Source organism: Trichoderma ghanense (assembly GCF_004382785.1).
Source record: "Trichoderma ghanense strain CCMA-1212 chromosome Unknown scaffold_7, whole genome shotgun sequence".
Taxonomy (NCBI): domain Eukaryota; kingdom Fungi; phylum Ascomycota; class Sordariomycetes; order Hypocreales; family Hypocreaceae; genus Trichoderma; species Trichoderma ghanense.
In genome coordinates this window covers 1,194,787-1,329,339 of record NW_027395670.1, presented here as the reverse complement: position 1 = coordinate 1,329,339, position 134,553 = coordinate 1,194,787, and the positions used below count along the sequence as shown (strand labels likewise).

General features: G+C 54.2%; 37 protein-coding genes across 37 annotated transcripts in view; 20 read left to right on the top strand and 17 right to left on the bottom strand.

Moving 5' to 3' along the window:
* Positions 1 to 340: 340 nt before the first annotated feature.
* Positions 341 to 1,935, bottom strand: CCMA1212_006586 (uncharacterized protein; the record flags this gene model as incomplete). The annotated part of the gene is made up of 5 exons (XM_073703798.1): positions 341 to 870; positions 926 to 931; positions 1,106 to 1,439; positions 1,500 to 1,611; positions 1,700 to 1,935. The coding sequence occupies 5 exons, from the start codon at positions 1,933 to 1,935 to the stop codon at positions 341 to 343; spliced, it is 1,218 nt and encodes a 405-aa protein (XP_073557980.1).
* A 1,910-nt stretch (positions 1,936 to 3,845) lies between these two features.
* CCMA1212_006585 (uncharacterized protein) lies at positions 3,846 to 5,016 on the top strand (the record flags this gene model as incomplete). The annotated part of the gene is given in 6 exon segments (XM_073703797.1): positions 3,846 to 3,850; positions 3,868 to 3,964; positions 4,027 to 4,076; positions 4,106 to 4,491; positions 4,548 to 4,848; positions 4,866 to 5,016. The coding sequence occupies 6 exon segments, from the start codon at positions 3,846 to 3,848 to the stop codon at positions 5,014 to 5,016; spliced, it is 990 nt and encodes a 329-aa protein (XP_073557981.1).
* A 1,903-nt stretch (positions 5,017 to 6,919) lies between these two features.
* CCMA1212_006584 (uncharacterized protein) lies at positions 6,920 to 7,297 on the bottom strand (the record flags this gene model as incomplete). Its single annotated transcript, XM_073703796.1, has 1 exon — positions 6,920 to 7,297. The coding sequence occupies one exon, from the start codon at positions 7,295 to 7,297 to the stop codon at positions 6,920 to 6,922; it is 378 nt and encodes a 125-aa protein (XP_073557982.1).
* A 2,125-nt stretch (positions 7,298 to 9,422) lies between these two features.
* Positions 9,423 to 12,060, top strand: CCMA1212_006583 (uncharacterized protein; the record flags this gene model as incomplete). The annotated part of the gene is made up of 5 exons (XM_073703795.1): positions 9,423 to 9,666; positions 9,727 to 9,872; positions 9,937 to 10,477; positions 10,540 to 11,405; positions 11,473 to 12,060. 5 exons carry the CDS (start codon positions 9,423 to 9,425, stop codon positions 12,058 to 12,060), a joined length of 2,385 nt encoding a protein of 794 aa, XP_073557983.1.
* Positions 12,061 to 13,871: 1,811 nt separating this feature from the next.
* CCMA1212_006582 (uncharacterized protein) lies at positions 13,872 to 16,377 on the top strand (the record flags this gene model as incomplete). The annotated part of the gene is made up of 2 exons (XM_073703794.1): positions 13,872 to 14,835; positions 14,903 to 16,377. The coding sequence occupies 2 exons, from the start codon at positions 13,872 to 13,874 to the stop codon at positions 16,375 to 16,377; spliced, it is 2,439 nt and encodes an 812-aa protein (XP_073557984.1).
* Positions 16,378 to 17,798: 1,421 nt separating this feature from the next.
* CCMA1212_006581 (uncharacterized protein) lies at positions 17,799 to 18,650 on the top strand (the record flags this gene model as incomplete). The annotated part of the gene is made up of 1 exon (XM_073703793.1): positions 17,799 to 18,650. One exon carries the CDS (start codon positions 17,799 to 17,801, stop codon positions 18,648 to 18,650), a length of 852 nt encoding a protein of 283 aa, XP_073557985.1.
* Positions 18,651 to 20,425: 1,775 nt separating this feature from the next.
* CCMA1212_006580 (uncharacterized protein) lies at positions 20,426 to 21,223 on the top strand (the record flags this gene model as incomplete). The annotated part of the gene is made up of 2 exons (XM_073703792.1): positions 20,426 to 20,814; positions 20,881 to 21,223. 2 exons carry the CDS (start codon positions 20,426 to 20,428, stop codon positions 21,221 to 21,223), a joined length of 732 nt encoding a protein of 243 aa, XP_073557986.1.
* A 1,348-nt stretch (positions 21,224 to 22,571) lies between these two features.
* On the bottom strand, positions 22,572 to 23,302 carry CCMA1212_006579 (uncharacterized protein; the record flags this gene model as incomplete). The annotated part of the gene is made up of 2 exons (XM_073703791.1): positions 22,572 to 23,088; positions 23,298 to 23,302. 2 exons carry the CDS (start codon positions 23,300 to 23,302, stop codon positions 22,572 to 22,574), a joined length of 522 nt encoding a protein of 173 aa, XP_073557872.1.
* Positions 23,303 to 24,119: 817 nt separating this feature from the next.
* Positions 24,120 to 25,063, bottom strand: CCMA1212_006578 (uncharacterized protein; the record flags this gene model as incomplete). Its single annotated transcript, XM_073703790.1, has 2 exons — positions 24,120 to 24,697; positions 24,781 to 25,063. Coding segments are annotated over 2 exons (861 nt in total), but the record flags the coding sequence as incomplete, so codon positions are not given.
* Positions 25,064 to 25,657: 594 nt separating this feature from the next.
* CCMA1212_006577 (Solute carrier family 28 member 3) lies at positions 25,658 to 27,759 on the bottom strand (the record flags this gene model as incomplete). Its single annotated transcript, XM_073703789.1, has 2 exons — positions 26,031 to 27,759; positions 25,658 to 25,948 (listed from the first exon to the last, which is right to left on the bottom strand). Exons 1-2 carry the CDS (start codon positions 27,657 to 27,659, stop codon positions 25,658 to 25,660), a joined length of 1,920 nt encoding a protein of 639 aa, XP_073557869.1. The 5' UTR covers positions 27,660 to 27,759.
* A 1,646-nt stretch (positions 27,760 to 29,405) lies between these two features.
* Positions 29,406 to 29,930, top strand: CCMA1212_006576 (uncharacterized protein; the record flags this gene model as incomplete). Its single annotated transcript, XM_073703788.1, has 1 exon — positions 29,406 to 29,930. One exon carries the CDS (start codon positions 29,406 to 29,408, stop codon positions 29,928 to 29,930), a length of 525 nt encoding a protein of 174 aa, XP_073557892.1.
* Positions 29,931 to 33,762: 3,832 nt separating this feature from the next.
* On the bottom strand, positions 33,763 to 43,496 carry CCMA1212_006575 (Vacuolar protein sorting-associated protein 13; the record flags this gene model as incomplete). The annotated part of the gene is made up of 2 exons (XM_073703787.1): positions 33,763 to 36,919; positions 37,006 to 43,496. 2 exons carry the CDS (start codon positions 43,494 to 43,496, stop codon positions 33,763 to 33,765), a joined length of 9,648 nt encoding a protein of 3,215 aa, XP_073557899.1.
* A 1,895-nt stretch (positions 43,497 to 45,391) lies between these two features.
* CCMA1212_006574 (uncharacterized protein) lies at positions 45,392 to 46,881 on the top strand (the record flags this gene model as incomplete). The annotated part of the gene is made up of 3 exons (XM_073703786.1): positions 45,392 to 45,703; positions 45,761 to 46,027; positions 46,087 to 46,881. 3 exons carry the CDS (start codon positions 45,392 to 45,394, stop codon positions 46,879 to 46,881), a joined length of 1,374 nt encoding a protein of 457 aa, XP_073557870.1.
* Positions 46,882 to 47,593: 712 nt separating this feature from the next.
* On the bottom strand, positions 47,594 to 50,525 carry CCMA1212_006573 (Spindle pole body component alp14; the record flags this gene model as incomplete). Its single annotated transcript, XM_073703785.1, has 4 exons — positions 47,594 to 47,985; positions 48,054 to 50,211; positions 50,316 to 50,478; positions 50,521 to 50,525. 4 exons carry the CDS (start codon positions 50,523 to 50,525, stop codon positions 47,594 to 47,596), a joined length of 2,718 nt encoding a protein of 905 aa, XP_073557866.1.
* A 1,495-nt stretch (positions 50,526 to 52,020) lies between these two features.
* Positions 52,021 to 54,390, top strand: CCMA1212_006572 (uncharacterized protein; the record flags this gene model as incomplete). Its single annotated transcript, XM_073703784.1, has 1 exon — positions 52,021 to 54,390. The coding sequence occupies one exon, from the start codon at positions 52,021 to 52,023 to the stop codon at positions 54,388 to 54,390; it is 2,370 nt and encodes a 789-aa protein (XP_073557865.1).
* An 835-nt stretch (positions 54,391 to 55,225) lies between these two features.
* On the top strand, positions 55,226 to 56,302 carry CCMA1212_006571 (uncharacterized protein; the record flags this gene model as incomplete). Its single annotated transcript, XM_073703783.1, has 2 exons — positions 55,226 to 55,255; positions 55,793 to 56,302. 2 exons carry the CDS (start codon positions 55,226 to 55,228, stop codon positions 56,300 to 56,302), a joined length of 540 nt encoding a protein of 179 aa, XP_073557868.1.
* Positions 56,303 to 56,444: 142 nt separating this feature from the next.
* Positions 56,445 to 59,673, top strand: CCMA1212_006570 (Extragenic suppressor of kinetochore protein 1; the record flags this gene model as incomplete). Its single annotated transcript, XM_073703782.1, has 3 exons — positions 56,445 to 57,110; positions 57,182 to 58,711; positions 58,768 to 59,673. The coding sequence occupies 3 exons, from the start codon at positions 56,445 to 56,447 to the stop codon at positions 59,671 to 59,673; spliced, it is 3,102 nt and encodes a 1,033-aa protein (XP_073557867.1).
* A 672-nt stretch (positions 59,674 to 60,345) lies between these two features.
* CCMA1212_006569 (uncharacterized protein) lies at positions 60,346 to 61,011 on the top strand (the record flags this gene model as incomplete). The annotated part of the gene is made up of 1 exon (XM_073703781.1): positions 60,346 to 61,011. The coding sequence occupies one exon, from the start codon at positions 60,346 to 60,348 to the stop codon at positions 61,009 to 61,011; it is 666 nt and encodes a 221-aa protein (XP_073558092.1).
* A 1,352-nt stretch (positions 61,012 to 62,363) lies between these two features.
* Positions 62,364 to 65,876, top strand: CCMA1212_006568 (uncharacterized protein; the record flags this gene model as incomplete). Its single annotated transcript, XM_073703780.1, has 6 exons — positions 62,364 to 62,788; positions 62,843 to 63,791; positions 63,851 to 63,891; positions 63,941 to 63,972; positions 64,097 to 64,237; positions 64,492 to 65,876. The coding sequence occupies 6 exons, from the start codon at positions 62,364 to 62,366 to the stop codon at positions 65,874 to 65,876; spliced, it is 2,973 nt and encodes a 990-aa protein (XP_073558093.1).
* Positions 65,877 to 66,688: 812 nt separating this feature from the next.
* Positions 66,689 to 67,021, bottom strand: CCMA1212_006567 (uncharacterized protein; the record flags this gene model as incomplete). The annotated part of the gene is made up of 1 exon (XM_073703779.1): positions 66,689 to 67,021. One exon carries the CDS (start codon positions 67,019 to 67,021, stop codon positions 66,689 to 66,691), a length of 333 nt encoding a protein of 110 aa, XP_073557818.1.
* Positions 67,022 to 68,263: 1,242 nt separating this feature from the next.
* Positions 68,264 to 69,100, bottom strand: CCMA1212_006566 (Endoglucanase-5; the record flags this gene model as incomplete). Its single annotated transcript, XM_073703778.1, has 3 exons — positions 68,264 to 68,857; positions 68,913 to 68,983; positions 69,028 to 69,100. 3 exons carry the CDS (start codon positions 69,098 to 69,100, stop codon positions 68,264 to 68,266), a joined length of 738 nt encoding a protein of 245 aa, XP_073557819.1.
* A 1,491-nt stretch (positions 69,101 to 70,591) lies between these two features.
* On the bottom strand, positions 70,592 to 71,734 carry CCMA1212_006565 (D-arabinitol 2-dehydrogenase; the record flags this gene model as incomplete). The annotated part of the gene is made up of 4 exons (XM_073703777.1): positions 70,592 to 70,978; positions 71,059 to 71,399; positions 71,479 to 71,549; positions 71,619 to 71,734. The coding sequence occupies 4 exons, from the start codon at positions 71,732 to 71,734 to the stop codon at positions 70,592 to 70,594; spliced, it is 915 nt and encodes a 304-aa protein (XP_073558089.1).
* An 819-nt stretch (positions 71,735 to 72,553) lies between these two features.
* CCMA1212_006564 (Transaldolase) lies at positions 72,554 to 74,198 on the top strand (the record flags this gene model as incomplete). Its single annotated transcript, XM_073703776.1, has 6 exons — positions 72,554 to 72,656; positions 72,739 to 72,851; positions 73,083 to 73,392; positions 73,447 to 73,505; positions 73,593 to 73,687; positions 73,781 to 74,198. 6 exons carry the CDS (start codon positions 72,554 to 72,556, stop codon positions 74,196 to 74,198), a joined length of 1,098 nt encoding a protein of 365 aa, XP_073557817.1.
* Positions 74,199 to 74,292: 94 nt separating this feature from the next.
* CCMA1212_006563 (uncharacterized protein) lies at positions 74,293 to 76,630 on the bottom strand (the record flags this gene model as incomplete). The annotated part of the gene is made up of 6 exons (XM_073703775.1): positions 74,293 to 74,503; positions 74,577 to 75,161; positions 75,233 to 75,310; positions 75,443 to 76,303; positions 76,378 to 76,494; positions 76,578 to 76,630. The coding sequence occupies 6 exons, from the start codon at positions 76,628 to 76,630 to the stop codon at positions 74,293 to 74,295; spliced, it is 1,905 nt and encodes a 634-aa protein (XP_073558091.1).
* A 619-nt stretch (positions 76,631 to 77,249) lies between these two features.
* On the bottom strand, positions 77,250 to 78,949 carry CCMA1212_006562 (Histone chaperone; the record flags this gene model as incomplete). Its single annotated transcript, XM_073703774.1, has 3 exons — positions 77,250 to 78,430; positions 78,498 to 78,809; positions 78,865 to 78,949. The coding sequence occupies 3 exons, from the start codon at positions 78,947 to 78,949 to the stop codon at positions 77,250 to 77,252; spliced, it is 1,578 nt and encodes a 525-aa protein (XP_073557821.1).
* A 376-nt stretch (positions 78,950 to 79,325) lies between these two features.
* Positions 79,326 to 80,080, top strand: CCMA1212_006561 (uncharacterized protein; the record flags this gene model as incomplete). The annotated part of the gene is made up of 4 exons (XM_073703773.1): positions 79,326 to 79,446; positions 79,507 to 79,773; positions 79,843 to 79,904; positions 79,960 to 80,080. Exons 1-4 carry the CDS (start codon positions 79,330 to 79,332, stop codon positions 80,078 to 80,080), a joined length of 567 nt encoding a protein of 188 aa, XP_073557820.1. The 5' UTR covers positions 79,326 to 79,329.
* A 5,767-nt stretch (positions 80,081 to 85,847) lies between these two features.
* Positions 85,848 to 87,790, bottom strand: CCMA1212_006560 (Tyrosine-protein phosphatase YVH1; the record flags this gene model as incomplete). Its single annotated transcript, XM_073703772.1, has 3 exons — positions 85,848 to 87,135; positions 87,263 to 87,530; positions 87,787 to 87,790. The coding sequence occupies 3 exons, from the start codon at positions 87,788 to 87,790 to the stop codon at positions 85,848 to 85,850; spliced, it is 1,560 nt and encodes a 519-aa protein (XP_073558090.1).
* A 6,012-nt stretch (positions 87,791 to 93,802) lies between these two features.
* Positions 93,803 to 95,897, bottom strand: CCMA1212_006558 (uncharacterized protein; the record flags this gene model as incomplete). The annotated part of the gene is made up of 3 exons (XM_073703771.1): positions 93,803 to 94,271; positions 94,458 to 95,432; positions 95,503 to 95,897. 3 exons carry the CDS (start codon positions 95,895 to 95,897, stop codon positions 93,803 to 93,805), a joined length of 1,839 nt encoding a protein of 612 aa, XP_073557848.1.
* Positions 95,898 to 98,905: 3,008 nt separating this feature from the next.
* CCMA1212_006556 (uncharacterized protein) lies at positions 98,906 to 99,568 on the top strand (the record flags this gene model as incomplete). Its single annotated transcript, XM_073703770.1, has 1 exon — positions 98,906 to 99,568. One exon carries the CDS (start codon positions 98,906 to 98,908, stop codon positions 99,566 to 99,568), a length of 663 nt encoding a protein of 220 aa, XP_073557783.1.
* An 822-nt stretch (positions 99,569 to 100,390) lies between these two features.
* Positions 100,391 to 100,742, top strand: CCMA1212_006555 (uncharacterized protein; the record flags this gene model as incomplete). Its single annotated transcript, XM_073703769.1, has 2 exons — positions 100,391 to 100,668; positions 100,718 to 100,742. 2 exons carry the CDS (start codon positions 100,391 to 100,393, stop codon positions 100,740 to 100,742), a joined length of 303 nt encoding a protein of 100 aa, XP_073557854.1.
* Positions 100,743 to 102,101: 1,359 nt separating this feature from the next.
* On the top strand, positions 102,102 to 102,449 carry CCMA1212_006554 (uncharacterized protein; the record flags this gene model as incomplete). The annotated part of the gene is made up of 2 exons (XM_073703768.1): positions 102,102 to 102,205; positions 102,259 to 102,449. The coding sequence occupies exons 1-2, from the start codon at positions 102,151 to 102,153 to the stop codon at positions 102,447 to 102,449; spliced, it is 246 nt and encodes an 81-aa protein (XP_073557853.1). The 5' UTR covers positions 102,102 to 102,150.
* Positions 102,450 to 104,438: 1,989 nt separating this feature from the next.
* Positions 104,439 to 104,630, top strand: CCMA1212_006553 (uncharacterized protein; the record flags this gene model as incomplete). The annotated part of the gene is made up of 1 exon (XM_073703767.1): positions 104,439 to 104,630. The coding sequence occupies one exon, from the start codon at positions 104,439 to 104,441 to the stop codon at positions 104,628 to 104,630; it is 192 nt and encodes a 63-aa protein (XP_073557852.1).
* A 2,442-nt stretch (positions 104,631 to 107,072) lies between these two features.
* CCMA1212_006552 (uncharacterized protein) lies at positions 107,073 to 107,393 on the bottom strand (the record flags this gene model as incomplete). Its single annotated transcript, XM_073703766.1, has 1 exon — positions 107,073 to 107,393. The coding sequence occupies one exon, from the start codon at positions 107,391 to 107,393 to the stop codon at positions 107,073 to 107,075; it is 321 nt and encodes a 106-aa protein (XP_073557851.1).
* Positions 107,394 to 124,024: 16,631 nt separating this feature from the next.
* On the bottom strand, positions 124,025 to 125,340 carry CCMA1212_006551 (uncharacterized protein; the record flags this gene model as incomplete). Its single annotated transcript, XM_073703765.1, has 3 exons — positions 124,025 to 124,639; positions 124,730 to 125,108; positions 125,264 to 125,340. The coding sequence occupies 3 exons, from the start codon at positions 125,338 to 125,340 to the stop codon at positions 124,025 to 124,027; spliced, it is 1,071 nt and encodes a 356-aa protein (XP_073557850.1).
* A 3,190-nt stretch (positions 125,341 to 128,530) lies between these two features.
* CCMA1212_006550 (uncharacterized protein) lies at positions 128,531 to 130,203 on the top strand (the record flags this gene model as incomplete). Its single annotated transcript, XM_073703764.1, has 6 exons — positions 128,531 to 128,737; positions 128,788 to 129,039; positions 129,117 to 129,363; positions 129,475 to 129,669; positions 129,741 to 129,803; positions 129,893 to 130,203. 6 exons carry the CDS (start codon positions 128,531 to 128,533, stop codon positions 130,201 to 130,203), a joined length of 1,275 nt encoding a protein of 424 aa, XP_073557849.1.
* Positions 130,204 to 133,099: 2,896 nt separating this feature from the next.
* Positions 133,100 to 133,675, bottom strand: CCMA1212_006548 (uncharacterized protein; the record flags this gene model as incomplete). The annotated part of the gene is made up of 1 exon (XM_073703763.1): positions 133,100 to 133,675. One exon carries the CDS (start codon positions 133,673 to 133,675, stop codon positions 133,100 to 133,102), a length of 576 nt encoding a protein of 191 aa, XP_073558056.1.
* Positions 133,602 to 134,553, top strand: part of CCMA1212_006547 (Sexual differentiation process protein isp4) — a gene marked incomplete at both ends in the record, with an annotated part of 3,111 nt that continues 2,159 nt past the window's right edge. The window contains 2 exons of the mRNA XM_073703762.1: positions 133,602 to 133,706; positions 134,113 to 134,553. The exon at positions 134,113 to 134,553 is cut by the window's right edge and continues 1,878 nt beyond it. Of these exons, the coding sequence (XP_073558060.1) occupies positions 133,602 to 133,706; positions 134,113 to 134,553 (546 nt within the window). The remainder of the gene's footprint in view (positions 133,707 to 134,112) is intronic.

Genomic DNA, 134,553 nt, shown 5'->3' with positions numbered 1-134,553 from the left:
TCTTGGTATGGGAGCGGATGCCATTGAACATCTCTCTGAAGAAGCGTACTACGACTGCCTGAGCTACCAAGATGCTAGGGAATGTATATACTTCGATCGAGGTATGGTAGAATCTGATACCACCTCCAGATGGCGGCGACAATGGTAACTTGACTTGTGAAACTCTCTGGATTAGTAAATGAAGAGGAGAAAGATCTGCCTGAATGCAGTTATGCTTTTCGGACCATTCATCAAGTCTCCCTGGTCTTAAATTGTAAGTCACAGAATATATAGCATGGCTATCTCTGTATTAATTGATATTGGAAATGCTACATCGACCAACTCCACGCTCACTTTAAGTCTATTCCATCTGCGATAAAGATCCAATCTTCAAGTCCGACTCCTTGACTAGTATCACAAGCCTCTTTCCCGATGTTCTGCCCTGTCTCAATCTTTCCAAAGCCCCGTTTATCGCAGCAAGCCCGCCCGGTACAAACTCGACTTCAGGAGGTTGCAGCTTCTTTGTATCGAGTAGCTCATATAGCCACTTACTCAAATGGCCTCCAACGTATGGACTTGTGTGAAACAGCTTGATTGGTACTGTGTGCACCTGGATGTTGGGGTGAGATGTTCTGGGCTTGCCCGTCAGAGCAACGAGATGGCTCAACTTGCTGCCTCCTCCCCGAGCAGCCGGATCGACGGGTAACGGGTTCGTCGGAGTCTCTTGCCCTGGGCGGCAATATCTAGAACTCGTGCGCTCTGCAAGGACTTGCTGGCACCACTCTGCGGTCTCTGGACTAACGGTGTCGATGGCAAACCTGAGAGAGCCTGGGGCAAGCCGTTTGACGTCCCGCTTCGCTTGGTCGAGGTCAATGCAATCAACCAAGACGTCTGGATGATGTGGTAAGCAACAGCTATATTCGTTGATATTTTGTGTCTGACTCACCGGTTCCTAACGATTGTAAAAGTTGCTTGTGGTTGTTTAAGTCGGCGACGCCCACCACTTTTAGTCGTCCCAGCTTCGCTAGTTGAATGGCAATCTGCCCGGTAATCGTCGATGCTTCAGAAGAGTTACTTCCTGCGTCTCTCACTCGGTTCCGTTTCCATCACGAATAGCGCTACTCACCTCCATATACCAAAAGCCATTCACCGGGCTCCGCCTGATAACAAGGTGCCATGGCATCGAAGACTTCACCAGCAACATCGTCAGGGACATCTTCCGGGTACATTCTGGCATTGTCGAGCAAATTGAACTCTCTCTTCTTTGGTCCCTTGGTAAATGTAAGACCTAAGCAGACTCCGAGGGCGAGACCTGCTGCAACATAGTCTACGCCCATAGAAGCGACCTGGAACGGCTCGACATGCTTGGGAATCCGGATCGCGTTGAAGCAGGAGACGATGGCGTATTCTTGAAACGCAGCTTTTCTCAAGTCGCGGTGGTCTGTGGATACAGCGAGGACCTTGACCAGTATCCTGTGAGTTACGATCAACGCGACAGCATTTGAACACGGCGCACTTACCCATTCCCCAGGCTGAAGTCTACAATTCCGGTCGACATTCGAGGCTATGATCTTGCCGACGAACTCGCGTCCATTGAGACAGGGTGGTGGTGGGAGGACAAGTCCAAGATCTCTAAGGTCAAGCTCGTTAAGTCAATCAAGGTTCTCACAGCGGCCGAGTGTGTGTACCCTAGCGGGGAAATGGTGTTGCATATACGCACGTAGTACTCCAGTCGATTTGGTTCAAGCCAATGCCATATACCTCGACTAACAAGTCTCCAAATCTGAGCTCTGGTATCTCTTTGTCTGTGTGGAGCTTGTAATACGGCTGTCGAGGATCGTGGAGCAGCAGCTGCCGTTGAGAGTAGGGTACCGGTTTCAACGTAGACGCCGGAAGCGATGTGAGAGTGGAAGCCTCAGCAATCGTCATCGTCGCCTTGGACGATGTTATGACCATGATGTGATTGCTATATCATTACCGGGACTATCAACCAGTGTCAAGGGTTCCACAGCCATCTGCGGAGGCGAGCAATCGTACTAAGCCTTGTAATTTCGTGATGCAAGCAGAGTTGTCGTGTTCAAGGTGGTCTCAAGCTCCTGGCGGTTTATCTACTCGAAGGCTAAAGTACGATCATGCAACGACTCGTCTGGCGAATCGTCGTTCGCCTTTGCATGGTCAGCACGCATTTACCCTAGTAAAACTAGTGCTACCATGGCCACGGGAAGCCTATTCGGCAGAGTACATTGTGGCCGGGTGGATAAGGTATCCGCGAGCTCGATTTACCCACGCTCAGCCAGTCACAAGCGTTTGTCATCACAGCCAAAGAAACAGGGCGAGTGCTGTAAGCAAAAGAACTGTTCATGTCTTCTCCCTAACATGGCAGAGTATATTTCTTCAATATGAAGGGCTTCTGGTAATAACCGATCTCTGCCCGTATGACCCGAAGGATCGAATCAGGGAAGTTGACCCGGCCGAATTCGCAGGTGAGTATTAGCTGGTTGGGTCATTCAACTTTATACGCTCAATATGTTTAATACATGAATACGGCGGCATTCCACACCTGAATCTCCAGCAGAAACACGAACTCTGTGTATCCAAAGGTTTTATTTCTCTAATAATTCCTCTTTCCAGCAGTGGGCAGAATGACGAAGGCCCTGAAGAGATGTCGTGATCGGTAAGCGGGGCATCGGACCAGCTCGGCGGCGCGGGAGACAAGCTGAAGGGGGGCGAATCAGCTTACCATTGGCGCAGCTGGAGTCATTTTGAGTAAGAACTAACATGGAGTTGGTCAGTAGATGCACAAACGATCTGGAAGATGGGACGGGAAGATTGAATAACGATGAAATATTTGATATAAAGGTCCCCCTTCCGCCGGCATATGCTCGTCGTACTTATAACACTCCGTGCCTCAGGAAACATGGAGGCTTAGGGGGATAGCCACCACTTCGGGATGGATCACTCAATCGACACGATACTACGATCCTCCGTCGTCACGAGATGTCGCTCTTCCAAAGACAGCATCACGCCGAATTTGACTTGAGGACTCGTTGCCTGACCACCAAGATCCCGAATCGAGGACGAAGGGGTGCTTCTCCTCACTTGGCCTATCGATCTCACGATTGCAGCGTGCCAGAAAGTCGCGAAACAACGGCCGATCGAGCAACGAGACCCGGGAGGAATCAATACCCCTAAGATATATATTTAACTGAACCGAACGGTGCTTGGCAGTTTGCACATTGTACAAGAGCCCGGAAATGCTGGTAGTCGGCAGCGGGCTCGTGTTATTTCTCCTCAACTAGTTGCTGTCACGAAGCCAAGCCCTGTCTTCGGCTCCCCAACAGACTGGCTCGTAGACTGCTGAGGCCATGCAGGTCGATCGCAGAATGGGTAGGCAAGGTCATTCTGGCCTGTATCCAAATGCCCTTCGGTCTGTACGTCGCTATTTCCAACGAGAAACACTGGTACCCAAAGCTGTGCATGTATCAAAGGACTTATCGCGGGAGGAACTGGGCCGGGTTATGGAAATTCTTCTATTCAAAGCTTCCTTCCCGTGCCAATGTTTGTTAAGCGTCCACTTCCCTTCCTTTGGTATTTCATCTTCAACATGGTGCTAGTATGCTTCTCGTTGAGTCCCCAACCTGCCCCTTGGATATACCCTCTTTTTCGGTAAAGACTATGCGAACTCGGCAAAGAGACAGCGGGTTTCCATACAAGCTTGATCGCCGGCGGGATGCAACAACGATTCGACGTAGAATCAATGTAGAATCGATGTGAAATAATAATCAGCTAATTTGTGCTGCCTCTACTGTGGTCGTATTGAACGATTTAGGATGAGGCTTGTCCAGGTCAAAAGGACGAGACACAACATGTCGTGAGCCACAAGCGCAGCCGATTTGATACAATCAAAATCCAATATCTTAAACAATTTTCACCTTGCCTCATGATGGCATCTGAGTCCGTTATCAAGAAAATCGTGTGGTACGGCGTGAGTAGAAGGCCCTCAGCGAACTGAGACCACCAGGGCTTCTCAACTCACGCTTCCAATAGGCAGATCGACTCGGCACCCAGATTCTACCACGCGTTGTTGCCACAAACAAGTATGACATCACCTTCGTCGGACGAAAAGACCCTTCGAGTACAAAATCAGAATGCCAGAGGGCATTCCCATCGTCCAGGTCGATCTGAAGGACGACAAAAGCCTCGTCAAGGTGCTCACTGGTGCCGATGCCGTCGTTGTATTCACTCACTTCGTTCCGGTAGGAGAACTTGATATCATCAAAATTGCGCTCATCAACGCGGCCATTGAAGCCAAGGTGAAGCTCTTTGTGCCATCAGAATGGGCCCCTGATACTGCAGGCGGAAACGGAGCGACGCTGGAGAGAATTGGACCCAACACTCTGCCTCCTAGCCCGGCCGTTGCGCCGAAGAGAGCGGTACACAACTATTTGATGTGCAGGTCTGCTGAGAGCAAAATTGACTTCGTCAGTCTGCATGTTGGCAATTTGTTGTTGAGTCAGTCATCCCACCAAGACACAGTCAAGGCCGTCTCCTAATCAATATCTGCTCAGATCTGAATGCCTTCTCACCCATGGATCTAAACAAACGAACTGATTTCCTTGGCGACGGTAGATACGGCCTCATCTCCGTATCCAGCCTTGATACGCTTGCCAAAGGGGTGGACGGCCTGTTGACCAGATACCCCAAAGTCAAGAACAGCTTCTACATCTGCGACGGCGAGGCTACCCTGCAGCGTATCGTACAAAGATTCGAGGAAGCTTCCGAGCCTAAAGAGCTGTGGGGAATCACTTCATTCTCCATCGCCGAGAGAAAGAAGATTGCAGACGAGAATATGCGAAACGGCATCTTTACGTGGAGAGAGTTTACAGGGTTCTTACCGTCCCATTCACGGCGGGATTGACCGTTTGGCAGAAGCCGGATAACGAGAGGCTTGGATTGAAGCCGCCAAGTGACGAAAGGGCACAGAAGACCGTAGACGAGCTCATCCAAAGGTTCATGGCAAGGGGATACATAATCTAGTGTTTTGCTTCAATATAGAAAGATTACCATGGCAAATGGCAACTGATAGTCCTGCTTTATACAGCAGACATCTCATGACCGTCCACTGCTGTTCACAAGCAACTTTGGGGTTGCCGTCTCTTCATCGAAGAGAACTGCTTAGTAGTGGTCAATACGCGTGATCCAGCTATTGCCGTATTTTGGGGACCAGCATTGAACGGGTCTCATCTCATAGTCATCGAGGGCATCCTTGGGATAGATGGGACCCGTCGACCGACAATTTCAGCTATGGCTGCTTCCATCATTTGCTCCATCATTCACACGTGCTGTTCAATATCACTCTTCTACGCACTTACCGGCAACGATAACTTTTACGCCAATCCATCAAGTAATCCTTTTCCGAACGCCGAACCGGACGATATAGCCCCCAGTTCTATCACCACTCCCCAGCGGTCTCGAGTCCTGATTGCGTGATGCCTAGCGAGGCTGGTTTTGCCGCCCACTTTGATAGCCCTTCACAGGCTTAACGTGACGAATGTTCGCCATCAGGGTTCAGCTCAGGTCTCATCTTTCGTTTCATTGGATACGAGCCCTGTCACGAAGACAACATTGGTTCATTCCCGGCCCAACGTGTCTCTCCACCTACGCACGCGACAGTCCGAGCGTGGAGTCAAAGCCAAGCCTACATCGACTCTCAACTCAGGGCCAACCTCGTGCCGCGGAAATCCATCTGCAGCCCAATCGATGCAGGGCTTGGGAAGGGGACATTTGCAAGACCACCTGAACAAGGGGGATGTTACTATAGCACATGAAGAGAAGCTAGCCATCGTGGCGTTCCTCTAGCCTTTGCTGTGTGTCTCAACGTTTGTTGATATCACATCTTGTTTTTGAGTCCAACATGCGGCTGAGAGTCTGTCATTAGGCTCGGTGAGCTAGCAGGCATAGATGATATTTGATGTGGCATGCAATGAATGAAATTGCGCCTTCCGATGGCACCATTGTGTCATGAAGCAATGTGCCGTGTGTTCAATGGGGGGGCAACTCGTCGCAAAGGGGGGAAGAGATCGAGATGATACCAACCACCAACAGAGCATGTGAAGACGGAACGAATAGCATCAAGCTGAAGATTGTGGTGAAAACTTGGTAGTGTGCTTCGGATACAAGAGAGCAGTGTATGGCTGAGACTGTTGCTTGAGCTTGACTTTCTCCTCGCCTCTGGCCGCGGACTATGGCAAGGCCTGGGCAAAATGTTGCCACCCGAAAAGCTAGATAGACAGGATGCCGGACATGGTTTATGCGCGCCAGCAAACGATCCAATGTCATGGATAGGCCTGGTACCTTATGAAGGAACAAAGGCTCGGAAATGAAGTACATACACCCATGTACTTCACTTCTCTGCGTCTCCGGGGGTCAGTATAACATACAAAGGCATCCATGTAATTTTCGTCGCAAGTGATGGTCAGGTTAAGAAATGACAGATGCCATCGTATAAGGGTCAGCTTCAAATGCATTGAACGACGACTTCCGGTGTTCTGTTATCGAGTAGTCCCAAGGCCAAAGTGTCTCAGAAGTGGCGTCCCACAGCGGGCAGAGGGAGCAGAACAAGCAGCTCACCGTCTCTCCCATTTCAAAGCCTCGGTCAACTATACTGGGGCCATGCATAGCAACTATCCCACTCATTAGCTGACATCTGTCAAAGGCAGCTAATATCCTTGATCGCCCGTTGGCTCGACGATGGCCTTTGCTCAAGCTTCTCCCACGACCTGATAGATGGCCCACCAGCACCATGGAGGAGGAGGCAACAACACTGGCGGCAAGTATCCGACAGCCAGATGGCCAATTCCAACGCTCAAGACGCAATGGATAGGTATCAATTGGTCACGACCTCTTCGTCAATGGCCCAGAACCATCTTTCCGTCGGCGATCAAAAAGGCCCTGCCATGTTGCTTGACGCCCCCATGCTCTCAGCCCGTCGCCCGTTGCATGTAACTCGCAGAGCCTGGCAGGCGGGATTCAGCAAGGCGGGCATAACGAGAGTACATGGGAAGATTGCGCCATCTGCGCTATTACAGCGTGTTTTTATGGAGGTGCTGGAAGTCGCTCGAAGAGGGCGACCACCCGAGGCTCCATAACGGGTGACCCTTTTGCTTCTTCTTCCCTGATTGGGGTTCTGCCCGTCTGTCAGGGCGTATTCTCGGATCCCCGTGTCGGCTGGACCTGTGCAACGCGGATGAACGAGGGTTTGGATCCTTGTGATGAGAGCGCAAGAGAGCTGAAGTGGCGGCTGGTGAGGCCAAAACATGCAGCTAGAGACGGACAGTCAGTCACAAGACGGGCGATGTGTTCAGCGTGTCGTGGTGTAAGCTCATCTGTCGAGATGCTAGGGAGCTGATAGGTTCATGGCGGGCAGGATGAAGGAAGTCGTCGACAGAGCTACTGCCTGTCCTCGTAGAACTCCTCCTCCTGTGGGATGAGCTGGAGAGCGGAGAGTGTGGGATGAGAGGGATTTGCACACTGCCAGCCGTCTTCATGCAATGCAATCCTGGTCACCAGCAGGACGACGCGGAACACGGAATAATACGTATACCCGGCGCCTGGTCGATTCCAGCAAACTGCTCTAGTGTCGTAGCTTATTTGAAATCGAGTTAGGCGGGCGATGGTCCGGATGGCTTCGCCAGATCTCTTGGGAGCTTGAGCCAAGCGCTATGTGCGACGGACAGGCACCGAACTTGGGCTGAGATAGATGTATGTATCGGCGCTCTACAGTATGCGGTGATACAGTGGGATCTCATTCAATGTAGCTGGTGACTTTGATGTTTATCTTCCATCTCAACGAAGCCCCTCAGAGGCAAAGTCTTGAGGACGGGAAAGCCATCTCAAGGCACATCACGAGGGCGTCGGGTCGCCGGCAATGTGTCCAGATATTTGCCTCCCCGAAAGAGGTGTGTCAGCCCGAGTGATGACATGGAAGACAGGGGTTGTAGCGCTGCAGGGCGATGCCGCAGCCGTACCGTGGAGTTGTGGAGTTTGTTTAGATGGTGATGTTCCCATCTCGGAGTTTGTGTGGTGAAGACCACGGTAGTCGTTGTTGTGAGGAAGTTGGATGATGCTGATAGAGAGACTTGCAAGAGAGATACTATCCGTGCATTACAAATATTGGGAATCCTCTACACTGCAAATCCATCGGAGATGAGTAAAGAGAGGACAGCATGTTATTACCTGCACAATATCAACGATATCAGTGGGCTTGGGAGGCAGAGATTCATCCCACTGTTGACGCAATCCCTACACAAACCTGGAGCCCCCAAACCCACAGACACCGGCCCATCTCGCATGTACCTCTCCCACCGCACAACTATGAGGCCGATACTTTCAAAAAAAAAACAACCCCTAGTCTTGTCTTCCCGCTAATCAACAGGTCCCAGAAACAGAAGACAGCAAAAAGGAACGAAAAGATGGGCCGTCCAACCCACACTAAGCCGTTCTTCCTCCCCCCCTGGCGCCCTTTAGCTGCAAGCGAATACTTAGCCAGAAGCACGCAATCCGGTGGCTCTCTAGACAAAGAGGCAAACGCTCGAGGCTTGCCAATCTCTGGAGCTTCTGGGGACCCGCGCACCCGATTTTGATGCCGTATTTTCCTTCTATTTTCCTCTTGACACCGGCCTTGGAAAAGATGGCGGCCGCTAAATAACATGCTTTGAGATCGTATTGCTTGTACCTTGTTTGCCCGTGTCTCATCGAAAAGGCAATGATCGAAGATGTACTCCATCGGTACCCGCTCTGGGGTCCACGGCCGGGGCAGTACTTTGCGTGTACATCCGGCCGCGAATCATGAGCTGGAGGAGCATCAAGCAGGTTGCGTGGCTGATCCTACTCCGTCAAGCTAATGAGATGGACCAGGACGCACAAGAACAGGCACATGGCATGGATGCAATGTCGAGGGTGTACCTAGCTGTACATGACAAGCAGCAACAGGGACAAGGCTCGGGACAATTGAACCTCCCAATGCTTCCCATTTGCGATGCTACCTCCATAAATAAAGTTGCCCTGCCATCTCCTCGACCCGCATCTACACGCCTCCTCCCTCTCCCTTTCCCTCTTCTCATCCTTTGTCTCTGCTCAATTGTGATCTTCCGGCAGTAGACCTATATCGTCTGCTATTGTTTCTGCAGCAGGACGTGCTGCCTCTTAATAGGGGTCACCTCCAAAGCTTCCTGGTGTTGCGATTTGGGTAACACCACGGACAACGCCGTGCCGTGAGAAGTTAGACTGATCATTTTGTTGCGAATTGATATCAAGCTTTGGGACAAGCGGCGGCATCCTCATTGAACTCTGTTTCACTTTGACTTTCTCCCTTGCCTTGTTCGATTCTGTTTCCATTGTCCTCTTCCTCTACTTCCTCCTCCTCACACTGTCACATCGCCGATATGCCTTCGACCAAGGAACGCCTGGCCAAGACCTTTGGCTTCAACTCAGAAGATCGCGACAGCGACATCCCGTCAATATCCAACGCAGACCCCTTTATCGAGCGGGAGCCCACCGTCGGCGAGTTCCTCGAGGAGATTCGACCAAGTCTACACGATGTCGGCCGCTACTTTTACAACCTGTTTCCGTTCATACACTGGATCGGCAAATACAACTTTACGTGGTTTTTTGGTGACTTGATTGCGGGTGAGTTGCCTCGGTTCACAAGCCCGTTTATGTGAAGCATTCTGACCAGGCATCTTGTAGGCATCACTGTTGGCGCCGTAGTTGTGCCTCAGAGCATGGCATATGCACAGCTTGCCCAGCTGCCCGTCGAATATGGCCTGTACTCTTCCTTCATGGGTGTCTTGATCTACTGGTTCTTTGCGACTTCCAAGGACATCACCATCGGCGTGAGTATCTGGTCCCCCACGCCACATATGTAATGGACTGAAGCCCAGGACTGACAAACCACAGCCCGTTGCCGTCATGTCTCAGGTTACCGGCGACGTCGTGCTCAGGGCGGCCGACCGCCTCCCCGACATCCCCGGCCATGTCATCGCCTCGGCCCTGGCCATCATCGCCGGCGCCATCATCTGCTTCCTGGGCCTCGCCCGCCTGGGCTGGGTGGTCGAGTTCATCCCGCTGCCGTCCATCTGCGCCTTCATGACGGGCTCGGCCGTCAACATCGCGGCCGGCCAGGTGCCCAAGCTGATGGGCATCAAGGGCGTCAACACGCGCGACGCTCCGTACAGGGTCATCATCAACACGCTCAAGGGCCTGCCGACGACGTCGATTGACGCGGCCCTGGGCCTGACGTCGCTGCTGCTGCTGTACCTCGTCAGGGGCGTCTGCACGCACATGGCCAAGAAGCAGCCGCACCGGGCCAAACTGTACTTTTTCATCTCGACTCTGCGGACGGCGTTCGTGATTCTGCTGTACACGGGCATCAGCGCGGGCATGACGATGCACAACAAGGCGCACCCGCGGATCAGCATCCTGGGCAAGGTTCCTCGTGGTATGTCAAAGCTCTCAGCATCTTGTGTTCTGATCTCTGTAGTAACTTATAACACCACACAGGCTTCCAGCACGCGGGCGTCCCCGAAATCAACTCCTCCATTATCCAGGCCTTCGTCCCCGATCTCCCCGCCGCCGTCATTGTGATGCTGATCGAGCACATTTCCATCTCCAAGTCGTTTGGCCGCGTCAACAACTACATCATCGACCCGTCCCAGGAGCTGGTCGCCATCGGCATCACCAACCTGCTGGGCCCTTTCTTGGGCGCCTATCCCGCGACAGGATCCTTCTCCCGAACGGCCATCAAGTCGAAGGCCGGCGTTCGCACGCCCTTTGCCGGCGTCATCACGGCCATGGTTGTCCTGCTGGCCCTCTACGCCCTGACCGCCCTCTTCTTCTACATCCCCAACGCCGCGCTGGCAGCCGTCATCATCCACGCCGTCGGCGACGTCATCACGCCGCTGCCCGTCGTCTTCCAGTTCTGGCGTGTGTCTCCCATCGAGGTCATCATCTTCCTGGCGGGTGTCCTGGTAACGGTCTTTTCCACCATTGAGAACGGCATCTACACGACCATCTGCATGTCCTTCGCCGTCGTCATCTTCCGCCTGTTCCTCAGCCGCGGCCGCTTCTTGGGCGTGGCGCGCGTGCGCACCGTTCGCGCGACTAAGGGCTCGGACAACAAGGGAGGAGATGCGGAGGCCGTCGCCGAGCCGTCAGAGTACTCGGAGCGAACCGGCTTCTTGCCCCTGGGTCACGAGGACGGCTCCAACCCTAGAGTGACGGTGTCGAGCCCGTATCCCGGCATCTTCATCTACCGCTTCGCCGAGGGCTTCAACTACCCCAATGCCACGCGGTATCTCAACCACTTGACGGAGACGATTTTCAGGGAGACTCGACGGACTGACATTAACACGCTTGCCAAGCTTGGAGTAAGTGTCTTCCGCAGACTCGTAATACGCAACCTACCTTATGTATGAGACTGACACCGTGGAAAAGGATCGCCCCTGGAACGACCCGACGCCGCGCAACCAGAAGAACGACGAGCACGACAACCGACCGACGCTCAAGGCCATCATCCTCGACTTCTCCACGGTCAACATCGTCGACGTGACAGCAGCCCAAGCCCTAATTGACGTTCGCAACCAGCTGGACCGCTACGCCGCGCCGCACACCGTCGACTGGCACTTTGCCCACATCGAGAACCGCTGGACGAAGCGCGCCCTGGCCGCGGCCGGCTTCGGCTATCGCACGCCGCGTCTCATCGCCGAGGACAACGGCGAGGGCGCGGGCCACTGGAAGACCATCTTCAGCATCGCGGACCTGGGCGGCTCGGACAGCGCGGCAGCGGCGGCCGCGGCGGAGGAGAAGGCCAGCCGGGTGCAGTACGACGTGGAGCGGACGCCCTCGGACGACATCTCCAAGGCGTCTGACGAGAAGGACGTGCCGGCGCATCCCAGTAGCAGAAGACTGGTCGCCATCAAGGGGCTGAACAGGCCGTACTTTCACTTTGACCTGCAGGAGGCGGTTGAGTCTGCGATTGCGAACGCGGAGCGATACAGGCAGGATGATGACTCTTCTTCATGATGGGATGGGATACTGGGCGTTTTCATGACATGATTTTGCTATGAGATGTTATTCAGAGCGTGTGATTTGTTTCATTGGTTTGAGACCATGAATCGGTGTATTTAATTTGACTTGTCGCTGAAAAGTACTGCCATATATTGGATGTCTCTTCGATACCACTGCTGCTAGGATGAGGTTGGATCCTCCATTACAAGAATACGCTATGCTGATTTCATCCGCCATTCACCATCTCTTGTTCATTGCGTGTCATACTTTCATTGTCATATGAAGCTACTCATCCATTATAGCCGCGGCAATCCCAGCCCGTGGTTCCGGGTAAGCGACGACGAATCTGGCAACCAAAGCCCGAGTGAGGCGAAACAGTCAAATCATGGCTTGCGCTGACAGCTCCTCACGTGGATCAAGGAGGCGAATTTTCGGGATATATAGATAGAAAATGGCCATCGTCCCTCGTATACCCTCTGATACCTTGTATGTCCTGCTCACGCACGGCATAAGCTGCACGCACATAACTCGGGGTCTCGCGCCTCAAGCGTGATGCCACTCCGTCATGGCTTGGGTGGGCGAAGTAGCTGTACCGGCGAGGGCCTACTGGAGGAGCGTGGAGAGCCGGTAGCTGGTCTTGGATGTGCCGGAGGGGGCTCCAGTTTATAAGATGGGCGGTTTTTCTTGTTTAAATACGGGGCCGCGTGCAGTTCTCTACTGAGAAATATATTGTGATTTGCAATCTGCTACTACTAGCACTCGGCTACGTATGCACTCTTCAACATTTTTTTTTTCTCATCGAGATGGATAGGTTGAACCAAAGAGCAATCGAGGCTGAAGCCTTGACTGAGTTTGAAAAAAAAAAAAAAAAAAAAAAAGTGAGAAACAGGGAAGCGAACTCGCCAACAAAACAACACGCGAATTGCCCGGGAAATTCACAGTCAGTTATCAATCATCATCCCAAATGAATCAGCAGCGCGTCTAACTGAAAACAACCAAACCTGCATCGAACAAAGCTTAGCGGCATTTCTAATTCATCCTCTCCCGTCTGACAAAGCAGCCCAAACTGCTACTCGATTGGCACCGGTGACGTAATGGCGCGGTTGGCGTCCATGGCCGGCCATTCTTCAGCAGCGAATTGCTTCCTTGTTCCCTCGTTCCCAGCGCTAAGAAAATGCCGACAAGGCGTCGAAAGCAGACGCCATGCTTGATAAAACAAGGGCGTGGCTTGTTGTTTTTTTTGTTTTCTTTTTTACTCATTCTCCCTTATGTCCCTCTCCTCTTGTTGGTCGTTAAGGTTTTGCGCCCAGGACCGAAGGATCCGTCGTGCCGCCCGGAGGGAGAGACAAGAAACTGCCGGGGCTGAGAGCAAGGGCTACTCGGAAGGAGAAGTCAGAGGCGGCAAATCAACCGATATCACGGCGGCAACTTTTTTTCATTTCTCAGTCTCTTTGCTTGGTTTGGCGTTTCTCATACGGTAGCCCGCCAAGTCGCTCTACCTGCTATTACCCTTGATTCCCCCCTTGTCTGTTGGCAACTCCAGTAATTGAGGCGTGTGTTGTATTCCTTATTCACGTCATCAATTGTCTGTTTATCCTCAACGTTGCATCTCGTCTCATCTCATTTCATCCTTCTCTTCTCTCACCCGGACTTGGGCGTCGCTGCTTGCTTTTGTCTGGTGGTTTGTTTTGTCCGAAGGCTCTGACTAAGCCGCGAGCTGTCTGTCACTCAGTCGATCGCAGCCACCCGCTTAGGCCCGATACTGCACCGTTCGCCTCTGTTTTCCTCCAGTTTCTGTTCGTCTTCCTCCGCCGGAGTCAATCGCGATGGATCCGAGCCGCTCTCGATCATCGCGATGGCGCTCTGCTTCGTCGCCGCGGCGGAACGACGACGACGAGGTCGATCCGCACACTGTCGCTCCGCCCGCAGCACCAGCAGCAACAGCAGCATCATCACGACCATCGACGGCACCCACATCGTCACCAGCCTCAACAGCCAACAACAACAACAGCAGCAACAACAACAACAACCTGCAGCCGCAGCCGCAGCCGCGTTACAGCTTCGCCCGTCGCCTGGGGTCGCTGTCTCGCCAATCGCTCAACCCCGCAACGCCTGACGCCGTCGAGGACTCGGAGACGGAGTACTTCCCAGCCCTCGTCACCACGCCCAGCGCCGTCTCGCGCGCCTCGAGCATCCGCGGCCGCCCTCCCTCCGCAGTAGGGTCCGACGCGGGTCGCCCGACCCATGAGCGCACTCGCCAGCCTAGCATCCGCATCCGCCGCAGCTCCAGCGGCTCGCAGGCGCCTCCGATCGACTATGCGTCCGAGAGCAGCGACACCGACACCGGGACGCGCTATGGCGTCCGGCCCCGAAGCATCTCGCAGCCCTCGCCGACGGCGCAGTCCAACGCCGATGGCAACGTTGCCCGACACTCGCGCCGCGTGCCCCAGCTGGCGCTGCCCCGGCTGACGGAGGAGGGATCGCGCCCGACCATGGCCGAGCTCGGTGTGCCCATGTCGCCGGCAAGGTCGTTGCCTGACCAGCGGCTGGACGAGGACGACCAACGCCGCCGCTTGTCCGCCGGCTCGGAGCCCGGGCGGCGGCTGACGAGGAAGAGGAAGCTTAGCAAGTTGCTCTGGCCCGGCTCCCTCAACCGCGGCTCTCCCGCTCCGCGCGGCGACACAGACGGCGGCGACGAGGCTGCACAGGGACAGGGACAAGCACAGGGACGCCCCCAGCCGCAGTCGGACGAGTACGGCGAGGGGCTGGTGGACTGGCTCGATATCATTGGTAAGTTGCATGCTGAGCTGGGCCTAGAACCGCTGCCGGCAGATGCTGACCATCTTTGTGTGACCAGATCCCGAGGTCCAGACCCTCTCGACCCTGACCAACGTGCAAAACTCACTGTTCGTGCCTGATCTCGGCCCTTGGATCAACCGCCGCCCGACGTACGTGCTCTCACAGCGTGAGGCTGGACCGCACGGTCGACTGGGCCGCCCTGCAGAGCGCGAGGAGGAGCGTCTGCCCCAGGTACCGGATGAGGAGGCGAGGGTCGAGACCGGCGTCGAGCCCACGGCCGAAGCTGAGGCTGAGGCTCCGGCCACGCTGCGCAGGTCCGACACCATCACGTCGAGGCTCACGGACTCGCACTACGCCGCGCTGCCGCATGGCTTTAGCCTCGATGGCTGGACCGAGGAGGAGAAGATGGAGCTGGACGACCGCGTGCGCCACATGCTGCACTCGCGCCGGTCTCGCTTCAAGCGCACCATGAAGGGCTTCGGCCAGTACGTGCGGCGGCCCCTGGGCTTCTTCGTCACGCTCTATGCCACGCTCATCACCCTCTTCGGCCTGGCGTGGGTGCTGTTCCTCATCGGCTGGATCTACGTTGGCGACAAGCAGGTGTATACGATACACATCATCGACAGCGTGCTGGTCGCCCTCTTCGCCATCATGGGCGACGGCCTGGCCCCCTTTCGGGCCGTCGACACCTATCACATGGCCTTTGTCGTGCACTACTCGCTCAAGATTGCCAAGGCCAAGAAGCAGAAGCAGAAGCTCAAGGACAAGGAGGCCGCCGTCATCGAGGGCGTGGGCGGCGACAGCGTCGAGCTAACCCACTGCGCCTCTGGCGACCCCCTGCGCGACAACGCCGCCCAGGTCGGCGCCGGTCTCGGCTCCAACCCCCAGAGCGCCGGCGTCTCGGTCGAGCGAATCACCTCCACCAGCAGCAACCTCCCCTCGGGCATGCCACAGCCAATACCAGTCCCCGTCCCTGCACCGGCCCCCGAGCTGGAGCAGGTCATGGTGGACCATAACGCCGACGTCGAGGCCGCCAAGCTTGACATTGAGTACGACCAGGACTCGCCGCTCACGTTCAAGCAGTGGAAGCGCATGCGGCACCACCAGAAGAAGCTGGCCAAGTCGCACAGCTTCTACAAGCCCGACGAGACCTTTACGCACTACGCCTTCCCCCTGAGCTACCTCATCGCCATTGTCATCCTGCTCGACTGCCACTCGTGCCTGCAAATCTCCCTCGGTGCCACCACCTGGGGCATCGACTACCACCACCGGCCATTTGCCATCACCACCGTCATCCTCTGTGTTAGCATAGCGTGCAACATCAGCGCGGGCCTGGTCATCATGGTTGGCGACCGCAAGACGAGGAAGAAGGACGTGTGGAAGCTGCTGACGCGCCAGGAGCTGACGGGCGATGCCATCAAGCACCTCGAGACGAAGCGCGCCAAGGAGCAGAGCCGGAGCCACGACAGCAGTCAGAACAGCATCCAAGACGAGGTCCAAACGGATGCCGTGATCATCAAGGAGGACAGCTGATGATACCCTCCCTTTTCCTCTTTCCTAATTATTCTAATAGCCTATATTCTTCTATTCTTTGTCTCCCCTTGATGATGGTCCCCTTTTTTGCTGTTATGTTGTTCTGTCTCGCTTCGTATATACAATACATGTAGCGCCAAATCCATCATTTCTTTTTACTACTTTTTAATCATGTTTGCTTCAACTTCGCCCCCTTTGCCCCTCTCCTGCGAAAGGATGCATATCACTACTTGGTCCAGACTTTGAATGGTATATGGCATGTGTATCACACAAAAAGTACACGAATGGAAAAGGCAAGCGGAAACAGGAGGAGGGAAAATGGCCGACCCCGAAGGGAGGGGTGTGCCTTTAGATGCTTTTAGGGACCGCACGGGGGCAAGCTTCGGATAACGGCTCCCGGAATTCTAGACCTCGAATAGGACTCTCTTCTTTGAGTCCTAACTCGAGAGGTGGTTTGCTGTTTATACCTATTTTAATCAATGAGAGATGCTCTCTGCATGAATCGTGGCACGAAGTTACGTTATACAGATGGCACACTGCATTCTTTTCTCCCAATGTGATTTGTCCGTTCAACTACTGGATGGTTGGCGTTCAATAGCCGCTCCATATCCGAAGTCTGTCACAGTTGAGAGTGCGTGGCTGATGTTGGCGTTACGTGGCTCTTTAGAAAAGAAGATGCAGTGGAAGAGAGAGGGAGGTTACTGAGGAAGATGAAGAGAGAGGAAGATGCCGATGAAGAAGGGCAAAGAGGAAGCTGAGACCTTGGAGTCCCGGATACTGCAGTACGCAACTCCGATGGCACATGTCTGCAACATCTCGCCCATCTTCCTCTTCCCCCTTCCCTCTTCTCCCCCCCCCCCTCTCCCCCAGCAACAAACTGTTTGTTGGCCTCTGATGAGTCGGGGTAACCGTTACACTGGTCTGACAGCTGTCATTCCTTGTCCTCCATACAACTTAGCCTTTGCACTTTCTTGGCTCCCAATCTTTCCCCAATCCCCTTTTGTTCGCAGTTTTTTTTTTCCCACCCCGCAGATTCATCGGCCTTGTGCCTCGCTCTTTTTGTGTTGCTCTTGCTGGACGCCTTTGTCTGTGATGCTTTGGGCAGCAGATTTTGTGTGCGGGGTGGAGAAGGAAGGTCTGGACTCGGGGAGAGAGCTCGATCGAGATGGCTTTTGTTTTTGTGTTTGTGTGCGAAGGATGAGGATAAGAAGGGCTGTGCTGCGTTAATGTGAGGCCGTTGTTTGTCTTTTCCCTTCTCTTAGTCCAGTCTATAAGGACGTTGCTGATCTTGGTCCCTCGATGGCATGTGGACGAGCTATCTCTCTCTCCACCTCTCTCTTATTATCGACACATACCATACCCTTGATACTCTCCGAGAAGGCATAACCTTGTGAGGCATCAATCCAGAGATGTCAGACACAATGATTACAGACCTCCCCCTCCACACCATCCCTCCCGCCAGACCACACACCCACACCGTCATATTCCTCCACAGGAACAGGCACTTTGCCCGCGAGACGGTCAACCAGCTCCACGAAGCAACCGACCTCTCCTGGCGCTCCATCATCCAGAACTACGCCTCCACCAGATGGGTGTTCCCCCAGACGCCCACCGACGAGCCCCTCATGCCGTCGCTCCTGTCCATCTCCACAGGGGTCCAACATGCCGTACACCGAGGGGAGCCGAGCTGGTGGAAAGAAGCCCAGGGAGATGAGGATGAGGAGGAGGAGGGAAAGAGATTATGGCATATGATGCATGGGCTTGGGCAGAGGATCAAAGAGCTGCAGAAGGTCATACGGAATGAGGTCATGATGCTAGGCGGGCGCTGGGACAGGGTCGTTCTCGGGGGCATCGGTCATGGAGCAGGCATGGCGCTGATGACGCTGATCAACCTGGACGACACGTCTTCTCCGGGCATTGCAGACGACGACAGACCTCAGCCCCTGGGCAGCTTCATTGGGATATCAGCCGAACTACCCTCCTCCATTCAAACACTCATCTCGACGCCCCTCCTCACGCCCATCGAAGTCTCGCCAGAGGGACCCCACGTCCTGAAGAAGACGCCCATTTTGCTGCAGCACTTTCACAACGGCGGCGACAGTTACATGCAGAGGGGCAGGGCTCTGCGCGAGTATCTCCGGCACAGCGCGGGCGTGGAGGTCGTTTGCTGGAAGGAGTACATGAATGGGTGGCCGTATCTGAATTCTCCGACGGGGGTGGAGGATATGAAGACGTTTCTCAAGGAGAAGATGGATATGAGGGCGAACTGCTGATGTTGGGGGGAGAATACCGGGGGAAAGACGGACAAGACTTGTTGTGTGGTATAGGGATAAAAGTTTGGAATATGGATACGATGTGAGCCATGTCAGAGAGACGGATCGAACACCGATTTTCCGTTGGGTGGTTGTCATATTGAGCGATTGACTGGAGTTTGGCATGGAGACGATGCTTGTTGTTTATACTGGATTTACGGATAGCGATGGCGTACAGAATGATATGATGGATGAGGACGAACTCACTGATAATGGTGATGCTTACCAAGAGGCAACACTCGATGCTCAATGTACCTGGAATCAGCGTCGCCATGATAAGATACGGAGCCGCCATCGAGATCTATCATCCCGAACATCTGCTCGATCAGAATCATTCGGGCCAATCAAGGCAATATCATTGGCATTTACTCCTTGCAGGTTGCACCTGTGATACTAACGTGACGTGTTGCTCCTGTCGTGAAGCCACCACAAGAAAGGACGTGGCATCTGCACCCTGAAGCAATCATTGCAGATGGACCGAAGTGGGAAATAGCACGCGGAGCAGCCAAGTCTGACACAGAACCCACAAACACATCAGCCTCTCCGTCATGAGAAACTCTTCTGCATTGTGCTGTTCATCCATCAATACTATTTGATCCTTTTAGCTGGACTGCCACATGCAAATGCCCTGTCGATCCTACACAAGGTCGGGCGGATTTTCATCCTCATTGGTAGCCGGGGGCGGGTTGCATCCCACATAAGCTGGGGGTAAGCCACGAGGAAGGTCCCTGCTGGTGGAGGGCTGCATAACGTCAGAACTAGGGGGTGTCGATTTCAAGGGATGAAGGAGTTTGGTGATGAGGAGACTTCCTGAGAGCGGATTGGGGATGAGAAAGAACGAAAGCTGCCTGAAGTACTGTGAGTTAAGTGAACCGATGACTATGTGACTGCAAGATTTGTGCAGCGCAATGGTGCCATCACGTCTCCTTGGACTAGGACCGATCCCATTCACGGAGGGGCTTCCAAGACATTGCACGGAAGACGACAAAGTAGCATCCGCGTCTGGACTTCAGTTTCCGATACTCATGTAACACCCAACAGAGGTACATTCAAACCCGGTATTGCCTGAGACAAGCACCATGGTGGCTGCCCGTTCGGAACATGGCGTTTACGCCTAATAACCTGTAATATCGGTGCCTGGTTACTTGCATGACTGTGCTCACCATCGCCCAGATATTCAGCTCCATTCAGCTGGGTCTCGGCTTGCAGATGAACTACATGAATGGACGAACGTTGATAAGAAGACAGTTGGTCATGCCCTATACATATATCATGTATGTCAAGTGTGTGTATTGGTATCTTGGGAGCTATCAATAGATCAAGCTCATCGCATCCTCCGTCTCACATCTTCCGCTCCAACACCATTTTGGGGTTAACCTGTGATCTACGCTTACGTTGCCAAAGACATAATAACCCTTGACAATCCTGCTCGTGACTCCGATTTGTAGTCCCTGTGCAACATCTCCATATCCCGTGTCTTATAACCTTGAGCTCTTACCGAGCACACACCAGGACATCTTCTCATTTCGCCTCGCATTGTTTCTCCCTGCTTCGTTTCCTTCATCGTCATCCTTTCTTTGCCGTCATTTGTCTCTCTTTGTCTTGTTCCTCTCCTAGTGCAATCTTTGTGTATCCCACGCCACCCGTTCGTTCGTTCGTTACTTTCCCATCATCAAACTATTCATCACTACCTACTTCATATCCATCCAGTTTCCATTCTACATCCCACAACCACCATGGATATCCCTCCGCCCGTCGTCGTCATCGGCCTAGAAGGCCTCATCAAGCACTCCCTCCCCCGAATTACCCAAATCCGCAGCACCGCAGCCGCCATGACAAACTTTGGACGCTTGTCGCCCTTTCTGAAGCGGCTCCAGGTCAGCGTCCTGCTGCTGGGCACAATCTACCGCAAACTCTCGCAATACGACACCTTGCCGGGGTCCGACTTGTGTATCGGCATCTGTCATGACGGCCTTGTTCAGACTCAGGGCATGATTGAAGCGGTGCTGAGCGAGGAAGACGATAATGTGTACAATGTCGGCACAGGGGCGTTGATCGAAAGGCTGCCTGAGGAGATCAACTCATTCATCTCTTCCGTGGAGCTTCTGAGGAGTACATACCATGAGTGAGTCACTTATATAGATGCTCTGTAGTGAACAGTTTTTGGGACATTTATTTACCATGGGAATAGAGCACAAGCCGAGTTCATCTTCCAGTCCATGAAGGAGCTCACCAATCTACGACACGACTACTCAAAGCATTTGCAGGAGTGCACACAACTCCGAGCAAAGCAGTCAAACATTACCATCGCCGACGCTTCAAGTGAAGGCGAACACGTGTCGAGCTCGGACAACGGGACGAGCCTCACCGAACCAGAGATGCCGCCACCGCTTGCACCTCCGGGGTGGAAGCCTGTAGAGCACAAGGGAAAACATACCGACGACCTGGCGCTTGCGGGAACAGAGCCAATGCTGGGCAGAGACACGCAAGTGAAGCTGGATAAAGGTCAGCCTCATCAAGACAATGGTTGCTGACAGTGGTGGGCGAGGAGGATGCACTGATCTTGGCTCTCAGTGTATACGCCCTGGAGTCGAGAGACACGAGACTGATGTGGTGGAGCAAATGTGACGACGTTGTTTTCTGTGTCTTATGAAACCCCCTGCGCAAATTCCATCTTCCATGTTACTCTGGGTCTTAATGCAACTGATATTTCGTGAAGCCATGGTAAATGCTCACTAAATGCATGTCTGCTCTCACGTGTGAACCCAGCTAGATAGATGTAGGTTGGCGAGTTGAACGCGTGTCCGCCTATCATGTCACGCAGGTAGAAAGGAGTCACTGCTATCACATCCAAGCCGGACAGCCTTTGCCGTGGAGTTTTATTGAATCATTACCCTCTTCACTTTGCTTACCCCCGAAACGTCTCTTGCTCCAGTATCCCCCCATCACGCATGCCTCGTTCAAGTCCCTGCTCTCCATCACGTTCAAGCGATTATCAATGATACCTGATCATCCAAACCCCTTCACCAACATCCACGGCAAATCGCAGCACATTCTCCTCACCGCCCATAAGCAGCACGCATCGCCAGCCTCTGGGCAGTATATTGCGCTTCCGCCTGAATGTCCCTCCAGCTGGGGTTATACCGAAAGACCGGACAGCCACGATCCAATTCTAGCTGCCTGCATTTCGGACAGACGGTGGTCATCCTGGAGACGCAAGATTCGTATACTAACTGACCGCGGAGGCAGGAGGCCAGGCCTTCGGCAGCGGCGTCAGGGCACTGCCAGCTGAACCTGACCTTGAGGCATCCGCACAGGTAAATGTGAGTATCCTAAGTACACATTTTGAAGGCGAAATGCGATTGAGCAAGGGTTGCTGTCGTTGAAGGAGTAGTTTTCAGGTGGTGAGAGGAAGCGGTAGCTCTGGGGAAGAGAGGAATGGGAGATGGAGAGCGGCGAAGGGAAGGGGGTTTAAGTAGACGTGCCTCAGAAGTGAATCCAAGCTGGATTCCCCAGGGCCATCACTTGCGCCATCACAATCAGCATGGACAAACAATGCCCGCTGGTCAAACTAAGAGCATGGTGTACTTGTTTGACATTGACAGCGTTTTCGATTCACGGGTGTGTACATATCATCTAACACAACGCGAGTGCTCTGAAATGGGAACCTCTAGACACTAACAGCTTGATTACCGAGACAACAATTCTGCAAGCAGTGAATCAAACTCTTTTATTCAGAAAATAATTTGCAATCTATAACATTCCACTTTGTATGCTGTGCTCACAATAGTCACGGCATCGTCTTCCCTATCAACAGCTGCGCATGCCCCTTACCCCGTATCCCGCTCCCTCAGGGGCACCCATATACCCAACCAGTTCCCCTTACGAAATGCGAATGCACCCCCCATTCCTCTTCAACGCCCTCGAAGGATCCGTCTCCACAAACCTCGCGCAATACAGCTTCAACACCTTCCACACCTCATACCCGTCCATCGTCAAGCTCACCAAATCATTCATATGCGCCGAAATATTAAACTTGATCAGCAGCCCCAGCATCTTGCCCTCGCGCACCTCCTCCCTCGTCTTCTCGCTGTTGTGCCAGCAGCTCACGTGCACCGCCCGCGGCATCTCCTCGAGCGCCGCCACGTCGAAGCCCGAGAGCTCGGCGACGGCCATCATGGCGCTGGACCAGGGCGCCCAGTTCTCGGGGCCGATGAGCTTGAGGTCTTCGGGGAGGCGGGTGATGTCCAGGCTCTTGAGGGAGGGGGCGCGAGATGCCTTGAGGCTGTCGGACATGTTGAAGTAGGCGATTTGGGTGTAGCGGGGGGTGCTCTGCTGGAGCTTGATGGGGATCTTGATGGGAGGCTTCATGGCAGAGGATTTGACGGGGATCTTGGACCTGTTGCGTGTGTCAGTGAGGCGTTGAAGCATGTAAGTGGATGAATAGATCACGCTGATGTTATCCATTACCTTGGCGACACCGCCTTGGAGGAGCTTGTTGGCGTTGGATTCTCCATGAGTCTATTCCCAGTCTCTCCCACCTGATGCTATTGAATCCAGCAAGACAACATCTACACAATTCCATCAGGAGGAGATACACCGACGCACCTCATATCCCGTCCCCACCTCCTCGCTGAGATTGGGCAGCTGGGCACCGACTCTCCGTTCGCCACGTCTCACTCCGAACGTGCAGAAACACAATCGATATCGTAACTTCAGCATCTTCCCACTCAAACTACGTTCAAACCAGCTTACGGGGATAATAAATTGGTCTTCAAGAGCTCTCCGTCCCTCTGTTTGCTTATCCCACATCTTCCTCATTTGTGCCCGTTTGTAATAGCAAAGTCCGACCTTTTCGGCTGGCCGGTCTGGAATCGGAATCGTGACTCTGCGGGGGGTTCGCCGGCGAATAGCAGCGGCAAAGGGAATTTGATGGGCCGGTACGTTATCCGACTGGATGGTGAACCGGGGAGCCTTACCAATGATGGGTGCTATTGTTGTTGTTACGGATTTCCAACATGAACCGGCCTTCCCATAGCGGAATCAATGTTGAAGCGTATATAACGGTCCCGGGAGAAGTACAGAATAGATATTCCTCACCTCACTCCCTCGGCCTTGAACCCTTCAGCCATCCCGGTATGGAGGTATCCTACACGCAAGACCAGCTCTCACCCAGTACCTCGACCCTATCTCCTATCCGCGCTCCAAGCATCCCGGCGATGAACTCCGACTCCTCACCAAGCTCCACGCCCATCACATTCCCTGCGTCCCCTTTCAGTCCATTGGTCTGCACTACCCGCCTCATCGAACACTCTCCATTGACCCAGATGATGTTGACTCTGGAAAGATAGCACATACCTTTCCCTTCCAATAGCTTGTAGCTATTTATTACCCCAGATTCACACGATTCCAACACTTCTTCATGTCCCTTCACACCTCCGCAACCTCAACAACCCTCCAAACATCATCCCCAACCTTCACCTCCCCCCCAACCCTCATCTCAATCTCCCCCCTCAGCACCTCCTCACACGGCATCTCCCTCCCCTCATCCCCCAACCTCACCCTCCTCCTCCACCCAAGCCCATCATCCCTCCACTCCCACCTCTCAGCAACAACATCCCCCTCCCCATCCCCCTCCCCATCCCTCACAAGAACCTGCGCCCACTCCCCCAGCCTGACAAACATCCCCTTCTTCCCCTTCTCCTCGTCCTCCATCAGAAGCACAACGCAAAGCGCCTTATCCGCACCACTCGTCGCTTTCGGCGGCGGATCGAACCACATCTCTTCGTAGTCTGTATCCTTGCCCGTATCAGGATTCACCATCCTTCCTTTCTCGAGAGTACTCAGTCTATCCGGCTGGGCATACATGTGGCCCTCATCAGCCGGCGCTTCCAAAGCCCGAGAATCGATCCAGTGCACCCATTTCGAACGGGAATGTCCGTCTGCTAGGACGGTCGAGGATGACGTTCCCGCTATTGCCCAGTCTAGACGACTCAAGGGGAGAATCTCTATCAGGCATGTTAGTAGTCAAATAACATCGGCTATCCGTGGCCATTGCATTACGGATCTTTATTCGAAGGGATAGAATTACGTTCACTGTCAGGTAGAGCATCACTACCATCCCCCAACAATACCCGTATATCGACAAATCTCCTCTCGGGAGACGTCAGGACGAGAGTAGATGTCGGTTCGCTCGCCTCCTCCGGCAGCCATCGGATGAACTTGCGAAACGAAATGCCAGCCATGGTACCCTCAGTTGAACAAAGGTTGAGAGGGAAGTCTCGGCCCCCTATACTTGGGTGGTTCTTCAAGGGAAGGTTATGCGGACTGAGAAGGGTGACAGATGCGGAGATGCAGCCGGAGAAGCGAATCGTCTGCGGGGTGACAGGCTTGTGGAGAAACAAGGCGTCCGATATTCGATCTGGACAGCACCAGTAGCTCCCCGCAAATTAGTTTGTCACAAAACTTCTGACATGAGCTTCTAGTTTGCTTGCGAGGCGCAGGATGCAGCTCTAGAGCTCTAGATTCACCAGACGCAGACATTGGGTGCCAAGGTGAGACGTTGGGATGGAATCATTATGTGCTCTCATCACTGAAAGCGTAGCATCTGATGGATGGCAAGCATTGACTGTCTTAGACCAGCCACTGACGACGGAATGCAGCCTGCTCCACAAGCACAGAGAACAAACAGCACGGGAACAGAGAATCGAAAGTTGTCATGCCCGGCCCATGGGGTTCGTTTACGGGCAACTGTGTTGGATTGATGTGCATCTCATCACGGCGATTATATGCTCCTTACTTTGACCACTCACATCCGAGCGCAGATTGTGGCGGGGTATCGTATCTCTTCCACTTCCTCGATTTCTTCATCCTCTGCTCATTGCTCATACAAACCTCACACATATCGTCCCGAACACGGGACAACTCATCCACATCGCTCGCACAATAAGGAAAAAAAAGAGAAAATCCTAACCAGACGCAGGTCGGGTGAAGTGTGAGAGCTGGGTGGTGACCACCAGACCGGCAACGGAGGCCGAGGTCAGGGTCGAGAAAACGCCCGAAATGAGCGCAGAGAGAGCAAGTCGAGAGACGTCACCGCCACGCGAAGGCGCCAACTGGCTGAGGATACCAATCTGGATACCCAGGGAGCCAATGTTGCCGAAGCCGCAAAGGGCGTAGGTGGCAATGAGCTGGGAGCGCGGGGACATGTCCTCGTAGTAGGGATCGGTGGCCATGGCGTTGAAGGCATTGTACTCGTTCTGAAGGGGCACAGAGTTGTTATTATCACATCACAAGCAAGGAGACGCAATCGTGATTACTACGGATTGAGGAGACACTTACGGTGATGACCTTCTCGGCAATGAGCTTGGCAACCCGGAGGAGATCGCCGTCGCGGGGAACGCCGAGCAAGAAGGCGACCGGGTAGAAGACGTATGACAGGATGGTCTGGAGAGTCAGGGTAGGGTGGTTGATGTTGATGTAGTGGCCCCACCAGGTGAGGAGGCCGTTGATGAGGCCGACAGCACCGAGAATGCAGAGCAGCGAGGCGATGATGGTGCCACCAATCTTGATGCCGAGCCAAGCACCGTTGGCGAAGGCATGCAGGGCGTTCTCAGCCTTGTGTTCGTCGTCGTCGGGGATGACGACTTGGCCGGCGGTGAGCGTCTCCTCGGTCTCCGGGTAACGAAGCTTGGAGATGGCCAGCGAGGCGGGGATGGACATGATGCAGGACGACACCAGAGCCTCGGCATTGAGACCGAGACCAATGTAGCCGACCAGGACGGAGCCCGAGATGGTGGCGAAACCGCAGGTCAGGACCTGGTGAAGCTCGGCGTTGGTCATGTGGGGGACGAAGGGACGGACCAGCATGGCAGACTCGCCCTGGCCGATGAAGGGCGTGGCGGCAGCGACCACGGCCTCGGCACCAGAGGCGTTGAGAGCCCAAAAGACGAAGATGGCCACCTTCTTGATGAACCACTGGATGAAACCAATAAAGTACAGGACCTGCACAAGGGAGATGAAGAAGATGATGGCGGGGATGACGCCAAAGAAGAACCAGGGGAGCGCGGCCACATCAGCGGTGGTCAGGAAGGCAACACCATCGTGGGCAAAGCCGAGCAAGTCGCCGGCGCGGTCCGCAATGAACTTGAAGATGTCGTAACCAACACCGGTCCGCAGGACAAAGAGGCCAATGATGTACTGGCCCAGCATGCCGCCAATGACGGTGCGCCAGTTGACGTGCTTGCGGCTGTTGCTGGTGATCCAGAAGCCAAAGAGGATGACGAGCATGCCGAACAGGCTGACGGCTCGGTTCTCGCGCGTGTTGTCGGCGCTCTCCTCAGAGACGAAGGAGCCGACCAGGACAGTCGCAAGGGCCACAGCGGCACCGGCAGGAGTGCGCGCCTTGGGAGGGATGCGGGCATAGACGACGAGGGCAGTGCGCTGCCACACCCACTTGATGGCGTTGGAGACGTAGCGGACTGGGACGTGGAAGAAGAAGAGGCGGATGGAGATGGCCAGCCACAGCAGGAAGGGCACGACCCAGTTCTTGTCCTTGCGATGCAGGATCAGCGACGCAATCCACCAACCGGTGAAGAGCAGGAAGATGAAGACGTGGACAAAGGCGCGGTAGTGACGGTAGGCGATGCCAAAGCGCCAGCGGCGCTGTGAGTCGGCCTCGTCCGAGTCGATGCCGGTGCGCACAATGTCCGTCTGGCCAATCTTCTCGTGGTCGCTGTACTCGGGCGTAGGGGTGTGGTGCTTCTCATCGTGGATGTGGTCCTGCGCCGGTACCAGGTCCGGGTCGAGGTTAACGCCCTTGGTGTAGACGGCATCGTCGTGGCCAGCGGCGTCGACACGGGCCGAGTGGTGCTTGTGGTGGTGGTGGTGCTGGTGCGCGGGTTCCAGGGCCGGGTCCGGGTTGTGGTGAATGCCGTCGACGGCATTCTGCTGGGGAGCAGAGTCAGCCATGGTGGTAATGGCAATGGCGGTTGTCCGTATAGACTCTGACTGTCGCCTCCTGTGCTTGTCTCAAAGACTTGTCGAGTCGTTGTCGACTTGACGTCTTCTCTTCTTCTCCCCCGATTGTGCCTGTGTCGCTTCCACGATCAGACTCGAACTCTTCCGTCCGTCTGACGCTTCGCAAGCCGAGCTGCTGCAGCCTTGGGTTGAGCAAGACTACCAGGGTCTGTTGAAGCGACAGAAGCTGATCTGGACTCGGTCCAAAAAGCCACGGTCAGCCAATCAGACACAGAGCGTGGAAGCAAAGGGCTGGAAGAAGCAAGAGCAGGTTAGCAAGGGGCGCTGAACCTGGGAGGAAGCCCAAAGGAGCGGACGAAGGACGGCGTGACGTTCGAACCCGAGAATCCTGGGGAGAAAAAAGAGAGGCATCGCCGGATTCGTGGGTCGAGGCTGGCGTTTTTGTACTCGGGCGATCGCCAGCGCCGCCAGACCGGGTCATGCGCGCTCTTACTCGTACAAGCAACCAGCAGCATGGATGCCGGTACAAGTACAGTACAGCCAGCACTTGTCAAGCAGTGGCAGCGATTGATGGAACGGTACCGAGAGCCCACACGAGCAGCGGCAACGCCGTTTCGCTGAGGATGGACCGGCCACACCAGACCAGCATCGTTCAGGTTGTTGACGAGGAAAAAAAGAATGTGTGGAGAAGCCCTGGCCTTGGGCCTTATCCACGGCATGGGTCCGGCTAGCGCTGTCTAGGCCTCTTTGGGGCCATTTTGGGGGGCGTCTCTGGCGGTCTTGGGGGGCTCTTGGAGGCTCCCGGGGCGTCTTCCAGGGGGTGCCAGCGCCTGGAGAGCCGAGGGTCCAGCCCAAAGCGGCAGCGCTGCTCCGAGGGAAAGCGCGCTTGCAAAATGCCCTAGCCCGCGTCGTTCTTGGCTGTCGATTTTTGCGGCACGCCACCGCACAGGGCAGGGCAGGGCATGGATGTACTGCGCAGGGACACCCCACACGGCTGGTCGCTGTGCGCACTGTGCGCTACCTCGGCCTTGGGGGAAAGGCCTGTCTTGAAGCATCTGATATCACGACTCTGGCACGCAACAACGGAGAGCCGAGATGTCTATTGATATCGTCGTAATGCATAGAATGTGCCGGTTCAGTATCCGCATTTCAGCAGCGGTCTGACGATCTGACATTGCAAACTGTTGCGTGTCTGGCAAACCACAACCAAGATGGAAGACAGCCGAGCGTTCGCCTATCTATAGCCTTATCGGTACATCTTCCCGTCACCTCCAACGCCTGTGCTCGCAAGTCTCTCCCCGCAATCGTTTCAACGGCTGCTGTCTGTGCACGGTACGCGAATCGCTCAATCCCCACTGTAGCACCACTGCCGTGGACCTTTTCCACCGACCAGAGGGTACTTCTGCTTCTTGCTAGTCCCGTCACCGACGCATCGACACTAGCAGGATTCGAGAAGGAAAAAATTCATCTCCATGTGTATCAACTGATCGGGCCGCCAATCGCCAATTCTCTGCGAATGCATCGCCAATGATAACAACAAGTTGATGCTCAGGGCTTGTTTGATTGCCTTCAATGTGAAGGTCTTCTGCTCTGCAGTTGTCCCGGCTCGAGCCAAGTATGACAATACCCACCATCTCGCCAATCTCAGCCATCTCTTCATCCGCATAGGACACACGCGAGAGCAGCTGCCCCTTTGTCTCTATCAGTGGCGCGCCCTACGATACACCCTATCTCTGTATGATCCATCCAGACGCGCAGGTGAGTCTCTCCGGGAACTGGCTTCTAGTTGGCCCCATCAACCCCTTGCCGTCTCTCGCTCCAGGCCAGTCCAAACCCAGGCCCCCGTTTTCTCCGCTAATCTGTCATGTCAGGGCCTCTGGCTCAGGCTCGCAGACAAATGCTATCTTGTATCATGAACTGCACGCGATATCGCCTCGTCAGCTTCTCCCCCAGTCGACACGAGATAAGGCTTCGCGGTCATGTGTCGCAGCGATAAGGATCCCTCCCCGAACCAACGGACATCGACACACATTCGTCCAGATCCTGGACAGAGTCATGCTGGGATCGGTGGCGTCCTTGAAAGTCGTTGCCCGTTGTGGAAGGTTCGTACAGCAGCCACCGAGGGCCTCCCGTCCAGCCAAAGAGGCGTTCTTGGCCGGCTCTGCTGGTGGCGCTGCGTTCCGCCCTCTAGTTGGCCAGCCGAGTTGCCAGAGGAGGGGGGGCTCTCATTCTCCGGGGGTACACGAGCTGACAAGTCGATAAGAGACGGCCGTGATGCACAAGTGCAGTGCCAAGCATGCACGCCAAACACCCAAAAGCAGCCGTCCTCACATGGGAGGAGCCAAAAGCCCGGCGAGGCCTGACTAGCTCGCCAGGCCCGTGATAAGGCTCGTCTCGCATAGCGCTGCGAGCTGCGAAGGTAGGGACCTTTTGCCAGCATCCAGGAGCATATCTTACAGCATCTGTGGTGTCGGTCTCGATCCAGGTGCCCAGCTTTTGCCCCTGGCTCGTGCTGCTCGTCAATCAGCTACTGCTCTGCATCGACCAGCTGGAGAGGCGTCCAACGACGATGTTGGCCTGGAAATTACGTACAAGCGGCGTGATGAATCGATGATGCACACCCCAAGGCTATCTCGTGCTATCTTCTCCATTTCCTCCGCTGTCTCGAATCGAGTTTCCGAGACTCAGGCTGGCCGCCAATTGAGTCGAAGGGATCCCAGCCTAACTCGCACTCAACTTCTTGCACGGAACAAGGCGATATCCAATACTATCCATTGGGCAGAGGTGAGCAAGCACAGCAGAGGCACTAGTCACCTTCATTTACGACAGCCCCGGCGGACTCGAGTTCTCGCGGCAAGCCAACAGCTTTCGGAACTTTGATTGATAAGAGTCCTTTGATGATGGCATCCAATTCCTTTCGGTTGAACGTGGCGCTCCCTAGTCCGTGGCGGCCAGGCCAAGGACGGAGAGCCTTGTCGTGTGGCGTGTGAATTCAGCCTTCCAATTGGTGTCTCACGCTGGATGATGGCTCGAGAGGCTTGAGAGGAATGGAGGAACGTTTGTTACTCCGAAGGCTCTTAGACCTCTTGGGGGGCTCGGGCGTAGGGGTGTGGTGCTTCTCATNGGGGGGGGTTCAAGCCTCCGAGCCAATTCGTGCTTGTCATCGTACATGAGAGCCAGCATGTACTGGTCCAGCGATGAGTGATCACTCTGTGCCGGGAACCGAGCAGCGTCTGTGATGATGAAGCCATCGCCACCGATCCATCACCAACAACACCATGATAACAACGATACCCTCAGCATGCACGCCCTCCTGCCCGCGCTGCATGAATGCCAATATCATACTGGAACCCGCAATGATGTGGGGGCGACACAACGCTGCTCTCCGGATTTTCAACAGACACGCGACCGCGATGATTTCAAACGGACCGGCTCTGGTCCATTTCCATGGCTTCCAACCCCAGCAATCAGTTTCCCGGTTCTCCACTCACACTCCTACTCATTAATCAATTGATCAAGCAATCATGAGCCATGCACAATCAGCTGGGCTCCGAGGCGCAGGCAAAGCGAAAACGACTCCTGGCCCAGGCAATGAACCTACACCACTTGAAGCAGGAGATCTTTCGCATCCCGTTGTGTGCAGCTAAATAGGGTCTCGTGCTCAACACCAAGGCACGGTATCTCGCAGAGCAGATCAGAATGAGTGTATTACTGGCAAATTTTGTCGACAAGAGTTTGCCGGTTCTTGCTTCCCGCTGCGAGCCGCGTCTGCCCATACCGCAAAACCTGAACCATGTCTCTTCTTTCGCGTCTTCAAAATAAGCAACATCCTCCACTTCCACCTCTCAGTTCATTCACCAGACGGATCCCACAATACCGTCACCATCTGTGACCGCCGTCCCCATCCTTCTCCAGCTTGACCACGAGGTCAGCAAACTTCGACAAAAGAAGCCAAGGAAGCTCTACGCCCTACGGTACGGCCTTGCCTCGTGGCAAAGCCACCCGGAGAACTACTCCTGCTGCGCAACGCTACGCCGTAACACAGAGCCGTTCGCTTTCGGCCGGTTTTGCTTGCATCATTTGCGCCTCTCGTCCATCGGTTGCTCAACCTCTTCCCCGTAAGAGATCTTCTGGCATTGGGGAACCTAGTCCGTCAATCCACTGGAGATTTCACCCAAAAGGGCCAAGCCAGCTCCGCGCTTCAAATACAATTACGTTAACGCTTCAAGCCAAGGTCTCCGGTATTTGCTAATGATTACCTACCACCTCCATCGTCGAGTTTCCCCAAACGCTGGCATTGTTGCTTCTTCCCCAGGGGGAAAAGACAGCATGGAAGTGAAATAGCATGGAGCATGACTAGCAATCATGGACAGAAAGTCAACGGCAGCAGACGTGTGGGTGAAATCCGGCTTTCTCCAGGCCCATCCAGACGCTCTGTCTGCGTCTGCTCTAGCCTTGCGGTCCTTCGGCCTCCTCCGTCCCGGCCTCCTCCACCCCCGCAGGCATCGCCAGGCCCGTCGGCGTCGTCCGATGTAACAGCTCGCTCTCCTCTCCCTCTTCCCCAGAGTTTCCAAACCATTCTGTCGGATCTTCGAACGAGGGGAACTGGGGAAACTGGGGAGCATGGAGAGACTGGTGGAAACATGGGGTATGAGCTCCATTGGATGGGAATGGCTGTCGCTTGCTGGATCCTTGCATCATCAGCACGAGGCGTCTACAGGCATCACCACACAATCATCGACCGCCGTCTGCGCGGACAAACACCCAGACATGCGGTCCGGGCACTTGAACCCAACACCATATCATGCTCATCCCACACCTCCTTGCAATCACGTCTTTTGTCCACGAAGCATCCTAGGCATGTTTACCTTTGCACATAAGCCTCGGCCAAGCAAGAGCTGCAAGAGTTGCAAGCTCAGCCAAGGTCGCTGTGCCTTGCCGAACGAACCAAGTGCGTGCGTGCGCTATCACGAGTTTGCTATTCCCTCCCGCAGACTATTCATTCAGTTCCCCCCTGATGAGACAACGGCGCTCTTCCTACTAGCTCAACAAAGCATCTCGAGCTCTAACCCACAGAGGGGACGAAGTGCTCAGCGTGCTTTTACTCTGTTCTTTGAGGACATCCCATCCCATCGGCACCTCCCAAAGAACAAACTCTCGTCGCCGGCCGGACGTCCGAACAATTCCGGTTCAAGCGATCCGTTCCAGACCTCTATGTTGTCAATAGCCCAGCTGAGCTGCCCTGGACAGCCCAACCGAAACTTGTTAACACAAATTATCGGATCCCTCGGCAGACGAAGAATCCAGCGGTAGGTATGCCCGTGTCTTGCGGTCCCAGCTATTCGGAGTCGAACATCGTGGCTCGCCTGAGAGGAAGTTCCTACGGGATATAGCTTTTCCCAGAGGACATCTTTTCCGCATTTCACATTTGTCCATTGTCAGTGATCTCTTTAAACGACGTAGACAGAATCACTTTCTTACTGGACCTTTGATATCTCGTATAACATTTCGTTTATGACACGATCAATGCGTTCGTTTAATGACAACATCAGCTCAAACAGTGCTATGACGCTCCAAGGGGCTATATCAATCTGAATATACCCATCTATACCCCTGGCAAGCCCTGGCTTAACTCAGTTGACTATGACCTCTGCTCATACTCAGCATTAGCTCACCATAGAGCTGAAGTGGACTTCCAAGTCTTTGACTATAGATAACCCCTAACATTGGCAATACAATGCATCAGTCGCTTCAATACTGCTGTCAACCTACAGTTGTGCGAGGCAACTTCTCTGGTAACTCCCTTCTGGACAGGAACCAGCGCCCTCTCAGACTTTGAAGTTTTACGCGTCAAAATCATGAGATGTAACGCTATGCATCGTTATCCTCAGTTCAACTTCAGAAGTCCAGAGGTAATTACAGCCTCTCTGTCAGAAAGAATGCTAGGAAACAAGTAAACAAACTCAAGAGTATACATAATTCATTCAATCATCAAACCTCTGTCAACCCAATCTCCCTCTTTGTCAATCTCCCTTTTCTTTTCTCCAATGATAACACACTATAATGCTACTAAAACAATGCAAGAAAGCACCAATCATCGTTCGCCTCCCCTAAACCTCCGATTGAACTCTTCAACAGCCACGCCGAGCATCTTGTAGAGGAAGGTCCTCTCACTGCCCCCTCCCACTGGGATAAACGGCCCATTCGCCCCATCTCTCAACGACAGGCTGATGCCCGTGCGCTCCTTTGCAATCGTCTGCACATCCTTCAGGGGCACGTCCCATTCACTAGTCAGTCGCCGTGATCGAATCAACAGGATGCGCGCAAAGGTGACCATGACGACCATGTCCTCCTTGGGCAGCTCGAGATGGCCAATGTACTGCTCGTCAAAGTATCGCCCATTGTCCACCTGTTTCAACCAGTACTGTCCGAGTGCCTCTCTGGGATTGTAAGGCCGCACAATGCCGTCGTTGGGTATGAAGCGGGGTAATCGAGCGCGATCCAGCTCGGTTCCGTCAAACACTGTCGTCGTGTTGCGGATGCCCTCACTGACGTTGCTGGCCATGTCCAGGATGCCTACTGCAGGCTTGGTTGCCAAACCCAGCACACCCTTGCCGACGCCCTTGAAGAAGCCCAGAGCACCTCCCTGTTCGGCGCCTTCCAGAGGTTTGAGTGCGAGACCTCCCACGCCAGACGCAACGCTCGTGAACAGGCTGTTGGCACCAGCCGCCACGCCATACAATGCGTGCTTTGGTCGGTTCCTCGCTCTAGTGATACGTCGCCGGTCTTGGAATTGCTTGTCCATGGACGCCGCGGCGAGGCCCTTGCTCAGGCTGCCGGTAAACTTGGAGAAGCTGTCGGAGAATCCGAAGACAGTCTTCTTGGCAAAGGACGCGGCGCCCTTTGCAATGCCCATGCCGAATTCCTCGGGCCGATCCGAGAGAATCAGGCCCTGATACGGCTCGTAGAATATGTCGTTGACGCCAGACGAGATGTTGTTGAACAGCCCCACGGGATTGCCCAGGAAATCGGCAGATCCCAGGATCTTGTGGATCTGGTACATGACTTCCTGGCTGTAGTGGTTGGAGATGTTCTGGATAAGGACCTGTGTCGATACCCGGACATTTTCTAATATCAGGGCATTGAACCGCACCGGCGCATCGTTGACGTTTCCAATGGCCATCGTCATGACGTTCAGGAAGAACATGAGAGGGTTGTGGGTTGATGTCTTGTCCTCCGCGTTGATACGCTCTGTCCGCATGAAGCTGAGGTCTATCTGCATCGGTTGGATGTTGAGAACCTCAAAGTAAATGTCTTGACCAGGCTCCTGCTGAGTGGGCTCCGGAATGTCCAGGTCCTCGTCGCAGAGTTTGCCCTCCTCATCTACCGAGCTCCAGCTTGCGCCGGGGACGTTTGAAAAGTCCAGCAGAGCAAACACAAAGTCTTCGTCGAGGTCAACCGTCATCTGCTGCAGCAGGATGCTTGCATATTTGATGTACAGCACGCCGTACGAGTCGTCCTTTACCCGACTGACCATGGCGTGGAGCGACGGATGGGCTTCAATCTCTTGCGCCTTTTGCGGCACCACACTCGGATAGAGAACCATGGGGAACAGCCCGCCATACAGCTGGTTGTCGATTTGCATCCACTTGATGGCCAGCGAGACCGTCTGGACCACGGGAGAGTCGAGGAAGCGCAGCTGTACATCCCGGAAAGTGACGTATGCGAGCTCTTTCAGCTGAGCGTTGATGAAGGAGATGCCGATGCCAGATAGCTTGAGCTGGGCGACAAATTTCGCATCGGTGTCTTGATTTTTGACCTCGAAAGCTTCCGGTCCGGTGTTCGTCCTGGAGAGCGTTTTCTGTCTGTAGAGACTCTGGCTCGGGCGGAAGTTGCTCAGGATGAGAGTCTGTGTGGGACCATCCGCAGCGACGTTGATGTCGATAATCTTCTGCGTGCCGTTGGGGGTCGTGAACTTCATGGGGAACTGGTTGCCAATTTCCGCCAGCTTGACGTGCCGCTCCTTGCCAGCCGTCGCAATGACCACCTCGCGGAACTTGGCAGCTGGGAAGTCCCATGCGTACGGCATGATGCTTCTAGGCGGCAGACGATATCGGATAGGCTTCCAGCCGCTGCGGTCCTCCACATCGTCCTCTTCCACGTTGGGGTTCGCCTGGTAAAAGGTGAACTCGGTGTCGCTCTCGTTTCGCATGGAAAAGGGCCAGTTCTTGGTTTCGAAACTAAAGTGCAAGAAAACGGTCGCGTCCTCGAGGAGAATATCCACTCGAATGAGGCGTTGACGCTGGCCCGCCTTGGCTATCTTGACGTGAGTCGTTCCGATATCTGCGATGTTGAAGGGAGACGTCCACTGGTTGTTCATCCCGGGGAAGCAAAGGCACAGCTGCTTAACCGGAGAGTTTTGCATGAAATGAAGCGGCTGTAGCGCGCCAGGCTCCAGTGTCATGTAGCCCGACGAGGTCGATTCCCGAATAAGAAGTTCTTCATCGAGCTTGTTCTTGAGCACGAAGCGTGGGGCAAGCGTCACGACCTTGGTCATCTTGTACTTTCCGTCTCCTGACTTGATGGTGATGCCGAGGTGGATCTCCTTGTTTCTATTAGAGCCAGAGTTGAGGACCACCTCGGACGTGCTGCCAATCGCATCAAAGCTCTGAGGCTTGCTCCATTCAGAATCCGCCACCTTGAGCAGAGCTCGGTTGCGATTGTCGTCGTTGCCATACGAGAACATGAATGGCAGCGCCTTTGGTCGGTTGCTATTCGACGTGTTCATGAGGGGGAACTGGCCAGCCGCCGACTTCGCCTGCTGAAGGAAGCTCTTGGCCTTGACCGTGAGATCCAACCCCGTCTTATTGAGGATAACATATGGGCTGTACACCGTGACTTTGAAGGCGCCACCGCTGTTGGGAACCTTGTGGTAGTGGAGGCTGAGGTTGAGAGAAAGGCCTTGGTCGTCCTTGACCACGATGCGAGACTCCTTGCGGAAATCTTCGTTTGTACCGGAGTTGATGATCGCGAAGTCGCTGGGCTTGAAGACGGTATCTTGCATGTCGATGTTGAGCAGGAGGAGATGAGAGAGCTCAACGACGTGGACGGGGCTGACACCGCCCTTTCGAAGGAAGTTCGACCAGTCCTTCTTTGTGTTCTTGTCGTAGATTCTGTACTTGAAATCGTACGGGAGCAGATTTTCTAGCGTAACTGGCGCAGACAGCTTAATCTTCATGCACGGATAGACCCTAGGAAGAGATGGAAAGTCAGTCACCGTCGGTCTATGTGGAATAACGAAACAACATGGGGAGCATAGACGAAAGGACGCGCTTACCTAGTTATGGGATTGGCGTTGTTGAACGATGCATGTGCCTGAAAGTAAAAGGGGTCATCGCCGTCTCCCTTGCAAACCAGCTGCCTCGTCGGACGCTTCAGCAAGTCCTTCCACCAAAGTTGCTCTGCGCTCCACTGATACCCAAACCCGCTGTCTGGCCGCACGAGTACCCTCTTCTCATACACAGCTCCAACCGGCGCAGGCCGGGACTCTCCGGGGGCAATCTTTTCAATCTTGAGCAAATGGCCCTCCTGGGCATCATAGATACCGAGCTCCACGGGAATCTGCGTCGCGTTCTCGACGACAAGGGGGGATCGCAGAGTGACATATTTGACGTTGTCCGCACCCAAGCTCACTTCCACACAGAGTTTATGCAAGACATTGTCGGTTTTGGGTCGAAGGCTGTACAAGAACTCGCCCTCACGGTTCAACCGAACATTCTTAATGGGATCGAACCCGCTCGCCTCGAGCTTGATGCCTACATCGGTCGGCTGCGTCTCGGCAAGGATGCTCTCACGCATCTTTTCCCAGTGCTCAAAGCTCCACGGAGCTTCCTGGCCATCTTCGAGATGCACCGTGATCGGCTCAGAGCTGGTTGGGCTCTTGGATTCGATAATGGCATTGAAGCCGGTGTAGTTTCGGATTCTGTATGGAGCTTCAACGCCTCGAGGCTTGTCGAGTACATTCTCAGTGGTCGTCAAGAAGTCGAAGGATTTGGAAGCCAACGCGATCGTTGCCGTTGTGATTGTGATATCGAACGTCTTCTTGGACACCACGTCCACGGAGAGAAGGCCAGAAACCGGGTCCTTGGCCACTCCAAGGCCAACTTGCCAGGGCTCCAACAGGGGCTCCCAGCTCGACTTGGAAAAGTTGTACACGTTAGAATACATGTCAACAGCCGCCTCGGCTTTCAGATTCGACGTCCAGTTTTCGGCAACCGCTGTGAAGCTCTGAATTCCAACGTCGAGAATTGGCAGTTCGTGAAGGTCGCCAATCAGTACGATGCGGACGCCATCGATGGTAGCAGAGACGTTTTCGTTCTTTGAGGGTGCGGAGGGTCTCTGAGCAGATCCCACCGCCTTCGAGCCTGCTGAAGTGTCGATCGTCTTTGTCCTATGACTGCTCTTTGCCGTTGTCGAAGCACCACCGCGCCCAGTAGACGCCCTGTGCCTGGTGTTTGATCGCAGCTGTTTCGCCTTTTGATCGGCAGCTGATTCTCTTGGTCCCTTGGGCTCCGTTCCGGATAACTCTCCAGCTCTTCCGATGATCTGAAGCGCAAGTAAGATATCTCTCAGTGAGAGCCTCAGAATGAGTGGCTCAATCTCTATATTGATGTCGGTCGAGTTTGGCTGTGGAGTATTCATGCTCATTTGGATCGAGAAATCGTCAATGATTCTCAGTCGGGAAGTCTCAAATTTGTCCATCCGACATAAGAACATGCCAATCTGGGAAACTTGAAACGTGAGGGCATGTTGCTGAGAGAGAAGAACCTGGCGGATTCCAAGAACGATTGCTTCTGAACTGGAGCTGAGCGGGTTGGCGATCAGGATGACTTGGGCATCCACCAGATTTACTCGGAAAGAAATGTTCATAGGGGTTGCGGCCGGCTTCTGCTGTTGGGTCTCCAGCGAGGCATCTGCTGCAGAGATACTAGGCCGTGGAGAGCTGATAGATGGCCGCTGCGAGTAAGAGACTTGCATCGATTCCGTGTCCGACTCCTCGGGAGAACTCAGAATGCTTTCCGTATCCAGCGGACTGGTTTCCTCCATTGTCAACCCTTCGGTGGCAAACTTCTGTATAGCGAAAAGATAATCGAGAGCAAAAATGACACGAGGGCTGTCGATAGTAGCCATGGCAATGATGTCGCGTTCTTTGCCGCCAGACATTGTCACGCTGGCCATGAGCTGCTGCGCTTCTTTGTTGGAAGACGTCATGATCCGGCGATACTTGTTTGTCTCCCGAGGGCGGCTGTCGTAGATTGTGAACGAGCGAACCAGGACCTCGGCTTCTAATGAGCCGTCAGACATCATCCTCGTCTTGACTCGTGTGTCGTCTAGAGAGAAGCGCGAGAGACTGCAGGCGGCCACGTCATTAACCGGGCCGTCCTCAGGGGCCATGATGAGCTCAAGGCCTACGGTATTGACGTTGAAGACGAAATCCAGCTTGGTCCACGCATTGGAAAGCGAGCCAAGTTCGGGGCTGAGGCTGATCAGCGGTTGCTCATTGCCACTGGATTCACCGTCTGAAGGCGCGGCTTTAGCACGCTCCAGAGTCTGGTCATCAACTGCCCGTTCGGCATCCGCGTTTGCGTCGCCATCTCCGGCAAAGGCAGCAGGGACTGATCTCGAAATCTCCATTAAGAATTTGAGCTGGTGCTGAGTCAAGTGAAGCTTGAGGTCGGACAGCGTTCCTTCGATTTCAGTCTCGGGTCGCTTCGCGCCGTCGGTATGTTCGGCATGGGTAATATGGAATCCAAGGTCGACGTGGTCAATCATCTCCAACTCTTCAGATTTGTTATCGGCATAATGGAAGTCCGAGGTGAGACGAATGTTCCTGATACCTGCAGAGACCTTCATCGCGACGGCTGCACTGTGACTATCATCGAGCGGGACGAACTTGTTCTGTGCATAAATTTCACCAAGGTAAGCTGTGATGAGATCGCGCTGGGGTCGGCCAGGGGTCACGGCCCGCGGAAAGACGACGATGGGCGTGTTGACCACGACGTCAAACTTGATTTTGCTGGGGCTCTGTTGAATCTGGTTTGCTCTATTCAAAGCAACTTGGCGGGCGGCGTTGTACAGCGCCTGCATCTTTCCGAATTTGACCAAGAAGTCGATGATTTTGCGGAACGGTTCCTCGACGAAATTGACCTTGACGGATCCTGCGCGTAGGAATATTGAGCTGTCGTATCCGGGGTACGCCTGGGGGTTCTCGGGATCGAAAGTTTCATAGCGGAAATCGGCAAGATCATCGCCCTGGATGGTGACAAGCTTCCGGAGCTGTGAGCCCTCTGAAACGCCCAAGTTTACATCGTCGATGAGAGACAGGTCGCCGAGCTTGGCGGAGATGCGCATCGTCTGGCCCCTAAGGAATATGCCGGCATCACCCTGGTTGAAAGAAAGCGTTGCCAGTCTGATGCCGTCATTGTTTAGAATGAGGCGAATACTCTTCAGTTCAACCTTGACGCGAATTGAGCCAGCTGCATTCGTGTTCTGCTTCGGCTCCTGTATAACGACGCCTTCAACTGCTACATCGTCGTCGTCAGCATTGTCGATTTGAGCAGGGCTAGCCTGGCCCGACTGCCCGTCACCGTTATTGCTTGTGAAGGTGACGAGGATGAAGTCGAGCAGTGTGAGCAGAGTCTTTCGAGTGACTACCAAGTTGATGGTGGATATGGTCGTGGTTATGTTTGTTTCGACTCCTTCGTACACGGGCATGAATTCTGGAGACTGGCGGTTCACCCTAACGAACTTGACGTGGACAAGACTTCTCCCAGCTTGCAGGTCCTCTCGGTCGCCGGTAGACACGATCGACTTGAACTCGGCAGACGGATCGTCGACAAAGTCATCTACAGTCACTGACCCAAGGGACACCTCGGCCGCCATGTCATACAGCCGAGTATAGAAGGAAAGGTCAAACCGTTCGGCAACCAGCTCGACGAGGAGAACATCGGGCGCCGACCGACTCGGATCGCTCCGATAGAGCGAGCCCTTCAGGGTGTCCACCTTGAAGTTGAACTCGAAACTGCGCTGCTGCATCTTGACTTGGTCGCCATGAGTTCCGTCTTCGGCATCCTCGAAATCGTCGTCGTCGTCATCAATGTCCTCCAAGATGACGGCGCTGGAAGTCTGGAGGAATGGGAACGCGGACTGTCTGCGGTCCCGCGTCGTCTTGAGCGCCGACCGACTGGAGGAAGTGCTGAGGAGCCGCGGTCGGGAGGAATGGCGTGAAGATGGTCTTCCTTGAGCAGCAGCAGGTGGCGTCACCGTTTGCTCGTCCTGGTGGTTAAATCTTGGAATGGCGACGTCAATTATCTGCATCAGATTCTTGTACTTGGCATCCGATACAGTGGCGTGCAACATGGGCAAGTGGCCAGAGACCTTGAGCTTGGTGAGGTTAGGCGCCTTGGGCAGAATTGACATTTCCACCACGAAATCGACGTTGATCTCCTCCACCACATGTAGCTGCGATCCGCCAGATTTGGTGGTGAGCTGGGCCTTGGTTTCCTCGATCGAGGGGCCAATCAGAACCTGAGTCGAGGTGAACTTGACGATGAACCTGTCGTACATGGCAGACTCCAGACGCTTGAAATCTTCTTCGCTGTAGGACTGGCGCTGCTTCGACTGGATTTCCTTCAATGTCTCTTCGTCCACCAACTGGCTGTTCACATGCATGTGACCTGCGTCCACAACGAGACAGGTGGACTGCTTAGATGTGATGCTGACGGGGACAATAATGAGCGGCGCCTGCAGATCCAGCTCGGCGTTGATCGTCTTGTGTTCTTCGAGCGCAAACTCCAAGCCTACGCGCGTCTGTTCTCGGATGCCCTCGACTGTGGCACCGGCCGTCTCCATCAGGGCTGCGATGGACTCCATGTGCCTCTCGGGAGGCCGGAAAAAGTCGACAACTCCGACGACAAAGTTTGGGTTCCAGACGACTTCTAGAGGCTTCAGCTTACCGACGACGGCAATGTCTCCTTCGCGCTCTAGAGGGTTCTGCTCAATCTCGAACTCGAAGAACGGCTCCTCGTCGGTAGTCTCCAGCTCCTCGAGGGAGATTGGCTTCCGCGTCTGGGCATCCTTGACTCGAACAATCTCTGGATACAGAGAGTCGGGAGTCGTTCCATCATTGACTCGCAGACCACCGAGGCTGACACTAGCCAGCACCGAATCTTTCCGCTGCAGAGCCTTGGCTTTGAAGACGTCGAAGTGCAGGCTTAGGAGATCCATGGTGTTGTGATGGGGGCTCTTCTTGAGGGTGAAGCTGCCGGCGCCGAGCGCCGCCTCGATGCACATGTTGATGGCCTCGCGGGGAACGTCGACGGACTCCGCGAGCGCAGTCTTCTCATCCCAGTCAATCATCTCGTAGAGCTCCTTCCGCTGCTCTTCCGTCATCTGTGTGTTTTCTTCGTTTTGCTGGATGGTCCCTGTCGGCTTTGAACCCCACATCCACGCAACCCAGCCTTGCTGCTGCGGTTGTTGAGGCTGTCTGCTGAGGGCGGCGGCATTCTCCTTTTTCAGCTGATTCCGGGCCAACGATCGCCAGAATCTCAGGTCCTCGTAGCTCAGTTTGAACTCGAGCTTTTCGAGGTCGCTGGCTTCGTCGGGTTCGAGCTGCAGCCCCTGCTTTTTCTTCTTGAAGAGCTCGATGTACCGCCTGCGGTCATCACGGCGCTCTCTGAAGTAGTCCCACGACCACCTGCGATTCCGGTCATGAATCTTACTCAGGATGGCATTCCCCGCAAACTGCAGCCAGGCGCGCGGGTCCTCTTTCGGAGTGACTCCCTTGGGCTTGAGTGCTTTGTATTCCTGATGGCGAATGAAGTAGTGGAAAAGGTCGACCATCATCAGGGCATCGCGATACTGGTCGTCATCCAGCACGACACCAATCTCGTCGAAGAGGAGCGTGGCCTTGAACTTGGGCGCGTGAATGTCGCCAGACTTGTCCAGCTCAATCTTTGCCTGGCCACTGACGGGCTTCAGAATGAATTGGTTGCTCGAATCGGAGTCGTGGATATTTTGAAGCATGCCCCTGAACTTGTCGACCATTTCGGTATGAGACATGGTGTGTTGGGAGGCATTGGGAGCTTCGCGGCCACTACTGAAAAGTTCCGAATCCGTGTTCCAGTACACGGCTAACGAGCCCAGGGTCGCGAGCTTGTGCGTGACGGTAGACGACTCCTGGATGAAGGTCGGCTTCCATTGGCCATCGGCACTGACGGCGCTGAACTCCTCGAGCGTGACGCCGAGAGCGAAGGGATGGCCCGGGGCGGAGATGGAGTCTTCGTAGCGGATGTGGATGTTCTTGACGGTGATTTGCAGATTGTCGGTGATCTTGGTGGCCAGGCTCTGGGCGAAGCTCTGGTTCTTCTTCTGCTCCTCCTGGCTCATACCGGCCTTGTTCCGCTCCTTGATCAGCTCGGCGCTCTCGAGCTTCTCCATCTTTAGCCGCTGCTTCCTGCGCTGCTCCTCTTCCTCGTCGTATTCGGCCTCTTCCCTGGGACTCGCGAGCAGGTAGACATCTTGGATGAAGACCTTGACAGGGGCGCCGCGGATGTTGGACCAGGGGATGTACAGCGTGAGCTCGCCGAGGTGGCCCTCGATGACGTTGATGGGCAGCTTGAGCTGGTCGAGAGCTTCCCGGCGCAGCTCGAGGTTGCGGAGCTTAACGTCGCCAGACCAGATGCCGACCTTGAGCTGTGTGGGATCGAAGTTTTTGACGTACATGCCCAGGAAGCGGTTGAGCAGGCCGGCGACGAGTCCTTCCAACATGTTTGCGGTGGTGGTGCCGTAACCCGGGCTGGGGGGAAACGGAGGTTGGAGAGAGTCTGTCCGTCGAGGATCTATCGGCGGGACATTGGCGGGATCTGGGCTGTGCACAAAGAGTGCTCGCCGGCCGAGGGTCGCGATCCGCTGTCTCTCTGTTTTAGCGGTTCAAGAGCAGAGGGGAAAAGATCTTGGTGTCTTGAGGGTCGGGATTGAATGGGCGTTGAAATTGTGAAAATCGCAGTTCGAGGTGGGGAGATTGGGCGCGAACTGGTGGTGTCAATGGTTGGCTGGAGCTGCGAACCGGTGCGGAGTGCGTCGATGCGTGGCAGCCCGACTTGAGGAGGGGCAGGGCGGAAGAGGACGAGTATCGATGAGAAGGTAATTCGTGTGGCCCCTGGGGTTGATGCCGCAGCCGTGAGTTTGGTGTCAAGTGGTGATGAAAAATCTCGAGGGCAGGGCACAGAGACGAGAGACAGAGAGTGGCCTCAGAAGGTGAGCGAGTAGGTAGCCAGGTAAACATCAAGAGCCCCAGGTGTTACTCAGCTCCTCGGCAGGATCAACCTCCAGGGCTATGCATCACGATGATCACAGCAGCTGCAGCGCCCCTCGGCCTCAGCTACAGGCCCGCTACAGCGCTGCAAGGCTGCGGCCACAGCGCTCGGCCTGCTAAGCAGTCCCTGCAACTCTAGCGGCAGCTGCAAGTGGAAGTGCCTGGGCTGGGCCGGTCAAGAGCGCTTGCAGGCTCAATGACGGAATTGGATGACGTAAGGGGCTGCCCCACCATCGCGACCTGGGCCAAGTGCCAAGTGCCAAGTGCTCAATGACCTTCCGAGTGTCTCGAATTCATCATCAATTGCAACTTAATGTGGACAGTCTGAGAACAAAGAGAAGCGGCAGATCCAACGGTTGACAAGCAGATGAGGTGGGCTGCCTTTGAGTGGTTCTCTTTCTATCTGAGGATGCTGCAATTGGTACCTGGATGGCCTGTATCCCATACCTTACCTTACTTCTGTCTGGATAAGGTACCTCATCCTGTCCTGTCTGACTGCTGGGCAGAAGGTGGCAGATTTCCTGTTTTGGCCACGAAGCGAGTCTGGGGCAAACGCTGCACAGGTGCTGCCTCATGCGCGCAACAGGTGCGTCACTAAGGCGTCCGTCTGCCATGCAAGAGATCAGATGGAATGGCATCAAATACATCCATTGCTTGGATGGTTGATGCTACCAAAGAGAAACGGTCATCACGCGCATGGCTCGGTGTTTTGCATCTTTCATCCAGAGGCAGCAATCACAACCTCTACTGTAATATCTACGTGAAGCCAGGTGGCTAGGATATCTTGCACCGAAATACAGCATCATCATCACCCACAATCCTCATCAGATTTCTACATTACAGTAAATGTCCCAAAATCCCGTTTTCTATGCTCCATCCAACATCTCCATAACAATCCATCTTCTCCCCTAAACAAAGCACAGCCACTCATGTCGAAGTCTCGCAGCCTCTCCCGATTCCCGTCCCACGCTTCCAGGCGCGTGGCCATTACGTCATGGCTTCTCTCCCCAAATGGATGTCATCATAGCATCACTGCATCGGAGCTTGCTGCGATGATCGCACCCATTGTTTTATCGTGGGTTTTCTTTAGCGATTGCATGATAAAGCTACTCCAGCTATCCGATTCTTCGAATCCGAATAGCCGTGCCGAGCTGAGGCACCACAGAAACCGGATGCGATTCTCCATATTACTCGTAGCCAGCTCTTGTCGACAAAAGGAGGCCAACGGGCACTTCACACCTCCACTGGCATGTAGCTTCGCATTTTCCAATTCACTCTAGAGGTCTTTTCCTTTCTTCTGTTACCTAAGTAGATACCAAACATTCCACCTGCGTGATTCGACACCAACATGTTCAGAACTTCGCTCCTTCGAGCTTCGGAGAGGGCGTTTGGCGCGAGATTCGCCGGCCTCAAACCAGCATCGCCAATCCGACAGCCACGGTACCGGATAGACGCGACGAGAAACACCATCCGCTTCGCCAGCTCGTCCAATGGCCCTCCAAAACCGCCGACCGACAAGGAGACGGACAGCCCAGCGACCCGGAAGCTGGAACCAAGACCAGATGTTTCTGCCACTAGCAGCGTGCGAACTGTCCTGGAGCCTGACACTGGCGGCGCGAAAGACACGCACAACATGAACTCGAGTCTCCAGCAAGATGTTGTACGTACAAGCAAATCCCATTCCTTTGGCTGTTAACGGGGCTAAAGATTGTCATAGAATATTGTCAAGGATACCTTCCGTCTGGACACAGTCCCTCGAGAATCTCACATCCTCGGTCTTACTGGAACGCTGCCTTATCTCGCTACCTCTCTTTCGACTATCTACCTGGCCGTCAACCTCAACACCGAGATCCCGTCGATTAATAGGTTTTACAACACCATATTCCTAGACCACGGAACGGCACAGTACCTCCTCAACCTGCTCGAGCCGCTCCAGCTCGGCTACGGCGCCGTCATCATCTCTTTCCTCGGAGCCATTCACTGGGTATGATACCCGATATTCTACGCCGCAGCTGCATCTCGCCCATTCTAACCCATCAACAGGGCCTCGAGTACGCAGAGAAAGCGCCCCAGCACGACCGCACCCGCTTCCGCTACGGCATCGGCCTCCTCGCCCCCATCGCCGCCTGGCCCACGCTTCTCATGCCCGTCGAATACGCCCTGACAGCCCAGTTCGGCGCCTTCGTCGCCCTCTACTACGCCGATTCCCGGGCCACGCGCTTGGGTTGGGCGCCGACCTGGTACGCAAAGTACCGCTTCCTGCTTACCGCCATGGTCGGCCTGGCCATCTTCATCTCGCTCGTCGGGCGGGCCAAGATCACGCAGAAGGGGGCCCTTAAAAAGGAGAGCATGGAGGCCAAGTTGACTCAGCCCGGACTGGCGGACACGCACACGAACTGGAAGAAGATAGAGGAGGAGGAGAAGGAAAGGATTCGAAAGGAGAAGGCTCAGAAGGCCAAGGAGGAGGAGGAGGAGGCGAAGAAGAAGCAGAAGAAGAAGGAGGAGAAGAAGGGAGGCAAAGATGACGCTGCCAAGAACAAGAAGGATGATGAGGATGAGGAAAGCAAGGACAAGAAGAAGAAGGCGAAGGAGGATGACAGTGACAAGGAGGGCGAGGGCGAGAAGGAAGAAGGAAAAGATGACAAGGATGAAGGCTCAGACAAGGAGAAGAAGGAGAAGAAAGAGGACGACTCCCAAGGCGAAAATGGCAAAGAAGCCAAGGAGGGCGACCAGTCCAAAGATGACAAGTCCAGAGAGGACAAGTCCGAAGAGGACAAGCCCAAGGACGACGACAAGTCCAAAGATGAGTCCAGCAAGGGCGAGAAGAAGTCTGACTGAGGGAGAAATATATCTCACCGAGGAGCGAAGGGAGCATCAAGATCATGTAATGTATGCATAGCCGTTAGCCTCATTTACTTTACTTCAACGAGTCCCAACGCATTCATATGCGGGTGCAGAACAGAAAACCTCGTCATCAACTAAAAAGCAATATAAGCATTAACCACAACTGAGTAAATCTGGTATTAGTACTAGGTCGTAAGAAAACGACGTAATGAGTAACTGCCCAGACAAAGGTCATTATCCATTTCCATCCCATAGGTAGGCATACGTAGTATGTAAGTTGGCTTCCATGTCGCCCTTCACTTCAGCAATCCCCCCTTATAAAAGTGTTTCCCAAACTCATATAATAACTCGACTTCCAAAAGCAGTTATACCTGCGTTATACTTTCTCTCACACTCTCTCATTCTATCAAAACAGTCTTTTGTTCGTAACACGCGGGAGAGGGGACCGGGAAGGGGTATGGGTGTAGTTCCAACGCCTAAAAATGCACACGAGACTCTCCTCAGGTCTATAGCCACAGAGCAAAGTCCCGAGAGATGTTGTCCGTTTCACCAGATATAGTAGGCCATCATAGACGTATAGAGAAGCTCGAACATTATGCTTTGTTAATCGTATCGTCAATCGTTACTTCTTCTCCCCTCTAAGGTCTAGCAAATGATTGCTTGGCCTTTCGAAACATTAGCAACGAGGTCAGGGCTTCGGATTATTTCACGAGAGACTCTTCCATACCTTCATCTGTTCAATCCGGGCCTTGAGCTGACTCGTCACCTCAGCGGCTCGCCTCCAGCTCTCGGCTCCGTTGGAGCCCGACTGCGGCAACGACGACACGGGGCGGTCTCTGGCCGACATCAACGTTGAATCGCTGCCATCGTCATGCGCCGCAATGTTCCTGAATCCTCGCGCAGGCGATCCACGCCCAGAGGAGCCGGTGCTGCCTGCATAACGCAGCTCCGGGCTGAACTTGTTTCGTGGATAGGGGGCATCGCCGTTCTCCCTCTCTTCAGACATATTGCTGGCGAAGCTCATCCTATTACGCGCGCTTGGCGCAGCCATATGGTCTCGATACATGGGCGCGTCCTCGAACGTTGGCGATGTAATGCCTGTAATAATTGGCCAAATGTCAGCGCAGTTTACAGTGGGCATACGGAAACAGATCTCTCCAACTTACCAGCCGAGGCATTCAGGCTTTCAGCACGGCTAAGCGCCTTCTTGAGGCGATCCAGCTCACGCCGTAGTCTTTCGTTGGTTTGCTCGGCAGCCTCTGCATCGCTCCGAGCCCGAACCAGCTGGGTCTCCTTGGCCTTGATACTCAAGACGTCTCGGGTGTGGTCCTCGATGAGGCTGGCATTCTGGTTCTTGAGCTCTTGGATTTCCGACGTGAACTTGCTACGCTCTTGCCGCAAGTCATCGATATGTCGAGTTAGGCGATCATTGGCGGTGCGAAGTTCTTCCAGCTCAGCCCTCTCAATGGCAGTGAGGCCACTTGAAGGAGGCGGAGAATCCGAAGGCATCTGCACCGGGGCCGAAACAGGTTTGGCCAGGGAGCGCCCCGTCAGCCCTCGCGAGGGCGCCGCGACCTTCGGCTGTGGTGGCGTTGGCGGCAGAGGGTCCTCCTCTGGCATGATGGGGCCAGACCGACGGGGCGAGGAGGCTCCGGAAGAAGCCCCTACAGTTCGCTTTTGAGGGGCTTTGAGTCCACCAGTCTTGGGCAGACCCAGCTTGCTTCCCGCAACCTTTGTCGCGGGGGGTGCCTCGGCCGGTGCAGCAGCCGCCGGTCTCTTGACACCCGCCGCTGGCTTCTTGGCTCCGACGACCTTCTTTGGTGCCGCCGCTGGCGCTGGCTTCGGGGCGGGCTTTGGCTTCTCCTTGGCCTTGACCTCGGCCGCCTCGAAGAACTCCTTGATCTTGGTCTTTCGAATGTCGTCCAGGCCTTCCAGGTTGGGTGTCATGGCACGCTCGCCAATGATCTTCATAACGGTTCCCAGGATCTCGGCACCGCCATCTCGCAAGGCCGGGCTCGACTCCGACAGCAGCTTCTTTCCAGACTCGCATATCTGGGCAATCTCGGGCTTGCTGGGCACCTCGCGCGTGGTCCGCAGACAGCGAATGAGAAACTTCATGGTACCCTCCTTGACCTGTGGGTTTTTGTTGCCGAGGAAAGCGAAGATGTCCTCGAGGCAGTCGGACAGCGATGTCGCCTCAAAGGTGGCATCAAGTGCTCCGCCCAAGGCGTCGGCAACCGTAGCCTTCTTCTCTTTCAACCGTTCCATAATGGGCTGCATGACGGTGGCACGATGCTTGCCAAACGCTTGTCGCAGACCCTTTGCCAGCAGTTCGATGCACTGGGCCGCCTGGGTCACGACAGCAACGTTGGCATCCTTCATGCACTTGGCGAGGCCCCTGGTGATTTCGTTGAAGTCGCCATCCTTGATACGAGGAACGTTGAGCACTGCATACAGCCCTTCGACGGCCTCTTTACGATCCTTCCACTTGGACGAGGCGAGAAGCTCATTAAAATTGGGCGGCACCTTCTTGAGCACATCTTCGGGCTCGGCCAAGGCAAACGCGTCGATTTCCGCCGGCTCGTCCGCCTCTTCCTCCTCACCCTCTTCGCCGTCCTCACCACCACCACCACCACCGGACTCGGCTTGCTCTTGCTGAGTGCGCAGCAACCGCTCTTGTTTCGGGGTGCCCTCGGCCTTGACCTTTTCGAACTGCGCCTCTAGATCGGTCTGCTGTGTAGGTTTCAAGTCTCCCCAGAACATGGGCTTCATGGCCTCGCGCAGCCACCTGTAGAGCTCCACCGCAAGGCCAGTGGCTTCCGCACGCACATTTTTATCAGCAGCACCAAAGGCCTTGGGCAAAGCCTTTAGGATCGGCTTCGGGTCGACAATCTTGCAGCCGTAGTTGTGGACAATCTGCGTCAGGGCGTTGAGTGTAGCAGCGACGTTCTTGGGCACCTTGTTGCCAAGGCCGGGCAGCACCTCTTCGACTACGGGAGCCGCCGTATCCAGCTCGATAAATAGCAGTAGAGCTTCGAGGGAGTTTTGCTTGATGGCCGGCCGCGTTGAAGACAGACATTTCTCGACTATGGGGCTAATGGCAACGCCGCGTGTACGCAGGGCACAGTCTCGTCCGCCATATTTGAGGAACTCGCACAGGGCAGCGATGGCTTCCTGCTGGGCGGCCACGTTGGAGTCGGCGACGGCAGACTTCCACAGGCCCGGGTCGTTCAGAAAGGGTCGGAAGCAAGGGTCAGACTCGTCCGGTGATTTGGCAAACTGTTTAGCAACATCTTCATAGGCCTGCTTGCGTACTTTCCAGTTCTAGAGATCGAGAGGGTATCTATGTCAGCCAAAGGGAGAAGAGCCGTGACGGGCAGACCATATCACGGGGCAGCCGTGATGCCTCGCAGAGAAGTGATTCGTACCTTGTGTGAAAAGCGGTCGGGCAGCGGCAAGGAGCTGAAATCCTCCTCTTTGTCGGCCATGGCGGCTGGAGAGGGACGCGAGAGGTATCTGAACGCGGACGGGGTCTGGAAATTTTTCGGCTCCGAGGAATCTGCTGGTCGGTCATCGATTAGATTGATGATTCTGCGGATGAGCTTCTTGAACGGGTGGTGACGCCGTCGCGACTCCATTGTGCAAATGGGCCTCGCGGCGGCATGAGGCTAGGCGCAAGGGAAGACGGGGAGACGAGACGGCGACATACCACAGACGATGGAAAGAAGGGAACGAGCACAACTTAAGTTCGCGTGAGGCCGTCAGGGAGCAGACAGTACAAGCGGAAATGCCCAGGAGGCTACTTTGTACTTTTTCTGCCAAAAGCCAGTGCCGGGGATCGCGGCCGCAAGTGTCAGTTACCCTGCCTTCGCCGAGCTGAACGACCGGGATCAGGATTGGCAAAAATGCGGCGATGCCTCTCGGCGGGCCCTGCGCCTGTCTGTGCCTGTGCTTGTATAAAAAAAAAATGTGAAAGGACGGGACAGATGCACAGCGAGGCGGGACGGCGATGCCTCGGTCAGGGTCGGTGGGAGCTGTGATGTGCTGGCTCACGGAGGTTCGGTGCGTCTCGCGAAAGATGCCTGTATACTAAGGGCGGCAGCGCGACTCGAGGCAAGCAGAAAGAAGAAGAAAACAGGCCGCGATACCGGATCTCGTGATGCCCGCCGTGGATGCAGAAAGAGAAGAACTGACGCTGTCTTGTGCTCTGGTTGGTGCTCGAGCTAAGGTACATGAATGGCTCATCCGTGGAGGGTTGCCCACCGCATCGACAGTCGAGCCCAGCCAATCACTGCGCGGCCGCAAAAAGTCAACAAATCTCCCCATCGCCTGGTTGACCCAATCAGCAGCCGGACCCGGCAGGGCTTTCTGTACTGGGTGCGAATCACCATATGAGGTACTGCACGATAAACAAACAAATGGACGGGTTTTATCTCCTGGGCTATTCTGCCTGAGAACCGCATTTCGAGCTTGGGTTGTTGAATCATCAAATCACAGCGCATTGTTTACCTTGATTTCAATGACATATTCCAATCTACTATACACGTAAGTATCTCCCCGAATTATACGGCAGAGCACCTGGGAGGTCCCTGAACAGACTTTGAGGTGCAGAGTAGCGCCAGGCACCGCCAACTTACACATTGTTGCGCAAACGGCCCCCATCAGATGTCCCCGGATCGACCCCGCGGCAGGACGAACCTCAAGCTGCGCCTATCCATAGAGCTTCTTGGCACTGCAAAACTACAGCAGAAGCCGGCATGATTGCGGTGCACTGTAACGCTCATCCAGCAGAACCGCCAGCGGCCAGCCGATGACGCAAGGGAGCAGCAGCAGGTGTCAAACTCACACGACGTCGCCAAGCACGTGTAAATGTTCCCTCCAGTGCTCAGTGACAGCTGCTTCACCGCCTTGTTTACCCCACCATGGGCAAGCCAAGTCACGTGAAGATAAGATAATCCCTCGGGAGCTTCAACGCGTCAAACAATTTCACAGGCAGCCTCGCTCTGGCAAGGCTCCACTCATCCGCAGCTTGTCATCGCTCGAAGGAGCAGCCAGAACTTTTCGACCTGGGCAGATGGAGAGGGCTCAGCGATTGTGGTGATTATAGTTTGGCATCTTTCATACAGTCGCAACATGGAGGGCTCTTCGCATCCGTCCTTCTTCCCTCTCAACGCCAAGACTGCCGCAGACTACTCCTCGTCCGAGTCAGATTCCGACGATCCAACAGTGCCCGGGCTCGATGGCGACGACAACGACTTTGGAGACTTCAATCCCCGCAAGAAGAGGCGTGTCGGCGGAAACAGCAAGGAGAAAGCCGCACTGGGCATTTTCGGCTCCGATAGCGACGACGACAATCCCAACGCGCGCTGGAAGAGAAAGACACTGAGGAGCAAAGGCGTCAGCTTCGTCTCGACTGCGGCCGAGGGCGGTGGGCAAGATGCAAGCAACGAATCGGAAGATGAAGCTCGGCCCCTGGGCCTTGGCATGAGTAGTCGCAACGGAGATGAGGACGAAGACGAAGACGAGGACGAGGACGAGGATGAGGATGGCGACAGACCAGCTGGACTCGGGCTCGGCAACGCGGCCAAGCATCTGCGCTTCACGGCTGGCGAACGGTTGCGCAAAGCGAATGCGCCGAACGAGTCGAGCACACAGTCATCGTTCAAGACAAATTTCGGCTCTGGTGGCGTCCTCGGCGGTGGCTTCGTCCCCTCGTCCGCCACGGAGCCTGTACTGAAGGAGACGAAGAATGGAAACGACACTCCACGAAATAAGCCCCAACTGAGCGCTTTCACCTCGAAAGGGAAAATCAACGCCAAGTCGTTTGGTGCGCGAATGATGGCCAAGATGGGGTACGTTGAGGGCAAGGGTCTGGGCAAAGAAGGCGAGGGACGAAACATTATCATCGAAGCCAACCTCCGACCCCAGGGCATTGGTCTCGGCGCCGTGAAGGAGAAGACGGACCAGGAGCGTCAGGAAGAGAAAAGACAGGCGCGACTACGAGGAGAGGAGGTTGTCGACTCGGAAGAGGAAGAAAGGGAGCGCAGGAAAGCCAAGAAGAAGGCCCGAGGCGCCGTGGCTTACAGTAGTGCTGGAAGCACCCCGATGCGGCAGAGGACCAAGTATCTCACGGCCGAGGAAATCAAGAAGAAGGCACCCGGCTTGAACATTCCGGAGGCCTTTGCCCCCATTCTCGACATGACTGGCCCTGGAGGCAAGCTGCTTACATCGACGAGCGGCATCATGACGCCATCATCCGGTGCCCCTGAATCAGCCGAACTGATTGAGGCGAGAAAGCTGGCCCAGCGCGCACAGTCAGACTTGCTGGCTTTCTCAGAAGAGTGGAGGAGCCTAGAGTCACGCAAGACGTGGGTGAATTTGGAGCTCAAGCAGAGGGAGCAGGAGATTGAAGATTTGCGGTCCGATTTCGAGAGGCTGAAAACGTTTGCCAGCGTTGTGTCTGAGCAGCTTGTTGGCGCGACAGAGTGGGAGCAGGTCATGAGTGCTCTCCAGACAGCAGTTGATGCTGGTTCAGCGAGCGATGCCATCGCTGACATCGCGGTGGCCGCTATACATCCGTTTCTACGCAGCGCCGACTGGGATCCAATGACCGAACCATCTCGATTCGCATCAGACCTAGAGAAGCTGTCGGGGCTCTTCAACAAATCTGCAAACGCCAATCAGTCCGTGAACAAGTGGAACTCTTCCGCGGGCCAGGACGATGGCGTGTACCGAACCCACCACAAGGCCACTACGCCCTACGAGACGATGATGTACAAGAACTGGCTACCCCGAGTATTGACAGCAGTGCGCTCATGGGATCCGTTGAATCCTACGCCGATGCTCAACATCATGGAAAGCTGGAAAGATTTGCTCCCACCGTTTGTGCGGGCGCAGTTGATGGATAATGTGGCCCGAAAGCTTGAAACGGCCGTATCCGATTGGAACCCCAAGAAGAAGCGACAAAGCCATCATCTCCCACACACCTGGCTGTTTCCTTGGCTGCAGTACCTTCCACCCTACCATCTGGATCCAAAGGGTACTGGCCTCGTTGCCGATGTCAGGAGGAAGTTTAGGCACCTCATTGACGCGTGGGAGTTTGAGAGAGGAGTCGTTCCCGGGCTGATGCAATGGAAAGACGTCTTGGGAGACCAGTGGCGGCCGCTCATCATGTCGCACGTCTTGCCATCGATGGGCAAGTATCTACGCACCAACTTCCGCGTCGACCCGGCAGAGCAGGAGCTGTATCTCCCCGTCCTGGTTGGCATCATGAAGTGGAATCAGGTCCTTGGCGATGCCGTCCTGGCAGAGGTTCTGGTGCAGGACATGTTCCCGATGTGGAGCAGCAGATTGCAAGAATGGCTTGCACTTGACGAGGCGGATTATGCGGAGGTGGCAGATTGGTACAGCTGGTGGCGAGGCGTGCTGCTGAAGGACATGGCAGAGATTCAGGCGGTCCGGGTGGAACTCGACAGAGGACTGCAGCTTGTGAATCTGGTTTAAAGGAACGGCATAGCGTATGGGAGTGTAAGACTTATTTTCGTTTCTTTTTCTCTTCTTTTCCTAATATTTTGGTCGCCGGCTATTGGCACCTTTGCCGCCCCTGGGGTGGAGCTATCTATGTAGACGGGGGGGGACAAGCAGGTATGGCGAAAGAGGATCATGGATGAGTCCATGTATTTCGAAAATAAAGACAAGTCTTGCTGCTTAACACAAAACACCTTACTCCAGATTAAGGCGTGATGATCAAGTGCCACGAGCTACAAGCATCTAATGATAAGGTATCGGGAGTACGTGGCCATTGAAGCTTGAAACTCATGGTTCAGAGTGTCGCCATGGCAAGGCACATGGGGCCATTCATGAAACCGGCCCTCTTCTCATGATTTTCGCTTTCTTTGTCATGGCCACGCTCATCGTGTGCTACCTGATTGAAGAGACAACCCCCAAGGCATCTGGACACCGTCGGGATGTCGTGTAACAGCTCGAGGCATGTGGCTACCCTGCACCGGGGAATGACCCAATTTGGTAGAACAAGGTGACACAGAAAGGATACTGGAGTGAATGCTTGCCAAGTCCATGAGGATGATGGGTGGATGGCGGCTCACCGTTTCCTTAGACAATGAATCAAGAGTGGCTCAAGATGATGTGCTGAAGGTGATATGCAAGCTGCGATGTTCCAATGTGCTGCACAGGGCTTCTTTCGATACCTTCGTAACGACAGCATGAACTCGGGGATATACCGCAGTTGTAGGTACTGGCAGCCAACAGCCGAGACATCGCCAGTAATGCACAAAGTATCGTGCGAGCGTTCCGTAGTTGTTCGCACTCAGTTGTTGCGATGCTGCATGTACCCGGGCTTAGTTCGCTTGTATGTGCGTAAGGTTCTTGCATGCAGCGTCATGGATGGATCACTGGCGACAGGGCACCCCTGATTGGATTTTGGCCACTTTCTCGGGCCTCTGTGCTCCATGTACGGTGTCATACATGCACATGAGCAAGCAACTCACTGCTTTTGTTACAAGGTAAGGTAGGGAGCATGGTCTAGAAAGCTGTAGGGACTGGATTGGACAGCAGCACGCCCTGGCTGAAGCATTGCCTGTCGCCAATCATCGAGTCCTCTCACCGGTTCCCCTGGGCTGCTGTCTGGTGTTTCTGTTATTCCGCGTGCCTGTCGGGGACGGTAGATGTTGAAATATACATTTGTTGGGGCTCAACGCAGGTACTCTCTCGGTAACTGCAGCTGCAGGCTCCACTGCATTGCCGCCGCGGCTCTGACGGGCAGCACCCAGCAGCGACTTGGGCGCCAAGTACTGCGTACCTGGATGAGATAAGACAAGGCGCGAGCGTCAACCCTCTTTTTATCGCGGCAGCCTCCCCACAGCGGCGCTGAACCCAACCAAACCAGAACCAGAACCAGAGCCAGGCCAAGGCCAAACCCCCTCCACCGCCCTCCCACCTGCAACCCGCACCCGCACAGCGTTTTGCCCTTCTCGCGGCCAGACGAGCCAACGAGGCCTTTGCCAGCGTCCGACGAGCGACGACCGCCTGCGAGCATCTGCCAGGGCCTGGACGACGACGACCAGCAGAGCAGCAGCAGCAGCAGCAGCGGCTATTTCCCGGCTCGGCTGCGTCTGATTCACTCGCCCGCCGGCTCCTTGTGACTGCCTCTGACGGGACGCTGTTTCTGACCATCTGCATCTGCCATCCCGCCGCATCTTATCTAATCGGCCGCTCTCCCTGGTCTCTTTTCTCTGTCTCTCTCTCTTCTCATTCTTCCGTCTCTATTACGCCTCTTCTTCTCTCTTCCAGTCTCCGGACAGAGAGACCCTTCTCTGGCGCTCAGACCTTGCCGCTGGACCCCCCCCAGTTGACGTGGCCACAGTTCCAACTGCAGTTTCCCATCGACCACCACTGAGCCTGTCGCTGGAATTTGGAGCTCAACCACCCTGTTTTGCCGGCCTCAAGCCCTCCCTTCTTCATCCCTCCCTCCTACGCTTCCATCTGCCTCACCGCCGGCGATCGTCATTCGCCCGGCGCGATAGCATCGATCCGCCACCATGTTCTGGAGGTTTGGCGGCTACGCCAACATCTCGACCATCGATACCATCCTCGACAAGCCCGACTTCACCCTCGAAGAGCTTCTCGAAGAGGCCGATCTGATACAGGAGCTCAAGCAGCACAACTCCAAGCTCATTGAGTTCCTGCGCGAGGACAAGGTGCTTCAGAAGCTGCTTGAGTATACCATTGCCCCCAAGCTCGAGGCCGTTGAGGGTGCTGAGGAGCCTGCCGATGATGACATCAAAACCAAGGGCCGCCTGCTGCCCTTCTCGCGCCCTCGCGCTTCTTCGCAAGCCACCGATTCTGGAGAAAACGATGACGAGCTGGACAAGAAGCGCAATCGCTATGCTCACGTTGCCTGCGAGGTCCTGAGCTCCGACACATGGTCCATATACGAGGCCCTCGTCGAGAACAGGCAGCTGATCCGCGACTTTTGGAACTTCCTCTCCCGGCCTGCGCCGCTCGACCCTCTGCAGGCGAGCTACTTTACAAAGGTCAACGAGTCGCTCTTTGAGAAGAAGACGGAGGAGATGATGGAACTGCTCTGGAGCTTGCCCAATGTCATTCCCGACATGTTGAGGCACGTCGAGTGTCCTATGGTTATGGATCTGCTGCTCAAGATCATCGCCCTTGATCGCACAGAAGGCGGACAAGGCGTAGTCGAGGTTGGTCATGTCCATCTAGAGACATTCCTTTTCCTTGCTTGTTTTACCTCGTCTATTCTAACCTCTCACAGTGGCTGTATTCCAAGGACATTATCCCAACTCTCCTCTCCTTCCTCGGCCCTGAGCACAGCTGGGTTGTGCAGACGGCTGCGAGCGACTTCATCAAGGCCATCATAACCATCTCCGCCAACGCCTCGCAGAATGAGCAGCAGTGCATCGGCCCTAACGAGCTCACTCGTCAGCTCGTTTCGAAACCATGTGTCGAGCAGCTCATTGGCTATATGCTTGGTGGCGGCAACCCGTTGACTGTGGGCGTCGGCATCATCATCGAGGTGATTCGGAAAAACAACTCGGACTACGATCCCGACGTCGGAACAGAAGCCAACACCACGCCCTCCAGTCGGGATCCCATCTACCTTGGTCACCTATTGCGTCTATTTGCCCAAAATGTGCCCAACTTCATGAACCTTATCATGAACGAGCCGTCCAAGAAGCAGAGCGTTGACTCGACATTCAATGAGAAGCTCGAGCCTCTCGGGTTCGACAGGTTCAAGACCTGCGAGCTCATGGCGGAGCTGCTGCACTGCAGCAACATGGGATTGCTCAACGAACCGGGCTCAGAGCAGCTGATTGCACACCGTGACTTTGAGCGCCAGCGCCTCCGAGCCGAGGGCAAGCTCTCGCCCCGGGACGAGGACGGATCTGCCGATGATTTGACGATGCGCATTCCCCATCCCGCCCACCAGGAGGAGGTTCGCCGCCTGGAAGTCACCAATGCCGACGACGATGGCTTCGAAGAGGTCGAGCCGACCAGCGAGATGAACGAAGACACCTCTCACGAGTTTGTCAAGGCCGAGGATGACATTGCCGCGCACTCGTCTTCATCTTCTTTCCTCGAAAAGGACGAGGAGGAATTCGTCGACGAGCCGCTGAGCTCTCCTCGGCTGGCCGTGACCACGGCCAGCATCAATGAGCAGCGCTTTGAAGAACCCGATCTTGTTGTTGCGCCTCTTTCACCCACCAAGGCAAAGGCTGCCGACAAGGCTCAAGCCGAAATGGAGAACCCTACTGCCGGTGAGGGGGAGGCCAAGACTGCTGCAGAGGAGCACGAGCCTCAGTCCGCTTCGACTGTTCTTTCGGGGCCCATCATCATAGCGACGCCTGAGTCCGCCGATACAGCCAATTCGGAATCATCAGGGACTGAGTCTTCATCCCACGCCGAGGCTCAGAAGCCTGGCCTGCAGCCGTCACCGCTGCCTAGGGACGTAGACACGAAAAAGAGCACTTCTGCGCCCAGCGCTCCGCAGGAGGTTGCCTCTGCCGCTGACAAGCTGGTTCCCGACGAAGCTGACAAGTCTCGTGGCCTATCCCCCCATCCTGAAGATACCCCGGCCCCGCTCTTCTCAGCTCCGCTCGCCCCCGACTCTGGTGTTCAAGAGCCCCCTCGCGATGGCTCATTCACACCACCTCAGGGCCCTGAACCAGCCCTTGCCGCATCTGGGGAGAAACCTGGAGAGGCAGTGAGCGACGTGGGAGAAACGGTTGTGGGCGACTATCTCAAAATGCAGTTTGTCGAGTATCGCGTCGTTCCAGCGATCTTGGTAAGTGTGGCTTCGTATACCCCGGGTTTTCCCAGCCCCCCTCTAACATCAGACAGTCCTTCTTTTTCGCATACCCGTGGAACAACTTCCTCCACAACGTCGTGTACGACATTGTACAGCAAGTGTTCAACGGCCCGATGGATCGGGGCTACAACCCGACATTGGCCGTATCACTCTTCGAGGCTGCCGACATTACCACCGCCATCATCAAGGGCCAGCAGGCTAGTGACGAATCTCAGGCCAAGACGAAGACGCGCATGGGATACATGGGGCACCTCACGCTCATTGCCGAGGAAGTTGTCAAGTTCACCGAGCGCCACCCCCCGGAGCTCCTGTCAGAGACGGTCCTAGACAAGGTTATGAGCCAAGACTGGATCAACTATGTGGAGGGCGCTCTTGCGGAAACGAGGGAGCGAGACAACGCAATCCTGGGTGGCGTCCGACCCGAGGTAGCTATGGGACACCGCGTCAGCTTGGGCGGTAGCGGATTGGGCGGCATCGGATTGTCAGGCCTTGGAAACTCGGCTAGCGCATCGAGCGCCCTGGCAGAAGCTGGGCTCAATGGTGGCATGGAGATGAATGAAGGAGACGGAAACGGAGTCGGTCCCTTTGCCATCAGCGCGGGCACTCTGATGTCTGGATTCGGAAGTAGCAGCGACGAAGACGACGATGAGGGCGATGGTGATGAAGAGGATGTGAATTCTGAGGTGAGTTTTGATTCTTCCGATGAGCATGGCAACGAGTCTCCTGAGGCGACAATGGGCATGACACGCACCCCCGAGGATGTCATCATGATGTCTCCTGAACCGATCAGAGCGGCCTCTCCAGATGCAATGGCCGGTTTGGAAGCAGATACTGACCTGGATGCGCCGGGTCAGGACATCATGGTGGTTGAGGAAGGGGGATGGATCCAGAGGCGGGACCCAGGCCAGGGCTCGAATAGAAGGCTGGATTTCTCCTAGGGGGAGGGGCAGACCTCAGATACAGCTGGCGCCACGTTGGGCTCTCATGATGACGGCAATGGCACCACCGAGACACCTGGAGCCTCTGCTGCGCCTCGGCCCTCTGGCACCAACAACGGAGGTCCCAATAGGTACATCTTTGAGCTGGAATATCTCTCGAGACTGCTTGCGAGCGCGGAGGGAACGTGAAAAATGCATTATACATGAAATGGGCGTTGAGGCTTTCTGTTTTCTTTTTTCCTTTTCATTGTACCATGTGGATAAGATGCGGCGAAGTCAGATGACGGCTTTTTTTTTTTTTTTTTTTTTTTTTTTTTTTTTTTTTTTTTTTTTTTTCGGGTTTGTGGATAGCGCATTGAAAGAAGAACAAGAAAGCCAGGGGACGCGAAATTTCGGAAGATGTCATTGTTTTTTTGCGGCTTTGTTTGAGGAGAATCGCGCATCCAAAACGAAAAGGGGCGGGAGAGGAGATGTCATGCATCATTTGTCAGCCTTAGGGACTTTGATCAACAGCCAACGCTCATTCCATTTCCCTTGTTCTCCCTCTTCCTCTGCCTCTTCCCTTTCACCCCCCTTATTCCCCTGCATTCCTTGCTTTGTATGGGGAAGCCCTCTGTGCTGATCACGAGGGCTTAGTCCCGATCTCTTACTGACGTGCAGTAACAGGGATCTATGGCTCCGCCGTCCATCCCGCCTCCTCCACCGCCGCCGCCGCCGCTGAACATTCCGCCCTCTAGAGCCCGGCTGCAGCTCGCGGCGCGGCTGGCGATGCATCAGAAGAACAACCAAACTGCACAGGCCTCGTCGGCCACAGCTGACGATGACCACGATGACGATGATGACGACAACCTTGAAGACCCGTTTGGCGACGGCGAGGGTGATTTGGACGATGACTTGGACGATGACATGTCGAACAACCTGGGCCGTGGAGCATGGTGGAGGGGCGTTGTTGGCAAGAGAAGCGGTTTGGAGGATGATGACTCTGACGACGATGAGGAATTTGGAGACTTTGCCATGGCAGAGGAGGAAAAGGGGGGAGAGAAACAGGACGACGACAACGTGGTGCTGAAGCCCCTCGCCGTTCACCCGCCGAGAGAAAGCAGCCGGGGTTTGAGCGGCCTGTGGCCCTTTGGCTCGAGGGCGGATAAAGACAAGAGCGGGGAAGGCAAGGATGAGCAAAAGGGCGAGGGCGAAGGCCTCACGACGGAAGAGAGGGATGACGAGCCCGAGCGGGCGATAGAAGTCCGGGAGGCGCAGCGGAGGACAAGCATTGAGGATGATGATGATGACGACGAGGCCACCGTGGGGACGGAATACGGTGTTGGTTTCAAGGACTAGATTATATACCTTAGACTGGAGTGCTTGAATGACTTTTGTTTCTCTCTGTATTTGTCTTTGGGAGGGATTGGGAGACTGAATGGATGGTATGAGCATGAGAATATGCGTGTATGAATGGTATGAGCAGAGTTATGGGGTATAAGAATGGGCATGAGATGCGATGGGATGGGACGGGGACTTGAATGGCGGAGGGCTTATATACGGTAGCTCCAAGGATCATGTAATATTAGTCAGTTGGTGAGGCAGAGCTGGGAATGAAACCGAAGCTTTTCACTCTTTTGTTTCTGCTTCTATGGGGCACGTACGGTCACATCTAGCATTGGAGAGTGGGTCCTCGTGGAGGTTGCTGCGGTTCAGGGGCTTCCCTTTGGAACGAGGTCTTGGTGGTCTTGTTCTAGATTTGCGTGATCTGTTCACTTCGAATGATATTGAATAGCTCGGATATATCTGTAGTTGTCTGGCCATCACGAGCACAGAGAATTATGCTCGAGTAGGTAGGTGGCCAATGTAGGGCCCCTGCTTGAAGTGCTTCCCAGCTAAAGCTCCGAAGCGGCTTTTCAAGATGTGAGTAAACCTGGGTATAGCGTCCTCCGCCGATTTACTTTCTCAACTGGGGTGAATGATCACTGACTACCGCAACTACTACCTAGCTGTCGATGGATATTGACAGAGAAGGCGGGAAAAAGCTTCGCGGGGCTGACCTTGACCTTCTCGTGGTGGTTTCGTTCGAGCTGGCTGACCGCTTACCTCTGTCAAACATCAACGAGGCGGCCTTGACATTGATAACTACCAAGCAGGGGACCTCTTTGAGAAAATTGGATCAAGTGATTTTCCCTCATTTGACTGACACTGATCAAACAGGACGGCGTCATTTGGACGGGGACCTGGTGGCTGCGATTGACCCATGTACTCAGCCTCCTTCAAAGACGCGGCCTCGATCAAACATATTGCCCTCTTGGACGAGGCCTGTAAGAAGTGACCACTCTTGCAATGACACGCATGTTTGGCTCTGCACACCGAAAACTCATGTACGAAGCAAGCATCGTGCATATAGCTCTGCTGTTTTGATTGGCCTGCCTGACGACAACGCAGCCACCACCATCCGGCGATACAGCCTCCCTCCGCTCCAATATGATGATTCTGCCCTGTGTGGTGGCTTTGGGCAGGATTCTGCTGGCAGGTAAGGGGTTATTCAATGGACAGTGCCACGATCCGCAGGAACGGTGCCTCGCTGCTCCTCCCACAGGCCTGAGGACTCACGGCCATAAAGTTGCCTTACTTTCGCCCACATCCTCCCTCTTTGGTGGTTTCTTAAACTCAATCCGTCTTCCTCCTCGCTTCAAAGCCTGGCAATGACCGACTTTGCCGGTGTCGCTTCATCGGTCCAGGCCTGTTCCGCCATCGCGACCTACATCAGCTCTCTCAAACATCGAGATGAGGACCTCACTTCTCTTAATCGACAGGCCCAGGCCTTGGAGTCCGTATTTCGGACTCTCGGACAGTCCTTAGCTGGGGAATCGTTGGATCCTTCGACGTCTTCAGCTGCTGCTCAAGTTTCAAGCTCCATGCAGACGTGCGAAGCTGAGCTCAACTGCTTGAAGCAGCTGATAGCACGCTTCTCGGATAACCTCCCACCTAATGCGCGTCCGCAAGACAAGATGCTACAGCAAGCTGCGAAGCTGAAGTATCCGCTGCGGAAGCCAGATATATCTCGGATTCAAGAATCACTCAGCGTGATTCAAGAAAACCTCAATCTAGCTCTCCAGAACCTTGGACTGTGAGGCATCTACTTGTCCGGCTGATTGATCGCCAAAGCACTGACTTGGGACAGACGCTACAGCCAGTTGACAACGAGCAAGTTGAACGACCTTGAGGAAGCAGCCGGGCAAGCAGCAATCAACCTTGATGCACTTGTCTCTGATGTTTCCGCACTGGGGGTTCTCGTGTCTCCTCTCCAACAGCATATAACTACTCTTCAGAGCTCTGTCGATTCGATACCGCCGCTCGTCATCATGAAGGCAGATCTGCAGCTCGCTCGGATGGAGGAGATCCATCGGCAGAGCGCGCAGTCAAACGATGCCGTCAGCGAGAGCGTGAGCGGCCTACATGCAAAAGTAGACGGCTTAATGGAACGAATTCAAGCAGCGGTAGACGTGCCCGATGCCAGGATGCCGATTTACAAGCTCGTCTCCAAGCGCAGTAACTTGGCGTCGCTGTGTGGCAACCTCGATAATCTCTCTGGAAGAGCAACGTCTACCATCAACGCCCTCCAAAGAACCCCAGCGGTCAACGCGAGCTCGTGTCTCTGTCGCAAGCGCTCATTCGCTAGAACTGAGCGAGTCTCTCTGTGGTCATGGGAGGTTTGGGACAACGAAGTACTGACTTTCAGGCACTACAAAGGCTGCAAGTACTTTGAAAGCAATGGCGATGAGCGGAGCCGGCTCCGGCGATTGAGGATACCGGCATTTCTGAAAAACGCCATCATCATCACCTTCTATACCAGTACCGGCGCAGGGGGACACAGCCTCGGCTCGAATCTCGAATTTTACGCAACCGTCGACCGGAAGACATCCCCAGCCTTTCGTGTCATGTCCATTTTAGAAGCATGCATCAGGGCATTGAGAACTCGACTTGCCAACCGGACAGGATCCGAGGCTCAGTGGCAACGTCTTGCTCTCGTAGCACAGCAGAAGCTTGAAAGCCTCTTTAGGCAGGGTAAAGCGGGCGCGAAGGATGTTGATTCAACCAACCAATCTCTTCTCCATGCAGCAGCTGTGGTGGTAAGTAAAGAATGTTCCATGAAACTCAACGAGTACGGCGAATCATAACCATGAATTAGGCGAGTACATTCCGGGCATCGTTCAAGGGCGCTGAAGAAGCGTATTGCTCATCCATTGCACAACTGGTTAAATTCCTGATCAAGAGGCAGGTACCAGCATCGCTGCGGGACTTACATGGAGAGTAAGCATTGATTCTTCATAGCAAATGAGGCCTTCGGCATCTACAGTATTATCGTCTCAACTAACTTGGAAATATACGAAAAGACAGGCATTCATGATTATGATGAGAACTACAGACTTTTCAGCTCCTCTCGCTACAGCATTCTATCCAGAAGATGCAGATATTGACGCTCAAGGGAGGGGTGGTTATTATATCTCTCACATAGAACCGGAATGGCTCACCCATTCTCTCGACTTCTTCGCTACAATCCCAAGAGTAGCTGAAGGTACGTGACCCGATATTGCACGTCGTCATCACCGTCCTTCCAATGACTCATTGCGTTGTAAGAATACCACGGTCCACTATCAGTGGCGATCTTGTTGAATGATCAAGACCAGATTCAACGTCTTCTGCGAAAGCACCCAAAAAACATTGATGAAGAAAAAGGGTCCTTTGTGGGATGGACTCCTCTTCACCTAGCCATGAGCAATCCAGAGTGCTTGCGAACCGTGGTTAGAAGATGCACTCCGTGCCAGCTAGTTCAAACCGACAGCGCTTTCTACACAGCCATTGCCTATGCTCTTCTCCGCAGTAAGGCTCTTTGCAACCAAAAAGAGGACGAGGATGAGTCTCCATGTCGGTGCACCCAAAGTCTGAGGATTCTGTTGGATGCCGGATGCCCAATTATACCTTATCGGGATTTCAGGAATGGCCACGACACAACACTGATCGCCTATGCCTCGGACCATTGCAGAGTCTATTTGGCCCAGTCGCTATTGCAACGTCGACAAAGGCTGAGGTCTGTTGCGCAGCAATACCTTTCACCTCAAGAAATCGAGAGCTTCAAGTTGCATGAACCAGCTGTACTTGACCTATATGCTATGCAGGTTGACGAAATCCTTCGCCACAGAGGATATATCGAGTTTGGCCCTCTAGCCACATATGTCGATGAGAGATATCACCATCCTGATAGTGCTCCTTCCCGCATCCAGGATCTCAAGTCCATCTATCACGAACTGGCCACCGTCGAAGATGCTGAGATATACTTCAATCTTGGATTCCACGATATTTCGGCTCCCCTAGGCAAGCCTACTAGGATGTGGGGTGTACGGTCTAGGTCATCGTTCTGGAATATAAGCCTACCCTTTGTGAAATGGTTGCTAGACCATGATGCTCCCCTTTGCGAATGGATAATGTATTCGCATCTTCCATCGACCGTCGGGCTTGCAAATGGGTACGTTCTTGCAGCACTAGTAAGCCACGGCAATCGAAGTGCAGAGGAAGGCGATGAGGAAGTGGCACGAGTGCTTGAAGAGTGGATATTGTCGGACCGCTCGGTCGATGACTGTGACTGTCGATGCTCGCTCGAAGGTTGTACGCCTTTTGTGCAAAGAATGAAGGAAATGGGCCCCTGGGGTGATGAACTTGTTATTGCCACCGGTTTCACAGCCTATTGGGAGAAGTACGGCAACGCTCTGCAATGGGAGCACTTTCACGCTGCGATACGGTTCACCACCTTTGAAGCTCTGGGCATTGCGCATACGTGCATAGGAAACCGGCCAGAAGAGCAAGAATTAGATGCAGAGGAGATTGCAGAAATTCAAGGTGAGTATGCCGAGCTCTTAGATACATTGGAGCTGTTGGTGGAGGAGTTTGGGAAGCACGCCTTTGAGGCTTTTGACGCGGCTACGGATGGAGTTGACAGTATGGCCACTTTTTGGAGCGGCTACTGGGTCGACAGGATGCATCTGGTCCTGTCTGGGCTCTCTCGTGCTGGTGATGAGAGTCAACTGGTTGCGGAAGATCTTGGTGTTGTCTGGGTTCCTGAGCCTGAGCAAAAGACCGACGGGAGCTTCGCTGAGGTTGAGTATGGCAGATGGCATGGCTGGGATCATTACTTTCGCGAGATTGAAGAGATTGAATAGATAGGTTTGTGGGGCGCTTTGACAATTTGTTGCATTGACACTTCCTTCAGTGGCAACCTAGATTGAATGATATCTGAAATCAGGCATAATGTATCATGGCCTTACTCTCAGTATTGGTGGAGAAAACATTATAGATTGTCAGATTCTAGTAGGTAGGTTCTAATCCACGAAATAAACTTACCCAACCTTGGGCCAGTCAAACGACCTTTGACTTGTCACCACTATTTGCGAACGTCGAAACAGTTCTCCCTACTCGCCTGATCTTTGATCTTCCTATTACTTTTGGGCGTACAGTTCTGAAAGAGCCAAGATCTGATTGGGCCTTCTATGCGTTGTATAACAACTGGTGTTGACTGGTTGGACCCGTCTACGTACCTGGCTATTGCTTATTCTTTCCATAAACCACACGGAGTTTGATATTGGATTTCTTTGTGTACGTAGCTAGTACCTTCGGCAGTGTTGCAATTGCATTGTTTACATATACCTCTCTAGTGAAACTGGCTACTATACCGGTTTCAATGAAGTATACGCGGGATATGAGGTGGCCATCGTAAGGATTTTGTTACGCGGAACTATTATCGAATCGATCTGGCACAATCGTCATATTATCCACTGGCTACCTGATTGTTCCAAACGTGTGCCGAGAAGTAACGGTCATATATACAGTTGGATACGCCCTTATCAATTGACGCTGGTTCTCCTCCCATTCCAGCCTCTCCCGTACCGTAACGCTGATTCCCGTCCTGGCTCAACCATTCCCGTCCCAAACCACAACCAGCACACGTTCTGTTCATCTCTCTTCCACGGCCACCTTAGCTGTAATAGCACGCAAAAGACTGAGCATTCTGCACCTGGACACAATTGCCTCCATTGTTGGCCTGGCCAATGTTGTTGCCTCCGCAGTTTTGCCCGCTGAAAAAGTTGCACAGGCAGCGGCCCTCGTAGCAGTTGGCAATGTTGGCAAACTGGCCAAAGTGATAGTTGTAGCAGTTGTCGGGCCCGCCGTAGAGCTTGGTGGCCCAGGTCACGTCGACTTGGCCGGCGTAGGAGCTGCACGCGTCGTTGTAGTAGTTGATCTGCATTTGCTCCGCAGCAGCAGCAGAGGCGGAAAGGACCGCGAGGAAGGAGGCAGCTGAGAAGTGCATGGTGATTGTGTGGAGTGGCTGATGGCTGGTTGTGGATGGCTGGAGTGATGTGGTTTTTGAGTGTCAGAAGAGCTCGTGGTGCATGGCGACTTATATATGACAGAAGGCATATAGAGTCTTCATACCGATCCATAGTCAGACACGGAGTATCTTGGCTCATTGATTCCAATGATACCCTTGTGCCTACGATGTAAAATGATTGAAGGAAAGTAATTATGCCTTGTTTCTCGAAGCTCGGTTATTCGTATGGACCCGTATTGTACGAAATGCTGTAGTACATCACAGCCTCCGTGGACATGAGTTTCTGCGGCGCTAACACGAGCGTACAAGGGGTCCTACGGATTGGGGTGTGCATTTCTCACGAGATGCTTGCTATCCTCGGCATTTCCGGTACATGTAAGCAAGACACCGTTTACACCTGCGCTATAGGGAATGGCAGCCATTCTTCTCGTCAGCATTGGAAGAAATCTCCACAAGAGGTGAATGAGGACGATAATCCATCAATTGCATACGCCTCGCGCATGCCACGATTCTGTTTACCGCTTCTTAGCCAAAAAAAAAAAAAGAGAGAAAAGGGGGAGGAAAGAATTGAAGCAATGTAGCTTTGAAAGCTTTTGCTCTACACCCAACAAAGTCCCGTCACAAGAGCACGGAAGATTATCCCGCCATATCCGGTGTCCTCAGCAGACACAGCACGTTGCAATCTGAAGAATCGACTGCTTAGTAGGCCGCTTCAAAGTTGATACCGCCGCCTTCTTGTTCATGAGAACGAGCACGTTGGCCGTATAAGCGGAGCATCGGCCCTACAAGCGGAGCGTCGGGCATCCTGATGAGCGCGAGCCCATGAGGATTGCGGTCAATGCCGAAAGGGGAAGAAAGAGGAAGAATAAGAAAGCTGACGGCGATACTTCAATCCGGGAGTTTCCATGGGATCGTACGGAATAATAATAAATCGCCCAAATGCAAGTGCTGGCGGAATTGCTTGGCGCTTAGTAGGTAGGCGATAGTCGGTACAAGCAAGATCTCCTGATCTTAGCTTCCGCTTACTATTCAACTGTTCCATATCGCCAACGCTACTGCAACGAGAATAGGGGGAGCAAGTCAGGCAGGCAGCGGCAATGGCACTATAGTGTATAATCTCTAAAGGTGAAATAACTAACCCGATCATAGACAGATCAGACTGACGCCGGAAGAATGCTAGGTTCAGCGCCAGCAACAGAGACATGGCTATCTTGGGCTTTCTCAAGGGAGACACTGGGAGTACCATTGGTTCTGGGCCTTGCAGGTCCCTGGGGCCTGGCACGTCGTGGGGCCCGTCCAGCCGGCGCCTCCACACTGGCCATAGAGCGTCTGCTGGCCGCCGCCAGATGGCGGACTCGACGATGTCGCTGGCGGCGAGCCCCCGGGAGGAGACGAACCCGTGTCGTTGCCGAGAACGGGCGTGGGATCCGTCTCTTGCTGTCCCACGCAGAGGCACGTTCCCCAGTCAGAGGCAGCCTGGCCGGGGCAGGCAATGGGCTCAAAGTCCACGACGACGTTGTCCCCAAAGACTTCGTTCTGCGCCATGATGTCGAAGTGGTAGCTGTAGCCGTACTGGTTGGTTCCGCCAACCACCGGACACCACTGCGCGTTCCCATTGTTCGGGCACAGATTGGTGACCATGACGATGATGCTCTGGCCGGCAGCACCACCCGTGCCGCAGCTGGAGCAGGGCGCCTCTCCCGTCGAGGTCAGCTGGTAGCATTTACCGCAGCCGGCGCCGCACCATGAAGCACCGGCCGTGTCGAAGAGGGCCTGAGAGCCAGCAGCCGTATAGACTCCGTTGCCAATACCAGACTGTAGAGAGGATGTAAGTGACTAACCATTGTCCAGAACAATGTCGCATGCTTACCTGCCAGGGGAATGCGCCAGAGCTCGAGCCGCATCCGCAAGCACCCTCCAGCCCATCGTAATAGCGCTGGCCTTTCAGTTAGCTGCGGTCAAGCAGACGCTGTAAGCCTGTATACTTGCCGTGGTGGTGGCCTTGTACGCGGAAACGGCGCCTACAAGGATGGAGCCGAGAACCAGAGAAGCCTTCATGGTTTCGATGGTTACGTGGAAGACACGAGATGAATGGTCAGGTCAATTAGCTGCGCACTCAAGTCACGAAATATGAACTAGAGGCCGCTCTGTCTTGGGTATGAATGGATATATGTGTGAAGAAGATTGCTATAGCTGGTCAGTAGAGGGTCTTTCTTTTATAAGCACCTTTGAACTTAGTTGTAAGTGGCATGCAATGCCAGCAGGAAATGAACAACAGGCTATTGCCAGAGACAATGCTTCAGATTTATTGCAACAGGCTAATTACGCGGCAGGCTGTATACCTGTAATTGCTAAATGTAATTTCTTGAGCATGCCACCTTGAACAGGCTAATTATTATTCCTGGTATACCCCTTAAGAGTCTTCTAGGTTGTTCACTTCCATCATCGCGACTCTATGAGTCCTCTCCTTTCGGAGTCTTTTTGCAACACGTTCTTTTATTATGCGTCAGGGCCGTATGTAGCGGAGATGAGAACCGTCAGCAGCTGTCGCAGATAAACACAGGGGATAATCATCGGCATCCTGTTTGACTCTACTGCCTCATCGTCCTTCGTGGACAGAAGCCCTCATCGGCAAGGTATCGGTGCCATTCCATCAATATGAGGCGAATAGCATCGAAATCGAGCACATACGACCATAGGTAGTGGAAAATTCGGGGTCCCGTCTGCTCCCCCATAGACAAGCCACTAACCGGCAGATTAGTAGTCAGGTGGGTGACCACTGGCGAACACCGGCTGTTGTATGTTTTCTTCTCTTTTCTTTTTTTGCAAGTTTGTTGATCAAGTTGTCAACAACGCGATCTTTGGTGGTGATGGCAGTGGTGTTTTCGACCAAAGACGGAGCATTTCGGCAGTGCTCGGACTTGGTGGCTTGATGTGGTTGGTTGGGTGACATTCGCCCGCATTACATGCATGGAGACTGCACGTCTCTATTGGTTGGGGAAAAGAGTGAGCGGTCCGATCCGACCTTCTTTTTGGCCTTCATCGTCATTCGTGTTGGGCTCTTCCGAGCCGCGTACACATCAATCATATGCTGGCCTCTCTTCAGACCTGAATATACCATCATCTTCTCATTGATTACTTCGAAATTCCTGCGAGATGATACGCGGTATTTGATTCTTTCTGGGCGCTGGGTCTCTTGGGTTTGTGTTCTCTTTCTTCGGTGTTCTTGTGCGCGTTCTCGCGACAAGGATGTTTTTCCTCAGGAGGATTGGGTACGCGGTGCTTTTGGCGCTGTATGTGGGGGTCTATCTACGAGTGAGTCCCGGTCTGCTTCTGTATGATGCTGATGTTTTCCTCGTTCTCCAAGTTAATTGCTTGTCGATAGGTGTTGCATTGGAAGAGGCAACCGGTGATTCGGGGAATGAGGGAACCTGGTGACGAAGAGCATGAGGGCGAACTGGGATGAACCACATGGCAAGCTACTCAATTCGCTACCTAACTTGGATATGAACTCAATGGTAATATTCAAGATGAAATTGAGTTGACTTCTCACCACCCCGTCGATCCTCCGTCAATCCGCAAATCCGTCCCAGTAACATACGAACTCGCGTCCCCCAGAAGAAAAGCAATTGCCCCGCGATACTCATCCGGAGTAGAAATGCGCTTGAGCATGGCTTCTTCCTGCCACGTCGAGGTCCAGTCTTGGCGGGCGAGGACTTGCTGGGTCATTGGTGTGGAGATGACGCCCGGGCTGATGGAGTTGACGCGGAGGACCGGACCCGAAGATGTTGCTGCGTCCGAGTCTGATGATGATGATGATGATGATGATGAGAATGAAGACAGAGATGAGGAGGGAGAGCCCCATTCGGCGGCGAGGGAGCGTGTGAGTTGGTGGACGCCGGCTTTGGAGGCACAGTAGATTGCGGTCGGAGTAGCCTGGAACAAATCGAATACCACCAAAGTCAATGAAGTGTTGACCCCAAGGTGATGTATCAGTTTGCGAAAAGAAGACTCACCTTGTTGGCGATATACCCGCTCATACTGGCCACAAACACAAAGCTCGCTCCGGGACTCTTTCCCTCCCGATACTGCCTCCTCACCACCTTTGCCGCCGCCTGCGCCACGTACAAGCTTCCCGCGAGATTCACGTCGAGGGTTTGTCGGGTCTGTGACTCTGGGTAATCGATGGATTCGCCTACGGTGCCTACGCCGGCGCAGTTGACTAAGCCGCGGAGAGGATGCGTTGCTCCAGAGGCGGCGGACTCAAAGACGGTCTCGAGGAGAGACGGGGAGGTGATGTCGCAGGCGTGGTAGACGAGGGTGCGGGAGAGGGACTTTGCGAGAGCTTTGAGGGGTTCTGCGTGTTTCCATGTAAGTGAATAATTTTTTTTTTTTCATGATGTTGTTTTGTGCTGTGAAAGAGAAAGACGGTTTACCCCATGTGGTCGCGAGAGGAATCTCGTGGGCATCAATGGCTATGACATCGCCGCCGCACTCGAGGATGGCTCTAGTGAGTTGGGAGCCAAGACCGCCAGTTGCACCAGTCACTGGTTGACAATAGTGTTATTGAAGGCACATCATTGTAGAAGTTTCAAGAAGCTTGCCTATGATTGTTCGGTTGTTGAGGGAGAAGAGGTCTGGGGTGGTGATGGTGAAGAGAGATGGATCTGTGCTCAACTCTGTAGAACCCATGATAGATTTTGTGCTGCTTAGATTATTGGAGATTTTGTTGATGGACGTTTGATAACTTCTTGCGCCGTCAATTGACGTTATATACTTTCGAGATAGAGGCGTCACCAGTGTTGACTCTTACACGATCATTACTCTTCGGCGGCCCCATTTGCCGCCAGCCGCCATGGCTTTCGCTCTCCTTCCCAGTTACAACAGCTGTCACTTTATCGTATGATTTGTACGAAGAGTTCCAAGTAAGTGTCTCCATTCTACCTTCCATGAGATGATTGCGTCTCGGTTGTGTTTTCCGTTACGCCAGAGTCTAGACTCTATAAGAACCAAGGAATGACAACAATCTATCTTAGCTATAAGCTTCAGTCCAAGATAGTAGACTAAACCTTCACTAAACCCCTCCGATCTACTATCTTCTTTACAAATCAAGTGTTATGTAAAAAATTGAAACGAACCGTCAGGTGGACAATTCCACAGCTGAATATCTGCAATATGCGAGGCGGAACGGCGGCCCGCCAACCCACTTCTCCAGGCAACAACCGCGGAGCGGCGGCCCGCCGGCGTCGTACCTCGCTCTTTGTGGCTGAAATGCATTGGACTAATGCAGCAAGTGAGCCGAAGCGGGGGAAGGGCGATGAAAGTTGGGGAACTAAAGGCGAGATTGACGATGTCTTCATTCATGTAGCTTAATAAATCATATATTCTTTCCTCGAGACACATTCAGTCCTTCTTGAAGAGGGATATATATTCTTGCCTTCATCGTCTTTCACCAAGCTCCCTAGAATCTGGAAACAGTGATTCTTATAAGACAAGACACCCTCCACAACCATGGCTCGCTCAATGCTCCATCGTCTCGAAGACCTCTGCAACGTTGATGTCGACGATGCCGACACGGAACTCATCAAGAGCATCCCCTTTACGCCGCACAACCGTACGTACAGCTTCCTACAACTTCATCTAGCTCATCCAGTCATGTAAGAGTTTCACTAATTCCGTCCCTTGTCTTGCTACAGAAACGTCCAACCAGGCCATCATCACAAACGCTCTCCTAGCTGATGAAGCCCTGCTCAAAGACCTCGTCCGGCAGTATGGCTCTCAGGGATGGGAACGAGTCTACGACCAAGCCGTACGTTTTCTCTTCTGTTGCCGCTGCTCAGTCTCCTCTCATTTCAAATTCGCCGTCTCATGCAATCCATCTCTCTCCTGTCCCTCTCCCTCTTCACCCTCTCAGACTCTCTCCCATCTCAACACCAACACCCTCCCCCTCATCACAACCCACCACAAAACTTCCTACACCCGCTCCAACATCGCCATCACAGCCACTCACTCACTCACACACACACACACCAACAAACAGGCAGTCCACCTAACCGCCCGCAACATCCCCCACCTCTCCGGCCGCGTCCTCATCCAGACCTCCCTCCGCCACATCTCCTCCTCCGCCGACACCCTCGCCCACGCCCGCCGCCTCGCGGCCCTCTACGCAGACGCCGGCGTCCCCCGCGACCGCTTCGCCATCAAGATCCCCTTTTCCGGCCCCGCGGCCGCCGCCGCTGCGGTTCTCAACGCCGAGGGCATCCGGACGCTTGCTACGAGCGTGTTTTCGCTGGAGCAGGGTATTGCTGCGAGCCAGAGCGGGTGTCTTTTCATAAGCCCTTACTATAACGGTGTGTAATGATGACGCTGGGCTTTAGTGCAACTGCGGGACTGACATGATGAAGAAATTGCTGCGCATTTGGATCCTTCTCTGCGCCTCACATTAGAAGATCCTGCTCTAGAGGTATGGCGTCTCCTCACATAAGAAGCAAAGACGATGGTCGGACAGCAAGAGGGCACCAAAATTATCATCTCCTAACAGCAAATGTAGCACCCCATGTCTCCCCGCGTAATCCACATCCTCGAGGCCTTTGCCAAAGCATACCGCGAAACCGGCAAGGAACAGCCCATCATGGTCATCGCAAGGTAATTCTTAATCCCCCTACTCCCAAATCCCACAAACCTCATCAGTAGAACAACACGGACTCGAAACAGCAGAGAAGGAAGAAACTAATATAGAAGCGTCCCCTTCAACAACAGCCACTTCACCCCCGCCGAAATCATGGCCATGGCCGAGCTCGGCTGCCCGCACGTCACCATCCCTCCGCACCTCATCCGCACCCTCCTCGACACACCCGACACCCTCCCTCTGCCGACGACCAAGAAACCCGCCAAGCTCAACTACGGCGAGTTCGCCACCGTGCAGCGCCTCACCAAGCTGTCCACCATCGACCCATTTGCGCGTCCGGACTGGGATGGGAGGCTGGCCGATATGCAGACAGACTACATTGCCAACGACGGCGAGAAGCTGGACGAGGCGCTCAAGAACGATCCTATTGCGGGGAAAAGGTTGAAGGATGCCGAGGTCTTCTTCATTGAGATGGAGAATAAGGCGAAGGAGGCCATTGAGAAGGAGATTGCCGCTCAGGGGCTGTAAATAATGATAGCCATTAAAACTTAACATTCAGAGTAAAATACGTGAATGGTTCATTTCCCATGCTCACGTTGTCGTCGTTTGGTCATCGTGTCGGTCATGAATACTTTCGTCGGTCATTACCCAGACGAAGTTTTCTCGCAACCGAGTTGGCAATCTCCAGGGCATGTTCGATGCTTGATCCCGGCCGCGCCCAAGGCTCAAGCACCTTTACGACAGTCTGGTGATTGGCATCGATATCCGCCGCGAGATGGCCGAGATGCGGAGAGTTTGCGGCCAGGGCAAGCACCAAGAAACAATTCAGAGCGCTGCATTCGACATGGTCAGCTTCATCTCCAACAGCTCCATCCCGCCTTCTTTCATCCACTTCAAGGCACTTACAACTGCAGCGAGCTATACGTGTACGGCGTCCTCTCCATGAGCAGATATCCCGCACCGTGGAGGAAAGCTCGACACGCCGCCAGGCACACCTTGCACTGAGATATCACCGACGACGGCACCTCCGCTCCTCCGCTGTCGAACTGAGACGACGTGGCGTAGACCACAAACGGCCTGAAGATGCCCTGCTTCGCCGACCAGTAGCGCAGCCGCAGTATGCACGCCTGCTTGTTTCCTGGCGTGCGGTCGAACAGGTCGGGCTTGATGTCAACCGGTAGCGCCTCATACCACCTTTCAAGCTGAAAGTTGAGTTCGCTGCACATTCGCAGCAGGGACGCATCTGGATGAGGCGTATCTGAAGCTGACTGAGACGAGGCGAGCGAGTCAAGAGCGCGACCAGCGTATATGGTGAGGCTGTCGGTAAAGTAGATGGCGTGATGCATCCGGTTGAGAAGAGACCGAGCCGATATCTCGGCGAGGACGCAAAGATGCTCCAGCTTGGGGTTGGTGCCGTAGTTGGGAAAGGGCATGCGATCAACGAGGACATCGATGCCGCTCCGCGGTTGATGGAATTCGGCGAGGATATCACTGTGGTGGTTGAACTGATCAGCCAATACTCATCGACTCTTGCCTGTAGTGCAATGGAATCCATCATCTACCTTTCAATGATGAAGCAGACCCAGCTCAACCGCGTCAGTTCCTGAATCTCGACCTGACTCGACAGGATATCCTTGCATCTGCTCCCAGTCAGTCAGATACATCTCCCACCACCAAATAGAGCAAGCAGGACTTGCCGAATCAAAAGCTGCTGTATGCTGGTCGACGCCATATGAATCAGCCTCCACGCCGTCAACGGCTGCACAACGTACGTAAAGTATAGCGCGCACAATATCAAGCCCTGCGAGAGCTGAACGTCGCCGCTAAAGGAGATCATCCACGCGGGCACCAGGATCCGGAGCGCCCTCTGCATGCAGGCATCGCCCGTGTTTCCAACCTCGTGATCCCGCCCGTCGTCGATGGGGTCAGACGCAGTGGCGCCCAGGGCCAAAACGGCCAGGAACACGCCCGAGCGAATGTCCGAACCCAAACCCTCTCGCATGACGTCTTCGTAGCTGGCTAGGAGTTGGTCGCGGTCAAAGATGGGGTGAAAGGCATGGACCAAGGCGAGAAAGCTACTGAGGTACTCGTCCGCAACCGTTCTGTCGACATGCTTCTCCTCGGCTTGGAGCCCCGAGACAGCCATGAAGTCCAGCGCCAAAGATCGTGATCTAGTGTCCTCGACCCGAAAGATAAAGTCCTCGGGATAGTCCCCCACCAAGGGACGCATCTGGGGCAGCGACAACAGACTGCTCGTGCTCGTCTGGTGCCCCAACGGAATCGTAATTGGAGGCACGTCATCATCTCCATTCATCCCGCGTCTTGACGAATTCCCTCCTTCGTGCGTGGCGAGCGCCCAAGTCGAGTGCGGCATCGAGGCTGCTTCGCGTGACGGCGAGTCCATGCTGTCGTCGCTTTCGATACTGCCATGACTCCGGCGAAAAAAGTCTGGCAGCGGCTGCGGCGTCATCGAAGTAGGAAGATCCTTGCGCGGCGGCGGCTGCCTCCCTTGCTGCAGCAGTCTGAGCGCCTCGCCATGCTCCCCGAGCAGCGTCTCGATGCTCTCCAGCCGTCGAAGCACCGCGTCCGAAGTCAACGAGTCTCCGTTCTGCTGTCTTTGTGCGGCAATACTCCTGCATCCACGGACCCATCAGAACGAAACAAGTCCCCATCGAGCGAACAGCCTCACCACCATGCATGCATTCACCCGCTCGCGCTCGCGTCTGGCACGTACCTCGGAGGAGCAGGTTCCGTGTAGACGCAGTCCAGCCCCTTCTCCAGGCATCCCGTACATGTCGGACTCAAGCCATCGCAGCGTCTCTTACTATTCCGTCGTCAGTCACGCGTGAACAGACAAGTGCCTGGCCAGGAAATAGGGAGAGGAGCCTGGATGCTGGTTGAACGTACCGCTGGCGACAGTGCTTGCAGGCAACCATGGCCCTTGTCTTACCAGAACTCATAGTGAAAGGTAAGGGTCTGGCCTTGGCCCAAGCTTCTGCTCTCTGCTTGAACTAAAGAATCCCGGAAGAATAAGTCATGACGGAGTTGTGAATGTCTTCAGTTGATGCTCATTCTCGTCCTGGCCACGAGGCTGGGAGCAGTGGATGGCGTGGGGAGGTACTTTACAGTGGAAAAGGGCGACGATGCTTACTGTGACTGCAGTAACTGCATCATTCAACCAGTGCGTCAAAGACTGTCTACTTAATGGCTCCAACAAGCAGTTCCGACAGCTGACTCAGCACGTTGTCCAGCAGGTGATGCATCAATCACGAGAAAGTCTAGGATCCAGATCTTGTTGCTCTTTGTCTCGACTATCTGCTTATGAGATGCAACTGACGGTACAATTTGATGCTCATTGGTCTCTGCTGTAGATGGCAACTTTTGGATTGCTCTATCCATACATGCGCTCCCTTAATCCGCCATTCTGCTTCGACAACTTTTGCAAGAGAAATGCTGTGACCCATGTACGAAACCCCCGGTTTTGCTATCATTGATCCCTTTCAACGCCCGAAATCACATTGAACACGCACCCAGAAGACTATCAGCGTACCAAATAACAGAACCAAGCACCTCGTCTCATCACACGACCTCAAACTTTTCGTCGTCACCCTCGGCCATGTCCACGTCAGGGGCTGCTGGTCTGGAAGTGAAAGCCGCCCAGCCGCTTCGAACAGGCACGTTGGGCGTCTCCGTCTTGACTTCTTTTGCGGCGGGCCCTGCAGCGGGCTTCGCTGATCGTGCTGCCCTTGCGGCTCTAGCCGGCTTTGCTTGTGCAGCAACGGGCTTTGTTGGTTCCTCTTTGATCTTTTCCTCTTCCTCCTCTGGCTCGCCTTCACCTTCTCCCGCACCTTCGTCCTCATCATCTTCGTCATCGTCCTCGTCGTCATCGTCGTCATCATCGTCATCGTCGCTAGAGGAGCCTGATCCTTCGCTGTCGCCCTCACTGCCGGGGTCATAGTCTTCTTCGTCTTCGTCCTCTTCATCTTGTAGCTGCTGCTCGGCCTCAAGTTGTGCGCGCTCCAGCTCTGTCATGCCATCTCCTTCTCCCCCGGCGGCCCCAGCATCACCATTCTCGGCTTCCCCGTCCTTCTTCTTGGGGCCCTTGTTCTCGGCCAGCTGCAGCTTGGCTTTCCTCTGCTCAGCCATGCTCCTGTCTTGAAGGCCGTTCATCTTGACATAGTCGTCGATGCCGCCGTAATCTTGCTGGTCCAGCATGCCAAACTCCAGCTCCTCTGTGTTGCCGTCCTCGTCGATGAAGACCTCGACCACCATGTTGAACGTGATTTGAAGAATGTTGGTGTAGCTGATTGCGGCGATGCGGTTGGTGGGGATGAAGATGAGCGGCTTCTTGAATCCCCACAAGATGCCATTCTCGAGGAAGAAGAGGAAGCCGTCCTTTGAGCCCCTGAAGCCACTGACGTGGACTGCCGTCTCATTGGGACGATGGGGTTGGCGCACCATGCTGCGGAACTTGTTGGGGTCGGCAGATACAATCTTAACGGCACTACCGGCCGCCTGTAATCGCCTGCTCAGGGCCCAGTGGAACAAAGACTTGTATGTGTCTGATACTGCGGCCGCAGCCCCTGCCTCTGACCCTGCGATGGTCCCTTGCTTTGGGGCTGTGATGGGAACTGTGAAGACGAACGGCTCCGCGGACGGAGGGTTACCTGCCTTGGTGGGTAGACATGTTCCTTTGGGGAATATCACGTAGTTGTGTTGCACCTGAGCCTTGTCAGGGACGGGAAGAAAGAAGGCATACTCTGCTCAGTTGTCAGTCAGCCAAGCATTCTCAACGACAAAGATGGGATTTGTAGGCTGCAAACGGACCAATATCTCTCCACGCATAGCTGATGCCAGGAAGAGGAGCTGTTGTTCCAGGAGCCCTGGCATATAAGTGGTTTGCAGTGAAGCAAATCTCGAGCTTCTTCCGCTGCGGAACAACGACGGAGATCTCCTTGACCTCCAAGAGGACGTCTTCATCTGCTGCATTCGACAGCGCCGGTTGGCTGCTTGGACCGCCATTTGCTTGCGGCTCTGCGCCCACTTTCCGCTTCTTCTGCGCTGGCTCTCCATTCTCCAGCAATCGTTCGTAGACATGGTCGGCGATGTTGTTGAACAGGGCAATCCGGCTGGGAGAGTCTGGGCCTCTGGTTAGCTACCTGACACAGGTTGAGAATAGCTTCAGCTCGAATACCTGCAGCCTGCTTGATGCTGGCGATGATGTCTGGCCGAGCCTGGAAGACGGCGGATATCCGCTGCGAATTCAGCGATTGGGCCATTGTGAAGCAGCAAATCAGATCACGGCCGAAAGGAGAGACGCTGCAAAGGCCGCAAATTCGCTGATGGCAGAGAAAAGGATCGCGGTTGATGCTGCCGCTTCAAGATTCAGGTTTGTCACTTTTGCAACTTGACGCGACTTTGCAGCGACGTCAACTGCGCTGCTTAGTCATTGGGCGTTGGTTCGACATCCCCGCCATTGCTATTGGAAGCTGCTTCACTCCTGATTCAACGACGCTCAGGCAGCAAGGCAGCGGTCTCTTCTACCAACAAACACTCTATCGCTTCATCCTTTTGTATTAGAAAACTGTGAGAGAGCTTGTTTGCTGCGAACCGTCGACATCCAAGACAAGCCACACACAAACCGCCGTGGCTCAGCACAATGGCGGCGCCGTTCCCCAACCTGTACACCCATCGAAAGGTTGCCGAATCGGCCGCCAAAGCATGCGATGTCTGCTACAAGCCCAGCTCCTCTGTGCTCATCACGCCAGACAAAAAGGTACACTCCGGTCACGCTCAGAGTCCGTTTTTCGCGCAGGGCTGAACGTGGCTGCCGTAGGACTTCTTCTACATCTGCCCTGCCCATCTCAAGGACCGGTACTTTTGCACTCCCAAAATTGACGAGGATGCGGCCAAAGCGAAGCGGGAGAAGGAGCTGGCTGAGGAAAAGGAAAAGCTGGTGAAGGAGTACCAAGAGAAACTGCGCAAAAAGAAGGAGAAGGAGAAGGAGAAGGAAAAGAGTAAAGACAAAGACAAAGACAAGGATGAAGAGAAGGACGAGAGTAAAGAAGACAAGGAGAGTAAAGAGGAAGCGGAATCCGGCGCCGTAAGTTGAGCTAGGAGATTGTTGCTGGATGGTTCTACTGGGAGACGTGACGTACTGACAAGATGCCAGAAGAACGGTGGTGATGAGACACCAAAGCAGGAGGACGAGCCGCGTGTCTTCGAACTCAAGAGGTTCGTATGAGAACTTCCTCCTCCTTTCAACCGTATCAGTACTCACCGTGCGCAGTACTTTCTATCAACAGCGGCTACAGCGCAAACGCCAAGCAGAAGCCGCCAAAAGAGACCGCGAGAGGGCATCTCAGCCAAACTATTTCCCGTCCGTACCAACAGAGCCGCCGAGAAAGTAGCCAACGTCTGGATTCAGTCATGTCAACGTCCCTTGCTCTTTGACGCAACTTTTCACGCCGTATGATGCCCAAGTCTTCGTCTCGTTAGAAACCGGCACCCCGTACGATTTGGCTGGCCAAGCCAATCGTATTACCTTCTCACCTCGCCTGTTCAGAGCCCTGGAGTAGACAGTTACAGATTCCAACACAGTAAAAAGAACCGCGAGATGGCAAGGGCTTAGAGCCGATATCACTTATCTGCCCCCAACCAGTTCATCTCGTCACACAAACTTCAATACCCCGGGTACCGTTTTCGTCTCTGAGTAGATCACATCATATCAACCCCCTCAGCTGCGATATCCCTCCCCATCATCGATCCATGTTTGGACTGGCTCAGACATGGCTCCAGCTGTGCTCTAGCGGGACTCTGAGACGAAAAGAACCACCAACGAGCACGCCAAGGTGAGCGAAATCTCGTCAGCATCTCGCGTCTTCTAATCCAACAAGCCAACAAGACAAATTCAGGGCAAAACAATACGAGGTGGCCAATCATCAGGTCTGCTGAAGGAAAGTTTTTTTCCCCAGCAGCATTCGGAGAGCTCGATGACGGTTGTCGGTCTCGGACCCGAGACGGAGTTTACTCTGGTCTGGATGGCTTCGCTGACATCGACTTGCGATCGAATCGGGAGCGTTGCTGTCCACGGAAGCTGGTGATCGATCCGGTTGAAGTCCACTTGTATTACGGAGTAGCACTACTTGTGCAATACCATGTCATACAGCGCATAGCTGCAGCCCGCGACAGACGGGCAGCCTAAAAAGCGACATGATGGTGGCAGTTCGGCTAGTGCTTACACTTGCGGTGTCTCTCCAGCTCTCCAGCTGCATGCTCTGCCACTTGGTGGTTCCAGGGCTGAAATTACACGCCCTCCACAAGACGAAATTCTGCAGGAGAAGAAAAAATCAGAAGAAAAGAGGAGGGGGGGTGCTACCGTCTCTTCCACTGGTTTGCTGCGTTCTATTCTGGATCATATGATGGTTTGATACAACCCGAAGGGAAGAGGCCGGTGTTGTCTGGCAACGGCTCGGAGACCAGGCTGCGGGCGTCCATGATGTGCAGTTACAGAAACTCCGAATTTGACCGTCTATGACCATCGGCGACCAGAGAGGAAATTTTATGGCCTCCTGGTCCCCGATTCTCACACGAGGGATATTGCGGATCCAGCAGCTCAAAGGTCAACTCCAGCGTCGACAAACCAGGGCTTGACCAACTGGTTTCACACGGACTTACAGCTTCGGAGTATCAAAACTACGCGGACGGAGCCGGCCCATGCGCCTTGCCTTTGTTTTTTCGCTTATGTGCCTGTACTCGCGCAGGTTACGGCCGGTCGGCGGAGAAAGATTCGGAGGAGTGCTGCTATCCATCCCTTTGATGATGTTGTTCCACACATCTGTGCGAGCCTGGTCTCAGCTCCATGCTCATACCGGGCTTTTGTATGGGCCATGTCTAGGATCCTACCAACTCAGAGCATCTAGCAATCAGAATGATACACCCCCCCGCCAGCCAGAGGAAACGAAATTGAAACCCCCGTTACCGTGTACGGGTAGCAATGCTCATTGTGCAACCCTGCTTGGCATGCGGCATGCTGACATGGAGACAAGGACGATGCCCTTTCCGGAAGACTCTGCATACGCAAGTTACACACACGCCGTACCGATCCTATGTGGCAGTAGCAGTAGCTATACCAGTACGGTACCGCTCGCACGCCCTACTCCATACTCCTGGTTTGCTCTGCTCCCGTAATCTGGGGAGCTCTTGACGATTCGCCATTCCAGCCATCATTCGTCCCGCCCTCCGGCGGCTGTTTCAACCATCGGCGGCCATTCTGGCAGCGGGACTTGGCGCATGCCGTCGCAAAACTCGACTAGTTGCGTCTTGGCCGAGTCTCTGCACATGCATCTCGCCAGCCAATCAACACCACCAGTCATGGGCAGCTATCAAGCCCTGTCTTCTCTACCATAGTCGCTGCCTTTATACCCTCTTCGCCCTCCTCGAGACGCCCTTGAGTTTCTCGTTTACAGCCTCTGCAGGCGCTTTCTTACCGAATACCCCATATACCCTTGAGAAGACTCAACCTTCAGGCTCCTAACCAGGCTCTCGTCACCACTTTCGGTGTGCTCGTGTCCTTCAGTTCCTGGCAGTGAGCACCGAAACCTAAAATCCAGGGACGTGTGCGTCTTGCTAAAATACCCACTTGATTGGTAAGAGATGAGGGGACGCATTAGCTGACCCGCGGACTGTGAACTCTACGGCTCCGTTGCGCGGTTCCAGCAGCAGAGACGACCAACCAGAGGAGGAAAGGACCTGCAGAGATTCACCCCCCTTTTGAGGCCTGCGCTCGACCTATGACCCAGCTTGGTTCGCTGTGCCGGGGGAGGCGTCAACATCGTTCTGACGGACGGGCGTGAACAAGTGGCCTTGTGGAGGTTCACCATGTCCCCATGGCGCGGTCCGAGCTGTCATCGATGCCACTCGCTTCGGTGCTTATTGGAGTTGGGATGAAGGACCCTGAAAGGAGAGGAAGTCTGGATGGCACATTCATCCGTCCGCTGATTCTTCGACTGGAAGATGAAGACGAGGTACTCTTCAGGGATGCAATAACGACTTGAACGGGCAACGCTTTGGTGCTGAGAAAGATGGCGGCAAGGCAACTTGAGCTACGTACGTTGATGGGATTCTGCTTGCTCCCCTCCGGCTAAAGGGTGTGCTCATGAGTTTGCCGACCTACCCCCTGGACTCAGTTGGACATGGCTTTCTATCTAAGCCCCCGCCTCTGCCTCTCAACGTTGACCTTCAGGTCGCTTACGCCAGTGGGTCATACGATGAAGCGCCTTGGATCGATCGAAGACAAAGGCTGCTCAAACCATTCATACTACCACTGCTCCATAGGTAAGCCTGGAGATTTCCTTGGTGGCCCCATCGCCCAAAAATGCAGCTTACCCAGAATATTGCTTCCATGGCAGGGGAACAGGTCCTACTGATTGCCCGCGTTGCTCTGGCGGCGGAGAACACCGTACCTTTACACGGCCACACGCACACACCCTTCAAGCCACCGGGGTTACCGACGATCCCAGCTGCGTGGTTTCATCGGATCCTAGTGCTATGTGCCTTGGAAGGAGTCAGACGCCTCCGGGACGAGGATGCCCTTTGGCATGTAGGTAATACGCTGGCGCGAGGGGGCTTGCTGTTAGGCCAGGCCAGGCCGGCCCAGGTTCACTAAGCAACCTTGAGCAGAATAAGCGGGCAGAGGAGAAGCTTTCCAGAAGGGACAGGGATCAAAGAGCAGCCAACAATACCTCAAAGAGTCCAGCAGACCGGGGCGGTTTGTAATACCGTCATTGTTCTTATTATTAACACCACCAGTCAAGGGGGGGGGAGGGGGCGTATCGATGGCTTTGAAGTTGGAAGAATGGAGAACTTCTGACTCGGCAGGGCTCGACGGCAGTTTTCTCGGAGACAATATTGGGCTTGGTGTTGATGAAGAAGGAAAGGAGCCAGGCGAGGTCTAGGGAGCTGGGACGAGAGTTTGACGGCTCCAGCGACCATCCTCGCTCGGGATGTGGTGTAGTCGACGGGATTATCAAACACCATGGCCTGTCCTTGCTTGTTCGGTTTTTTAGCTTCACACCTCAGCCTAGGGATCGCGTTGGCCTTATCACATGCTGGGGTGACTGGGTCATTCCAATTTCCTTTCATGGACTACATGACAACTCTTGTTCTGAACGGTCAAAAGACGAACAACGACGCATACGGACTACGGATATACGAAGGTCAAGAATAGGGAGTCAAGGAACCGAGGGGATCGTGATTTGATAAGCGGAGCAAAGGTGAGACGCAGCGAACAGGGATGAAGGAAGCAATGCAGACCGGTTGTCACTCTCCGGATGGTGTATGCAGTCATCACACAAGGAAGTAAACCTACCTTACTTTATCGAAGTGGAAAGTGCAAAAGTATTTTGTACATGCGAAGTCCGTCCAACACAAGAGCCCATCCAACTTTGAATGGCGTTATAAATGCCAAGCCCCGAGTTGCGATTCCAACAGCCCTGGGCTTTCTGGCCCTTGCTTTTTCTCGTCGTTTGCAACTAGGCTGAGAATGTATTTGGCATCATCAAAGTCTGATTGGTGGGATTTTGAACTATCGCGATCGAGAGGCGACATCTGGATAGTACGTTCAAAGGCCGATCCCATGTCTGGTTTTCTTTGTGCTTCGTTAGGGCATTGGGTGGATGTGACTGTAAGAAAGCAAAAGACGGGCAATGAACTGGGCAATGCATGTTTCTCTGCCGATCAATTCGTTCATTGTAAGCACAACACAGAATGATCTCTGGGCTTGGCTACGAAAGATGGCAGGATGGTATTTTCGCACTTACTTTCTATGTAAGTGTTTGGATACTTTCTGTTGGACCAACATGGCGCCTATCCAGAGAATCGAAGAGTTCATACAACAACCAGAAATCAGAATCCTTTACGATTTCCCCAATCCATCCAGTCAACCTTCGGTTTTCTCTCGTAGGGCGAAAAAAAGGCAACTTGCCATTTTGATAATGGGACGAAGATGGGAGACTGGGGCTGGTAGACTATTCAGCGGCCGCCGGTATTTCGAACCCGCCTTGCTAAGCTCTCTTGGCATCTTGACTAGCTGATGGGTTTTGTCTACCTTGGGCAGGTGGTACTGTCAATGGCCCCTGTTCGTCTCGTAGGGCGTCCGCGATTGTTTTTTGAGCTCCGTTTGTGAAGGGCTTGGTTTTGTAAGGTAAGGCTGGGCATGGACTCACCGAGTGCTGCCTAGTACCAAGGCTCTATGAGGCATTGCAAGGTATACATATATCTCGTAAGTCATGAGCCATCGTGACATGCCCGTCGGTTTATTCGACTGGAAAGGGGAAGGTGAGCGAGGCCTTGGCGTTGTCATAGGCTTACTACATATAAACTATTTCGAGAAGTAATAATAGGCGAAAACTATAGGCGGTGCTCGAACTTTTACTATTTATGTTGCCGAGAACCATCTTACTCAAACGTAATAATGGGCTATTAGTACCTAGGAACAGGCAAAGTGATAGGGCAAAGTGGCGGGACGAGGGGGAGGTGGAGGCGAAATACCTGACGCGCGGGCGGCCATGTGCTTGTCAGCTTCTAATCTCGTTGTGCGATTTGCTAGCGCTGGCCCTTTGTGCCGGAGAATTAGTGATACGAGTTGATGCTATTTCTTCAGCCTCCCTGATTCACGTCCGCCGTTGTCCTCGTCAGGTCTGAGTCGTTGAGCTGGTTTGGTTGTCGACTATTAGCTGAGATTGCGAAGATCGTGAGAGAACTCATGAACCGATGTTTGAGAGAGAACAACTACTAGTATCTGTCTAGATAGGTATCTTGGCGATCGGGTGTGTACAAGTGTTGTCACTGCTGGGTCTTATCCTAATACCCGGTTGAGGAGCCTTTACGGAGGATATAGACGGCATAGGCGAGTCGGGCGACAAGGTGGCGCCATCGTCAATTCTATGTATAGATGAATGGCCCCATATACGACAACGACGTGATAGTCTATTCTGGCACACGGCGATGAGCAGGAGTCGACTTCGCTGATCACGTCAAGCCACATGACATGACGGAGCATATAGTAATCAGCTCAGCAATTCCAAAGCCCCCCCCCCCTCCTTGGCGGTGATTATTCAGAATCACCCCCCCGGTGCTGGCCTGGCCGGCTGGCTGATGCATCATCTCTCATCATCGTCACAGATTCCCCTTGTTGCCGCTGCCGCTGCCGCCTCGCCCAGGAGGCATCCGCAGGGCCGCCCTGGACACCTCCTCCTCGACCCTGGCCTTCTGCAGCGAAAAGGCCGGGTCCTGGCGTGTGCCGCACGAGCACGGGAAGCCCTTCCAGTCGTACCGCCCCACGCCCGCGCCGCACTTGGCGTTGGGGCAGGCGAGCCGGCCGCTCAGCTCGCCCTTTTCCAGCTCCGCGCGCATCCAGCTGAGCGGCTCGACGAAGAAGTGCTGGCAGAGCGGGCTTGACGACGGCGTCGGAGGGGGAGGCACCCCGTTGTTGTCGCCGTCGCTGCCGGTCGCTCCTTCGGCCGCGCGCGGCTGATGCGGGACGATAAAGGGCCCAGTGGCCAGGATGCGGCGGCATTTCTTGCAGCGGAGCTTCCGGTCCGCCGTGGGGGGCGGGGAATGCGATGATGGGGATGACAAGGATGAGGCTGCCGGGTGTGACGGTGACTGAGCTGCAGCCTCGTCCTCGAACCACAGCTGTGACGGCGCCTGTCCCACGGCGAGACTCTCTTTGGCGGCGCGCTGATACAGCCACCTCTGGTAGATTGGCTGGGTCTCAATATCGCCGTCGGCGGGGCAGCCCATCTGCCACCACAGGTCGAGCTGGGCCATGAAGCCCGTGTTGGGGCCGGCAAGGGGCCGCGTCTGCTTGACGAGCGCCAGGGCTGCCCGGACGGGCTCGCTGAAGGACAAGTAGCTGTCTTCCGGATGCTGGCCTTCGGGTAGAGATGCGGCCAGCTCTGCGCCTGCAGGGCCGGTGAAGCGCTCCGGATGACGCCAGAGGAGGTAGGCAATGATGGCGGAAATGGACCGAGACTTTCCTGCGGCACAGTGGACGAAGACGGCGCCGCGTTTGGGATGATTTCGTGGACGGGGTTCGGAGGCTGAAGTTGAAGCTGATGCTGAATCTGACGGCGGTGGGGCTGACTGCTTGGGGGCGTCTAGGCTGATGCTCTCAACAGCCTCGACTACACCAGCAACCGCATCGCTGTTGGAGCTCTGATGCTGACTTCGCCCGCTCCGGAGCCCCTCGTCGATGAACTTGACGGCCCTTGGCAGCTCAATAAGGAGGTCTGAGTCTTCGACATCGTCAATGTCGATGAGAAGATGCTTGAACGGCTTGCCGTACTCGGAAAAGGGCTCGTCTTTGAAGTTTTTGAGGCTGGATGGGTTGAAGGAGACGAGGGACAGGACGTGGGTGACTTTTCGGTCCAGGAGAGACTGTGAGCGGCGGAGGGCCCAGAGTCTGTAGAGTCATTCTCTGATTAGCTGTGTGAGACTTGATAAAGTAATGTGATGTTTATTTATAGAAGAAGTGTATATGAGGAGCGACATCTCCGTCAGCAGTATCGGTATCAGCATCAGACACTCACCCTCCAACGTAGAGATTGGGCACCCCCTCAACTGTGCTCAGCGCCATTTCGATGACGCTCTTTTCGAGAGCGTTGTGCTCCGCCACCTCGAGCCGATGGCCAAGCTGCTCCCTCTTCCCCTCGACAGGGGGGATGTCTGCCGGCAGCGAAGCCGGTTTATCTGATGACGAGGCCACGATTGCTGAAGAGTACAGGCTGCTTTGGCCTGGTGACTTGATGGCGCAATGCTTCCAGGTGTGAGGATAAAGGATAGATGGCGAGATGCGAGCTGAGAGCCGAAGAGAAGAGACTCGTTCCTGATGGATAGAGAAGACTCGGATGTGGTCGAAGAGGGGAAACCCGTCCGTCTCAAGCGCTGTCTGTTGAGATCTGATCTAAGCCAATCTGAAAATGCGAGAAACTATACAATATAGCGCAATAGCTAAAGATTGCTTCAATGCTGAATTTGGCCGTCGTATCAGTCGCGCAGCTGTCGAGTTCATGAGGCAGCGTTCAATCTTCATCCTCTCGGTTCACGTCCTCACTCATCAATTTTCAGCTTTCAGAATTTGCCGTGCACAGCCACACCAACTCTCGAAAGCACCGCCACAGTTACCCCTCCTCTCGCTCTTGCCCTCTTCTCCTCAGCCTTACAGCAGGGCTGCCCAGTGAGGCCTCGCTCTGGCCTCAGCCCCCTATAACCCGCCCCCCCAAATGCCCTGAACCTGCCCTACAGCAGCACCCGCTCACAGGTGCTACAGCGCCATGCCCAGTGCGGCCCCAGCGCGCTCTTGCCGCTAAACGCCCTGCAAGCTGCCAGTTGGAGTGGGTTTCACCGGCACTATTTTTCTGTGCGAGAGCCCACTGCTGCGATTTGGTTGATACAATGTACGATCCAACACGATGTGATTGATGTAATATTTGATGCCTGACATGCTTCTGCTGGTCTTCCACTCTTCTCTATGCATGTGAGTGAATCGCTCTTACACACCCTCTTGCTCGTACATGTACATGGAGTACCCAGTAGCACCATCTGGCTGCTGAAGCGCCTCGCCTCCTCACTCTTTTGCTTCAAGTGAGGCGACTCCATGTCCAGTCACTTACATGTACTCACTGACACGCCCCTCCAAGACGCACAACAGGATGTGTGGAATCTTTCATCACCACCTGATTCCCTCTTTCAGCGTTTCGTACATTGATGTTGATGCTGTTTCACTGGCCTGGAGCGCATGCACAACAAAAGCACTTCAGAGATGGAGCATCAAGTACATGTACCGCTACCTGCATACATGTGAGTAGGTAGGTACCTAGGTAGGTAGGTAGGTACGGAGCACATACTTCAAAGAAGTCCGAGACATGCGTGTGAATGAGGCGTCAGTTACACAACGAGTACTGCTACGACACAATGCCAGCCAATCGTGAGAATTGCGACCTCTGTCGACTCTATATTTAGCAAATCCAGCAGAGACACGCTCGAATCCATCCCCAAAGTAACGCCATACGCATCTCGCCGTCCCGGTACAAGCAACGAAGCACGCTGTAAGCGCCTTGCCTTGTCTCGAAAACTGCTGTATTACACAAGAGATGTCATGTTATACATGTGCATCAGGCCAGAAGCTTACATGTACCGGCATGACGCAAGGTGAACAAGATTGCAGAAAAAAAACTACAGACGAGAACAGGAGGGTGTGTGCGTCTGTGAAGACTGGCTGGGAGACCATGGGGTCAGCATGCCTCCAGGTCTACAAATGCCTAAATGGGCAGTATGTCCCTCACGGCCTCCCCTTGCGCTTCTTTTATGCTTCTTTTACCTATCCCTTCATACCTTGTCTCTACTTGAGATTTTGATTACTGATCAAATCGAGCCTTGGAAGCCTCAAGCACACTTTCTTATTTCGTCTCTGTCATTCCGTCATTTTCCTGTCCTTGCTTAATTCACGCCCTACACAGAACAACCGTGGCGAGGCAAACACTCCTTTTTCAGACGGAATTGATCTCATGTCATACTTCACTGCACCCAAGATCCATGCAGTTAGTCTCCGCAGAGGCCTCCTCTCAGAGAGTTGAAGGCAAGCAAACGCCGCCCGTTGCAATGAGAACTCAAGCTGCCGATTGCCGAGGCGAAGCGCCTATGAATCTATGAATGTACTACGGAGAACGGTCTCGGTATCTTGTAAGTGAAGGAGAAGGTCCGTCTTTGATCTTTTCACATGAGTTACTCTTTCGTACTAACCGCCCCGTCGTCTCGTCGTCTCGTCGTCTCGTTCGAATCCGTCTCGTCAATATGAAGTACCAAGCGCTCTCGTTGTTCACATGCCAGCCGCAACACTCGTTGCAGCACCATCACTGATGCTGAATCACACAGCATATCCCCTCTTCTCATACAACATTGGTATATTCAAAGCGATGCCTCCAAGTCAAGCACAAAAACTGCCGACTGTGATAACAAAATGTAGCTTAATGGTTCATCTAGAACACATGGGACAAATTGCGAAATACGAGCTGATCTCACCCAGGTGCCCCTCTGCGCCTTTCCTTCTTGGCAAATAGAGGAAAAGCAGACTATAGCGTGGAAAAAGTAAGCATATCACTATTCATCTCCGCGAACAGCACAAAGAAACTACTCACACTAGGCGGGCAACTCGTACAGACTGGGCGTATTCTTGAATCAGACTAACTGCATAGGCTCGCCAGCCTTACTCGTGAGCATCCTGGACTTCATGACCTCAGAATCGACTTAGACCGGGCAAAACTTCATTATGCATTTCTTGATTATACGAGGCCAATACGGACCCCCTGCTGCTGACTACGACAAGATGTACTCCCGGTGATATGTCAGGCATACTCTCATACTCTCATTGTTCCCTCTGACTCTTACGAAGTCATCAATCAATACTCCATTTATTCATCCGTCTTCTATGCGATTGCTTATAATCATTGCTTGTATGTGTATCCCTGGGCGTCAGGTGCAGTGTCAGCTCCCGTTACTCCCTTGTACCCGGTACCCTGCCAGTCCGGCCCCATCACCCCCGGCTTATTTGTATCCGGGACTTGCAACAGAGCTCGCCACAGATTTCCTGTTACGGTATTACTCTTTTCGGCGTCCATGAAGCTACCTCCTATGTACACGGCCTGGAGGGCATCAAGCGTCAATCCTCCGCCCAGGCGGACCTCGGCTGGGAAATATGTACTGTACGAGCGTACGTCTATCCTCTTGAGTCAGTCAGTAGGACGGATCAATTCATGAATCACGCACTCAACTTTGCCCGAGCGGAAGGTCAGAATCTAACACGCAGACATGATCAACATGTCAACAAACAACAAAACTCCCCGTCTGCATAGCCTTATCACAGACAAACACCATGATCAGCCCTCCAATGCTGGTTACACACAGACAGACAGACAGACAGACAGACAGGCCCCGGAGAGGCAATAGATGCCGCCTCCCGATCCCTCCAAACTCTCCCTTGAAATGGCATCTCCCCCCCTCCACGGAATTTCCTCTTCAAGCCTTGTATTATCATTACCCATTCTCGCTTACTACGTACATGTACAAGAAACCCACGTCTTGCGTTTTTGTCCCCGATCTCGACCATCTCCTCAGCAAAATAACGCCAGTATTACATACCATACAAACCTCCATGACGGTGATTCAAGACAGACCATGTAATAGAGGAACAAGGCTATTCAATTCCCGCAAAATCCGTATCACACGACCGCGGACGCACGTTAGCATACATTTGATGTCTTGTGCGTTCCTCCGTCCCACTGTCCTTCATGCTCTCTTACATAACGTTGCGTTACCCAAAACAACCACATCCCAGCCCGCCCAACAAAGTGAAGGTGGTGTGTCCCCGTCATCTTGTCATCCAAAGCACTTGGCTGGCCCAGATGCCGTCCGAGTACTACCCTTTCAGTAGCACAGACTTCCCATCCATCCTCCTCCTCCCTCCCATATGTGTACTACACCACTCTACATACACCGCGCTGCCCACTACCACATAGGTACAAGAAGTAACATGTCCTCCCTCGTAATATATGCAAGAAACGGGCAGATCCTACACCCACTTCCCAAGCATTGGGCCGGCTTTCGTACTCCATACACGCGAACGGCTAAGACCGTACTCGCCGCCGGCACGAGTCGCAGCAGGGAAATGTAAGACACTCGGTAGTACAGCTCAAGTACGTGCAACTCGGCCCATGGCAGTTCTGGTTTAAGTATGCATAATTTTTGGAAGGGGAGGGGGGGAGGGAGGGGTCAAGAGACTGCGGGCTTATGCGCGTAGCTGCTTCTTCGTAGGCTCTGAAATCCTTCGTCAGTCCGTGGGAGCAAAGTCGTCGAACGTTAAGCGGAGAGTAAAATGATCAATCACAAATTCTTTAGAAGGGGGTTTGTGTTGAAAAGCGTCATTTTGGATAATTGGGGTCGAGTCGCCTAATAGAAAAGTCTCGTTGCTTTGGGATAAAGATTTCACATGCCTCAGACGCATCTCAAGATTTCATCTCGTCTTTTTTTTTCCCCCTAGAACACACTTTTCCTTACTGTCTAGCCTCGTCACTCCTTTTCAATATAAGCTTCTGCCCAAAATTCCCTCTTGTCGCTTCCTCGTCCGTATCCCCAAAAAGAAATGTCCCCAAGTGCCGTAGGTGCTGTCCCCCCCTCCCCCCTTCCTTCCATCTTGTAGCCAGACCACCTGAAGCCGGGAAAAACTGTGAAGCCTCCCGAACGAACCTCGTCATCCTCTGTCATACCAGCCCATGCCCGTAAGAAGCCGTACGGAAGTTCACGGTGGCAGAAAGAGCGAGGGGAAACGAGGCAAGGAAATGAATCGTCTCCCTCGTCTTCTGCTTGCTCCCTCGCGCATGGGGCGACACAACCTGAAGGCGACCAACAGCCGGCTTCCCCATCCCAGCAGCCCGCCGAGGACGACATCTGTATGTCAGCCGTTCCGGCCTGATGTTGCCAATGGGCGTCCCTTGTCCTTCGCTCGCTGGCGCTGTCACACGACGGCTGGCTGAGCAATCTGCTGTCCTTCCACCTAGCCCAAGTGAGCGTAGGGATTGGGCCATGTATCTGGGGACCAGGGTCTCACGCCTCAGCCCAACCAGAAGCCGTTCATCGCCAGCCACTTGCGTACGGCCCAACATTAGTGCCAGTTCCGCACGGGGAGGGTTTGCGACGGCTCCTACGGCCAGCCAGAACCCGATAGGCTCTGCAACACCGCGGCGGAAATCTGCGCATCTACAATTTTCCCCTCCCAAGCACGGTCGGTTGCTGCATCCTGCTTGCTGACTCTCATGCTTCCGGGATAAGCGAGGGTGTTCTGCGCTGTCATGTTGATGCGGATTCGCTCCAGAGCTGGCTTTGTCAAGTCCGTCATAGGCCCCAGGCGGCGGAGACGGGTATCTGGGACGGGCAATTGATCATGTAGTGCCCCGGCTGCTCTGGCCTTGGCCCCCTTCAAAGTCGAGAGAGGCAGTCAACATCCGTCGACCCCTGCCTGGCCTCGCGAGGTTCAGCTAGCCCGGGCCTGGGCAGTAGTACCAAGTGATCATCGTGGTGCTCCATAGCATCAGCATCAGCAATGAAGAGCTGCCCTGCGATGGAGAGACCGGGGGGGAAGAGAAGATCCTGAATCCTGTGTGAGGCACGTCCTAGCGGCTGACATGGGCAGCTGTCCCTCTTCGCCGAATTCGGCGGCACAGGCGTAACAGCAGCATATGCGCGTCTCACCCCGTCATGGAATCAGCCGGGGAGGGGAGGAAGCTCTACCCTAGGATGCTCTGCAGGCCCAGCTGCGTGTCGTGGTGGTTTTTGTCAGCCTGACCTTTGCTGCAAGCGTCCAATGGCGTCGCCGGCTCGACCTCCTCCTCCTCCTGCTTGACACCTGTGTTTAGGCCGGCACCAATGCATTTTCCGCCATGATGCTCTCCATGGGCACACGAACCACCCTCCCTATACCCTGCGGCTTTGCGATTCTCATTTAGAATCACCCTGCCCTTCCATCAGTGGCCTCTGACCTATGTGTTCAAATGGGGCGACGTGCGTAGTCGGCAGACAGCACTCTGTTGCTGTAGGTACTCGCCTGTGCAGGCTCTGTTGCGCAAACTGAAACCAAAGCGCACCCGGAGTTCCGCTTGTTATGGAGCTCGCCAGGTGGCTGCGCGCTCGTGGGTTTTTGGTTGTTTCGTTCTGTCTTTGTTTCACACCCAAAAGGCCCAAATCAAGTCATATGTCGTAAAGTCGTTATCAACAGGAGGAAAAACGAGGAGTTGAATGAAAGAGACCTCGGCCAATGCGAAGAATATTTATTTTTGAACTGTATGCAATGCTGAGCTCCACTATATCGCCTTCCGGAGCGGGTATTCCTTTTTGTTTGTCGTTTCTCCTCTCAAGAAAAGACAATGAAGTAAATAAAACAAGACCAAAATCAATGCTATGCCGTCTTCTCGTGATGAATGGTGGAAGAGCTCTGTGAGTGGGAATCTTCCATTGGAAAAGGGGGAATAAAAAAAGGTAACAGTCGTCATTGGTCATCCCTGGTCGACGTCCAGGATGCTTCATCTCGGAGAAGGGTCCTCCTCCATGAGGCAGGCATTCTCCAGCATATTCGTCCACTTGCCGCTAGTGCCTGCGTGACTGTGCTTGAGGTGCTGCCGGAAATGGTCGGCCCTGTAGAACTTCTTGGACGAGTTGCACTCCCTAAACTTGTGCACCTCTTGAAGGTGTCGGATCCGCTCCTCCCAGTCCAGTTCGGTAGCGTGTCTTGCCTGGATGCCGCCGTTGAGTACGCCCGACGTCGCCCCAAGTCCTGACCGAGGGAACTCCTCCCCACAGTAACCACACGCATCGGCCTCGCCGGGATGCGATGTCGATTCGTGGAACGCCCGACTGTAGCCCGACAGCGCGGAGCACGACCACGAGTGACGCCGCACGTGGAGAGAGTTCTGGTGACGCTCGGCCTCGTTCTTGTTCTTGAAGCGGTTGCCGCAAAAGCTGCACTCATACTGTTTCTCGGCTTCGTGAGCACTAAAAGGCAGGGGAGTAAGTCAGCGCATCGGAATGGAAACGACAAGCCACGTATATATATAGAACAATGCCAACCCCGATATGAAATCGGGGCATNAAAAAAAAAAAAAAAAAAAAAAAAAAAAAAAAAAAAAAAAAAAAAAAAAAAAAAAAAGGAAACAGCTTAGCGTATTGGCTTCAACTTACCTCAGCTCTTCCGCCGTCTCAAACTTCTTGGGCTTCTTGGGACAGCATTCGCACATGTAAAATCCCTGAAACTTGCTGCCGGACTTTTGCATCTCTGGAAGCTTCCGCGGACTGGCGCCAGACGCGGTTCGCGCGTGCATGGACGCTCTGTTGGCGACTGCGGTCTTGGGGCTGGGGTTCAAGGACGCGGGCGTGTTATAAGGTGAGGTGCATGACGTAGGAGAGAGGGCGCCTGGCGAGATTCCACCTGGCGAGCGGTGGCCGTAAGAGCTGGCGGTGGTGTTGGGGGGGATGGTGATGGAAGACATAAAGAAGCTGGGTCGTGAAGAGGCGCCGCTCAGGAGGGATGTCGCCGTGGGAGCGCCTGTCGACAGCCGAGGCGTGGGAGAGCCGCGGGCTGCGCCTTGGCCAGGCATCATGTGGAGGCCGAGGTCGTCCGAGGCAGGGCTGGCAGCCCGGCGCTTCTGTCCCGCACCTGCGTATGCATCCTCGATGTGTAGCCTCTTGAGCGACGACGTCTCTTCAATTTCCATGTCGTCGGCGAAGCTTCCCTGGGTGGAAGTGGCATCGTCGCTGTTGTTCCGCCGTGATCTGCCTCGCGGTGACCGATCCGGCTCTGAGCTGTCGTAGGGAGAGCGGTGATCAATTGGGGATCGGTGAAAGGGCGTTGAGAGGGGGGACACGGCAGAAAAGGTGGGCGAGTCTCGAGGTTGTGATTCAAAAGGCGCGCGGCTGTGGATGGGGAGTTGGATGGGGATATTGTTGAAGCTGGGGGCAAATCTGCCCTCGTTCTGGAGTCCTTGCGAAAGACTGCTGACGGGACCGCCCAGAAGGGATCGCGGAGGCGACCTGTCCAGCGTTCGAATGGGCGTCAGCATCTTCTTCATGCTGTCGCCGTGAAGGTCGGCCGCCGACTGGAACTGAAACTTGTTGTGGTGAAGGCCAAACGGCTCGCTGCAGAGGGAATCGCGGGACCTGCCAAGTCTCAGCATGTTAGCATCCATAATCCATCTGCGCGGTTCGTCGCAGACAATCAGCTTCCCACCTCTCTGTCGAAGCGTAGCTCGCATAGCCCTCGTCGCTGTTGATGCTTCCAGTTTCCCTCCTCTTGTAGCCAGATCGTTCGTCCAGGAGGGCAGGGCTCATGCTGCCATAGCCGCTCGCGAAGGACGAGCGGCTGGCAAAGGATGAGCCGCGAGAAAGGTCCCTCTTGTCCTTCACTTCGTCCCGAAACTGGGTGGGAGCCTCGCCGAAAGGAAGATGCCGTGGGGGCGGCAGAGGAGGTGGCACATCGTCTCGCATTTCCATGCCCGGAATGGCCATTGCTGGACTTCTTGAGAAGGGAATGCCTTGGTCTATGTATCGATTGGCACCGGATCTTGGCACGATGATGCTGGGGAGGGAAGGGGGGGCCTCTCTATATTGCGGAGGGAAGGCCATTGTTGCGATGTGACGTGGGAGAGGAACAGGCTTTTGAAGTTCGAAAATACACAAGGTCGAGAAGAAGAGAGAGAGAGCAGAGGCCGAGGTGGGCCTTTGGCGTGGGATATGTGAGCAGCTGGTGTTTGCCGTTACACGCCCATTCGAGTCATGGAAACGGATAGAGAGCTGATGGGAATCAATGCGCCAGTGAAAAGGCAAATCCGCTGCTTCAGCCGCGGAAACGGAGACAAGCCGTACGTGTCGCGTAGGCGAAGCAGGGAACAAGTGCGTAGGTGGCAATGGGTCCAGGTCCGGAGTGCTTTGTTGCGTTATCCAGGTCCAGCTTCTAGGGTTGCCCGTATGTAGGCCTGGTTTGGGATGGTAGCTGAACGGGGCGAGGAGCAGAAAAAGAGGCAAAGGTGTAGAAGACGAATGGGATTGGACAACGAGGATTGGAAGAATGGTACACGAGGCCGCTAGAGGCAAGTTGAAGGGACCAAAGACATGGGATGCCCTCGAATTATAACAAGTGGGAGGTTAGGACGACTTTTAATGTAGGGGCAAGAGGCGGGAGACCAAAAGAGAAATATCGAGCTTGGTCTCCGCTGCGCTGCTCGGCCCAGCGAGAAACAGCAGACAGACAAAAAGTGAGATGGACCGCGCGGGGGTGAGAATAGAACGTCGAGCGCACAGTCGGGGGGTGTAAATAGGCGACCAGCATGAGATGGCCTCCAACAAGTGCCAATCCTCTTAGTGCGCGGGTGGTCGTTTGGCCATAGGAACCAGGGACTTGGTTGGACGAGGGGCGCCGTGCGTTGGAGCAGCCATGTTTGTTTCTTGTGTCCAAAAGTAGCCCTCTCTTCTTGTTTTCCTTCGCCTTCCCGACCATGTACTCACAGTCTGCTCCCGCGTCCCCCAGTGCCTCGACACCCAGGGGGGATGAGAGGACGATGACGGAGCCGACGGCAACGCAAGGGCACACCGACAGGCGTCGACGAGTGCAAACGTAGGTCCTCGTGCTGCTCGATTCCCGGGAAGAGGGCGAAGATACAACAGCCCTATTGGAGCAGAGCGGAGTAATCCAAGGGAGGGGGAGGGGCGTCTCCATGCCTCCGTTCCCTTGAGGACTTGCCAGCAACAGGGGCCAAGAGACTATGGCCGAAGTGCTAGTTGTAGAAGCAGAAGCCGAGCGAAGTGCGTTCCCAGAGGATCGGTCGACTTGAGAGGTGCATTAGACTTGGACTGCAAGTCCCCCTTCTCTCCCCCAAGGCTACCCAGTAGATCTTGTGTGTGTGTGTGATAGAGGTACGAAGGCCAGCAACGGTCCTCGGGTGCGGCTGCTTTAGCACCGTCGTACATTACACGCCAAGTACAAAGCAGAACGGGATGCGCGTGGGCAGCCCTGTCGTAGTCTATGTACGGTCCTTTGACCTGGGGGACAAACGGACGGCCGAGAAAGGGGGGTGGTGTGTCTATCGCTGGGCTGTAGGGCAAGCACTGACGCCGTCTGGAAGATGATGAGAGAGACAGAGCAACACCCCAGCGACCAGGAGGGGGCGTGTGGGATGCAGGCAGGGACCGGTAGGGTTAAGCACGGTGGTGTGCATGTATGCAAGGCCATTGATCCCAGCAGTGGAGCGCTTCTTTTTACGCTGGGCTGTCTCTCCCAGGGCTGGACGAGGGACAAGGGGAAGAGGGGGCGTCTGGCTTCGGCGAGGCGTGCTGGTCCAGGACGGCGCTAAACAATATAAGGTAGCCAGGCAACATCCATCTCAGTCGAGGTGAGCTGCTGTGGCCCTGTGCTGGCGGTGCTGGTGATGATGATGATGACAATGCTGGTGCTGGTGCTGGCTGGTTCGTAGTACCTTAGCCATAGGCTTCAACCCGCTCCACCGTGGCCGGCATTCACCCTACTTGCGTGTCCATCTTGGCTCTCCCTAGTCCAGTCTCTCCTGTCCGTATCAGCGATAGCATGCCACCAGATGCTCCATGGAAGCGGAGCGAGGGCAAGCTCACCTGTAGGGCCTGCAAGCCGTAGGCAACTGGTTCCCGGGACCCTGGCAATGGAAGCGGCAGAAAGGAAGAGCAACAGCCCCAGTATCGTCCAGCCTGTGCTCCGTACGTACATGCAAAAGTAGCATTCATGGGGGCGACTCGGAGGTAGAAGACTGGCCCAATGGTAGCACTCCAGAGCCGAGACGGACGAAGACCGTATACCTCCGGCTGGGTAGCAGGAGAAGCCAGGAGAGGGGTATAGGGCTCTGTTGTGGCAGCCCTGCGTGCAACTGGTGGTTGCAGAGCAATTTGTAACATGGGCTTGATGTCTCTCTCTGTGTATGAAGTGCGACGCACGTACTCGTGAGTACATGCATCTCTGTCTCGTCATGCCCGTGGGCACAAGCTCCGATGCGCAAAGCTCGTTGGCGTCCTTGCCTGAGCAATGGAACACGGACTGTTGAGAAACCGTCAAGGAAAATGAGCGGGAGATGATGTTTCAGGCGTTTCCTGGACAATTCTAATTACAGACGATGCTTGCGCAATCTGATACTGGCCAGCATCCAGCGTCCAGCGTCCAGCATCGCGGCCGTCTCTTACGTCTGCAATGGCCCTCGTCGGCGAACAAGCCATGCATCATGCAGGTCTGCGGCTGCGGAACAATTGCTGCTCCAGCGTGCTCGACTCGATCGAGAGCGTCAACTTTGAAGCGCCATCCGGGAGACGCGGCAAAGAGAGGAGACGAGATGCGATGCGATGGAGGTGAAATGCAGGCTTGCGATGTGCAGGTGAGGCGGACAACAGCCTGAGGCTAGGCTGGATGACGCTGGGCTCTACAAGTGAAATGCTAGAACGGATACTCGGAGAGCGATATGAGGTACCGACTCCTATGGCGACCTCTGGTATCTTCTACTGCACACAGCTATTGCAAATGTTGCGATATCAAGTAGTCGCGACCTCAAACACTCTAAGGAAGTCCAAGCGCAGTTGGTAACCGCCAGCGATGAGGCGGTACCTCGACTGCAGCTGTGATGGCACCTCGAGGCGGGCAGGAGCGGCCACGGCCAGATTTTATCGCCCAACACCGCCTTCCACCTTATTCAGATGAAGTTCAATCAGCCCAGCCTTCAGTTGGCCCCTCAAAGTCAAACGTCACCAAACGCCAGCATCTACGCCCTGCCTCTCGCCCATCGACCGTCGAGCCAACCGCGAAATGTGCCTTGGTGTCACACTTCATCTGGTCTCGGGTAGGCCTCGATATGCAACATCTCCGACCGGAGCATAGCGGCGTTGTGCCCACGCGTGCTGCTGCGTCAGACAGGTCAGCTAACCCCGATTTGCCCTGCGTCGAGAGCAGGTCGGCGGCCAGACGTTCAGCCTCTCAGGTCCGACCGAGCTCCCGGCCCTGCAATTTCCGTCGACAGATGACCCGACTGCTCAAGCTGTGGCTTGCCAGAGGTGTTCGACAGATTCCGCGGTCGGTCACCCAGATGCCAGCATGCTTGCGAGCTTGCCTTGCCGGCATGGGGCCTTCGACCTGTCAAGGCATCTCGACATTCAGCTGGGCGGAGCCATCAAGGCCCAATGAGTCGTGCCCGCAGCAGGATTCACGCAGAAATTCCGCTTCCTGCCATGGCGTCTGCGCCCTACCGGTCCGCCCACGCACGCACGACTTGCTCTCCTTGGAGGGCTGAATCGCCCCAGCGCTAGCCCCGAGCTCAGCTCGCTCTGCTGACTTAGCACCATGCACCGAGGCGAGCATCCAGCAACAGGCGCGGCGCTCCGTGCTTCTGCTCCCACACCAGAGCCAGCAGTCCGTGGGAGCAGCCTTAGCTCTTGTGTGCCGTGTGTGTCCCAGACAGGCCGCTAGGCCCATCCGAGGATATCTGGCTGATCAGCCTGTGGGTTTCGGCCGCCCTTCCAGGTCGCCGGATCCGAACCCACGAAACAGCGAGTTTTGCTTGCAAGTTCACGGAATCATACCACATACGATCAGCCTCGACTTCGCCCGACTTTTCTCGACCACGACACCGCCTAGCCGTGCAATGGAGCCGTTCGACCCCTCCTCACATGGGTCGTTGTACAAGAGCACTAGCATTCTGCTCTCCATATGAGATCTGATATGCAGCCAGCGGTCGATTCTGCCCCGCAACTCAAGGAGATAATGATCCGTACTGCCGCGAAGCAATAACGACGTGGGCATCGACGGAGCATGCAGTACAGATCACAACTCTGTCACTGTCCAACCGCGCCATCGGCTCCCTTTTTCAGCCCCAAATCACGACCATGAGATCGACTGGCGCATGAACGAAGCTACAACCGATGTCCACCCCACCTATAACAATGACTTGGCCTTGCTTGCTCTTTCGCTGCGCTGGCCTTCGCCGTCGAACAGGCACTTGGCCTCTAGCATGTGCTAGCGGAAATGCGTTCCTTGGCATTGTGCCGCACGGTGACAGATTGCTTTCACGTGATGGCCCTGCGAAACCACTGCGCCCATCTTCCCGGTTCCCAGCATGTGTCTGCCAATGGTAGCCCCAAGCCACATCCATGGAGTCTCCAGTCGTCGAACTTCGTCTACGGCTGTTCTGACATTAGCCATCAGCCAGGCTTCAGGGTTTCTTCTCCTTTCTGCCAGTCGAGCACTGGTCTCTTTTGGGCATGGCGCTCGTTGTCCCACACTATGGCCCTTTCGGAGCCGATGGCGTTTCCGTGCCAGTACACGCACGACGAGTTGGAGTTTCGACCAGCACGATGAGTTCCAGCAAGGGTTACTCAAGATGCTGACCGGGAAGTTTGAGCACCCGCTAGTTGACACTCGCAACAGGCACTAACCCATTCAGCCTACGCGGTACGTGGCATCGGTAATTGAGGACATTCCGCAGCCATGCCGCCGCCGTGCGCTGCGTGGGGTGGCGTTCTGGAGAGAGAAGGGCATCGCTAACGGAGTAGGAGGACACGAACCGAAGCTCCCCCGGCCGTTGAATCACAATGCTGCCAGATGGGCGCGAGGCGAACAGGCACGGCACACCGCATGGGCAGATGCATTCGACAAGAGGTCCGCGCCAAAAGTAGGTATAATAGACGGGTACTCGTCGGCCGATGCTGGTTACGCTGGGCACAGCAGTCGCCTTGCCCTTGCGATACAACGCGCTACCAGCAGTGCAAGCTCTGCGCTCCATCCTGGTGCGCCATGTAGGCATTCGATTCTCAGCCTTATGGAGACCCAGCAGGGCCAGGTTCTCAATCCCGCCTTTGACCACCGCCGCTTTTAATAGCCATATTCGTCAAGAGGATGGAAGGGTGGGCCGAACTTTGTCAGGTAGTGCCGCTTCCCCGCCAAAACAGGGCTTGACAAGCAGCGGACGTGACTTCTGGATTTGGTATCCGAGCTCGATGCCATGGTGTTGCAGAGCGAAATGAAGCCACCGTCAGTGACTCTCTGCCGCCGCTGTGAGGATGCAAGAGGAGGGGCGTGTCAGGTTCAATCCCGTCTCTGCCAGTGGTGGAAGCACAAGACACGCCCTGGAGATCCGTCGCTGGTCACAGCCATGTATCCTCGCTGCCAGCGAGCCCACGTTAGCGGCCTGAATTTCCGGCGAATTCGCTCCATCGCCTGCATGAGTCGGGGCACCGAGGTCAAAAAAGAAAAGGGGCGACGGAATCTTCCGCTCTCTTGTTTCATACAAGTACTCTACACACAAACTTGTCCTGTTCGACCACGGCAGCGGCCCACTCAACTGCGCCTTGTGGATTGGCACAAGTCTGAAGGTTCGAAGGGCGGAATCGGTTTCGCAACGACACACACGCCACGCCCTGGTTCCGTTCAGTGCCTTGAGAGGTATACGGTGCTGATGCGGCAGCTAAGCCTCACCAAGCCGTCTTTGTTTGTATACATAGACTCGTAAGCAGCATCACCTTATTTTCGGCTACTCTTTGCTAGCCGTCGACGCCCGCTGTCGTATGCACATTGCTCCATATCATATCCACAGGCAATTCTAAAACAAGACTGCAGCTCATGTCAAAGGTGAAGAAGCATAATTTGCCGTTTCGGCATCTGGAGACGGCCAACCAAGCTCGGAGAACTGCCAAAACCGCTATGGAAGATGTGAAGCGATAAGACGTTCGGCTATTGCTACTACGTACCTAAGTAGGTATGAACAGGGGCATAGAGAGGGTGAAGATGCATGTTCGACATTGTACTTCTCATCTATCTACCTACTGCAGAGTATCAGTTCGCAATGTCACACCCCACCGGGATCTGGCAAGCTTCTGCATGCTGAGGAGCTCATCTCATAGGGCGCGTCTCGGAATCCTATCAGAAATGCGGCGTAATGATGCCTGCTGAGTCGACCGAGGTTTCCGGCTAGTCGCCCGTCTCTAGCTCACATCATCAACCTACGGCGAAAGTCTCCGAGCACCAAAAGAGTTTCTCGACATAAGTGCTTACAAAACACGAGTGGAAACGAGACCCTCCTCTGCGGTGACCACCTGTTGCCGGATCTTCCAGAAGCCTGCAGTCCATCCAGCTTGGGCGGAGATGGAAAGATTAGCGTGGTATTCGGAGGAGGCTAACCTTGCATCGAGAGAGGGGGTTGTCCGCAAGGCTGAAGCATCGACGTTGATTTAGCATCGCGGCTACCAGGCCAGACGGTCCGGTACTGCTAATCATACCAGTATTGGCGACTTCCCTCGGCCATCTGTCTCAACATTTCGAGTCTTCGGGCGAAGGGAGGCGGGAGATTCTCCCCTGCAGTGGAAGCGTGTGGAGAGAACTCGAGTCAAGCAAAGGCGATGCATCAGATTATCTCCGAGGGTGACCTTGGAGGTGGATTCGCCAGCCAGTTTCGCCCTTCTCTACAAGATCCAGATGGACAAAAGGGTTGTCGAAAGGGGCCATTATGAACCGGCGTGTCGGGCAATCATGCACTACGCCGTCATTGAAGACGCAATGCACACCCAAGGACATGGTTGGCAAGGTGCCAACTTCTCTTGCAGGCCATGCGCATTGCGTAAGGTACGAAGTGCATACAACTGCCTGGAGCCCCAATGAGAGTGTGGCGGCGAACCGTTCGTCTGCGCTTCTCCGCTTGCAGAAACGCATTTGCGCCTCCTGTGTCACAGCGTTACCCGTAGGGCTGGAAGTCCGCCAAGGGGCGTGGCCCCTCGTCCTGGCAAGAATAAAGGATCGACGAGCCAGCCTGAGTTGATTATGCCGGACTGTTTCTCTTTCACCTCGATGCAGGGACGATGTATGTACACCTGTTCGTGTCTGCGCTGGTGAACGAGTGGACGCCTCGTCTTTTTGCTCGCACGCCTCGTTAGTGCGTTGCTGACGGAGAGATCAACGACGCCCGCAGAAGATGATGATGGCGGCGGGCTAATCTTGGACAGCACGGCGTGTCTTACACGAGGAAGCCGAAGATGTCAAGGCAGAGCCATACACGAGAGAAACAGCATGAGGGTTTTGGGAGGTCGCCGACCAGGATGTCGTCAAGGTCCCCGTAGCCCGGGCCCACCAAGACTCAGGAACCAAATTGCTGTCGACAAAGTTCGACGGAGCCGAAGGGGGAAAACCGGGGCTGCTGGACGACGAGCTCCATCATCGATGTCAACGGCCACTTTTCATTCGCGCGTTCGTATGCATCTACGGACCGAACACAAGCCAGAGGAGGGTCCCGAGGCTTCGACGACCGAATGGAAAGCCGTTGCCACATGGATGCGCGCCGTCCCAACTGCCGGCGCCGCGAGGAAGGGCTCACAGGCTGCTACTCCGTACTGTAATTGATTGGGAAACGCCTGCAAGTCCTACTCCCACGACGAACCAAGATGGCGGGTTGGGAGCTTGCAAGCTTTAGAAGCTTATGAGAAGCAATCTCGAAGACGCCGCAGCACGTTGATCTTGGGCCGATAGGGCAGGCCATGCGCGCGGCAACGTCAGAAGGTCCTTGTGCTCGCCACGAGACCAGCCCGAGGGCAGTCTTAGTGATGAGGTCAGCAGCGGCACATACCTGCTGCAAACACACACATATACATCACCAGTATCCACGATCTGATTAGGAGGCGTGGGTACGCCAAACATAGACCATTGTTCCTCCATATGCATACAGAAACAACATGAGAGCAGCTCTCGCAATGTCTCTTAACGGTCAAGACGACAGCAGCGCCCAATGACGAATGGCCAGGCTATCTGTTGACAATCGTATGTACACCCCATGGCATCGACGACGACACACGGCACGCAAAGGGAACCGCATTTGCAAATGCAGTGGCAATCACTGCACCCAAGCCAGCGGGAAAGGGATGACAGCATGGCCCGGTTATCTTGCAAATTTCGATAGATGGCCTAGGCGCCATATGGTCTAACAGGCAGCGCTAGAAGCATTCTAGACGGCGGTCTGACAAGATGCTCCCAAGGACTGGGCGACTAGGCCAACAGGGGCAATCTGGGAGAAGCACGGGGCATGGGTACGAAGACGAGATGGATGGGAAGGGTGGGAAGAGTGGGCAGAGTGGGAAGAAGGGTAACAATGCCGATATGAAGTTTGGGGTTCCCCACATGCCATGGATCGCTCGCGCCGCGAGGATGCTGGCAAGCTGACCCCAAAGGGAAGGGGGGTTGGCCCAAAGGTTTTTTCCATGGGGCCGTTACCAATAAGGCTTCAGGTGGGCGGCGGAAGGGTGAGTTGCAAGGATGAACGATGCACCTGGTTGAAGCAAAAAAAGAGTGGCAAGCCCCCAAGCGGTCCGGGATAAGCGGGGGGCAACGGGACGGAGAGTGCATCTCCAAGCGTGCCTCTGCTCCGATCGCTTAGCTGTGGCCTGTTGCAGATATATGCAGAGTCCCAGGGCATTGGAGCGCATGTTGGTGCAAACCAGCTCGAGGATGCAACGCTGGCTGGGCCGTGTCCGTTCCTTTGATGCGGAAGATCGCCTTGCTCTACGCACTGCATGCGAGATGGGAACACCCCTGAAGATCTCGTCTCGCGGTCTGCTGCCTTGATGTCGGTCCTACTGCGGGCGAGCGAGACGGCTTGAGACACGACGACGGCAATCGACGCGGCTGTCAGTTATGATGGCATAGCGTGTACTTGTAGGTAGAGCACGGGTTGGTAGAGTACGAGTTACTCGCACACCGTCAGTCGGCCCACGGTCGTACCACTGGCGAACCACTACATAACGACTGCATACATTTTGTTGAGTGACAGCTTTGGGCGGCAAGTAAGGACACGTCCAGGCGCGGGCGGCGCAGGGGTGACTGTTTCGGTAAGAATGCCATTTCTCAGATTACCCGTGCCTTTATTCCCGACACTTTGTTTGCGAGTTTAGCTCAGGCAGCGCATCTTCCTAGCAATGGCTCTTTCAGTTCTGGAAGCTCTCAGCTGAGAGCAAAGGGGGAGCTCTGTTTGCCATGTGCCCGTGGGATATTGGTCAATTTCCGGGCTCAACCACGCCTTGGAGGCCCATAGCTTTGTGGGTATTGATGATGCATTACAAAGGCAAATGGCTTGGGATTCGGTTCCTTGGTACCAATTCGGCGACCTCAGAGGCACGCGTGGCTTGGAGCCGTTGCGTGGCGGGCTAGTGAGTTTCTGGGAGGCTGCCCTGGTTGCGTCGCAATCAAGCAATCAAAATCACCTTTGCTCCCGAGATGAGCTGTATCGGCAGGGCTGAACAAGGGCGTCATTGATGACACGCTGGGTAGGGAGCATTTGCCACGGCGGCAGAGCTTGACTCGCAGCAAACGGGGGAGCGGACAAAGTTGCTTCGATAGCCCAACAAGCTACCCGTCCCTGGGCTGCCTACCAGCTGTGTGTGTGTGTGTGTGTGTGTGTGTGTGTGTGTGTGTGGTCAGGCTGGCCCGGGGATGGATTTGCATTACGGCAGAGCAGACGGCAGTCAACGACTGGCTGGCGGCGAAAGAGGCCCAAACCAGCATGAGCAGCATGCCCCAAACGGCATAACCTGGGCGGAATGTCCCAGAGTTGCCGCCATCGCGCTGACTAGCAGAAGCCGAGCTGAAAGTTGGGAATCTCGAGATTGACGCAGGATATTGGCCGGTTATGCGCGCGCACTACGGAGCAGACCCCGTGCGGCGCAAAACTATCGACAGGGAGGAAGGGCGGTCGGCCGCATGCGAGGCGCACACACGCACGCACACAAACGCAGCAAAGGGGGAGCCAAGGTCCAATGTTCAGCTGGGCGTTTTGGGGAGGATGAGAGGATGGCATGGCCACAGGAGATGCCGGTCATGTGGTCACTTGCGTCGCCCATTCATGTGTCAGTTATCTTGGCCCTTTCCTCCTCTTCCGTCTCCCTGCTTGGCCTTGTTGGCAGCTCGTTGTTCGATCTTGTCCCAAAAGAATCCCAAGAGTTCAGCTGGCTCAACACTAACAATCATTGCCGAGAGACAGGCGCGGGGCACCAGAGCCGAGATATGCGGACAGGAGAGATTGAGGGGGGGGGGGGGGGGAAGCCTCGGGCCCGAGGTGAGGTGAGCAGCTTGTTGATAGGTCACTTTACCAACGGCTTCCCTGGTCTCAGCCCCTCCAACGACCGCAGGCCCAGCCCAGCCGGATGGAGGGGCAAAATCTTGTTGCTTGTCCTCACGATAGGTTGAGTTGTGAGGGTCTGTCCCAGTGCTTCACCCAATCGAGTTAAGGCAGCTCTGCTGTAGGGCTTTGGCTGCTGAAAACCTTTGGGCTCATGCCTTCACAGCGCGGAGGACAAGTACACGGAGCTTAGCTCCTTTCCTACCTTCCTATGCAGACAAAGTCTCTGATGCTTAGGCAGCATCTGTGCCCCTGCAACCTCGAGCTGGGACGGGCAGCTTGTTCGTCATTCCCTCCCATTGGACCTTGGGGCGTGCGTGAGGGACAGGTAAGACAGGCCCGGCATGATTGGCTGACGATGGCCCGCAGAAGGATGTGTCCCCAATCCCCCCAACGGCTGGGACGGGGTTTTGCAGGGAGAGTATTGTTCTCTTCCAATCAGTTGTCTTTTTCTTTTCCGTTTTGTCTCGGCTTGTCCTTTTCTTGCCTTCGTTTCTTGTTTGGCTAGGGATCAGCCACAGGGCTGAGACGAGCGGTCCTCTCACCAAGGCATGTAATTGAAGAATGTGACCCTTATAGGCACTTTGCAAAAAGACTTACACGTCGACAGATTGGTTTGCTACGAAACGCCTTTGATATGCCCAGCCTAAGCAGCGGTATGGACATATTCTCGGAAGCCGAGAAATCGGAAGTTCGCTTCGATGCTAGCATTCGCTCTCCTTGTGCTCGTCCAGGCGGCTAACCCACGACGACTTTGGTCGGCGGAGATCTGATCAGTGTCAGCATTTAGTTTTGTTGTGCCCTGGGCTGCTGCACCAACTGCTTTTGCTGCCTTGCGCTGATGACTGGCCTCTGGGGCTTGTCGATGGTCTCTTCTCCCCCAGCTTCTCGACATATTCAGCAGCATGGGTTTGTGATACACGCCCCCCCTCTCGACGCGGGTTTTGCTCGGCCGAAGAGAGGCCATGATGCCTTTGCGTTCGGCCGATATCAAGCCTGTATAGCCGCCTGGCTGGGTTGAAAACCATGTATGGCATTCCGAGATGTTGCCTACATGATGACTTGATTGTCTTGCTTCATGTAGGAGCCTTGCGCAAGGGGAGGTTGAGCCAGGAGAGGTGTTGCGAGGCACTTTTACTGTTTCTCTGAGCATAAGAACGAGGACAGGGGCAACGAAAGGGCAGATGGAATGAAAGGGAGGAGAAAGACATGGAAATCATCGACCGTTACGAATGTCTTTCCCTTATTCCCGGTGCAAGGGGGACGTGCAGGTTGCCGCATCTGGCACCATAGACTGGCACGATGGAAGCTGGGAGGTTCTTCCTTCGATCCTTCGAGTAGCTAACACTGTCTCTCTGATGCGGGTGGACGAAGGATTCATCTTACTTTTTCCCCGCCCGCCGTCTTTCTGGTGAAGGGGGGAGATTAGCAACTGGCGGATCTGCTGCCGCAGCTGTGAAGCTGTACAAATGCGGAATACGTAGCGCTTCTGGTGAAGATGGACGGATAGAGCGCGTTATATTTACGGTGGAAGACTAACTGCGATGACGATGGTTGGTCTGGCGCTCCCCTTTGGCTTATGGTTAACGAGACGTCCTACTACTACTTGGATACATTACTGCTAGTGACAATGGGAGCATGGAAAGCCTCAACTGAACGGCGATTACATGTAAGTCAGGGGTCCCCTATCGTGCTCTCATCTTACAGATGCTGCGGGCGGTAGTCGTAGGACTTTGCTTTGTCTTGTTCTCGTTCGGAGATGTGGCTTCGATACGTGGGGGAACAGAGGTGTAATACGTACAGACTCGTACGAGTACGGACGGGCGTGCAGGAGACGAAGGATTTCGGCGCCGAGAGCCAAGATGCTATGGCCAGTGCTGGGGTCGACGAGGTGAGCCAGAGACTAAACGAGTTCCCATCATCAACTGGGCTGCACTGAATTGAGGTACCGGCTTGTAAGTGTACGGTGTACTGGCTTGGAAGTGCTCCTCACTATTCCAAATTACAGCCATGGCACGCGCGAACTTCTTGATGAGGTCGACGAGTAGTTGGTGATATGATGTGGAGATGGATCTTAGTTTTTTTTTTTTTTTCAGCTCTTTGTCATCTCCAAACGTCTCTGTGTCATCTCAAACGGCCCGGATGCTTACAGCCCTATCTCGTGGTCCAAAGCAAGAGGTTGCCTGCCCGAGTCAGTTGTTGATGCCGCAAGGGTGCTGTGTTGCGGCGAAAAGGCCGCAAAAAGATGCTCGTGCTGTGCATACGGGCTGACGGGCGTGGGTTCTCCAAAACTGCCAAGGTGCCGAAACCTGGACACCCAGGACGGTGGTGATAGTATGAAAGTACATTGTACACTGTGCTGTATTACACGGGATGGCCATGAGTCGAATTACAAATAATTCACTGAGATCGGTCACTTTTGGAGATGCCCATGGTTCCGGATATCACGGTGACAGTTTGTACATGGAGGCGGAGGTGGACGGGGAGGGGAACAGGGACCGGAAGCGGGGACCGGAAGCAGGGACCGGAAGCAGGGACGGTATGTAAGAGTCGATTTTGTACTCGATTTGGATTCTCTTGCTTATGCTGTTTCAGTCGCGCGTGCTCTCGCCGAGACCACGGTTCAGGCGGATATGAGACATGGGAGGACGAAAAGGAAGCAGGGAGACGAGAGACGAAAGAAAGCAGGAAGGGGCTCGCCTTTGCGAGTTGTCATGTACTTGTCGGATAGTGACCGAACCAATGGTACAGTACATTCCAACTTGCAAGTCTGTAGGGATATATGCATGTACGTGGGGGAGGGAGAAGCCCTGATTGCAAAAATACAGTATGCGATGTTACTGAAAGTGGTATGTCCGCAAACTTGCACTACTGAAACTTGGTGACGATAATGCAGGGTAGGTAGGGGAAGGATGGGGGTCAGCCGGACATGGTCCTGGCAGGAGGGTCCGTATGTAGGGCTGTTGTTTGGGCAGAGAGGCCTCATTTGTGGAGTTTACTTGTTGTCTTTGCTGTTGGCAGTGATGCGGTAAGGATGAGGAAAAGGAGACGGCGATGGATCGTGAGCGAGCCCCGTTTGCTTGAAGCTGTCTTCCTTACCAGGGCAGAAGCTTGTGCGTGCTTACTCGGCTTCCGTACTATGCTTGGATGAAACGATGGAATGATTCATACATATATTACATATTACGGACAAGTCATCCGGACCACGAAGATTCCGCCCCGCTGTGAGATTTCCAATGTGTTGGCCGGGCTACATGCAATGCAATCCTTGGAATATGGGGTATGTGAAATGTACACGCTCGCTGATGAGCTGTCCTTTTTTTTTTTTTCCGTCATGATTATGATCGGGGAGGCAAGGAAGAAGAGCACGAAGAGGAAGACATATGCCGTTCTTTGATGTAACGTCGGCAGTTGCACCCGCTTTTCGAGACCGTACGGTGTCTACACACGCGTTTCCAGGGGATGTGGTCCGGACTGTCGGGTGCGGGAGAGGAACAGACTCGGCATAGGCGTCGTAAATCATGGATCAGATGGGACAGAGATGTTTCTTTGGTGGAGAGTACCTGAAGTTGCAGAGTGGAATATTGGCTGAGCTGAGACATGTTCTTTAGTCGGCTTATACTGTGCTGCTGCAGAAGGCTCTAGGCTAGGTACGAAATAACGGAACTTGGAAGTTGTACAAGCAGAATGCTTGGGATTGACTTCTGGAGCTCGTCGCCTACTTTTGAACACTTCCTTACATTACAAACGGCGGTATTCTCGCTTGGCCCTGGTATTGGAGTAGTAATTGACTACATGTCGTCTTCAGGGAGAATGTAGTAGAACAGGAGACGAGTCGGCCAGCCTTCCCGGTCTGTGCGGTGTGTCCTCACAGCAAGCGACAACGGAGAGCCCAGGAATCTCAACTCATATTGGAGTTGCAGACTATTTGGGCTGCTAGTCTCAAAGTAGAAACCAGTATCTGCAGGACCATCTGGAATACCCAGCACGCCCTCCTCCTCTCCCAGGAGTCAACAGAAAGGCGAGGGGTCCCACAGGGCTTGAGGGTGGACTACGAAGATGAAGCTATGGGCTGAAAAGCAAGCCTCTATCTTCAAGCGCCGCAAAATGGCTAAACGGGTTAATTCATTTGAGAGACTATTCCCGGTCACAGGTCCTAGGCCTAGTGCGTTGCTGCCCATTGCCAAAGACGTTAGTATAGCAATGGGGAGTGCGAAGAAAATAGGCAGAACGAAGGATGAAGGACGAGAAGAAGAGGCGTCCAATCCCCTCTTTTCTCATATTTCCGCGACTACGACCGGGCAAAGGAAGTCAAGCAATTTCTCTCCGCTTGGCCCACGCATGAAGTTAACCGGTATTACTATAATATGCAGCGGGCACCGATGCAGATAGGGGAGCCTCGGGGCGGTCTTGGCCTGGGACTGGCCGTTTAGGAAGGGCGACTCGAAGTTGTGCCCCGGGCCTGTATTGGCATTGTGGTTACGGGGAGGGGGATCCGTAAGGCGTGGCGACAACTCCAGCTGTATTTCCGGGTCTATCACGGAGATAACTTGGTTGTGATGACGAGCACATATGGAGGTTGAAGAAGGTGTATGGATTGCAAATCATGTCCTTTTCCCCGTGTCCTGACGATTCTGTATACGCGTGTCCTGGGTCTAGTTCTGGACTCGAGGAGGAGCCCGATAATACGATGTATTACGGAACCGAAGCCGCCATCCAGGCAACCAAGTCGGGGGAGTTGTCTCTTGACTCAGAAACGTTGTCCGTGGCGCCTGGGGCTGAACCGCTGGACTGGCGCCAGGCGAGAGCTGAGAGTACTTAGTGCAATAGGGCCAGCTTAGTACTGTTGAATATCCTGTTTATCACGGACTTGCTTGGAAGATGGATGGTGAATATCCAGTGGCACTATTGGGGGATGGCTGACGTTGTAGATGCAAGCACTAACACGACTCTGGAGTTGCGGTGCTCGCCTTTGAAGTGGGCATCTGCGATATGGCTGAACGAGATCGGCCAAGTGACGTTGGTGACATACAGCCCAGGAGTTGCAACCATTCAGGATACGGAACGCCCCCCCCTTATTCCTCAGCCCTAAATCCTCGTCTTCCTGATCTGATGCCCTGCCCTAACAAGCCAGTCCCTCTTGAAACGGGGTCCGAATAGTACTCTCACGGCCAAGTCGATTCGACACGCCAAGATGAAGTGGTGAAAAGTCTACGATGCCATTGCTGGTATGAGCAGTGACAGATACGAGTTGCTACCTTGGCAACATTTGGCAATGAACTGATTGGTGTTCTTGGTTGGTTCGCCGCTTCGTGGGAAATGCAAGGCGCCTTTCGCCTCTTCCCACCCTGCGGGGTTCTGTTGTGGCCTCCTCTTGGCCGGGCGTTACATTGTGTGCTTGCCCTGGTGCGAAGTGGCAACGCCGGTTCCTGTTATTTATAGTTTTGTATGTGTTTTCTCAAATCGAACGGAAGTATATCCGACTACTTCTACCGGCTCGTACCAGAAGATGATGCTATCCCTTGATACCAGGTACAGGGAGCTTTGCCCCCGGGCCAAGGATGCTTCATTGCATCAGGAGACATGTTTCGCATTGACGGAACCCGGAGTACAAGAAATCACCAAGAATGTACGCGTACGGAGTTTAGCAGTAAGCTACCTTTACAAGCTCTGAAAATTGATACTTCGTACCAGGCCTGGAGCAAAAAAAAACAGGGCTCGGCAAGCTAGCTAGATGGGGTTTATGGTAGGGCTGCTTCGGATTGCTTTCGACTTCCCGTCCTTACAAGGCTTTGGGGGTGTGCCAGCCTTATCCTCATCATGGGCCATCTTTTTTGGGTGCTCAACCTTACGCCGGAATGGGGGGGCGTTGACGATGGAACACATGGAGTTTGTGTGCCCTGCGGCTGAGGGCAGCCGGATGGTCGGTATAAGACGGACTGGAGGAAAGGGGGGGGGGGGGGGGGGGGCGTGTAGTTGTTACAAAGTTGCTGAATAGTGATACTTCATTTTGCTGGGAAGTAGGGGTGCGTGGGCGGGACCCTCGTATGATGCCTATTTCTTACCTGACGAAGCTTGCGAACAAGCCTCGTCAAATGCACAGCTCACTTGGTGGATTTCATGGGCAAGACTGTCGTTGTCGGGGATGGAAAAGGCCCCGGCGCTACGGAGTGCCATGAAGTGTGTCCAAGATTCAAAAAGGGACATGGCGGAAACCGGGGAGGAGGGATAAGAGAGAACGAAAGAGAGAAGCGCGCATGGCAGGGACCATGACGACGAGAGCGAACCCAAAATAAGCCAAAGGGGAACGAGAGAAAAGGCAAAGCCAGTACTGGAAATGCTAGCCAAAGAAGACGGGGCTGTAAGAGTAGCGCCATCGTAGATCGGGATGGCTGAATCTCCAACACCTGATTCGTGAGCTTTACGAGTGGGATGCGTTGATTCGCAGGATTTGTCCCTTCTCTGGCCTTCCTTCTGCGCTCACCCCTCCCCCCTATTTCCGCTCTGGTCTTCGTCGTCGCTCTCGCTCACTACTTTCTTTCTGACCTCCCTCTGCCACACACCCCGAATGGCCTCGCGCTTTCGCGCTCTCGCGGCATCGGCTCCCTTTTTCTTTCTTTTTTTTGCTACATTCTCTCATGGGAAGAGACTTACATAGTCGGAGCTTACCCGGGATGCATCCGCAGAGCACGCGATTCGACGCTGCTTATTCCCTTGACGTTGACGACGATGGATAATGGATCATGGATGGTTTCATATCGGTGACTATCTGGGGACCCATCTTGAGCACTGGAGCGCCAGAGTTGCCGTTGCGTCCACACTCGTCGTTGGCTCGGAAGACCCCCGTGGGCGTCATCGTTCGTGATGGATGAAGTTATCTCCCGCCATGTCAGCATACATGCTGTATGTCTCAAACTTCGAACTCTTCGGTCCCAATGTATGAAGTAGCTGGTAAGAAATGCAAGGGAAGACAAAAAAATAACGTTGCAGTAAAAGGGGGGTGTGGTTGGGTGAGTAGAGCCGTGTAGGGCGAGGGCTTTTGTCTTTGGGGGCTATTGACCGTTACAAGTATGCTTGGCATGTCTCAATCTCAGCATGTGCTTGGCTTATCACAGCTGATTACTTGTGTACAAAGCAGCAGCATGGCATGGTGTCTTTCTGATACCCCAGGAATTATACGCCGACGACCGTATCGGAGAAATCCTCACGCGGTGCGGCCAGCATGATCCCATGTTGGTACAGCCCAAGCCAAGCCAGCGTATCCCGTCTTCGGACATTGTAATCACAGCTTCTGCAGCACTCCGTGCCTTGTCTGGTACTGCAATGTGCGAGTGCCGGGTCGTACAATGTGATGTGTAAAGCAGAATGAGGGCACTGCCACCCCCCAGGGCTGTTTTCTTCTGCTGTATCTCCCACCTGCCCCCAACCAACCGACCAACACAATCAGGCGCTGCGAGCCATCCCGCATGGAGTGTGTGCCGCCTCGGAGACTCTACAGAGGCCGATGTCAGTTGCCTTGCAGCCCTAACACTACTTTGTCATCAGTGATCCTCCAGGGCAGCAATTTGCGAGCTCCGGCTGTCGTCATAGTAGGGCTTGTCACCACCATGAACTAGGCAGAACAAGTAGCTGGTTGGCAGTGAGACACGTTGTCAGCAACGGTCTCGTACAAGCAGGAATAACAAGTGATAGGTATCGAGTAATACAGCCGCCCCCTTTCCCTCTCTTTTCAACTCCCGGCCACGAAGGCCACCAGCTACCTAGCAAGACGAATCTCGAACCGAAAGAAACAACAACGACATGGTACACTTTTGGAAGGAAAAAGAGAGGGCGGGGCAAGCCGCTCATCTCCACTCCTAGGGTACGCCATGTGCCGCCACCTTCCCGTCCGCTATGGAGGAACCGGTACGTGTACGGCCCCCCCCCGAGATNNNNCCCCCCTGGGTACCCCCCTCGAGGACAGCGCGCCTTGCAGGTACCTGCTGGCCTTCTCTGGGAGCCGTACTGGCCGAGTACCGCGTCATCGGGGAGACAGTCATGAAGTTGCCGTGCTTTAGGTAAGCCCAGGAAGCAGATGCCTGGAGCTCAATTGGGCAGAGTCTCCAGAATAGGGCGCGATAGTCCGATGCTCTGACATGCTGAGATTTATATATCGTCTCTTTCTTCCATCTCCTTGGAACAGAATCCGCAGAGCCTTCAAGTGCTTGTACCAACTCACTGGACTCCAACGGCAACTGTACCTCCAACCACTCGCACGCGTCCGACTGCGGCATATGCATAAAGAGTGGCGTCCCTCCAGCCCAATGAACCCCCCGGTCTCTGCCATCGCTTCATGTACAAAAAGCAACTCCTACTGCAGCTTGGGCTGCCTGTGAGAGCATGCCGCGCCTTTGATTTTTGCTATCGCCACGCCTTCCCGGTCTGGGGTCGGCCGACTGGTTCCCTCCCGTAAGCTACCGTTGTACGTGCAGGTACTGGGGGCTGTACTTGAGGGATACTGTAAGTCAGGGAGGAATATCACGAGCGGTACAAGTAGCTCAGCAGTACTTCCGTCGTAGCTAGCCGTAAGCCGCTGGACGGCTGCCAGACGGGTACGTGGGTAGAGGCCGGTTTCAGGCGGCGATAGGGTCGGTGCTTTGGGTTCGGCCGCACGCACAGCCCAGGCGCATTTTTGTTGACCCGTTGCCTTGTGTGGTTGTCTGTGGCCGAGGTAACGGAACGAGGCCCTACTCGTTCTTCGGACCGTGAGCAACATGTCAAGGGGGCGTGTGTCTTGGTCTTCGAGAGCCGTACGAGTCAAGAGTGTTGCTTTGATACATGTTACCCAAGGAGGAAAACAATGTGATGCTGCCGAAGAGGCTGGAGGCGATTCTTCCCTGGACGAAGGGAGAGACACCAACACACAGGGAGTGGGCTTGGGTTGCGAGATAATGCGGGCATCGCAAAAAGTGGAAAGGGGACATGGCTCGAGTCATGGGGTGATCAAGCGGCCAAGTCACACATCAAGCACACGGCAGTAAACAAGGGCCTCACGAGCATCACGGCTGGCTAGCTGCCCTCAAAAGTTGACAAAGTTGACGCTGACTGGATCATCAAGGCGCAAGACGTGTTGGTCTGAGAGACCTGGGTTTCTCTTGTGGACGAGCTGATGGGATGCACATGGATTGACAGGTTCTGCATGTTTGCTGTTTTTGACGAGAACTGCCATTATGAGCACTGCTCTCTGTATCTACAAATATAGCCTGTATAAATGCCAGTACCAACATCAATCTAGGTATCAGTATCGATATCAATCACGTCTTCTTTGCTCACTCGGAGGTGGGATGATGCCAAAATGGTGATCGAAAGGGACAACTGCAATTGTAGCGACACCTTCAATAACATACAATCTCGCGTGTCATTACAGTATCGGTACTTGATTCGTTCGGACCAATCACGAGGCGTAGCGGCCAGCCCCGCAAACGTCATCTACGCCCCTTTCCAAATGGAAGCTTTCTAGAATTATTCCAGACAATTTCCTCTTTCGGCGAGTTCTTCATCTGGTGGAATATGCACCTTGAAGCTCCCCCATGAGCATTGTCCGAGCTCGAGTATCAGGCGAGAGGCAAGACACTTGAGAATTACTCGTCTTTAATTGTCTGGATTCGCGTGGATGTCATATGTTGCTGGCCTTGTAGGCAGGTTCCCAGGACCGGGGCTTGACTTCCCAGGGGAGCTCTGGAGGGTCAATGCAGATGCATTCATGTTTCTGCCCTGTCGCCAACAGATACCCTTGTCGTCGTACGCGTAAAAGTGTACCCGAGCCATCTTCAACGGCTCCCTGTTTAAAAAGAACTCCAAGTTGAGTCCCTGACTGCTGGTGCCTCAGCGTCTTCGCGTCATGACTTCCTGGCGAGGCTGCAATACTCGTGATATCGGACGTGAGACTGCCGATGCCCTCACCGCAGGTATGCTAACCGTGGAGCTCCAATGACAAGGTGACGAGATCTCCAATGCTTCTCTTACTCCACGCCGCCCCCTTTTGTACGTGTCACGAGATACCTCGTTCTGGAGATACATTTGGCGGTAATGTCGGGTGAGCAGTGACCGGCAGAGGGATGCCGTAGGATGCGTTGTAAAATGACCATGGGTTGTTTCCAAGAGCTATGACCGTGATCTGCGGGAATTCCACCGGCAATATGGGCAAGTCTAACCCAAAGCACAAGCAGCGAGAACGGGGACCGAACAAGGAGGAACACCAAAACAAGAGGCTAACCGTTCAGTGACAGGAGCTTGATAACAAAGGATCCTGGGACTTCTGCCAACGGCATCCACCTTCCCCCTCCGTTTCTGGGACGTTGTCGATCTCTCACCACATCAAAGTGTCCTTGCAAGGGGGCGTGAAAGGCTGGCCTCATCCTCTGCCGCACCAGATAGGTTCCAGACTGAGTTCGGCAAATGCTCAGCACCCTTTCTCTCCACAAGGCCAACACCCAGCAGCGTCCATGCGGACGACTTCAGAACGAGCATCATGTCACGAGCCCGGAGTTACTCAATCCACATGGTCCGTGTGGTACATGGAGGATTCGACCCTTCCGGATGCCCTGCCTTAGCGAGGGGGATTCTGACTTGCTTGCCGTGGGCGTGATGGTATCTACGGAAAATATCACGCCGCTGGGACTATGGAATGACAACACCATGAACGCCGATTGTCCCTTTTCTGCGGCCGTTTGACTAACACATGAGACTACACCGACTACAGTAAATTATCCCTTCATGTCCACTTGCTAGGAACAATCCCGCTCCGGGGGGTGCTTCCTTTCCCATCTCGCAGAAGCTTAACGAAGTCAGGCTGGGCAAGATAGAGGTTGTCTCCTGATTCAGATGGCGATACCTGAAGACGGGACAGAAGAAAAAAGAAACCTTCTCACAAAGTCAAACGCAACACCGGGGCTCATTGGGACAAACCGGAGCTCTGCCGGAGGTGCCGGGCCTTGAGCGGGAGCCAAGCTTCGGTGCAGCATGGCAACACCGTTGAGATCCGGCCTCTCACGGCGTCATCGGCATTCCAGCCAAAATACGACAGAAAGCGAAAGAGTGGAAGTCACTCGCCACCAAGTTCGACGTCCTTTTACTCCTCTTTTGTGATGTTATTTTTTGACTTTTTTTTTGTTTCATTTACTCGAATTGTGCTTCTGTGGGTAGAAAAGAGGGCTAGGCCTTCCTACAACTTGCGCGTTGTTGGCCCAGTCCGTAAGCACTACAGCATCGTCCATCGAATGACATTTGGCCTGCAGAAATTGTCCCTTTTCAAGGGACTATCGACATGCAGGTCTGCGGTAACGGACGGGATGCAGGGCTGTTGGCCAGCAAAGCCCGTCAGCTGGTGACAGTGGGGGTTTTGGGACGCGATTTGCATGCACGAAGATGAGATGGTCACCTGAAGCGAAGGAATCGTAGGGAGTGAAAAGTGCATGGCAGTAGTCTCCTTGCTGAAGACCCTGGGTTACATTGAGTCGTCAGCCTCTCTCTTTGGTGTTGTATCGTCCTGTCTTGTGCTTTGATCTTGCGGGTTCAAACATTACCGGCAGTCGAGGAGATTAATGTGAGATCTGATCATCATGATCCCATTATCGATCACGCATTTGTGTTTCTCATGCCAATCTTTCTAGAAGTACCGCAACGCCCCCTGTGACTCCTAACCTCGAAAGGGCGTGATCTTATGGCAACAAGTATGCCAAGAAGCATCATGCACGAACACTCTCATGTTGGTAAGGGTCCATCCGCCCTCTATTGCTGTACGTGTCTGCTATTCTCACCTGTAGAGCGTCTAGTTCATCCTCATCACATTCCATCACATCGGCAATCCTGACCAGACAAACCTTGTTCTTGCACGTCTTCGAGTTTTCTTTCATTCCTTCTCGTCTCCTATCGGCAACGCCATCACCTCGCCTCCCTATACGGCCCTTTTGCGGACCAGATCTCGCTGAGCGGAACCAGCGTCATCCAACGCGATTTGACATACGCATGCGCACTGGCCGGGATACGAAACAAAAGACACTCCTCCAAGACACAGCAGCAGCAGCAACCCGCCGTCAGCGAGCATGTCTACGAGTTGTGCAACAGCTCAGCAGCCATAGGCTCAGAGCACGGGTCAGTGACAGGAAGCTTTTCTTGGCTCATTCTCTCTTCCAGAGGCTCTTCGTTCACCTCTGCGGACCTTATTCCCCACCTCTCTCTTGACAGCCTTACATACCTTAAACTTTGGGGATGATGACGGGGTTTGCCGCCACGTTTTCCTTGCCATGTGCCATGCCTCTCCCACCGGGTCTCCCACTTCCCTCTGTATTTTGCTCCGTATTCTTTTTTTTTTTTGGCCTTGATTTCTTTTTCTGAAGCTTGAGATGTCTTGCTAATTAGTCACGATGACAGATTCCATTTAGATCTTATGCGGTTGCCATTCTAGGCATCTTCCGATCAGCATCCCGTGGAGGCTCACAGCCTCGGCCTCATTGTTATTAATAATCTCATCCGGGCCTGATGCCATATCGTCCACCTCATCCGCTGATGGCCGTCACCATGACCCCATGGAGAAGGGCAAAAAAAAAAAGACGCCCGTCAAAGGACTGGGTCCAAGGAAGAGATGTGACTCTCTACCCATCGCCGTCTCAGCATTGCTATGCTCAGCTTATGGTGTTGTCACCAGTTGCCGCAATAACTTGCGCGGCACGAAGGCCGACATGTCACTCGTCGAGACAACTGTGTTATTAAGAGAGGCCCGGCTTGCAACTCCCGAGAAGCACTGCCGTGGGCGGTCCCGGAGTCATGTCCGACTCAAGTGTCCGAGTCTTGGCTGACTACCTCGCTCTTCGCGTTGTCTTGGGTTCGAGTCAATGAGAACATTAGGACCTGTTCGACTGGGACCACTGCAATAGTCCCTGGCACTAGCCTGTCGAAACAGTCTGTCAGTCAAACTTCTTCATCTCGAGTTGTACAGGTAAGCACGGCAAGTTCCGCAACATCAGTCTAACAGGCCCTCTGATGTCTGTGACCTACCCACTTCGAACAGCAGCAGCAAAAGCAACGAGCATGTGTGACGAAGCTAAAGCAATAAGCTCCCAACACGGGCAATTTTTTTTCGACAGACATCCGAATGGGGAATCAATGACATATCGGGATCATCTCTGCTGACAAGCGGAGAGAGAGGCGAACACCCCTTCTAATGTACTCTTATTACCGTCCACACTCCCTTCCTTTTCGTCTTCCCGCGTTTTAGGCGTCAGGACTGGCACATGGCCAACACGGCTACTTACTCGTGCACTCAAGGACATGACATGTAAGCCTTGTCCGTGGGTCGAGACGAAACCTTCTAGAAGCCCAGATGTCATTCCGTGATCCGCGAGGGACAGCTTGTGAAGCAGGACCTACCGGAAGAAGTAAGTGCCCATTCGGAGCGTCCGTCTGTTGTTTGTTTGTGCTTGAGTCGACCCCATCTGTATCAAAACTTGACAGCAAAGACACGCCCATGGTTTCTTTCTTTGAAAGGTAGCCTCACGTCATCGTCATCATCAGAGCCGTATAGACCAACTTCCCTTATCCAGCAATTTGCGTTGGATGCTCCTGCTGCGAGTTTCATATTGGCAAGTTTCATCATTGTCAAACAACCCCCGCATCTTCTTCGATTAGTGTCGGTGCTTTTTTCCTGTCTGGGGTGAGCGATCCGATCCCACGAAGCAACAACACAGACGAAAGGCTACAAGTAAGATGTGATAGGGCTGAGGTTGGCCGACGGCTGTGACATGACGGGGCTCTGGTGGTTGCGCCCCCTCCCCCCTTTGTCCAATTTGCCACCAAATTGCAACGCGAAATGGGGACAAAATACATCGACAGGTCCCCCTTCTGGCCCTCTTTGTCCTTGTCCTCCCCCGTCCTCCTCTGTTCCGTTTCTTAGTGCGGCAGTGTGTCAATATAGAACCGCTAAGACCAAAACAGCCGCAGGGCAGAAGAAAGGCTTGCCTCTGCCGCTCCCTCTAGTCCACGTCTAGCTGTATCTTTAGCAACTTTAACATCACGGCCAGTCCAATGCACGATGACGGGTTATCCCTCGGCCGGTTCGGCCGAGCCAAAGCCAGCCCCGGAGGGATGGACCGATCTGGTCGAAGCCTCCGAGATGGCGTTTCTCTCGTCGCGAGTCTCTGCTCTGTTTTGTGACGCTGACATTTGATCCCCCATTCCCATTCGACAGGGCTGCGTGCCAGTTTATGGGGGAGGGGGTCGTGGTGTTTTGGCAGCCGCTCTGCACTTGTCGTCTTCCTCCTCCCTCTTCCGAGCACCCCTCCGTTCAGGATGCGAGATGCCGTGTTGCTCAAGGTCGAGCTAGGCGGCATGCGTACTTGGCCTTGCATGTACTCACAGTCGGGAGTAGGGATAGTACAGAAAGTAGCGAAGCAGCGGCACTCATGACTTCAAGCCGTTCCGCTCCGCGCTATGCATCAGTAAATTGGTGAGGAACGGGGCCGTGGTGTTGCTGTAAGTAAGGGTTCTTGCACGCTTCACCGGGATGGATCGATAGGCGTCTGACAGGCGGGCTCTCAGATAAATGAACTCACGGAAGAACGTCGACATTCAAAGTGGGATTCCGCAATAAGAGCAAAAAGGAACAGTACAAGGGGGAGGGCGTGCCTCAAGCAGTGGTGTGACGTGTTGTCCGCTGTGCGGGAGAAGAGTGAGCAGGGTTTGGCCTGCTTTCCTTTGCCTGTCCGTCCACTTCCCGCTCATCTTCCCTCAAGCAAGCAGGAGAATCTCGGTGACCCATCTGGGAGACGAGTTCATACTGTAGAGTGAAAACGGGAGGCCGGCCTTGTTCTCGTTGGTGGCTTTTCCCTGAAGAAGCAGGTCTCTAATATGACAAGCGATTCGGTGTCTGCAGGTTGCGCAATGCGTTATGCCGGTTGAATGGGTGCCCACCCCTTCCCTCGGGACAGTCGTAAGTCTCTCTTCCGAACCATTTGGGGTCCTTTTCGTTTTTTTCTTCATGCATGCAAAGCAGGTAGCATTGCATATAAGCGAAGATGGGGGCCTTCGGGGAGGACACACACACACACACACAAGCCGGGATTCGTATCACTTCTCAGCGAGCCTCCGTCTGTGCGGCAGCACATCTGCATGATCGAGGATGGGAACTTTTCAGTATTCCGACGAGGTCGGAGTGCGTGACATCTATAGACAGCCCTGAATCCTTTCACTTGCTCTCGTGCTTCTCCAGGACCCAATCAACGCCAATGGAATGTCACGGCAACGGCAGTGAAGAGGAGTCGACAATGCCGCTGGGGTTTGTAGTTTGCCGGAGACGAGAAGGATTGCCCTTGGCATGAGTTGGTCCTACTACTCCCGATGAATCGGCAAATTGATGCCTGATGCGCCGTAATTGGTGGTATCTTTCTTTTTATATCTCGTCGATGGCACTGCTTAGACATGCATAGTGTATATCTCGACACCCTCAGATAGTCTCCAACAGCAAGACGCTTCCCGTGAGCCGGTCCGATGCATGTGCATGTTATTGCCTGGGTGAGTGGTATTGGATGCTACGCTGAACTGTCGGCTTTCGGCCCTGGGAAAGCCGCGGCCCTTAATTAGATGCATACTGCGCGAGAGGGTGTTTGTGTGTGTGTCCAACGACGCAGAACTTTCGTGTTGGTATCCCAGTGTATTTCCCGCGTGGGGGCCTGCGTGAATGCTACAGTGTTTCTGCTTGCTGTAGATGATGTTCAACTTCGCTTCCACAAAGTAACTGCATGTATCCAGAATCGTGAAGTGTCCACTTACACGCTCTGTATTGTCACACAGCAGGCTGGCTCACGAATCATGAGATTCGCTGCTTGTAGGCTTACCTTGGCTGACGACAATCCAATACGATGGGAAGCAAGTATCTATTTCCCGGCCGCTTGAAAAAACGATAGGTGTTGGTGTACTTCGGCCACCTCATGTTTTATTTCAAAGCCCTGCGTTTTGCAAGATGGCAAGGCGATGGTGTCTCTTGCTTGCTGTTATTTCAATTATGTTTTGTTTGTCGTGTATTCGTAGAGTACCTTATGCAATTGTATTGAAAGTTACTTAAACATATAAAGGTTCGGGGAGTATACATCGGGTGCCAGAACCTTGATGACCACCGGATAGACCTTTGTTCTCCATGGTGGTGGCAGGGTTAAGAATGAAGACAATACTGCCTTTGCCTTCTATTCTAGGCGTGTGGCAAAGTTAAAGCTTCCAAATTTGACCCTTCTACTCTCAAACCTCGTATCCCATCAGGCTCAGGCTGAGAAGTGGCTGGAGTCTCTGACTTGATGCCCGTGTCGATTCGGATCGTAGATCTCGATGTCAAGAGGCCTTCCAGAAGTGATTTCCGATGTGTCATAAATCACGATCTATATTAATTGAGAATTAGTCACCAAAAAGGTCATCTGAACTCCGAGACGGAGAAGCTCCATTGCTACATCAGGACCAAGCATCGGTCACCATACTCCGAACTGCTATAGCCTTCCTAAAACTGTTTCACTCGGAGTTGGCATGACCTTTGAAAGAGGCTCGGTTGGAATATGTGTTGGTCCGTCCAACTACATGACTGCAAATGGCTGTTGTCTTTATTCGCGGATATCAACTTGCGCGCCGGTCGAATGAGTTGATTGTCTGTTCAGTATCGTGACTTGCTCTGAGATAAATATAGAACTGACCGAGGCTTTACACTCGTAGAGGATTAATGCCATCAATGACGTACAACTGGGTTTGGAACATGCTCAAGGCTTTGGATCGCAATATCTGTTGTCATATAATTGCTGGCGTAGATACCTCCAGAGCATCGCTACAGTATTGAGATATCTCCCTAGTCTGCTTGACCAAATGACTCTTCAGTGGAACTCTGTCCGTTTGCTCACTCAGCGACATTTCGCTATCAGAGGGATGTGAATGCTTTTAGAAATGTACCAGAAGCGTGTTGAGTATGCTGCTTCCACCACTATACTGCTAACTCGCTGAATACTTCTCGAGAGCATCTCAACGAACATTTCTCCTGCTTCGGAGCCGCATATTGGGCTCAGACATCTCGCTATGGGACACTTGAGATAGCATATGAGCAACTCCTGCTTGAGGTTCTATATCATCTTTCTTTGACATGTCAACAGATCTTTCCTGAACTTTCCATTTCTAAAGGTGCCGGAGTCAATACAAGGAGTCTTCGACTATCGATCAAACAAAGCTTCTGTTGCCAACAAACGAATCATTTACGCGACATGCGATTGTCAAAATGTCAACAGATGGGGTTGAGAAAGACTCCACGAGTTTCTGCTACTCACGTCACATATCAACATGCTACTGCATCAGATGTCGTGAAGCGCATGTCTCTGAAGCAGGGACCCTTCGGTAGCACGTACGCCAATTCCTAGAGACAGGACTCGATGTCCATGGCATCACTTACCGCGCAAGAATCAAAGCGACTTCAACTGTGATCAGAGCTTTGCAGCGCGCGAGCTATAGCGTAAACTGACTGTCTAAAAGGTATATGACTCTAACTGAAGGATGCGGAAACAGAGCTCAGACATCACGTTACGCTCTATTCGTCTTGCTTCAGTGAGGAACAGTACAGTTGCCCCTTAAAGGATGTTTCCAGTACTGCGCAATGGCAGCATTCCTGACAGAGTAGTCAATGAGCTTTCCCCTGCCCGGAACCAAAGCAGCAGTAAAGTTGAAGTCCGCCGGCGTGCTGAAGCCGCCAAACTGGAGCCTGATCTGGACATCGTTCATAATGCCCGTCTGGCTGACGGAAAAGTCGTTGCGCGGCGGCGAGACCTCCCCAGACAGCCCGTTGACAGCAGAAGCATACTCCTGCGCGGCAACATCCTTCGAGACGCCCAGCTGCTTGACGAGGGCCTGGACAGAACACTGCTTGTTCTTGGGGTTGAGCAGGAACTTGTTGGCGGCGTACATGGAGGCCATGAAGCGGGTCAGGAGGGCGGTTTCCGATTTGCCGTCCAGGGACGACTCTCGAATGGTGAAGGCGCTCGAGGTGATGGGGGAGACGACGTCGGAGATGCGGGCGAGGATGTTGGGAGCCTGGCCTGCCGGGAGGTTTTGGCCCTCGACGGTGAAGGGATAGGTGAGGATGGTGGCGTAGACGGCGGTGCCGTTGGGGAGAGCCTCGTTGACGAGGGCCGAGAATCGCGAGGGAGTTCCTCCGACAGTCTATGCAAAGGCGAAAGGGACCAATGGTTAGATATGTTGCTGTGCCAGCGCTGTGTCTGTCCAAACGACTCCAGTTGGCCTTCGACTCACCATGAAGTAGTAATCGTTGTTAGCCAGCGTCAGGCCATGTGTTGCCAAAACATCCTGCAGCAGATACGCATATCCACTCAGCGGCGAATCGACAATAATCGGCTTCCCCCTCAGCTGGTCGATGCTGGTGATCGACGGAATCGACGCAAGCACAAGATCCGGCCCTTGATCCAGCTGGCCGAGGACAGTCACATTCTGGTTCTGGTTGAAGCGGTAGTTGAGCGCATTGTCCACCGTCGCCGTCAGGATGTCGTATTCGCCGCTGAGGATGGAAGCAAAGGCGGCGGTGCTGTTGGGCACTTGGTTGTAGACGACGTTGAGGCCGTTTTCGGTGAAGAAGCCGAGCTGGTTGGCGACTGAGTAGGTGGCCGTGGCCAAGCTGGGGATTGTGCGACTTTGTTAGTGGATGGACATACAAGACGAGTGAGTACTGGGACTGGAACTGAGACGAAGAGGGATAAGGATATTTGAGGGAAGACGGAGAGGAAGAATAAGTTCGTGAGAGCTCCGCGACGGAAAGAAAACAAGACTCACAAGGCGCCGTATTGAACCGTGTCGAGAGCTTGCGCGCAAGCCACGAGGCCGGCCAGCACGAGAGAAGGCGACCGCATTGTTCCCACTCGGAAGGATCCCGAGGACAACAAGAGCAAGCGATGGTTGTCGCTAATTCTTCCCAGTTTACTGTCCGACTTCTCCAAGCCGAGTTGCGGAGAGATTGGTGCTTGGCAGCGCAGTTATATCTCTCGAAAGCACTCTCTTCCAGTGTCCACACTCTACCTGCGACAACTCATCTTGCAATTGGGGAGAATTGAATCAGGTTCCCATGTTCTTCTTGTCAAGCTAACCCGTGTGAAGGAAAACATTCGCAGGACAAGCATGTGGGGGATGCGGTTGATATTGCTGCTAGGTATGAACCAGTAGCTGGGAGGAGCCACTGGAACTGAACCAGGGAACAGAGTGTAGAGAGAAAGGCCCTTGTTTACTCTTGTTTGATTATGTTTGAGACAATGTCACCTTAAGTTGGGTGAATGCTGTTTTGGTGCAACCTTGGCAGGAATTCCGGCTGGGGGGGCCTGGCCGAAAGCGGAACCAAGTTGAGGGAGTAGTGGCGGGATTCGGCATCGTGAACTTGTGCTTGCAGCTGGGAGCTTCCGCGGCCGAACTGCTGCCTTTACGGCCAATTTCTATGTGAGAACAGCTATTTTTCAGAACATTAAGTAGAGTCCGTTGAGGTTGCAGACCGTGAACGGGGTCGGTGGGACCAGATCTTTGTTCGCTGTTTTACACAGACGGCTCGGTCTTACAATCCAGCTGAACATGCTTCATGTCCATATGCTCAAAGAAGCGTCGCGGCTTTCTCCTGTCTATACCGAACGTGTTCATCAGTCCTTCGATCCAATAGCGTCACAGCAGCTCATAAGTTCCTGTAATTGCTACGATACGCCCATAGCACCGGCTCCATGGTTTCGACCTTGGGTAACAAAAGAGAGGCTGCTCCAACTGGGTATCGAGCTGCCCACTTGTACTGAGCCATTGCCTTTTGTCCCCTTGTATCGGCTGCCCTCTGCCTTGGTGGAAGAGAGTAGTGGATATTGACGATTATAAGTTGACGGTTGACAACCGATCTCAGCCAATCCGGCCAATGTCTTCTATACCTACGCTGAGCGGGTGCCAGAATGTAGAAAGAGAGTTTGAACTCTTCAAAGTCCATAAGCCTGAGGAGTACACGTCCCGATCCAGACACATAGTTGCATGCTATTCTCGTAGACCTCGCCAGCCCTCTACACAAAACCCAACGCCTGGAGCCAGCCGCCCAACGTCTTCGAACATTAGCCACCTCTCGGTCTCGACTTGGATGAAGTCATATGCCAGTAGTGCTTCATACTTCTGTTGCATCAATGTTATGCCGCACCACTCTACGTCTTTATTTTGGTAAGATGTAGGCCTTTTTGTCTCTTGACGTTATAAAGGATGGTCAAGATCCGGTTTATATCTCGTTGAGCACGAAAATCCGGAGGAGTCTGTCGAGGGACAAGATCCATCAGACGCCTACTGTTCCCAGTCACACGGATATTAAAACGCAGCCCCTTCATCTTCCGGAAGGATAGATTAGAAAAGACAGATATCTGCGATTTACGATTTGACTTCCGAAGCCTGCCCAGCTGCAGTACATGGACTCCTCTTCGCGATGCCTGTCGAGAGAAGGAAGATGGTAATTTCCAAGGTTTCCGGCCAGGCCCAAGCCGTATAACCCACATCTGCCTTTCTGATCCTCTTGCATTCGACGGGTAAAAGGCTGTCCAGGTCGCATGTAATTGCACACTCGTCGTTCGCCTGAACTATAGCTGGCTCCTCTAGCCCAGCTAGGAAGCTAAGCCGGTCCTATCCTGCACCAACACGATGGAACCAACAGCTCTGTCAGAACAAGCGAGAACTATTGCAGATCGGACGTTTCCCAGGTCGCAGAGGGCCGATTTTTCAGGCCTATTAGAGGGCACCTTTTGTTTCTATCACCTTGTCTGCACAGTAACATCCCGGCCGCGGAGACACCCAGGCGGGAGGGCCGAAGGATTCCAGTCAGGCCTTCTGGTAATTCCCTGCAGAGTTCCACCCGCTGGCACGCCCGCGAAGGATTCCGGTGATTCCTCCGAGTATGTAGATGCCCTGAAGGGGACGTTTCGTTCTGTTGGTTCTAGAGATGCCTGGTTCTTTTGAACTGCTAGGAGGGGAGGGGAGAAAGAGGCCGTTGAAAGTCATTTTCTTATGCGAAGGAGCCTCAACTCAACTAAATCCTTCATCCTGCCTAGTTCATGAAGCCTTTCAATACTGCGGCGTCCTCGCCTTCGCGTCGAAAGCATCGACTACACTACCTCAAAGAGTAGGATAGTGTTTTCATGTAGGACTAGGCCTCTCGTCCTGAGTTGGCAAAGGGCACCTCGGTTCGTACCATGGAGCCGATTCAAGGCTTCAACAGGACCACAGACGTCGTAAAGAAGAAGAAGAATGAAAGCTCACGCCAGATGATAGTGACTGAACTCTCTCGCCAGGATACTTCGAGGCCTGGGAAACCGGACCCATGCTTGGATTAGCGAGGTACCTCGTATACGGAAACTATTTCCGGTGAGTTTGACGACTGGCATGCAGGAAGAGAGACTAACAACTAGTCCGCTACATGTCCAACAAGCCTGCCCGCCTTGAGGCAAAGTAATCGACAACGTTCTTTCACGCGAAGCATAACAGCGAAGCAGCTCTCGTATTCTGCCAAATCTAAGAAGAAGATCATGTTGCATCCCGCAGAGAGACAGCTGCTCCGTTATAAGAACAAACAGTAAACCTACCTGACTCGCAGAGTAGTATCATGTCAACACAGAACGGAAGACAGCCGTCCGCCAATACGACTCTGTGGCACGGGGCCCCCAGATCCATCAAACCCCGAGCTGATGCAGCAGCAGCGCTCCAAAGTACCTGCAGTTCGCTCATAGACTTGACTACTACTGCTATCAGCAGACCAACCAGCCCCTAACGACGCAAGGGACGGCGGGAGGCGGTTAAATTTGCTTTCCGGCTACCCCAGTCTAAGGTATGGAATGCAAATGTAACGACAGGAATGTAATCCTTCCTGGACAGGCACGGCATCCGCTGGCCATGCCTATAGTATGTATAAGCCACGCATATCCCACTCGCTGTCGCGAGTAGACAAAGAGAAAAAAACAGAGAACAATGTCATGATTTGCGTGTTTGTGAGACACCTCCCCTCCCCCGACATTCTCATCTCCCGGAGCACGCACCGCCTCGCATGCCATGATCGATCTCGGTATCGACGGGCCGTTGTTGAGTAGGCGTGATGCTATAGACGATGGGGACCCGAATCCACGAGGCGAGAACCTGGCTCACCTCTCCATCATCTTTGTGTGCTTGGCCGGCTTCTTTGTTATACTGAGGCTGTTGACGAGACACTTTCACACCAAGGTATTTGGGGCCGATGATGTCTTGATCGTGGTGGCGCTGGTATGGATGCCTTATCTTTTGTTTTGCATACTGTTTGTATGTATTGCCAGATGGAACAATCGCCTAACTTGTCCGTTTGGTCCTTTTGTTCGATAGGCTCTTTCCGCCTGCATGACGGTTGCTTACAATGGAGGTTCGTCTCGGTAAAGCTGCTGTTCCCCTTTGTTGCAAGTCACAAGACTCCAGAAGCGTCGCCGTCAACTCTCACGGCTAACAAGAAGAGAAACTCAACAGAAGCTGGAAACGGATTCGGCCTTCACAGTAACCAGATCGACCAAGACCACAAAGTCCTCGCCTTCAAGGTACCACCAACAAAACTCTTCCCTAGAAAACGACCGACAACCAAGGAAGGGAAGGACGAGATCCTGACAAGCAGTAGTGGTTCTTTGCCGCCCAGATCCTCTACAAGGTCGCGACGTGCCTCACCAAGTCGTCCCTCGGCATGCTGTACCTGCGCATCTTCCCCGGCCACAAGTTCCGCATCGCCGTCATCAGCGTCGTGGGCGTCACCGTCGCGTATACGTTCGCCGCCGTGCTCCTGACAGTCTTCGCCTGCAAGCCCATCGAGAAGGCCTGGCGCAAGACGTTGCCCGGCGTCTGCGTCAACTCCATCAGCATCTGGTATTGTATGTTTTGACGATCAAACGACCGTGGGGAGGTCGGCAGTCGTGTTGTTAACCCCCCTTCCCCTTTGTGTGTGTCTGAGCCCTTGCTGACTGTTTGGGGGAAACGAAAAGCGACGTCCGTCTTGAACATTGTGACGGATATTCTGATCATCGGGCTGCCGGTCAACGAGATCCGACGACTTCAACTGCCGCTGGCGAGGAAGCTGCTGCTTTGCGCTCTTTTTAGTCTTGGTGTGTTTGTCATTGCTTGCACGGTTATTCGAATGATTACCGTGTCGCCGCAGACGACAGCTTCGGATCAGACTTGTCAGTCCAAGAACTACCAACGATTCCCTCATTGCGAAATCCCTTATCCAAGCATACTAATGCTGGGACAGATTACCAGGCCGTATCCAACAGTTGGACGTTTGTCGAGACAAATGTCGGAATCATGTGTGCTTGTACGTCTATATCTTCAACCGAACCAGCCACCGCGGGTCGCTCTCCTCTGTATACCCCTATAGCAGTTTCTGACTCGGAGACTGACTAGGCCTCCCAATCGTCTGGGTTCCCATCACGAGGCAAATTCTTCGATTATGCGGACTGGGAGGAAAAGCCACGACAGCCACGAGCAAGCCTGGCCAGACCTACGCTTTCGGATCGCACGGCCTGGCCAGCAGCGGCCGAGGGCGGACCAGCCGATGCGATGCTGAAGGCGACAGCGTGGAGGAGCTCATGTTTGCCGGCATCAAGATGACGAGGAGATTCAGCGCGCATGTGGTTCGCGAGGACAAGGGTCAGAAGGAAGCTTCTACCAGCGACCGCCCGTGGGAGCATGTTCATCGGTCGGCGCCCTCGTAATTCAATCTATTTCCTGGTTGATTCTGGTGTCTATCGAACCGTGCTCGGAATGGCACCCTGGATTATGTCACGAAAGATTGAAAAGGGGTCGATTTCCAACGAATCAGAGCGTTTGAAAGCTCATAAGCAAAGGGGATGCTCGCCTACCGTTGAAGCTCAAAGCAAAAGGAAGAACGCGTGGCCCACGTCGAAGGTCGAACTCATACATCATTCAACTCTTCTTTTGTGAGCGGATGAATGCGGCGCAGTATGCGGCAAGAAGAACGGCTTGATGATACGCTTCGGTCAACCCTCGGTTTCGCTTTGGACGTACTCACTTCCGAGGCATGATCAGCTTTGAGCAGAGTTTTTCACTATCAGTGTAACTCCATGTAACTCCAGAGTTTCAGGTCATCGGAGGTCACTGTATAGCTGTTTTGGTTCGTCTCATTCACACATGAGCCACAGAAGAGCCGCAGACCGAATGTGACAAGGCGCGACTAGGCCAGGCTGTTACATGTAGGTAGTTTGCCGTTGACCTCATACCTATCTCCAGGATGTATCTGACTGATTTGAGATGTTTCTCCGTGCACTCAACAGTATCGGAAACACGTCAATACACCATGCAGGCTTCATTGAACAAACAGCGGGTGGTCGATGCTTGTGCTCCGTCTTCATAAACACCTTGGAGAATCATAGAGAGAATTAGAAACCAGGGCGCTTCGGTTTGTGAAGGCGTCAGCAGGGAGAAGTTGCCGAGTCGGTAGGGTGGAGCCGACGCTGAGATGGACATGGGGAAGGACATGGAAAAGCTGGGGAAGTATTTCGGCTGTCTTTCTTCTTCTCTGACTGGTAGAGGAGCCACGTCGATTCAGATGGAGCACACGTGTTTCTCTGAGTGAGGGTGTATGCGTAATTGCCCGTGGAGGCGGCGAGCGATGGATGGCTGATGGCTGAGAACGAAATTCGAACTCACAAGCCAAGCACGGTCTCTATCATGTTGGATGTTGCATGAACCGGTCACACTGGCATGGAGGCGATGGCATGCCGAAACCCGCCCGACATGACCAACGGCCAGGATGACAGCAACCTGCATGGCCACGGGTCGGAATCGGCAGTGGAGTTGCTTCTGTCCCTTGTCCTTCGCACGATAGTGCCATAGATATGGAGCCGTCACTACCGAGTGCTGGGACCACGGCGGCAGTTGCTCAGGGTCCCGTTGTCGAGTAGCGACACCTTTGGCGACAGCAGCGAGAGCCGGAGGACCATCGAGTTCAGCTTCATGCTGAAAGGGCGGCATGAATGTCAGAGACAGAATCGCGTTGCCGCAGCATCGTTGCCCTACCCTTTGAGACCTCTATGGGCCACGACGGCACGCGAGATGACCTGACATGACGCTTGTGGCACCTGGCACCTGGTATGGAGAAACGAAGCACAGAGATGCCTCTCCGCCATGATCATGTACCAATACCTGACGGCCGGCCGCGGCCCCCGGTCGCGGTGCTGGACTGGATTGTATGTAATGCACCCAGACGACTTCGGAACTCTGCACGACTCTGTTCTCAATGGCAGGTCTCGGGCAGCTTGAACAGCCCGCAGCTGTCGTCGAGCAAAGCATCAAACGCCGACGCTGGTTTCCTATTCGCCCGCCCGGCCGATGACTGATGGAAGAAGCTGATCTTGGAGCTGCTCTTGCGTGCCGTCCAAGCCGATCGCCAGCCATCCGGTGGGACCTCGACGACGAGCCACGAGCCACGGCTGCCGTGTGCCGGTTAGCAGCCCCGTTAGCGTCCAGGTTGCGAGAAGGTTACATGTAGGTAGAGCATGCGGATAGACTTCGAAAGGAGCCGCTAGAAGCGAGGCGCGAGGTCGTTTTGTGCCTTTCTTCTGTGAAGATGAAGAAGCATGTAAGCTGACAGAAGGTACTGTTGGTTCCCTCATGTAGACAGTTGTGTACCTGTTTCCGGAGGGTGTCAGTAAGTCAGCGAACAAGTGTTGTCCCTATGTAGAGACGTGTATGTATGTATGCATGGCATGGAATCCAGCAAACTAGGTAGACGTGCAGCTGAAAAAGAAGAGACGATGCAACGCTCTTGATGCCCGTGTCGGCCAGTGGAGAGGCGGGCGGCCAGCGAAAGGCGTGATGGACCATCTCGCCACTAGGGATGAGCAGACAGGAGCCGATTTTGCCGTTGAGGAGCAGCACAAACGGCAGAGACTTTGGGGGTCACACAGCAAAGGGGGAAAACGATGAAGGAAGTGGAACAGTGGGAGATGGGAGACGAAGGTAATAGCAAGAGTTGCTGAATAGGTTTGGGCATGTGAGAATGCAAGGGAAGAAGAAGACCTGCTTCCGCAGCCCACGCCAACCACGGTGAGTTCCAGCAGTCGAGTCGGTGGCTGAGATTAGCCATGGCAAATGCGAGGTGTGATTAGGACATGGGAAATGGCAGCATAGTAACAAGGCATTGATTGAGTTGTATTCGGTCTGTTCGGATGGCTGTTGACCTCTCCCACGATGCCGCACCGAAACCACTAGCATCGGGAAGCATCCTGTAGCCGCAACCTCCCAGTTCTCGATCTGAGCGCCAAGATACCAGAGTCAGACGTTGCGAGACAAGTACCACCTGCCTGCTCCATCCGGCAATTGAGGCGCAGCAGTTCTTCGAGGGTGACAGTTGCGATACTTGCGTCCACTCGTAAGAAAAGGCTATTCTCAATGTACCTTGTCCGGGATGTTGTTGCAATGCCAAGTGTGCCGTTCGCCAACCTGATGCGATCATAGGTAGGTAGAGGTTGGAGGTTCCAGGTTGCAATCAATTGACTTCGGCTGCCAGAAGAAAGTACCGTCCAGGTACCGCCGGTCCCAGATTGCAACCCGAAGAACTTGCAGTTCTGCCCCTCTGTTCTCCCGCCATTACCGCTGGTCAAGGTACGGCACGGGTCGCCGTGTTGGCGGCAGTACCTGCGGAGTACCTCCCACCGCCTGTGGCCCCAGAGCCAGCAGCGCCCTCAGTGGACGGCAGCCGCTGGAACAGCCCCAGAAGTCCCCCAGAACCACCCCCCGAAAGGGCCCCGAGCCCGCTAACGCAGCGCCCGCAGTCCCCCCCAGACGCCGCCATCCCGTCCCTGCGTCTGCGTTGGCGTCTTTTCGTCGGCCTTGCCTTGCATCTCGTCTGGCCTTTTTCGTTTTTTCCTCTCCCTCCCTCTGCCTCTCCCTCCGCCAGCCATCAATCTCTTCAGCCTCGGCCATCCCCCCCCCCTCCGCTGCCTCGTTGCCCTGTCCGACTGGCCTCGCCGGCCTCCAACGTCGCCTCTCCCTCTCTCTCCCTGCCCGAACCGAGAGTGCGCGAGCGAAGAGCATCGTTCCGCCTCGTCGCTCTTCCGGCTCGGGCTCCTCCCTTGACTGATCGACGGTCATGAGCGACGACGAGAAGGCCGCTGCCACTGGCCGGGTGGCCGAGATGTCGCCCAGTTCCTCTCGCCCGTCCATCGTCGACGACACGATCAAGGACGTTGTTTCGGTAAGGACGCCTCGGCCACGGCAATTCCGCTTGCCTCTGCGTTGCGCCGCCGGCTATATTCATGGTGGTGGTGGCGGTGGTGGTTTGCTGCTCTCTCTGTAGCGCGGGCTGCATCACAAGTCGAGACGCGGTCAAGCATCACCGCCGGGTTTCCAAGATGGAGGAATGAGGAAAGCGGCCTTGGGTTGAATGGCTGCCATGGCACCGTCGTTCGCCTCTGCTGGCTCTTGAGACCTCTGTCTTGCTTCTCTCGGCCTTGTTCTTCAATATCTCCTCCCCTCCCACCCCCTCCATACCTTTGCCTGTTTTTGCCTGAATGGCACTCCATGGAAATCTCTATTACTTCCTCCAGCTTCCTCAGTGAATTGCGACTCGGCGCTGACTCTCTCGTGCGTGCCCCTCTCAGGAGCCCTTTTCCTACGACGAAGACGACCGCGACTACTGCTCTCCGCAAAACACCACCGAGCACGACCTCAATGTCACCGAAGACGACCTGCTCGAGGCCCAGGAGCTCGCCTCCCGATTCACCCTCCAGGAAGTCCGCGACATCATGACCCGAGTCTACCGCGTCCACGAAAAGGACCACAACTTCCCGTCCATAATCATCCACAAGATCAAGGCCTTCCTCGAGAACGAGTCCGTCTTTTCGAACCCCGAGAAGCACCAGCACCTGATCCAGGAGATGAAGCTGGAAGCCGCCCTCGTCACCAGCAACAGCCCGTATGCTGAGGTGCGCGCAGTCGTCAGCAACAAGGACGATCCCACAACGCCCTGCTCGACCATCCGCAGCTGGGCCATTGGCCTGGCCTTTAGCTGCCTGCTGGCCTTTATCAACCAGTTGTTCGAC